General features: G+C 49.5%; 1 protein-coding gene across 3 annotated transcripts; it reads right to left on the reverse strand.

Moving 5' to 3' along the window:
* Positions 1–28,544: 28,544 nt before the first annotated feature.
* On the reverse strand, positions 28,545–119,736 carry CPLX2 (complexin 2). Of its 3 annotated transcripts, none has more exons than XM_005211181.5 (4): positions 119,195–119,736; positions 33,756–33,875; positions 33,435–33,610; positions 28,545–32,686 (listed from the first exon to the last, which is right to left on the reverse strand). In XM_005211181.5, the coding sequence occupies exons 2-4, from the start codon at positions 33,784–33,786 to the stop codon at positions 32,489–32,491; spliced, it is 405 nt and encodes a 134-aa protein (XP_005211238.1). In that variant the 5' UTR covers positions 33,787–33,875; positions 119,195–119,736; the 3' UTR covers positions 28,545–32,488.
* Between the last annotated feature and the right edge of the window lie 23,511 nt (positions 119,737–143,247).

A 143,247-nucleotide genomic window follows, 5' to 3' on the forward strand; every position in this document is an offset into this window, starting at 1 on the left:
TGTCCCGTTATACAGGTTAAGTGGTTTGCCCAAGGCCACCTGGCCCCAAATAGGGGAGTTGGAAATGGAAGCCGAGTCGACAAATCTGAGTTCAAACTGTGCTCTACTGGGATCTTTGCTCCTATTTCTCTGATGAGGAAAACAAGGCTCAGGGAGGACAACGCCTGCCCTCAGGCAACACTGGGCTGGGCTGGCATGAGCCAGAAGTCTGCTCTTCCAGTCCTTGCTGAGGGCTCTCCTCTAGCCCACGCTTTTGCAGCCTGGAGAAAGCACACATCTCACACTTCTCCTCCCCCTGAACTGGGACAGCAAGTACCCGGGGAGGGAGGGGCCTCCTCATTTCTGTGCCCATCACTGGCGGAGGAGGGCTTAAGAACCTGGGGAAAATCACTGGTGAGCAGAGGAAACCTGTTTCTACTCTGGAAGCCTCGCAGCTCTCCCTCTCCCTCCCTTCTCTTCCTTTCCCCCTTCCCCCTTACCTCCCTCCATGAGCGAGCTCTGTGCAAATTAATCAGCAGACATCCAAGGCTCCAGCTGGGATGAAGTGGGCTGGACTCATTAGTCCAGAATGATATTAATATCAAAAAAATGTTGAGACAAATGCAATGATTCCGGGCAGGCACCTACATCGGCCTGACTCTGAAGCTAGTGTGGGCCCAGGAACCGTGGTAAGAGGCAGAAGGGAACAGTATAGACGCGGGAGGAGAGCCAGGCTGGGTCCCCTGTACAGCCAGTGGGAAGACTGGAGCAAAGCCACAGGGGCTGTTCTCTTGTGCAGTCTGACTTGTCCCACCTTCCTGCGCAGGGGGCCTCCCTGAACTGTGCAAAAGAGCATCCAGGGAACAGAGTGCCCTTTCCGCCATGGTCATCGTAACCTAGGGCGAGGCAGCTCGGCCGTGGCTGAGACCCAGCCGCATCTCCTCTCACCACTCACAGTGTGACCTTCTGCAAACGGCTGTGTCTCCTTGGGGCTCAGTCTCTCCATCTGGACCAGGTCACAATAGCTGCCTTTCAGGGCTGCTGAGAGGATGCTAACATGGATGTGCTTGATGGGATGTGGGCTAGAGGGAGGACTGGTCCCTCTTCCTTCATCCTTCTTTCCTCAGCAGAGCTGAACACCCAGACTCTTTACCTTTAGGGATGAGGGGGTCTCAAACTAGCCCCTCTGAAAGCCTTAGACTAGAACTCTCTCTGTTTCCTAAGCTATTTAATTCTTTACTCACTCACATATGCACTTCGCTCATTCCTTCACATTTCCTGAGCACCTCCCATCGATCAGGCACTGGGGATAAATGGGAATGGGACACGATTCCCACTTGGTGGGGCCCCTAGACGAGTGGGGATGCCTGTAAAGGGTGAGAGAATGGCTCTAATGCAGGTTAAGGAGAGCTGTTGATTTCAGACTCTGCAGCCTGGATTTTCTCCAGCTATTTTAAGTCTACTGTCTCACACACCATCCTCATTAACACGTGGCTCATCCCTGTCACGGTTTTGTGTTTTTTTTTTTTTGGCCTTGCCATGTAGCATGAGGGATCTTACTTCCCCGACCAGGGATTGAACCCCCGTCCCCGAAATTGGGAGCACAGATTCTTAAGTGGACCCCCAGGGAAGTTCCACATTTCTTTCTTTCTTTTTTTTTTTTTTTAATTTAGGAAATGCGGCCAGCACACCTGCGTTCTTTGGAGCTGTGGGAGTGTATCAACTAGGATAGGCTGGATTGTGCTGTGTCTGGGGGCAGCCCCGGCGAGGGGTGGGTGATGCTTCCTTCCTGGTGCGCCCCGAGTATGGTCAGGAGAGGCCGGGCAGCGGTCCCTGCAGTTTGAGGAGGCGTTGCCAGGCAACGTGGGGGCGGGACAGCAGAGACGTCATTTATTCCACAAATAGTTACTGACGATGATGTGCCAGGCACAGTGCTAAGTGTAGGGATACAGTTGTGAACAAAACAGACAAATCTCTGCCTTCGAGGAGACGAGGAGACGAGACGACTTGCTGGTGGGCGGGGACACGGGCTGTGGAGAAAGAGGAAGCAAAGCAGCAAGGGCGCTCGCAGTTGGGTCAGGGCAGGCCTTGGTGGCAGGTTCCGTCCGAGCAGAGACTGGAGCGCGCGAGGGGGCAGGTCAAAAGTGATGCAGAGGAAAATTCTGTAGGCCGAGGAAACTGTAAGGGATGTGGGAGAATCGCTTGAGGGGCCCTGGGGAAAGCCAGCCGGGGCTGCCAGGGAGGGTGGGGCTGACGCGAGCGTGGGGGAGGGGAGCGTGGGGGCGGGCCTGGCTGCTGGAAAAATACAGAACACCTCGTTAAATGGGAATTTCAGTTAAACAATAAATGACTTTTTAATATAAGCATGTCCCAGTTTAATTTGCCTATCTCTGAAATTCAAATTTCAGAGGTCCTGTATTTCCGGTGTCCTGTATTTTCACTTGCTATATTTGGCTACCTTCCCTGACTTGGCTTGACTCTGAGATGGGGAACCTGCAGGAGGGTTTGGAGAGGAGGAGGGAGTTTGTGAGCAGTTTTAAAAGGACCCCCTGGGGGCTGTGTGGCGGGCTGAGGCAGAGGCCAGAGGTGGAGGCTGGAGGACAGTGCTGGGATGAGTCTGATGGGTTTGGAAGATGGACCTGGTCCGTTGGCTGAAGGGTTGCTTAGGGGCTGGAAGAGGAAGAGAGGAGTCAAAGGCAGCTCTAGGACTTCTGGCCTGAGCAACTGGAAGGGTTGAGGTGATAGCAGGAGGAATGGGAGTGCGTGTGTGTGCCTGTGTGTTTGTACATGCATGAGTGTGCATATGTGTATGTGTGTGTGTGTGTATACGTGTGTGTGTTTGGACACACTGTTGAGATGCATCTTGACAACCAAGATGAGACATCGAGTAAGTGGTTGGACTCATGGGCCTACAGTTTGGGAGAAGACTCCCTTCATCTGTCACCACCGGAGCCAGCATTCTGGTCTCTGTGCTCCTGGCGGAGAGCACTGAGGGGTACTGTAGATGGAAGCGGCCCTGCTCCTGGCATCTTCAGAGGCCTGGAGACTTGAGAGTCTGGGTGTGCTCAGGGCACCAGGAGGGTTGAGTGCTGATGGCTGAGCCAAGCTGAGGAAAACCAGGATGGCATGGTCTTGAGGGCCAGAAGCCAGGGAGGGTTGTAGGCAGTGGTCAGACCTGTGTGTTATCGGAGGCCCGTCCTGGGCAGGACAGAGCCATGAGGAGACTGGGGTACCAGCCCTGGCAAGTAAGTGGTGAGGCCTGGCCTAGGAGTGCAGCTGGGGGGCCACGGCTGGGGCGGCAGAAGGGAGGGCCAGCTTCTTGGGGCTGGAGGGACTGGGTGACGGCTGGACGTGCAGAATAGGAAGCTGGGTGTCCAGAGCCTTCGGGTACTCTCGCAGGGCTGTGGAGGGCAGGGAAGGGAGCACAGAGCTTCCCCCCCGACCCAGCACCCTACAGCCCCTGTGCTTGTTAGCAAGGAACACTCCTCAGAGGGAACATATGTGCTGTTATTTTTAGGTGATTAGCCACACGGCGTGGAGCGTTTGTTTGCCAGTCATGGGTAAACAAAAGCCATTTGTCAAAATGAGATGTTCTAGCCTCTCCTCCCCTCCGCAGGCCAGTTGCCGCTGAGTGTTCCTGTTGCATCAGCAGCGAGGCTAATTAGCTCCACGGCTCCTGAATGATAATGGCTGCATTCTCAGAGGTGTCTGCCTGCCAGGAGCCCCACAGGCGTGCAAACATGCACGTGGACAGCCGTACTGGTCCCATTTTGGAGTTGAGGAAACCGAAGCTGAGCGTCTGCCCTCCCCGGCCCTGGATGGGACTCAGCGATACTGCCCATCACCGTGCAGCAGCTTAGGGAATCAGATGGACATTCCTAATATGGAGCCCAAATCTGGCTGCTGTGAATTCCATGAAGAGGCCTGCTCGGCATCTCCTCTTCTGGGTCCTGCACGTGCTGACCTCTCGGGTCTCTGGGTAAAGAAGACCTGATGCTCTAGAGGAACGTGTATGGGCTTTGGGCCAGAAGAGTTCTGCAGCGTAGTCTCTGCTGCTAGGACTCAGGGAATGACTTAGGGCTGGTCTTTGTGATGCAGCAGCAGGAAGATTATTAGGGAATGCTCTGCAGATCGATGTCTTTGGAAGGGAGAGGACAGACACGGGACTGGGCCAGAGGGGATGCCCACCTATGACGCTGTCTCGATGGAAGCTCAGCTGTTCCTGCAGGGAGTTCTGAGGACAGGATGGCACTTCAGGGAGTCCTGAGTTGTGGTGAAAGGGTTGGGCCTTGGTGCCTGCGTGTTGGTCTATCATGGCATGTAGGTCTCCCGGATCGGGGAATGAAGTGGGAGGGGCTGACAACCACTTGCCAATGGCTGCCCAGCAGCCAGGGCAGTAAGTCCTCTATTGGTTCAGGGAGACCTGGGCAGTGCCTGACAGAGCCTTCTTCTGAGAGATGCCCCTCTCCAGGGAATTGGAAGGGAGAGGCCAGTGGGTGAACGATTGATCCCTCGCTGAGCCTGTGGTCTCAGGGCTGCAAGGACGCTCCTCTGCAGCCCTCTTCACCAACCCCCCTTCTCAGGTTTCATCTCTACGGGGATGGAGACTCTGGTCACCACGTCCTTTTCAGGCCAGGGTGGCTGCACTGGTCAGTCTACTGTCCACATGGTCACAGAAGCACCAAGAGGCGCCAAGGGCACCACCAAGGTGTCAGCGCGTTCTTCCTTGTCCCCAGGGGTGACCTCTTTCTGATGTCCAGGGACAGTTGCTCTGTCCAGAATGGTGACTGTTCTTGCTTGCCGGTCCCCTGACACAGGAGCCTGAAGTGCCAAGGGGCAACTGTAATTTATAGTTTAAGGGATTCTTGCTGTGTTCACTGGCAGGAGTGTTCTTTCTTTGGAGACAAGGGTGTCTAAACCCACAGAGCCTGGAGCTGAGGGATGGAGACCACAGAATCCCTAGCGGAGAGGGGTCCGTGGAATGACAGGGAGAAGGCCACAGTGGCCCCTTGACTGTTAGACCCATGCATCCTACCCACTGCGGACACAGTGCAGTACAAGGTGTTTGATTTAAGGTGATCCTGCCTCCCGGAGGATGGTGCCAAAGCCTCACGAAGTATTGTCTCTGAGCTGGCTTTTCCACTGTCTCGGCTCCGGACCGTCACACTGCTCCATGTGGCTGCAGATTTTGGGTGGTGGGCTGTGTGGTGTTACCAGTGGATCCTACGATTGCGGGCCAGCCCATCCCCACACTTCCTGGATTATAGCCCTTAAGGTGGGTTTTTCTGTCTGAGGTGATATTATGGGGGGGTCATGTGCCACTGAATCAAATGCTTCATAAGCCCTTGGGTAGAGAACCATGGGCAGGAAAGGCGAGTCCCTGCTGAAACGTGTCTCTACTCCTGGTCTTTCAGGGGGGCGGCGGCAGTCCTGTATAGTCATTTGCCACGTACTGACCCAACCCAATCCAGAGGTTTGTCTTCCTCTCCAGCTAGATGGCACAGGACCCCGATGTGGCTGTCGGTATGAGCTGGTGCTGGTGCAGTAGTGGCGGTGCCGGGGGTCTTTCTACCTGCGGTGTAGCTTGCTATGAACTCAAGTCCTGTTCGTGTTCCGCTCAAGATGCGCCCACCTTCTGAGGTGGTGGGTCTGACTGACCCGTCCCGTGTCGAGCAGTCCCAGTGACAGGATTGCTCAGCATCTTGTGATCAGTGCTCTGTTTTCAGGAGCACACCACAACCTGTTTTTCAGAAGGTGTGTGATTCTTGGCTGTAAATGATCTTGCTTAGAAGTCCCTGGGACCGTGGTTGTGATTCTCTCCTTAGAGTCTGCCACGCGTCATGTGGCAGCCTTCCTATGACTGGAAAAGAAAGAAAGATAGCACTTAGGTGTATCCAACTCTTGCGACCCCATGGACTGTAGCCCGCCAGGCTCCTCTGTCCATGGGATTCTGCAGGCAGGAGTACTGGAGTGGGTTGCCATTTCCTTCTCCAGGGGATCTTCCTGACCCAGGAATCGAACCCAGGTTCCCAGCATTGCAGGCAGATTCTTTACCCTCTGAGCCATGCGGAAAGTGTGCCCTATCACTACCTGATTCTGTGTATGTCACTGTCCTTTATGTCTGACACCACAGGGGCTGCGGGGCTACACGGCCCAATCCATAAGGCTAACAGTAGCAGCAGCCGGAACCTTCTGTGGAGCCCTTCCTTGCTCTGGGCCGTGGTGGTTCTTCATGTCACCTGCCTGGGGAGTTGGAGCAGGAGTCCCAGCTAATGGAGTATGTCGCCTCCAGACTCATCAGTCAGGTGTTGTGTTTTCTTCTTCATGATGGGAAGTGAAAGATGAAATAATTTGCCTTTACGTTGGAGACATACTCCAGTATTTACCAGACCACTAGAGTCTCAGAAATTTTACTGATGCGGTGGGCCCCTGGGTCTTTATTAGTTTTCTCTCTTGCCTGCTGGCCTCCAGCTCCCTGGTACCTCTTGTTCCTCAGTCTCACTGGCACAATGTGGGCAGTGTGCTGGACCAGTGGGGCACGTCGAATGGTGGTGCAGCAGCCGAATGGTGCTCAGCTCCGTGGGCCACCCAGGTGGTGCCCTGTAAGAGTGGTGGACGCATGCTGGCATCTGATCCTTGTGAGTGTGGGCTCTTTTTGATTCTCTTTCTTGACTGGGATGGTTTGTTGTCGAGTTGCTAAGTGGTGTCCAACTCTTTGTGACCCCACAGACTGTAGCTCACCAGGCTCCTCTCTGCCCATGGGATTCTCCAGGCAAGAGTACAGAAGTGGGTTGCCCTTTCCTTCTCCAGGGAATCATCCTGACCCAGGGATGGAACTTGCGTCTCCTGAGTCTCCTGCATTATTAGCAGGCAGATTCTTTACCACTGAGCCCCCAGGGAAGCCTGAGGAAAATACATTCAGCAAATGAATGGCATCATAACGTGTTCCAGAGTTCATGTTAACCTCTGCAGCAGCCGTGTCATTCCTGGTAAGGCACGTGCTACAAGGCTGCCACTTTTCACATTCCTGGGTCGTCTGCAGTTCCCATGGGGGCCAAACCCAGGAGTTCAAAAGAGCAAAGAATTACCATCCTGCACCCTTTGGATCTTTGAAACAGCACTAATCTTTGTCATCCCTTGGGGATGTAACACTGTTTTGATTTACTATTTTAGCCAGAAGCAGCAGTTTCAAAACCTCCATCCATCCTTCCAATCATGACAGCTCTAACCTCATAGGATTAGGAGGAGTGTGTGTGTATGTGTGTGTGTCTTTAGCACTCAGTCATGTCTGAATCTATGTGACCCCAGGCAAGAATACTGGAGTCGGTTGCCATGCCCTCCTCCAGGGGATCTTCCCGAACCAGGGATCGAACCCAGGTCTCCTGCATTGAAGGCAGACGCTTTACCATCTGAGCCACCAGGGAAGTCTTAAGGAGGAGTACATGCCAGTTACTAAGCATGTCAGTTCTGATTATCCATTTGGAGACCATGGGGTGGGGTGTAGCTGGAACCAGTGTGAGATGGTCCTGGGCTAGAGCTCCATTTATCAATCCCCCCATCTTAGCAGGGACCATGAGGATGCTTAGCTTTCCAAGTATCAATGTGAGTTTCAGTTTTTTGTCCAGCTTCTCTAGAATTGCTTGGCTAACCCCTTTCCACAGCCTTCAGTTATCTGAGTAACTCTGGGGAAGGACTGGGGTCCTTCTTCCTTTTAGCTAATGAGCTCCAGGTCCAAAAACCTGCTCAAGTATGAAACTGGGGAAGGGATTATTATTTTATATTAGGGTGACTATTGTCAGCCTCCTGACCATCCATCCCTGATCTCTTTTGATTTTGCAGATGGAGTCGTACCCTTGTTAGCTGCCCATCTATGTTACCCTAGGGATGCCGCATTCAGGTAACTCCATCGCTCTTTGCAGGGCTTCCTGGTGCCCCTCCACCTTAACACGCATCACAAAATTGCATCTTTCTGCCTTCGGATGGCTTCTGGTTTTTTTTGTTTTTGTTTTGGTTTTGGTTCATATCTTCCCCATTGCTGTGAATGAGTCCACTTCTGTAACAGCATCTATCTATCTCCAGCCCCAGCCTACAGGGAAGAGCCATCATTGGACTTCCAAGTGATGGGGGCTGCTTCCAAGTGATGCTCACCTGCACTCTCCCGACAGCCTGGCTGAGTGGGGTGTCCTCTGGGCACTGGGTGTAACACTGGCCTTTGGAGGTGGGGTGGGGTTTCCAGCCTTACAGAGTACATCTCCTCTGGCATGCCCACTTCTCTGAGCCTTTCCCTCCCCTCTTCTCCTGTGCGCCAGGCCGCTTCTCACTTCATGTGGGCCATCACAGGAATGAGTGTGCATCGTTTCTTGGGGTGCTTGTCAGAGTGTTAAATCCTGCATCCTGGAAGAATGCTCCCAAATTGATAAGCTTGCCTTGTGGCTCAGCTGGTAAAGACTCTGCCTGTAATGCAGGAGACCTGGGTTTGATCCCTGGGTTGGGAAGATCCCCTGGTGAAGGGAAAGGGTACCCACTCCAGTATTCTGGCCTGGAAGATTCCATGGACTATAGTCCGTGGGGTCACAAAGAGTCGGACATGACTGAGTGACTCACTTTTCACTTTACTTTCACCCTTTATCCAACTTTATGATCTGGGGCTCTTGACCAAATACTCTCTGTCCAAATCTAGTCCCACATTGACTCTGTACTGCAGTTCCTTTGGGATATAACCCCCCTCTTTCCATATCAGGACCAACATGCACACAGCTAGTTTCTGTTGTGACTTAAGCCTAGTTGTTGGCCCAATGGCAGCAGGAGAAATGGAGCAGATCCTGTGTCTGCATGGGCTCTGCAGTCTTCCAGTGAAGAGGCAGCGCCAGCCCCCAGCAGGAAGGGGCGGGTCCTCTGCAAGCTTGGAGGGCTCAGGAGAATCTGGAGAGTCAATCCAGAGGTCTCCATCCCGGGCGTCAGGGCTCCACTCTTTCCCAGCTTGGGCTTTGACTGTGGCAGAGTGGACCAGCCTTGGTTGGAGTCAAGCCTTCTTTGGAGCCTGGGATGAGTTTTCATTTCTCTGCCCTGCCATGGAGGGAGATGACAGCTTCTCTAAATGCCAACAGCAGGGCCTCTGGCTTTCCCATTTAGCTTTTAATTGCTGATTAACCACACTCTACCCTTTGTTATGTTTTTCCAAATCAGTTGGGTTTAACAATAGCCACCCAATTCAATTGTCCTGCTAGTTACTGTTCCCACCATATTTCTCAAATGTATCACACCAGTTAATGAATTCTCTTTTCCAGGCTGCCATCCTAATTTATCACCTGTGCCGGGGGCTATCTGTTGGGGGAGGTGAGGGATGGCCAGCTGGTTAGCAGGTATTTCAGCTCCAAGCTCTCATCCCAGTGTCTGTTTTCCTGACCCACTTTCGGTACCAGCTGTATGTAACAGGTTGGGCTCTCAAAAAGCAGATTCTGTGACAGAATTCAATGTGTAGGATATTTATTAAGAATTATTCTTAGAATCAACACCTGTGGAGGGAAAGGGAAAGAAGCAGGATGGGGCAGAGAGGGAAGTTGCGTTGCCCTGCTCTGCCAGTTGAAGCCTTAGCTGACCCTGGGGTGAGTTCTGTAGGTGGCATATCCTTAGTACGTTAAGAGGTGTCCTGAGTTGGGGCAAATGGGCCTGGCCTTTATATCCCCATTTTGATCAGTCACAGGATGTGTGAAGTCCTGTGAACAGGAAGTCACCTTAGGTAAGAAGGCCCTCTTCTTGTGAGGCAATCCCGGAAGGAGCTGATAGCTGAGGACTGTCTGATAGAGGCAATTTTCTGCAGTTGGGATAAAAAGTTCATTATTCTTGAAAGGGTACCTGAGTGGAATATCACAGTATCCATGCAAGGAATGTACTTATTTGTAAAAGAAAGATGAAAAAGTTTTTAGCTGGTGTTTGGCTAATCAATAAGGACTCCATAAACTATTGTATACTCGATAGGTAGTTACTTGAGGATATTTACAAGTGATAGAGCATTATTTGGCATTGGTTTTCTTTGGGATTGGAATGAAAACTGACCTTTTCCAGTCCTGTGGCCACTGTTGAGTTCTCCAAATTTGGCAGCACTTTCACAGCATCATCTTTCAGGATTTGAAAAAGCTCAACTGGAATTCCATCACCTCCACTAGCTTTGTTCATAGTGATGCTTTTTAAGGCCCACTTGGCTTCACATACCAGTATGTCTGGCTCTAGGTGAGTGATCACACCATTGTGATTATCTGGGTCGTGAAGCTCTTCTTTGTACAGTTCTTCTGTGTATTCTTGCCACCTCTTCTTAATATCTTCTGCTTCTGTTAGGTCCAGACCATTTCTGTCCTTTATTGAGCCCATCTCTGCATGAAATGTCCCCTTGGTATCTCTAATTTTAATGAAGAGATCTCTAGTCTTTCTCATTCTGTTGTTTTCCTCTGTTTCTTTGCATTGATCGCTGAGGAAGACTTTCTTATCTCTCCTTGCTATTTGGAACTCTGCATTCAGATGCTTATATCTTTCCTTTTCTCCTTTGCTTTTCACTTCTCTTCTTTTCACAGCTATTTGTAAGGCCTCCTCAGACAGCCATTTTGCTTTTTTGCGTTTCTTTTCCATGGGGATGGTCTTTATCCCTGTCTCCTGTACAATGTCATGAACCTTAGTCCATAGTTCATCAGGCACTCTATCAGATCTAGTCCCTTAAATCTATTTCACACTTCCACTGTATAATCATAAGGGATTTGATTTAGGTCATACCTGAATGGTCTAGTGGTTTTCCCTACTTTCTTCGATTTAAGTCTGAATTTGGCAATAAGAAGTTCATGATCTGAGCCACAGTCAGCTCCCGGTCTTGTTTTTGCTGACTGTATAGAGCTTCTCCATCTTTGGCTGCAAAGAATATAATCTATCTGATTTTGGTGTTGACCATCTGGTGATGTCCATGTGTAGAGTCTTCTCTTGTGTTGTTGGAAGAGGGTGTTTGCTATGACAAGTGCATTCTCTTGGCAAAACTCTATTAGCCTTTGCCCTGCTTCATTCCGTACTCCAAGGCCAAATTTGCCTGTTACTCCAGTTGTTTCTTGACTTCCTACTTTTGCATTCCAGTCCCCTATAATGAAAAGAACATCTTTTTTGGGTGTTAGTTCTAAAAGGTCTTGTAGGTCTTCATAGAACCAGTCAATGCACAATTGCACTCATCTCACATGTTAGTAAAGTAATGCTCAAAATTCTCCAAGCCAGGCTTCAGCAATACGTGAGCCATGAACTTCCAGATGTTCAAGCTGGTTTTAGAAAAGGCAGAGGAACCAGAGATCAAATTGCCAACATCTGCTGGATCATCGAAAGAGCAAGAGAGTTCCAGAAAAACATCTATTTCTGCTTTATTGACTATGCCAAAGCCTTTGACTGTGTGGATCACAATAAACTGTGGAAAATTCTGAAAGAGATAGGAATACCAGACTACCTGACCTGCCTCTTGAGAAATTTGTATGCAGGTCAGGAAGCAACAGTTAGAACTGGACATGGAACAACAGACTGGTTCCAAATAGGAAAAGGAGTACGTCAAGGCTGTATATTGTCACCCTGCTTATTTCACTTTTATGCAGAGTACATCATGAGAAACGCTGGGCTAGAAGAAGCACAAGCTGGAATCAAGATTGCTGGGAGAAATATCAATAACCTCAGATATGCAGATGACACCACCCTTATGGCAGAAAGTGAAGAGGAACTAAAAAGCCTCTGGATGAAAGTGAAAGAAGAGAGTAAAAAAGTTGGCTTAAAACTCAACATTCAGAAAACTAAGATCATGGAATCTGGTCGTATCGCTTCATGGGAAATAGATGGGGAAACAGTGGAAACAGTGTCAGACTTTATTTTTGGGGGCTCCAAAATCACTGCAGATGATGACTGCAGCCATGAAATTAAAAGACACTTACTCCTTGGAAGGAAAGTTATGACCAACCTAGATAGCATATTCAAAAGCAGAGATGTTACTTTGTCAACAAAGGTCCATCTAGTCAAGGCTATGGGTTTTCCTGTGATCATGTATGTATATGAGAGTTGGACTGTGAAGAAAGCTAAGCACCGAAGAGTTGATGCTTTTGAACTGTGGTGTTGGAGAAGACTCTTGAGCGTCCCTTAGACTGCAAGGAGATCCAACCAGTCCATTCTAAAGGAGATCTGTCCAGAGTGTTCATTGGAAGGACTGATGCTAAAGCTGAACCTCCAATGCTTTGGCCACCTCATGAAGAGTTGACTCATTGGAAAAGACCCTGATCCTGGGAGGGATTGCGGGCAGGAGGAGAAAGGGTGAGACAGAAGATGAGATGGCTGGATGGCATCACCAACTCAATGGACGTGAGTTTAAGTGAACTCTGGGAGTTGGTGATGGACAGGGAGGCCTGGCGTGCTGCGATTCATGGGGTTACAAAGAGTCAGGCACGACTGAGCAACTGAACTGAACTGAACTGAACAAATGATAGAACTTCAACTCAAAATAATTTAAGTAATACAAGAAATGTACTGTTTACATAATTAAGAAGATGGCATGGACTTCAGGAATGGATTGGTCTAGGAGCTCAAAAGATGTCATCAGGATGGGTCTCAGTCTCTCGCCACGTTCACACACCTGTCTCTCCGTCTCTTAAGTCTCGATCTCCTCTGCATCAGCTGGAGTCTGAGGCAGTCTGGCCTTGTGGACCAGAAGATGGCCACCAACAGCTCCAAGCCCACGTCCTGTCGGCTCAGCAACAGAGGGAGCCAGCCCTCACCCCTCATCCCACCCAGGGATGAGTAGTCTAGGGTAAATCTCAGAGCTGACACTCATTGGCCAGGCCTGGGTAATGTGCCCATCCTTAGAGCTGGTGGGGGTCGGGGGGTCGGGGATGAGGTTAGCCCCTCTTGATGGGAAGTTGGGAAGAAGAGGTTCCCAAAGGAAAACTGAGAAACTGAGCAAAACAAAAGGGAGATGCTAGTTAAAAAACAAAAGCAAACAACCTAAAGACAAGTATCCATGCCCTCTACATCTGGGAAGACCTCTTTCATTCTACCTAGAGGATGAAGGGCATCAGACTGGTCTTGTCTATTTGGGGGTATGTGAAGGGTGTGTTCGGAGAAGGCGATGGCACCCCACTCCAGTGCTCTTGCCTGGAAAGTCCCATGGATGGAGGAGCCTGGCAGGCTGCAGTCCATCGGGTCGCTAAGAGTCAGACACTACTGAGCGACTTCACTTTCACTTTTCACTTTCATGCATTGGAGAAGGAAATGGCAACCCACTCCAGTGTTCTTGCCTGGAAAATCCCAGGGATGGGGGAGCCTGATGGCCTGCCATCTATGGGGTTGCACAGAGTCAGACATGACTGAAGCGACTTAGCAGCAGCAGCAGCAGCAGCAGCAGAAGGGTGTGTCTCATATGTCTACACAGGAAGCATCTCTGTGGCTTCCTGACCCACTGGACCTGACTCTGGGGAATGTCAGGCTGGGTCCTGGGACGGAGGCTAAATGCAGGTGGATTGAGAGGCCACCTCCAGTTTGTCCTTAAATCATTCCTTCTGCAGTTTTGCATCCACTCAGTACACATTTTTCAGCCTCTGCTTTTCCTGGCCCCAGTGCTAAGCCAGGGTGGGGGGGCAGGGCAGGGGCAGCTGATGGCCCCTTTCCAGTGAGAGGCTGGGGGTGGCTGAGGGCCTGGCCATGTCGTGTTTATGGGACAAGGCAGCTCAGAGCTCATAGTTGAAGGGAGTCGGACCCAGAAGCCCCCAGCCTATCTGACCCCTGGGTGTGCTCTCTTTGCCTGGGCAGTGTTTTCAAGCATTTATTTACATTGGTGGTGGTTTAGTTGCTCAGTCGTGTCCGACTCTTGTGACCCCATGGACTGTAGCCTGCCAGGCTCCTCTGTCCATGGGATTCTCCAGGCAAGAATACTGGAGTGGGTTGTTGTTTCCTCCTCCAGGGAATCTTCCCAACCCAGGAATTGAACCTAGGTCTCCTGCATTGCAGGAGATTCTTTACCGACTGAGCTACAAGGGAAGTCCTTTATTTACATTACCATTACTGTATTATTTCATCATACCTCCTGTGAGACTGATTGAAGGTGTGTCTCCATTTTATATACCATTAAGGAAGAAAAGCTCACAAACCCTGACATGCCATCAGTTGCAAGATGAACCCCAAATTCAGTGATTTTCAAATGTGAAAACGTCATTCCTGACATTTAAAAATGGGGCTAGTTCACATTAAAATCCTGTATTCTGTTTTCTTCTGGACTGCAAACTCTGGCAATGCAGGACCCACATCTTTGCATGGAAACAGTCAGCTGGAGATAAGTGGGGCTTTCTTCTTCTGTTATTTAACATTTTTTACTTGTTTTATTTTAAATAGATAATACATTCTTAGAGTTGTAAATCAAAACAAAACAGAATAAAAAGAAAATCTGAACTCCCACACTTGTTGCCATCCAGTCTGTTCTCAACCCCTCACCACAAATAAACCCTTGTATTAGATTCTTGTGTATCCTCCCAGTTTTGGTTAAGGAAAACAAACAATAAGAATAGATATTCCTTTGAGTTTGATTTATAATGGTGGTGGTTTTAGCTTCTAAGTCGTGGCTGACTCTTGCGACCCCATGAACTGTAGCCCACCAGGCTCCTCCGCCCATGGGATTCTCCAGACAAGAATACTGGAGTGGGTTGCCATTTCCGTCTCCAGGGGATCTTCCTGACCCAGGAATCCTGCATTGCAGGCAGATGATTTACTAACTGAGCTATTAATGATGTATCTGGCAGATATTTCCAAATCTGTAGAGAGTCGCTGGCCACCCAGAGAAGTCAGTTCTCCTTTAACTGAAGTCTCCTTGCCACCCACTTTCTTCTTTACAGACCCACTGGGTCCCTGAGGCATTGATACTGTGCAAGGACCTTGTCGGTGCCCCCTTGTGCCCCCTTGGGCTCCAGAGCACAAGGCCTTTCTGTGTCCCCCATTTCTTTGATTATAGGAAGCAGCTTTCATTTAGCCTCCATGACCTTCCCTGAGTTCTGATCAGTGGACTCAAGCAGTTGTTAATTAGGGAAGGGAGGGGATGCGAGACCAGGGAGAAACAAGAAGTCAACAGCAGCCTTGGGGCAAGGTTCTGTTTCCCCATCAACAGGTACACACGACCATATCTCTGAGCCGTTCTGCAGATATTCAAACCCCCTCCAGGTGGGAACGTTAACGATTAGTCATATGCTGCCCACACGCATGTAGACCTCTGACCAGCTGGACCTGAAGGTTATGATGCAGACTCCCACTTACCTCACCACCAACCCATCAGAGGAATGTCCACAAGCTGATCACACCCTCTTTGAACAATTACTATAAAACTTCTCACTGTCTTCCACAAGTTGGGGCACATGGTTTTGAGGGTGTTAGCCTGCTGTGGCTCCCTTTGCCTGGCAAAAATAAAGCTCTCCTTTTCTACACCCAAACTCTGTCTCTGAGATTTTATTCAGCATTGATGTACGGAGAAGCTGACCTTTCGGCATCAACATTAGAGGGCACCCTCCTCATCTGTCCTGGGGACACTTGGTGAATGTCAGGGCAACGCAGGTGAGGAGAAAGATGGCTAGATAAATAGGAAGGAATATTTATGAGTCTTTCTTGGTGGTCAGCCTGTGCGTGAATGCTTCCGACTGATAGTAAAGGCTCTCTGGTGAGTGGATAAGAATGCAGGGCTGCACAAGGTCAAGGAGTTCAGAATCTTGTTAGGGGTGGGGAGGGGAGAATAACATGAAACAAAATGGACCATGATACCACCAGAGAGGAAGGTATGATCCTGGGTAAGTTAATTAAATTCTTTGAGTTTCTGATGCCTTATTTGCAAAATAGGGATATCTTAGTTCCCATCTTTTAGGGTTATTGTGTACCTTAATGCAATAGTACAATGCCTGGCATATAGTAAGCTCTCAATATGTAATATCTCCGTAGGGGCAGGGTTGGGAGGAATAATAAGACTGCTTGGAGGTTACGATGATTGGGGTTTTGAAGGTTAAGTAGGAGTTCACAAGATGGAGAAGTGGAAGTAGTACACTCTAACCAAGGAAATAGTATGGGGTCTTCTAGCTTGCCTTCAGGTGTTAACTCCATTTCAAAAAGAATGTAACTGCATCTCATACAAAAGATGTAGCCTGCCTGAGGTTAAGCATGCAGGGATGCAGAGCCGGGGCCCATAACCAATTCTGTCTGACCCTGAGCCTGATGGTCAATGCTCACTTCAGCACTTGGGAGTGCTATCACTCCCTAGATTCAGTCACATGGCAACTCAGAGTTTATAAGTTTGGTTGCTGTGGGATGTGGGCAACTTTGCTTTTTGAAGGAGGGGAGATCACCTGGTGCTCAAGAGCTCAAATCAGTGTCTTTCACCATAGCTTAGCTTTGAGCTCCTCTGTATAAGCTGCCCTCACAGATGAGTTTTCCACATAAGGAGTAAAATGACTGTGGGAAGCTCAAAGCTCTTACTGGGCCAACTCAGCCACTGTACAGGAGAGATGGAACCTCTTTCCTGGTGGTTTCAGGTAAAGTCACAGGTAGGGCTCTCTCACTGGTCAGACTTGGGTCACAGGCCATTGCCAAATCAATCACTGCACCTAGGAGCCTGGGGCCCTCTCATTGGTCACACCTGGGTCATGTGACCATCCCTGAACCAATCAATTGGCTAAAAGAATGTGGCCTTCTCACAGGTCAGACCTAGTCACATGGCTACTCCTGAACCAATCAAATGGCTAGAAGGTGTGACCCTCTCACAGATCAGACCTGGGCCACATGACCACACCTAAAGCCTTGGCATCCTGTGCTACAGGAGCTGAGAGTGTGGGAGAAGTGGTTCTGCAAGGTAATACTGGGGTCCCGCATCTAGAAGAAGAGGAGATGACATGTAAGCAGACTAAGTGGGTATTCGTCACAGGACCCCAGAGGAGCCCAGAGAAGTGGTTTGTGGAGACAGACCTGTCCATGGGTCTCCTTAGACCCAGGCTGAGGGAAATCAGGGGGTCAGGAAAGCCCTCATGCAGTCCTTTAGGGAAGGTAATCAGGGCCCCAGACAGCAGCACACCTGGGAGTACCATAGCCCTTGCTAGTGACTGGCCTGGTCACAGGCAGTCCCGTGGGTGGGGAGGTGGCATCCTGTTTCCTCCCCACACTTTGTGGATTATAGTTTGGAGTAAGGAGGTTTAAAGAGACTTCCCAGGTGGTGCAGTGGTAAAGAACCTGCCTGCCAATGCAGGAGACATAAAAGATGCGGGTTCAATCCCTGGGTTGGGAAGATCTGGAGGAGGGCACGGTAACCCACTCCAGTATTGTTGCTGGAAGAATCCTATGGACGGAGAAGCCTGGAGGGGTCAGTGCAAAGGATCGCAAAGAGTAGAACACGATTGAAGCGACTATGCACTCATGCACAAAGGAGGTTTAATGGAAAGATCTGAGCTTCTGTGATCCGTGGGCCCAACCCTGGAATCCATCTGACAAATCACTCCAGGGGTTTGAGGTGATTAAGCAAGAGGAGGAAAAGGCTTTTCCAAATTAGTACCAACCCCTGGAGGGACAGAAACCGGCCTAGGGGAAGCCAGAGAGGGGAGGCCAGTCCGGCAGCATCCACTCACCCTTTGTACAGAGAAACCTGTGTTTCCAGGGCAACAGCCACATCCTGATTGGACACCTCACCTTGCCAGGGAGTGCAATTTGAAACATTCTGGCGTATAATTTATTGCGAACATTCTGTGCCCCAGGCCTTGTGTCAAGTGCTTTACATACATGACCTCCTTTTATCTGTTCTGCGTGAGGGGGTATCATCGTCCCTGTTTTAAGTAGGAGAGATCCAAGGCTCCAAGAAGTTAGGCTCCCAAGGTCACACATTGTGAGGCAGAGACATTCGTTTAATATCCAAACCCTGGTTCTTCCAAACCAGGACCCCTTTGATGCTGGGGGATGGAGACCCATGTGCAGCCTGATGCCCTTAGAAGAGAGGCGGGTGGGTCTGCTGGCTGTTTCCTGCAGCCACTCAGCAGACGTTCTGAGAACACTCAGATGTAAGACCTAGGAAGGGACGTTCTGGCCCCAGGATCCCCTGCCCCAGACAGGTGCCTCCTTTTGTGGCCCCTCCTGGAGCCTGGAGCTCCCTTTGTCATCTAAAGCCTGGCAATTTAGGGCCCAGACGGAGGCCCCCAGGCCTGAGCGCTTCAAAGGGGAGAGTGGGAGGTTTGACAGGAGGGGTGGGAGTAGGCGGGGAGGGGCAGGGCTCAGAGCCCCAAGGGCTGCAGGAGGCGGAAGGCGGCTTCATTAGTCTGTCCCCAGGAGACCTGGCAGCCAGTTATTAAATGCTCCCTAGGATGGTGAGCTTGGCAGAGGGGGGAAGAAAGCAATTGTGGAAGTTGCAGGAGGTTGTCTGCCTCTGTCCAGACCAGGGAACCCCTTCTCATTATACGAGGGCACGGCTGAGACTGGGGTTCTCCAGGCTCTAAACCTGTGACCATGGTACCAGGACTTTCTTGGCAGTAGGGTTGGTGTCCTAAGCATCCTCGGATGCAGTCATGGAGGTGGATTGACCCCAGAGCCATCCCTAGGCCTCTCCAAGATGCACTGCCATCCTGGAGTCTCCTTGGCTGCCGTGGGAGCTGTGGGGTCTAGCGGACCCTCAGTCCTTGCCTTGTCTGTCTCTGAGTATCCTGACAATTCTCTTCGTAGTCTTGAAGTGTCTTCCTGCTCCCAGTTGTGGAGAAATCTGTTAAGTGACTGAATTGTCTGGCCTCTCCTCCTCTCCCTTCCCAACACTCCGTTGGGCCATCGGCTTCCAGAGCCTCGAAGCTCATCTGTGCTAACTCACATTCCTCCCCTGGGGCTCAGACTCACTGCTGAACAGTTGCCTCCTGGACGTCTCCTGGGGCTGCTTCCAGGGTAAGTCTGCTCCGCCTCTGTGGTGCCACCACCTTGTAGAAGGGCTCCCACTAGAGCAAACCAGGAAATGCAGTTATTCCCAACTCCCTCCCTTCCTGGATGCACCATGGGCAGGCCACACCTAGCCTGTTCCATTCTTCATTAGCTCTTCAGTGTCTTCTTCTCTGCGCCCTTCTCCATGGGTGTGCCCTAGTTCATCTACCTTTCCTTCTTTCCTGGAATCTCCGTGTGGGTCTCTGAACCTCTGCTTGACCCTCCTTGCTCCCTGTTCATATCTCTCTCCTGCTTAAAATTCTCCATGGCTCCCCACACCTGTGAGCTTCCCTGATGGCTCAACAGGTAAAGAACCCGCCTGTAATGCAGGAGACAAGGAGACATGGGTTCAATCCATGGGGTTGGGAAGATCCCCTGGAGGAGGATATGGCAACCCATGCCAATATTCTTTCCTGGAGAATCCCACAGACTAAGAAGACTGGTGGGCTACAGTCCAAAGTGTCACAAAGAGTCAGACACGAGTGAGTGACTATGGGCTTCCCTTGTGGCTCAGTTGGTAAAGAATCTGCCTGCAATGCAGGAACCAGGTACTGACTACACATGCATGCATGCCCCATGCCTGTGGATGATGTCTATATTCATCCTGGCATTCTGCACTCTACATGGCCCAGCCCCTGCTGGAGCCTCTGCTTCCATACCCCTTCCCAACCTCTGCATGCTCCACGTCCCACAATGTGCCATGTTTCTTGACACTCCGAGTCTTCGTTTCTGCTGTTCCATCTTCCAAGAACAACTTTCCCTGCTTTTGGTTGTGATCTCAGCTTTTGACTCCTCCAGGAAATGTTCCCTGAATATGTCCCTTCTCCCTGCCTTTGGTAGGTTTAGGTGCCTCTCCTGTGGGCTCTCATAGCATCCCATATGCTTCTGCATCATGGTACTTAGCACTGTCCATTCAAATTGACTACAGATCCTGTCCTCTGCTCTGAGCTGGCTGTGGGAGCCCAGAAGGCCAGGGTCAGGTGTCTGGTTGGTGTTCCCAGTATCCAGCTTAGGCATATGGTAAATGCTCAACCAGAACTGCAGAAAGAAATGAGATGTTGACCAATCTCTCTAATGTAACATCAGGGTCCTTTAATGTGTATATTACTCAGTAGTCATGTATGGATCTGAAAATTGGACCATTAAGAAGGCTGAGTACCAAAAAATTGATGCTTTTGAACTGTGCTGTTGGAGAAGACTCTTGAGAGTCCCTTGGACTGCAGGGCAATCAAACCAGTCAATCCTAAAGGAAATCAATCCTAAATATTCATGTGAAGGACTGATGCTGAAGCTGAAGCTCCAATACTTTGGCCACCTGATGCAAAGAACTGACTTGTTGGAAAAGACCCTGATGCTGGGAAAGATTGAAGGCAGGAGGGGAAGGGGATGACAGAGGATGAGATGGTTAGATGGCATCACTGACTGGATGGACATGAGTTTGAGCAAGCTCTGGGAAATGGTGAAGGACAGGGAAGCCTGGCATGCTGCAGTCAATGAGGTTGCAAAGAGTCAGCCACAACTGAGCAATTGAACAACAACAGCATCACTATTGTGGCAAATCACCCCAAATTCAGTAGTTTAAACAGCACATTCATTCTTCTACAGTTCTGGAGATCAGAGATCCAATGGGAGTCAATCTCACTGGACCAGCCTCAAACGGTGGACAGGGCTAGGTTCCTATTGGAGGTTCTAGGGGAGAATCCATTTCCTTGCTTTTTCCAGCTTATGGGCCCTTTTCCACTTTCCTTGGCTTTTGGGCACTTTCCTCACTTTCAAGGTCTGGAATGTTGGCTTGAGTCTTTTTCATGTTGCCTTTCTCTGGTTCTCCCTTCTGGCTTCCTCTTCTTTAAGGACCCTGGTGATTACACTGAGCCCAGCTGTATTCAGTTCAGTTCAGTTCAGTTCAGTCGCTCAGTCATGTCCGACTCTTTGCGACGCCATGGACTGCAGCATGCCAGGTCTTCCTGTCCATCACCAATTCCTGGAGTTTCTAGGATTATCTCCCATTTTCAGGTCAGATGATTAGCAACCTTAAATTCATCTGCAGGATTAATTCCTCTTTGCTGTGTATAGTAACAACATATTCACAGGTTCCAAAGATTAGGACGTGTACATTTTTGCAGGGGAACCCTGTTCTGCCCAACACAATGTGGAAGAAGGGCAAAGTAGTACTGTGTGAATTTAGGGGCCAAACCCTGTGAAACTCTAAGAGTTGGGGAGACCAAGAGCAAAAGTGGTGGGGTGGGGTCAGAGAGTAGGTGATTTGATGCAGGTGAGAGAGTTTCTGAGAGAGCTGGAAAGGGATTCCTGTCTGCAGTGGTCAGATCTTCAGGTAACAGAAACCCACTCCAAACTGGCTTTAAGCACAAGGCAGATTTATTGACTCATGAAGCTAAAAAAGAACCACAGGTGAGAATTCCTCTTAGTATGGCTTGGTTGGGTCAGAGGATGTCCCTGCAACTCCATTTCTCTTCATTTCCCAAATGGGCTCTCCATCCCAGGCTGGCTTAGTCCTCAATCCACACGAAATAACAATATGGCAGCAGCCATTCCTGCCCCATAGCTCAAGGTTCCAGAGCAGCTGCTGGGTCTCTGCTTTGCCTCCCCTGGCTCCTGAGTCTTGCCCACAACTGATAACAGGACCATGGGAATACTTGGTGCTGGGTGGATTGGATTTGACCCAATCCTGGGTAGAGAATAGGGGAAGAGTGGGTTCCCAAAGGAAATTCTGGGAGCTGTTTTACCACACGGGCAATGCTCCCTACACTGTCTTAGGACAGAGGGTAGCAGAGAGAGCACTGAATTAAGAGGAGACCCGGGTTCCCATTCTGGTTCTGCTGTGGGCTTGCTGTGTGACCTTGAGCAAGTTACTTATTGACTTCTCTGGGCCTGGCTGTAAAATGAGGGGGAGAGGTGGGATGCTTTCTAAAGGACCTTCCAGCATCAACAACCCTACCACTTGGGGGCATTTCCCATCTGTTTAGTCCATCTGTTTTCTTGTGCCTCTAGATACTAGTAGTAAGAATTCTTAGAAAACCCAGTAGTTTCTCTGTGGGGGAAGTTTCGGAGAGTAGGGCTAAGTTTGGGATCTGCAGTAGGGCTAGAGAGGCTTGATCTTCCAGATGAAGTGCTGGGTTCATGTGAGAATTTGGGGCCTGAGCAGGTGGTCAGGGACTACCACGACTTAGGGCTTGTCTGCCCCTGGGGCTAAACCTCACCCTGTGCCTGGTGTCAGGGCTTAGAGTGTGACCAGGTGGGGGTCTTTGTGAGATTTGGGTTCATATACGGCTGAAGGGGAGACTCAGCCTAGGTTTGGTCGGCAGTCGGGGGCAGCTCCAGCTGGTGTGTGGGTAACCCTGGTGTCATGTAAAGGTGGCTCTGGCCACATGTGACCTTTCAGGCATTTATTCTCATCTAGCATATTATGTATTTTCCTTATAATTTTGAATCTCATCTGCCTCTCTGATCAGAATGTCAGCTCCATGAGCTCAGGCGGTGACTTTGTCCTCTGTGGACTCTCCAGCTCCTAGAATAGTGCCTGGCACGTTGTCCATGTTCAGTAACAACTGTCAAGTACTAAATGAATGTGGAGGGACATGCATCTAGGTAAAGCTACTGCTGTGTGCACCAGACTAGCAGTTCCCCAACCCTGCTGCCCATACGAACCTCCAGAACTGACAAGAACCCCAGTGCCCAGGGGGCACCCCTTACCAATTGTATCAGAATGTCTGGAGGCCTGAGCCAGACATTGGTATTTTTTAAGGACCCCAGGTCATTGCACTTTCTGCAAAATTTGCCAACTGCTCACTACATTAGACCATGTGAAGTGTGGATGTGTGTGTGCCAGGGCTGGGGTGGGGGTGCATGTTCCACCTCGTGGGGACACACGAAGCGGGCCACACACCGGCAGGAGAAGGGGGACCAGTGACAAGCTGCAATGAGCTCAGGTTCTGGGTGCAGGATGGAGACTTTTGTCCGAGATCTCTATCACAGTCTCCGCACACCCGCCACAGAGGTGATTACTTTGCTATCACAGAATAGATTTTGGCTGTGAGTCAAGAAGAGCTCTTGCTTCCCAGCTAAACGATGGCAAGTCAATTTGAGGTCTCGGCTGGAGCTTCTGATTAGGGCTGGCAGCCAGGAGCCTCAGGCTGTGAGAGTCACTGCAGGGCTCAGCTAGGCCTTTGGGAGGAGGTGATAGGCAGGACCCAGGGGGCAGCCTTGGGGTCAGAGAGCCCCAATTTTCTCTTGCGGGGCAGGGGAAGCCTAGATGGGGCCACTGTCCAGATTTGGGAGTGCAATCTCCGTTTACTTAAAGTAATAATACTGAAAGTATTGGTCATCATTTATTGAGAACTTGCTATGTGCTAGGTATTTTAATACACTTGTTGCAATTGCTGGGGAGTGCCGATACTATTATCCTTTTATATGGAGGCTCTGAGCAGTAAAATAATTTGCTCAAGGTCATTCCATTACAAGCTGGATTTGGGGCCAGAACTGATGGGAAAAATCCAAATGTTTGCTCATGGTGACTTACCATGTGTTGGTGTGTATGTCTGAATTTTCAGCTCCTATGACTATGTCATTCAGATTGGAGGGTCAGCGCCTAGCCCAGCATTTGGTCATGAGGAGGCCCTTGGGAAGAGTTTGCCATGTGGATGGATGAATGAAGGAATGTGAAGGACTACTTCACGATCCATGAAGTAGTCTGCCTCCAGGATGCCCCCCGACCTCCAATGCCCTTTCTTCCTGGTGCCCATGTCCTGTGCAGTATCCTCCCACACTGAATCAGAGCTAGTTTATGTGACAAACAGAAAATTGCAGAAATGATGATGGGTGACTTCTGAACCTGGGTCATGGAAGATGTTGCAGCTTCTACCTTGCTCTCATGGATTACTCACTCCAGGGGAGGCCAGCTGCCATATTGTGAGGACATTCAAGAAGCCCTCAGGAGAGGCCCTCCTGAAAAGGTAGCTTCCTGCCAGCAGCCAGCACCAGCTTGCCAGCAATGTGTCTGGGCCATCTTGGCCGGGGGTCCTCTAGCCCCAGTCAAGCCTTCAGATGAGACTGAGGCCCCAGCCTCACCAGAGATCTCAGTGCAGGACCACCAAGTCCAGTCACTCCAGAATCCTAGCAGCTGTGAGAGACAAGAGATGTTCATTGCTTGAAGCCACTAAGCTTTGGGGTAATTTGCTATGCAGTGACAGATAACTAATACATATTCCTAAGTTTCTTTTGAGCTGAAGAGAGCTTCCTGGAAAAGACAGTTACTCCCTTCTGCCTCCCTTCTCACTTGTGGCCCTTGTCTCCCAGCTTGTCTTGTGTTACAGGGAAAAGACATGAAATACATTTGGCTTTAAATCCAGGCTTCTCAATTTACTATGGAAATTAATTCTTTTCCTTCTCATTTCCATATCTTCTCCCTCCTCTCCTGTCCTCCTCTTCTTATTTGTCTTCATCAGTCTGCCCTTGGTAGAAGTAGCGTTTTGTAGTAATGGCTGTCACTTTTTAGGTACCTGCTCCATGCCGGGTACTGTGCCAGTAGACCTATAGACATTATTTTCTTTAATTCCTTAAGAGACCCTGGTGGTGTTAGTTAGGTTGGGCATTATTGCACTCAATATTTTTTTTTAAAGATAAAGAAACCAAGGTTCAGAGAAATTGAATCATCTGCCCAAGACCAGACAGAAAGAATCAGGATTCAAAGCCAGGACTGTCTGAAAACCAAAGCCTGTGCCTATTCCCATTATAAACCTCTACTTCTGAGCATTGGTGTTCTCATGAGGAAAGTGAACACAAACCTGACCTCAGAGATTCCTGTAAGGATGAGCAGAGGTGATGCCTTTAAAGCAATCAACCCTGTGGATGCCATTTAGCAGGGGCTTAGTAAGTGGAAGCTTCCATCCCTTGCCCCATGTACTTTAAGATGCACTGCCTTGACCCTCTTGTAGACAAGCTCATGCCAAGTGCCTCTTACTATGAGAGTTAATGTGAGTCAATGTGGCCAAGAGCTGGAGTCCATGGGCCTGTCCCAGGATGGAGTGGGTGCCTGGCCCTGGGGCCCAAGGAGGTGGTAATATCAGCCCCTGGCCCCACCCATTCAGCCTGTACCCTGAGTCTGAACCATTCGGTGCTGGCCTGGAATGGGGAAGAGCCCTGCAGGAGCCTGCAGTCACAGTCAGTGCACCGTGGAGAGGCCAGTGTGCAGAGACAGCTCCAGCTGGAGAATCCCAGCTAAGAAAACATTGTCCTTGGGGGGTATCAAATCATCTCTCAGATAAGGCAGAACACCCCAATTAATTACAGGCACTAAGTGAGTGGTCTGAAAGCAGAGTTTTGCAGCCAATTAAAGGGATGCTGGAGGAGGCTTCATTAACTCCCTGTCTCCTGGCAGCTCTTGGTTTAGGACCTGTCCACTTCTTTCTGAAAGGATCTCTTCCACACTCTGGGGGACGGGAAACGTGCAAGCAGAGTGCCCTTTACTAGAGATGGCACAGGAGTAGCCTGAGTAGCATAGGAGGATGCATTTAGCTAAATCCTCTTCCCAGTCCAGGTTTCTTGATGTCCTGTGCTTTGATGCCTGTGGTGAACTAAATGGTCAAGACATCACTCCATTGGAGGGCTAGCCCAGCAATCACATGGTTTGTGCTTTTTCTGCCCTCCAGACTCCCTACTGGACTCTTTCTCAGGTGCCTCAAACCCAGAAACCCAGATCAAACTCATTATCTTCCTCCACACCTGTCTCCTAGCACCATTCTAGATCTTGGGGAATGGAACTATTAATACTTAAGATGGAGACACAGGCATTGGCCTGCACCCTCCCTCTCCATACCCCTCACAGCCAATCCTCATGTCCTGCCAGTCTTCCCTCCTGTATGGCCTTCTGGTCTACCCACTTCTCCCCACTCACTTGCCACTGCCTGAGGTCAGGTATTGCCATCTCTGATCTTGATATCGCCCCAATTCCTCCCTAGGCTCCTAGTTCATCCTCTTCACCACCCTAATGGTCTTCCTCAATCTGATCAGGTCACACTCTTCTAAGGACCCTGCAAGGGCTCCCCACCACCTGCAGGAAGAGCCCAAGCTCCACTGTGTGATATCCCACCTTGGTTGATGTCCCCAGACTCTCAGCTTTTCACCAAGAACTCAAGTTCCTGTAGACATCTCTCACCTCTTCCTACCCTACTCCACCACCCATGTCAGACAATGCCAGCTCGTTTGCCTGCAGTGTCCTCCTCTACCAGCTTGACTCTTCCTAGTTTAAAATTCATTTCAGATGCTGCCTCTTCCAGGGACCCTTCCTCAAGTGCCTGGAGTTTGCCTGTATCATTGCAAATATTTAGGTGGGTAATAGGTCTGTTTATCTGCCCGTTTCTTCCACTAATGAGTAGATTTCTGGATGGAAGGGCTGTTAGTTGATGTTCTTGGTACCTAGAACTACCTAATGCTGCCTGGCAGGTGGTGGGAGCACAGTAAGTACTGTTTAACTGACTCTTTAGGACAAGACATTCAAGGCCCAGAATCAGAGGATGCTGGCATTTCCCACCAGGGCACTTTGGGGTGCATCTGAGGTAAAGGAGAGGAGAGGGAGGCAGAGAATAAACATCTGAATGCCTGGAGCTGTTAGTTTACTGAGGAGGGACCTGGGCCTTGGAGGGACACTGGCTGGCCTACTTGTGGAGCACACAGGTGGGCTCCCAGGGGAGCAAGAAGCCTTCACGGACCACTTTTCTCCAACTCCCAGGCTAGAAAAGGGTTTTGGAACCTCGACCCCAGCTCTGAGAATGGCCTCAGTCTTGCAGAAGCCCCAAGAGAGCATACCATTGGCCCCTGCCCTGCTATGAGACACTTCCCCCACCACCCAGGGCGGAAGTTTGTGGCTTGGCTCCACTGAAGCTCTGCTCAACTCCTGCTCCTCTGTGGGGAAGGGGCTGCCTCGGGCTCTGTGGGAGCAGACTCTAAGATGACCCGAGGGATCCCTGTCCCAGTGTTTGTACCCTTGTGCAGTCCTTTCCCTGCAACTGTGGTTGGATCCTGTGACTCCTAACCAATCAGTTCAATTCAGTTCAGTCACTCAGTTGCATCTGACTCTTTGTGACCCCATGGACTGCAGCACGCCAGGCTCCCCTGTCCATCACCAACTCCTGGAGCTTGCTCAAACTCATGTCCATTGAGCTAGTGATGCCATCCAACCATCTCATCCTCTGTCGTCCCCTTCTTCTCCCGCCTTCGATCTTTCCCAGCATCAGGGGCTTGTCCAGCGTCATGCAGGAGGTGACAGTGGAACTGGGTCTTGAGAAGCTAGGGAGGGGACAGGTACTGTTCATTTTAGGCAGAGGGGACCGAATAGGCAAACATGAAACAGCATGAGACATGTGGGAACTACTCGGGGGTGGTTGTTTGAAGCACAGTTAGGTGGGGTCAGACCTGGCCAGCGGGGGTCATATCACACATGGCCATTTTGATGATTTTGCCCTGTAAACCACTGAAGGATGTTGGGCAGCAGAGTGACATGGCTAAGTCTGGGTTTTAGATGAGTTTAGGTGGGATGGGGTGGTGCGGAGAGGGTGGGTAGGAGGGAAGAGATACAGTTTAGGAGACTAGGGTGTGAGGAATGAGTGTCTATCCAAGCAGAGAGAAGAGGCTTAGCTTAAGGAAGGGTTATGCGGGGGAAGGGTAGCCAAAGGTGGTCTAGTCCTGACCCTCAACAAGGCCTGGCATGTGTCTGTGTCCAGAAGCAATGCTGAATGACATCCTTTCTCTGGGTCCCCGGCCTCCTGCACACAGCCTAGCAGAGGTAGAAACTCCATCAATGTTGGTGAGACAACCAGTGACAGACTTAGTTGGACTATAAGAAGGCTGAGCACCAAAGAATGATGCTTTTGAACTGTGGTGTTGGAGAAGACTCTTGAGAGTCCCTTGGACTGCAAGGAGAGCCAACCAGTCCATCCTAAAGGAGGTCAGTCCTGGATGTTCGTTGGAAGGACTAATGTTGAAGCTGAAACTCCAATACTTCGGCCACCTGATGCGAAGAGCTGACTCATTTGAAAAGATCCTGATGCTGGGAAAGATTGAGGGCAGGAGGAGATGGGGATGACAGAGGGTGAGATGGTTGGATGGCATCACCGACTCAATGGACATGGGTTTGGGTGGGCTCCGGGAGTTGGTGATGGACAGGGAGGCCTGGCATGCTGCGGTTCATGGGGTCGCAAAGAGTCGTACACCACTGAGCGACTGAACTGAACTGAACTGATGTGACTTGTCTCTGTGTCAGGATGCCACACCCAAGAAACTTGTGAGAAAGGGTGGCAAGAGATGGGGTGTGGGGCTTACAGTCAGGCTGAACCACCAGCTCCTGGGGTTGCCAGCTGACTTTGAAGGGCAGGATGTGAATGGCCCTGAATCTCTGGAGCCAGCCTTCACTCTGGCCTCAGTGGTTTCTGGGGGTCATTCATTGCCACAAGGTCCTGGCCAGAAGCGAAGGTAAAAGGGAAGGTTTTCTGGGGCTGCTCCAGCTCTGTGGGTTGGCCCCTCACTTCAGCTGGTGTCGCAAGTCACCCAGGCGGTGCCGATGGACAGAAGAGGGCAGACAGACCGAGAGCTACTGTACAAGGTCTTTTCTTTGTGTCATGGTTGGTTTGGTACATCTTAGCATCTGCGTCATACAAAGGGGGAGCAACAGCCATGGCTTTTGGTCAGGTTCAGGGGGCATGAAGGGGTGCCCCTCCCCTCCCCCCAGGCACTGACACATTTAAAGGAAGCAGAGCAACAAGGACACAGCACAGAGGTGGGGAAGGGGCTCCCCCACATGGGTAGGATGGCCGTCCTCGCCCAGGCCGCACTGGGACCCCCAGCCCCCACTGCCCCAAGGGCCAGCAGGAGTGCCTCTTACTCTCTTTCCATGAAGATAGGGGACACCGGGGTGGGGAGGAGAGCAGGGGCTGTTTGTGGGGGGCACGTCCTCAGTGCCAGTCTGACCCCCAGCCCCTGTGCTGATCCCCACATCCCAGCCGGATGGAGCAGTGGCGTGGCGGTGGTGGGCAGCCCTGCCAGCTGGGCTCAGGGGCTCGTGGGGCTGCTGCTTTGCCCCCCTTTTACTCTAGCCAGGAGCCTGTGGGGAGGCTGTTTTGCTCACCAGCTGTCTCATCTGAAAGGGACCTGAGCTGGAGTTATTCTGTACCCTTCTCTCTCTCTGGCTCTCGCCCTCTCTCACAGCCAGAAAGGTCTCTTGACCTTGCATTTGGAGGAGACTGCTTCCTAGTTAAGGACACCTTCTGGCCCTGGATTGGAGGATGTACCTGTGTGGAAACCCTAGCCCTCACCAGTGCCCGGCACAGGGGACCTGGAGAAGCCCGTTCTCTGCTCTCTGGTGGTCAGCTCCCAGGCACATTGAGGAGGAGGCCTTCCCTGGCAACTTAACCTCTTGTTCTGTTTTCACTTACGGGCGCTGATCACTCCTTCCTTTCTCCTAGCTAGGGGATGCCTCCCTTGTGTGCTGTGTGTGTGCGTGTGAATTGTGGGGTCACTCCCTCCCTGCCCCGCCTCCTGAGTGTGTCGCATGCACACTGCCCCATTTGGGTGTGATACACTCTGCGTCCTCCCATCAGCGGGCCTCACGTCCCTCTCACCCCATGTACTTCGTGGGACCATACATTCCCAACTAGAATGCCCCACAAATATTCTGTGCCCCCACAAGTGTGTTGCCCATGACATCCTCTCTGGTCACATGTTAGCCTCTCTCCACAGTGAGGTCTGTGTCAGGAACGATGGTCATTGTGTTTCTCTGGACCCAGGAGTCATCCCCTGGAAGTGGGATTTCCCCTCAGCAGAAATTCTTCCCCTGTCTCCTCCTCTGGAAAGATGGCTAGTCCTGCAGCTCAGAAGCAGGCTGGAGGAGTCTGGGATGTGCACCAGCCTGAAGCCAGACAGCTTGGAAGGCACTCTCCTCTGGGAAAAGCCCTGAGCCCACTCTGGGCGTGCAGAGGGGCTGTGAAGACTGTGAGAGACACCCTCTGAGGGTCTGGTGCTCCTCGGGCCTGCCTGGGATGTCCTGCATGTATGAGTAGGTTCCCCTGTGCATCTGAAGCGCCCTGGGCCTTGGTCTCCACTGCCCATCTCACATTCTCTGTGCCTTGGTACCACCTCTGAGGTCTGTGGGCCCTTGTCAGGAGGGAGACCTCTCTAAACACGTGCGGTCCATCCCTCTGTCTAGGTGGAACCTACACACAGGGTTGGGGAGGTCTGGGGCCCCAAGATTGGACCCCGTCTGTTTCTGCCTCAGGCCCCTGGGGCCCCTGAGAATGACCATCCTGCCCAGGATAACAGACACAAATAGACAAGCAGACAACAGGGGTGCAAGGTGGCTCCCCATCACAGACACAGGCACAGACACGGGCCCCTGGGGCAGGACACAGGGGCACAGCAGAGGTGGTAGGGGCGGGGGAGAAGGGCAAGTCCAGGGGACTGCAGCTGCTGAGGCCCTGCTCCCCAGAGAAGGGACAGACCAGGGGACTTTTCTGGTTCCCTAAACATATGGATTGTTTTGTCTTGTCTTTAAAGTATTGCAGTCTAACTGATATGGCTTTAACTATTGGAAACAGACAGAGAAGACACATGTCTGTCTCTGAAATAAAAGCATAAATTCACTAAAATGGAAAACCTGCAGAATGCAAACTGGGGCCAATGGGGCAGGGGCTTCGGGGCAGGCAAGTCGCCCCCTCCCTGGCCCCTGCTTTTGGGGTAGGCCCTGGTGGGGGCCAGCATGGCTTCTTGGGGCACTGCCTGGGTCTGTCTCAGTGGACTTCTAGGACTTCAGGCAGGAACCCCCCAAGGGCAGGAGGACTCCAGGCCAAGGACAAGGTCTCCTGTTGGATGTGGCCACCCGTGACTAGTGGTTTTGGGTCCAAGAGCAGCCATCTTACCTATCTTCCTTTTCCCCAAGCACACATCCAGCACACAACTGCTTTTTCAGAGCCCACACACATGCATACAATAGTCTCAGCATATCTGACAGTTCTCTCAAACATGTACTTTTACAACATTTAACACATTCTTATCACTCCTGATTTATACACTATTTTTGAAAACAATTGCAGACATGAGCTAACTCATGCAAGCTGTAACACACATACAAGATGGTTAGTTTGCACCTATGACACAATCTCAACTCATACATACCACCTCAAACAAGCATACATATACAAGGCTGCCTAACATACATGGGTCTCTGACACAGGGATGATGACTAACACACACACAAAATCTCAAGACACTGTAATCACAGGGCTATATGTATAACCTCAGGACACACAATTGCTGGTACAGTCTCTGCCATGCACATTCATGCATGGCTGGACACACACCTTCCTCTCTCACGTGCTCCACGACTCCCTCGTTCTCACACAACTGACTGAGAAGGAGGCCTTGAAAATTTGGGGTGGGGGGGGACAAATGTCCATCTCACATCCCAGAGGAGAGATTGTTCTTGGCCAGTGAGATGAATGAACAGACACCTTCTGTCAAGTGGGAACTGGCTTTTCCCCAAAAGCTTGGGGCTTTGGCCAGGAAGGTCAAAAGTGGTCTTCCTGGGGTCTGTGGAGCCCTGGAAGCCCATGAACAGGACAATGTGAAGAGGGGTGGGTAAGAATGGGGGCAGCGAGGCTGCGTCAGGGAGGGAGTCCCATGGCATAGGCCATCGCTGCCCAATGGCTCCAAGTGTTTTCCGGGGGCCTGGGCAGCCCCTTGGCTGGGCAAGCTGGGCCCAGCCTGGCAGTGGGGCTCCAGACCTAAGTGGAGTGGGGGGAGGGACAAGGGGCTGCCCTACCCTGGGGTCCCTCCATTGATGAGTCAAAGTCCACAGAGGATCCGTGTGGAGGGACTGGCTTGGCAGGGGCTGTGCCTCTTCGGGTGGGGGTGGTAGAGGGGTGCTCCTGGACCGGGTGTCTTTAGAGGGAGGCAGGAAGGAGAGCCCCAGCCTCCTGCCCAGCCCCAGGCCTGGCCACAACAGAGCAGGCCAGCCTCAGGCTAGGCCCTGACAGGCCAGACTTACCCTGACTCCCTTTCTCAGAGCCAGGCCACTCAACCCCTGCCCTGACCTGGAGGCCCACGGGGATTTAGAGGCCAAAGGTCAGCATGCTGGGCAGGGCTGGAATGTGTCATTACTTTGGCTGGCTGGGGACAGTGGTCCTCCTGGCAGTGGGGCGCATGAAGGAATGTATGGGCATCACCACACCAGCACAGACTTCAGGCTTCCGGAGGGGGCCTCCAGTGCCTCCCGCCTTGGGCTTAACACCTCCTGTTGGAGAGAAGCTGTCTTCTTCTTTTCAAGCAACTTGGGAGTGAGGTGATGGAGGCGGGATACCCTGGATGAAGGAGGGCATGAAGGAGTGCTGAGGGGGAGGAGCCCCTGGCCGGGGAAGTGGGGCAGAGGCCAACTGAGGTTTTCCCCTTCAGAACTGAGACTTAACAGAATAAAAAGAAAAGAAAGAACCAAAAAGAAAAGAAAAGTAACAAGTGGATGGGCCGGGGGTCGGGGCGGGGGGGCTGGTTACTTCTTGAACATGTCCTGCAGCGGCCCGGGCAGGTATTTGAGCACCGTGTCCAGGATGCTCTCCTCTTCCTCCTCCTCCTCGTCCCCGCAGCCTGCTGGGATGGCCTTCTTGGGCCGGGTCAGGCTCCCCTCGCAGGGCTGCTCCAGGGCCGCCTTCTCCTCGGCCTCCTTCTCCTCCTTTTTCTTCAGCCCATACTGGGGAGAGGAAGGGTGGAGAGGAGCGTGAACGGGGCAAGGAGAGAGAGCTGAGTCTCACGGTCATGCACATGCAGCTGGGGCAGCCCATGGGAACTTGCTAAGCCTCGGGCCTCCCATCTGTAAAATGGGCATAAGGGCATCTTCCTTGTGGGACTGTGCCTGTCTTCTGTGGGTTTTTAACAAGAGAGACGATGCACGGGGTTTCTTTTAAAATAAATACCTGCCCTGTTAATTTCTCTGCTTTTGTTTGAAATCTTTCAAGATCTGAAAACTGAAGGGTCTCCCACATGCTTGGGGCCCAATTTTGGTGACAAAACTTGTCTTGAGCTTATGGAAGGCTACTTAGAGCCTTGATTTTTCTGCAGGGCAAGCAGACAAGTATTGAACTGGCACAGGGCGGCAGCTGCAAACCCACCGGAAGTGATGCATGACCGTGCTCGGGGCACTATAGTCCTTCCCCCAAACATCTAAATTCTGGATTCCAAACTTGTATGGTCTCCAGGATTTTGGACACAAGGTCATGGACCTATAGCAGCAAACATTCAGGACTGTGTGCACTATCTTAGTTAATCTCCAAAACGGTCCTTGAGGGAGGGTGTTCTGTGACATGCATTTTTCTGATGAAAAGAGTGAGGCTCAGAGAGAACCAGGTCTAAGGCAAGCACCAAGATTCAGGGAAACCTGAGGTTGTGGGGCACCTCTTTTACCCCCTACACTCTAGGATGGGCAGGAGGGCGGCGCTGACCTTGTCTCGTATCTGCTGCCGGACCTTCTCACGCTCGGCCTCCATGCGGGCGTGCTTGGCCTTGCGTTCCTCCTCTTGCTGCCGAAGTGCCTCCTGCCGCTCCTCTTCCTTCTTCTGCGCGTCAGGGTCCTTCTCCTCCTCTCCGCCCAGCATCTTCCCCATGTCCTTGGTGGCCCCTGTGGGGGAGGGTTGGGGAGGAAGAGGGCGGCGGCGTGGTGGCAAGGCTGGCATAGGGAGGCCTGGGGCACTGAGGCCCCTGGGTTGGGAGTGGGGAGCGGGGGCGGGGGGCGGGGAGAAGGGGGTGCAGGACTAGGGCCTCACCTCCAAGGGCCTGCTTCATGACGAAGTCCATGCCTACAACGTGCGTTAGTGTGCCCTAGCCAGCAGCTGAATTTGCATGCAGCGCTCCAGGCAGGCCTGGCTTGGGGGCGATGCGGCTACCTGCAAAAAGAGGAGTTGGAGGTCAGATGGGCGAGGCCTCTGCATAGGCAGGATGGTGGAGTCAGACAGAGGAATGCCTCACTCTAGTTCGGCATCAGGCACCATCAGTCAGACCCTAAAATCCAGTGCTTGGTACTTCAGGGAAAGGGGATGGAAAGGAGCTGTTTCCTGAGCACTATGCTTCATGCAAGGCATGAGTGCGTGAGCATGCTCAGTCCCGCAGTCCTGTCCGGTTACTCTTTGCAACCCCATGGACTGCAGCCCACCAGGCTCCTCTGTCCATGGGATTTCCAAGGCAAGGATCCTGGAGTGGGTTGTCATTTCTTCCTCCAGGGGATCTTTCTGACCCAGGGATCCAACCCATGGTTCCTATGTCTCCTGCATTGCAGGTGGATTTTTTTTTTTTTTTTTTACCGCTGAGCTATCGGGAAGCCCTGTGCCAGGCACATATATGCTGTCAAATGACTTCTGATCCATATTTTAAAGCCTTCATCTTGTTTGTATTGTTTTAATTTGATTAAGTCCAGGAAAGCTGGAGAAAGTGCAGAATCTGGATGCAGGTGGAGCTGGGTTCTAATTGCCACCCTAACTCCTTATTTACTGTGTGACTGCCACACAAGTAGTCCAATCTCTTTGAGCCCCCGTTTCCTCCTCTGTAAGACAGAGATGGCAGTGCCTCCTTTCTCAGGGCTGCTGTGGAGACTGGAGAGAATTCCAGCCTGGGTTGCTGCATCAAGCCCTAGAAGGAGTGAGCTTGCATTTGGGGTCCCAGCAAATCAGAGGTGGGTGGAAAAATGAGAACAGCCCGCTTATATTGAACATATCCAGGCTTCTGAAATTAGACAAATGGAGAAATAAGTTATTTTCATTGCATCATACATGTAAGTTTTCTGTTTTATAGCTTAATACTGATTTTTATTTTGAATTATGCATAGGGAGTTAGAGAAATGGTAATATTCTTGGGGCTTAGGCCTTTAAAGTACCAAGCACTGGGTGTTGTAAGCACTCAGCTTATGTTAGTCCTCCTTTCCTTCTCCCTAAATCACCAACTTTCAGTTTCTATTATATTTTTTATTGTTATTTTTTTGCCTCAGAAGATTTTCTCCAAATAAACTCTTAATGGGAATCTCATTATGCAAAACATAAATATGGAACTATTCCAGCAGTGGTGGAGTGGAGGGGTAGCCTAGAGCCTTTCTCTACCCTTGGCCTCCTTCTTATGCTGATCTTCCTGCATCCCTGAGAATTTGAACCCAGATGCTCTAACTCTCAGACTCTTTCTTTTTATTTTAATCATTCAATTTCACTGGTGCCTTTGTAGGCAAATGCACCACAAATTCTTTCTCGGGTGTGGGGGGGACATCCATGAGCTAATCAAAGTGTGCCCTGATGGTCAACTGAAGCCAGACCTACTCCCCGAGGCTTGGGGGTCTTTATGCTTGGCGAGGAGGATAAAGGGGTCCTAGGAAATGGTGGCAGAGGAGTCAGGCCGGATATTACAACCAGGCTGAGTTCAAGGTCACTGGCTGTTTTCTGATCTTGGATTTTCCTCATTTCTTTCAAAATGAGGAGACGTATCGGCAGACTGAGATCTTTTAATACAATGGTCCTGGAAGTTCATCTGAGGACTTCTACGTGAACACATCACCTGATTATGGGTTGTTTTGTGGGGAGAAAGTCATGATGGAGTTGAAATCCATCGCCAGCGACTTTGGTATCAGACACACCTGGTTTGAAATCCTGCCCCCACCCCCAGTCCTCACTGGCTGTGGCTCCCTGGGAAAGCTTCAGCTTGTTCCCTGCAAAATGAAGGAGTGTTAAAGGCTAACCCTGCACTGATGTTAGAAGGGGAAGATAAGATACCGGTCAGGTGCCTGGTGTGTGGCTGGTCCTCCTTAATGTCAGCCATCGCTGACTGCATGTTTATGAAGACACTCCAGAAAGGAACAGGATTTCCAGGAAATGCAGGAGAACCCACCCTGATCCAGAATTCTGAGTTTGAAGGCGGCTCAGCTCAGTCAAGATGTTTTCATTTGACTAAAAATATTGTAAAGAGACTGCATTTCTAAGAACAGGAAACGAATAATAATCAAATGATTTCAGGAACTCTTGGGTTCCTTCTCTGTGTTTACATGCAGCTCAAGGAATTGCCAGGTGGTGGTGGAGGACGCAGGAGTCTAATTTGAGATGTTTCAAATTGGTCCACAGGGCACCTGGGCTTTAGTGCCTGCCTCATCCCTAACTTGCTGATCTGGCGAGTCTCTCTCCAAAGTCAGATGATCTACTGGGCCCTTTTCCCAGCTCTTCTGTTGAAGCAGTTCTGAAACATTTGAACTGCTCCCTACCCCACTGTATCCCCAAACCCCTCTCCTTTCTTGCTTCTGTGACTCAGTTCTTTCCTCGCCTCCTGCTCCTTCTTCCCTCCCTTCATTTGCTGCTTCTTTTCTTCCTCTTGTCTCTTCAAAGTGAGTTCTCCAGGACTCTGACCTCAGTCCTTATCTCTTTTTCATCTCTAATCTTTCCCTGGGGGAACTCATCCTTTCCAGGGGCTTTGATGGGCACCAACACTGATGACATCTAGGCATCTTTTCTGGGCACCAGATACTCATTCATCCAATAAGCATTAGTTGAGCCCCACCTACTGCATGTCAGGCAGTGTGTTAGGCACTGGGGAGATAACAGTGAACAAGACAAAGTCCTGCCCTCATGCAGATTACATTTTGGGGTGCATGTGAGTGAGTGTGTGTGTGTGCACGCACGTATGTGTGAAATAGGCAAATTAGTCCAGAAATACACTTGCCTCCCTCTTGAACGCCTCCCCCTGAATGTCCCCTGGCACCACACTCAACATGCCACCTCTCTATCACCAAACCATCTCCTTCTCCAGACTCCTCTGTTTCCTGCATTCATTCAGAAAACTTCGATTGCCACCACCCACGCCCCTGCATGCAAAGCAGTCAACTCAAGGACTCGAGTCTTCTCCATGCTACACCCCTGTCACTCCAGGGGCCTCTTACTCCCAGCTTGCCAGGATCATGGAGCCCAGCTTCTTGGGTCCACCACCAAGGTCCTGCGGCTGACTCCCAGCATGGCCCTTTCAGCTGCTGAGCCATTTGTTCACCCTAGTGAGACTCCCCCTAACCAGTTTCTTAAGGCCCAACCTACTCCTTCCTCATCCCTCTCAGCAGGTGATTTCCTTCTCACTCTGTATGATGTGGTTCAGCTGAAGGTTCAGGAGGCCTGGAGTCAGGCACATCTGACTCAGATCCCAGATCTGCCACTTTTTAGCTGTGTGATAGTGAGTAATCGACCTAACCTCTCTGAGTCTCAGTCTTCTTTATAAAGTAAGGATTGTAATAGCCTTTTGAAGGCTTAGAAATAATCTATGGAGTGCAGTTGGCATAGGATGGAAGTTCAGTAAATGGTGGCTGTCATCATTATCAAAACAATTAATGTTTTGGTAGTGTAAGCTCCCGGAGAAGGCGATGGCACCCCACTCCAGTACTCTTGCCTGGAAAATCCCATGGATGGAGGAGCCCAGTGGGCTGCAGTCCATGGGGTTGCTCAGAGTCGGACAGACCTGAGCGCCTTCACTTTCACTTTTCACTTTCATGCATTGGAGAAGGAGGTGGCACCCCACTCCAGTGTTCTTGCCTGGAGAATCCCAGGGACAGGGCAGCCTGGTGGGCTGCTGTCTATGGGATCTCACAGCGTCGGACACGACTGAAGTGACTTAGCAGTAGCAGTAGCAGCAGTGTAAGCTCCTGCACGCCGCAACCCCCCTCCATCCAACTCCCAAGGGAGAAAAGTCTCCCTCCTCCCCCCCGAAGCCTATCCATCTGCCTTAGCTTCAGAGTTTCTCTCTTTGCATCTTCTCCTTGATCCGTTTACTACTCCCATTCCCTCACATCGTCAATCTCTTCCCCTTAGGTGCCTCTCATCCCCTTCCTTCTCCAGCCCCTGCTCTGACGCCCATCTTTCTCTTAATCTCTGCCTCCTAGCTTCATGATCAAGTGGTTTCCCCTTGGTGTTACCACTTTTCCACCTCCCAGTCAAACGCTTTGTCTCTGTGAGATCAGAGACATGGAACTGCTGTCCTTGCTGTCGAAGCTGCCCTGGCTGGAGTTGCCAGAGTCCTCCTAATACCAGACCCAGGAGTGTTTCCATGGCCCTCCTCCTCCACCACCTCCATCCCTCTGCAGCATCAAGGCCGATGAAGACCCCTCACCACCCTTTCACTGGCTCCGCTGTTTTCAACCTTCTTCCTAAATCTCCTGAATTCCATGACACAGCCCTCCTGTGGTCATCATCCTACTTTTCAGATGGTCTTCCTCTATCTTTTGCTGACTCCCCTCCATGGCCCCTCACTCTCCCACTGTTTAAGGGGAAATTTCACCTCCCCTTAATGGTTTATGCCCTTCTTCAACCCTCTGTCTCTCCCCAAACCTGCACATTTAACTCTCTGCTAGATAGTCTCATTTTGGATCTATCCAAAGCTCCATCTCATCCTCATCTCTTTTTCCCCTTACCCCTACCAACCACCTTTTCCTTAGCATGCCTTGTTCCCATGGCCTCAGTGAAAAACACCAGAGTCGGTGAATGCTTCATTCATTCCTTCACTCACTCACACTACAAATGTTCTTTGAGCATCTTCTGTCTGCCAGGCATTGTTCTGGGTGCTGGGCTGCGGCAGGGAACAAGGGAGTCATTGCATTTGGTCTCACAGCATTCAGTCAGCTGCGGAGGTAGACGCTGAACAAAAACCGCAAAGGGAATTGGCAAGTTATAATTGGGATGGGCTTCTGAGGGAGAAGCCCAGGGATTATAGCTTCATAGTGTTTCCTGCATCCACACACCCCCTCTCCTGAGGCTGCTAATGCCATGGTTCAGGGCCTCCGTGTTCTGAATTTGCGCATAACCGCTAACTCTATCCCTCCGCTACCTTTCATCCATCCTCCATAAGGCTGTCCGATTAATCTTCCCAAAGGGCAGATGTGCTCCTGCAAACATACCCTGCAATGGCTCCCCATGGCCTGGTTAAACCAGCTAGAGTCCTTGTGGTGACCTTCAGGTCCTGCACAGTCTAGCATCTGCCTGCCTCACCATTCATTTCCCATTCCTTGCATGTGGCTCGGTATCAGCTATACCTCCACATATATCCTTTCCAAAAACTCCTGGGCATCTGTTCAAGCTATTTTCACAGCCCTGGAACCTCTTAACCTCATCTCTGCCAGTTCAAGCCCTGGCCTCTCAACTTAGAGTGACCTTGAGCAAATGACTTTATCTTTTCTCATCTGTAAGATGGGGACAATAAAACTTATGCCCAATTCATGTTGTAAGCATTCAATTAAATAATGCAAATAAAGTGATCAGTCCAGCATTTGGCACATAGTAGGTTCTCAGTACATGTTAGCTGTCATCATCATCACCATCAGCAGCAGCATTAATTTTCAAAGGTTCCCTTCATACATCATTTTTGCCATAAAATTTCCCAGATATCTTTGGTGACATGTGATGGAGTCTTCCTCTTTTGAGACCCATGGCACGTTCTAGGGCAACCCTGCCTGCCTCCAGCTCATGCACCCTGTCCACCTATGCGTCTTTCCCTTTCCAGCCACTCTGAAATCTTCCCAGGGCAGGGTTTGTATCTTGTGCTTTTTTTTTTCCTTTCCCAGAATCTACAATCTCTCCTAGCTAATGGTAGAGCCTCAGGACATGTTTGCTGGATCGAATTGAATGCTGTGTTTAGCGAGTATGTGGGAGTGTACTCGTTCAAGGTATGCTCCTGTGTGTTTGAACTTAGGCATCATTGTGATTCTTCGTGAGCGTGAGTGCAGGCGTTTGTGTAGATATGCCTGGAGGAGTGCTGAGGTCCGGCCGGGTTGCCTGCAGTTGATTTTGGCCAGACCGCCAGGAGGCGCTCCTCAGCGGGTCTGCGGGAAGCTTGGTCGATCCCTGCACTGGAAGGGCGATGGTGGTGGTGGTAGTGGGGACGGAAGGCTGGGGGAGGGGATGCAAGGAGGGGTGGGGGAGGGATGCTGCTGCAGCACCAGGTTTCCTTGCCCTTAGCGCGCCCGGGATGCAGCACGCGCCTTCAGCTTCCGCTCCCAGACTCTCCCAACTCATCCCAGCCCGAAGGCAGCTGAGGCACCTCCTCAGGCTCGACCATCTGAGCCCCGGGCAGGTTTTAGGACTGGGCCCCGCCACCCGACAAGCAGACTCGAGCACCTGCAGTGTTTGTTCTTGTGACTGTTTATCCGTTTTTGTTTCTTTTCTTTCTTTCTTTCTTTCTTTTTTCTTTAATAGCTCATGTCCGGGCCATGTTCGCTGCAACTCAATTCAACACTCATTTGCTTTTTGCGGGGAACTCTATGCAAATGCGGTACAATGACAGGGGATGTCCCCCCATCCCCCTCCCCACCCCCACCCCATGCTAGAAGGGAGAGCGCTGGGGGAGAGAAAGGAGCAGTGGAGGGTGGGAATGGGTAAGGAACTGGCTTCTGGAGAAAAGCGGAAGAGGCGGGGGCTTCGTAATTCTCCCAGCAGAAGAGGGGGACAGAAATCCTGGCGCCCCTCGATCGGTCCCCCGCGGAGATCAACGTAGCCGGCTGCTCAACCTGGAGCTCGTGGTTGGCCACTGAAAGCGCCCCTCCCCACCGCCCCCCCAACACTCAGAGCTCCAACCTCAAGACCTGGCCGGGTCTCAAACTTTGCTGAGGGAGGGGGCAGAGTAGGGCCGGCGACTGTCCTAACTGACCCCAGGCAGCGAACAGGGGCAGCCTCAACCCCGGCCCCTCCTCCTCCACGACAAATAGAGTCCTCTAGATTCCCCACCCCCAGTCGACGTGTGGGCTCTCCTCCCCACCACCTTCGGTCTGTCCGCCCCACTCCCGCCGCCCTCTGACTCACTCCGATACCCGAACCGTACCCCTTGGCGGGTGTGTGTGTGTGTGGGGGGGTGTAGTCCCTCTTCCTGGGCGAAGAGGGCCTTGGCTGTCTCCAGGTTAACCACAAACCTAAAGTAGCTTAGATTGACGTGCCCCCATCCCTCCGCCAAGAGCTCGAAGTTGTTCTCTAGGTTCAGACTTGAGTCGCCCGCCGCCTTCGGGGCGGTCCTGGCTCCCCGGGAGCCCGGCAGTTTTGGGCTTCTGCCCGAGGGTCTCTGGCTCAGGGACCCACCCCTCCTTCCCAGTTGGCTAGCGCTTCACTGCCTTTCCCTTCCGCCTGCAGGCGTCCCCTTCTCGCGGGGAGCTGTCCTTTCAGCACCACCGCGAGCGCGCCCGGAGGGTCCCTGCAGCGGCCGCGCAGCCTCCGTTTCCAGCGCCCGGGTAGTCGCGGGGAGCTGTCCCTCCGAAAGCGGTACTCCGCAGCTTCCCGGGCTGCGCTGCGGCCTCGAGGCGAGAGCCCAGACCCTGTTGCCCACAGCCCGGCTCCGCCCTCCCGGCCCGCGGCCAGCACCGACCTGGCGGTCCTCGCAACCGTCTGAGCCACTGCAGGGCTCCGGCCGAACTCAGCGAAGCAGTTCCTTCTGCGATTCCAGCTCCCACTGCCGCCTCGTGCAACTCCGCCCGGTGAGCTGGGGCCGCGGCTACTGCCGCGGGCGGCTGCCGGAGGCGCCCTCCAATCACGCCCGTCAGCCAGGCCCTGACGTGCTACCGCTCCCCTTCCAGATGGGAAATTCAAATCTCTCTCTCTCCCCTCTCTCCCCCCCTCTTCTTCCTCCGGCTCTCTCCCCCTCTCTCCCTCTCTCTCCGTTTCTCCGTCTCTCCCTCCCTCTTCCTCCTCCCCCTCCGTTTCCCTTTCCCATTCTCCCTCCTTTCCCCTCTCCTAAAATAGAGAAATCTCCCCTCTCCTTCCTTCTCCACCTCCCCTTCCACCTTCTCCTCCAGATACCCCAGCAATCCCTCCCGCAGGGATTTAGGATAGAGCTGCCTATCCCGGCCAGGCTCTCCGGACGGCAAGCTTGCTCCTTCAATATTCCAAGCGGTAGTGCGAGTCAGGAGACGGAGGGAGGGTGTTTTTTGTTTTTTTTTTTTAAAGCAGAAATCCAAGATCCATTGCTCAGGAAAGCCCACCTTGAGCCGCTTTTTTTGGGGGGTGGGGCGGTGGCGGCAAGAATACTGGAGTAGGTAGGAGATCCTCCCGACCCAGGGATTGAACCCGAGTCTCCTGCATTGTAGGCAGACGTGTTACCGATGAACCACCAGGGAAGTTAGGAAAGCCCACCTTGATTCCTCCAGGCAGAACTGATCACACTTGCCTCAGCACTCGCTCAACCCCCGCTCAACCCCCAAGCACACCCCTGTTTCTCTGTTTGCTTGTCTCTTGCCTGTGAGCTCCTACAGGGTGACAGGACCACCGTCAGATCATCTTTGCAGCCCCTCCACATCCTGTCCTGTTATGGGAGCACTCAGGAAACGGATGGATCATATGGGCAAGGCCTCCATAGGCAGTAAGGAACATTCCACGTGGACCCAGAGGGAGAACACTGCTGCAAAACTGCTGTGGACCTTGGGCAAAGTGAAAGTGAAGTCGCTCAGTCGTGTCCGATTCTTTGTGACCCCGTGGACTGTAGCCCACCAGGCTCCTCCATTCTTGGGATTCTCCAGGCAAGAATACTGGAGTGGGTTGCCATTTCCTTCTCCAGGGGATCTTCCCAACCCAGGGATCAAACTCAGGTCTCCCGCATTGCAGGCAGATGCTTTAACCTCTGAGCCACCAGGGAAACCATTACTAAGACGTTCTAGATCTGATATTCTGTGAAGAATAAGAATAAGGAATTCTTTGGCAAAGTTTATTCTGGAAGGCCATATTTTCTCTCCTTTGCCCAGGGAAGAAAAGGAACTACCAAGAGGCAGGACAACATATGCCCCCCCACCACCCCAGTCTTTCTTTCCTCCTCTCCTCACACTCATCTTTTCACTTTATGACTCTCTCCTTATGAGCCTCTCTATTCTGCTTGCATCTTTTGGCTCTAAAACGCTTCCTTTAATCCAGCCCCATGTGTAGGAAAATGGCTTCAGAGAGGAGGGGCCATGCACCAGGCCTTTGAAAGATTTGCTGGAGTTTATGCATCAATCAGGGTTATGTCAGAGTGGAGATGACTCCTGCTTCTGTAGGGGATGGCTTCCTTCCAAGAAGGGAGCAGTAAGAGCGGCAGAAGGGCAGGATCTGGGAAAGGCAGGAGGCCTGATTTTATTCCAATAAACGGGGACTATTCCTTTATTTATGTCAACAGCAAAGACCTCAAAATGCAGGACCCACCCCCCCACCCCCCCCAACCCCCCGCCGCACACACACACACACACACACACACACACACACACACCAGAAGGCATTGGAAGACCTACCTTCCTCACCTACGGAGTCACTTTCTAAAGCTTATCTCAGGTTGTGAGACTGGGAGTAGGGGAGTCCCTTCCTTTATGGCTGAGTTTTCCATTCCATGCTGTGTTGGCCCATCAGCAGGCTCATTTAAGATTTTTCTTCCTTTTTTAGAGGCAGACACTAATGGAGGGGGCAGAGGGGAGGTTGTTTGATTAGAGTGACTTAGACTTGCCACTAATGCCTGGAGGGGAGTTCTGGGCAGAGAGATCTGACATCCTGTCATTTCAAGAGTCATAGTCCTCCTCTCTCCGCTCCCCTCTTTTTCCCTGTTCTCCTAGAACAGAAGCTCAGCGAGTGGATCTGGCTGGCAGCACTCTAGTTGCAATTTGGCTTTTTCCACAGTGGGCATCGCCTTTGACATGGATGTTGACTAAGCTGGGCTAAAAATCCAACTTAGCCTTCAGAAAAATACTAAGCTCAATTTTGGTCACAACACTTTAAGATAGATTTTAGTAGGCTCAAATATGATTAGAAAAGAAGCAGAGTGGTTAAGTGGTGGGTGTCTGGAAATCAGGTTAAATGAGAGATGGTTGAGGGATTTGAGGATGCATTTTACCTGGAGGAGAGGGTTCTTAAGTGGGATTAGCCCTTCAAGGACTGGCAAGTTTTGCTCAATTTGTAATTCCAGCACTTAGCATGCCCCTGGCAAAGCAGGCGCTAAAGAATGGCTGTTGAATGAATAAGTGACCATTGCAAGGGAAAAAAGGAACTATCATTTTTACCAGTGCTAATGACAGAATGGGGGCAATGGGGGAAAGGTAAAGGAAGGCCAACAGAAGCTCTAGGAGGAAGAACCTTCTGCCAGCTGGAGCTGTACAGCTATAGTATGGACTGCCCATGTGAGGTGCTGAGTTCCCTATCCCCAGAAGATAGCAGGTGGGCGGTAAGTGACAGCTAAAACCCCCTTTGAGCCCAAGTTTCTATGAGCCTATTAAAACTGCATGAGCTGACATGAGTCATGTCTAGCTGCAGAAAATCTTACTGGCGAATAAAAGGGCAGCTCAATCAAGTTTTGGTGGCTTTGTCCTTTGAACGATTAAGACATGATATTAGCCACTTCCTGTCAAAAAAAGATGGTAAAAAGATGAACACTTGCTCCTGTTACCACTGTACCAGTGGACAACGTTCAGTGTCACCACTGAACCAGTAGACATGGTTCCCAAACACTCTTTTATAATTGCCAAAATGTTGCTGAATATTGTGAACATTTCCTACTGATTATATTATTGCTAATCATATGACCATCAGGCCCCAGTTATGTCTTAGGTGCTCACTTCGGTGCTTTGCATAAAGTATGCTCTCTCCTCTAGTTCACACAGACCCCTATTTTCAAGATACAGAGGGCAAGGTCCAGGGAGATACGGTGAGTTTGGGGCAGATCCAAGACTCCAGCCCATGATGGCATGACACTGAGCTCCAGGGGCCTTCCACCAAGCTGGGCTGCTTCTCTTCTGACACATCCCACAGCCTATGGAAATGTAACTTTTGCTCTGCCGATATATTTTTTTTACATTGACATTTATCGTCTTCCCTGTTCTCCAGTTTCTCGCTTGAAAAAAGAAAAACCTGCTATGAGTTCACACTCGGATTGAGGTCCTCATGTCATGTGGGTTGTCAGCGTGTCCTTCATCTACTGCATCTCTAACCCAGCCTGCTGAAGTCCCCACCCCACCCTGAGTCTTGGACCTTGCAGAGCCTGCTCTGTAGACAGCTTCTAAGACACCTGCTAAAATATGAATATGGCTCTGCTTAAGGTGTCTAACCCTGGCTAGTGTTGGATTTCTACTCTTATTTATGAGCCCTGTGGGCTGGGGCAGGGGGCCAGGTTTGAACAGATTTTAAAAAATGATCATGTGCATGTCTCGAATGCTCACTAAGAAGCCAGTCAAGAGAGCGAATGTCAGTACTTTGTGTGAGGAGTGAGGGACAGTGTGTGAGGAGTGACAGCTGTCAGAGACTATAAATGTGATCAGTGAGAATGGCTCTTGTCCAAAGGTCAGCCCGTCTCTTCCCTGCAGCTGCCTCTGTCCAAAGGACACCCTGGCTGCCATGTGGGAGATGAGGAGGGTCTTGCTGAGCTGGCCCTGACCTCCGCTAGGAGATGAGCTGGTCAGTGCAGGGAGACATTTGAATGCTCCAGATGCTGACTCTACATCCTGCCATTCCTAACTGGAGCCTGGAGGGGCAGAGTTGGTCTTGGTTTGAGGGCATGGCTGCATGCCAGAGGAGGACCAGAGCTGTGGGGGTGGTGCACAGGGAAGGGCTCTAGGCCACCTTACTCCTCTGGTGAGTGCCTCCCCCCTTGTCCCTGATAAGGCTAGGGTGCCATCATTGTCAGGCTATGAGGTCAGGGGCCCAGTTTCTCTCCTTCAACATGGAGTGACACAGACAAAGGCAAACCCGCGGATGTTCAAAGCTGCGTGTGTGTGTGTGTGTGTGCCCACTTCTGGACGCCGTGCAGGTGGGAGTGGGCAGCATCCCTGTGGGGGCATACAGGGGCTAGCAGGGCAGGTGTGGGTCTGTCTCCACGTGTGGTGGTGTACCCCTTCTGACCTGAAGTGACTCTGGTGTGAGCGTGTGATTTTGTGTAGAGCTTAGTGGGTTGTTGTTACAGTAGAATGTGATAATGGCATGGGGTGATGGTTTGGGTGTAAGGCACAGGTATTATATGCAGCTAGACTCTTGAGTTATGACCAACCCAAAGAGCATATTAAAAAGCAGAGACATTACTTTGCCAACAAAGTTCCATCTAGTCAAAGCTATGGTTTTTCCAGTAGTCATGTATGGATCTGAGAGTTGGACTATAAAGAAAGCTGAGCACTGAAGAATTGATGCTTTTGAACTGTGGTGTTGGAGAAGACTCTTGAGAGTCCCTTGGACTGCAAGGAGAGCCAACCAGTCCATCCTAAAGGAAATCAGTCCTGAATACTCATTGGAAGGACTGATGCTGAAGCTGAAACTTCAATACTTTGGCCACCTGATGCGACGAACTGACTTATTTGAAAATACCCTGATGATGGGAAAGATTGAAGGCAGGAGGAGAAGGGGACGACAGAGGATGAGATGGTTGGATGGCATCACCAACTCAATGGACATGAGTTTGAGTGAACTCTGGGAGTTGGTGATAGACAGGGAGGCCTGGCGTGCTGCAGTCCATGGGGTTGCAAAGAGTTGGATACGACTGAGCGACTGAACTGAACTGAATGCAGGGTGTGCTCTGTGCAGAGACAGAGGGTGCCCTTTATGTAGACCGTGCCAGGTGCAAAAGTTCTGGGGCATGTCACCATGTCTGTGTGATGATGGATGTCCTGTGTGTTCCTGCCCATGAGGGATGACACGGTGTGTCAGCATCAGTGTGGAGTGGTGCTGTCACTGATGGTAAGGGTGCAGGGGTAAGTGTGTCACAGTGAGTTGGCACACATGCCACTGTCCCTGCGTGGGACAGAGGGGCTTGCACGTGCAGCCAGGAGTGTGTCATCACCACCGTGCAGGCAGACAGCCTAAATGTGTCACCAAGGATGAGCGATACTTTCTTTTCCATTCCCCCACTCCCAGAGAAACCCCTGGTAACCCAGCCTGTCCCGTCTGGGAAGCCGGAAACTTTTGCCTCCCTTCTCCATCCTCCGCTTTTGTTTCTCAGGAAAAGGATCCCAGGTTCCTCAGCTGAATCCTGACCCTTTGGTGGCAAGTGGAATGTGTGTGGGAACATTCTGAGGAAACCCTCTCTATTCCAGACTCTGCTCCCCAACTCAAAGCTCCTCCCCAGCCCAGCATCTGCCTACCAGCTCCTCAGAGGTCCTCCCTACCATCCTCCCGTCCCCACCCTCCCAGATCCAGGCACTCATTAGCATGTCAGACAGTCCTCTTTCAGCCCACACGTTGTACCCTGGGATATCCCCACACAGTTGGCTTCCTCTCGTCCTGGGTTTTCCTAAAGCCTTACATTTTCATGTCTGCCAAACCAGTCTGCACATCCCCCCCCATCCAGCACAGGCACAGGGAGGATGTTTTGGGGTGAATCCTTCCTCTGTTGCCACAGGTTCTTTTTTGAGCTCTCTGCTTGGCTACTGCCTCCACTCCTCCAGCCTCAGCCCTTCCAGCTCTCTGGGACATGGTTGGATCTCTCTGTCCATCAGGAATCCCCCCGATGGTCCCGCATGCATGTGTCATCCCAGAACCAGCCAACGCACCCCACCAAGTTTCTTCATTTGAGTCCTAGTGCTGGACTTGCTCAGGCATATCAGTAGAGCATCAGCCTTTGGGCTGTGCCCTCAGGAAGTTCCCCTTCCAGAATGTCCCTCTAACCCCATGACACTGGGTCCCTTTTCCCCTCCCCCAAGTAAAAACCTTTACTCAGAAAGATAATCTTTAGACCTTGGAATCTTGTCCTTAGGCATATGGAAACAGAATAAGAGTTGCAGAATACTAGAATCATGAGCACGGAGAAGGCAATGGCATCCCACTCCAGTACTCTTGCCTGGAAAATCCCATGGACGGAGGAGTCTGGTGGGCTGCTGTCTATGGGGTCGCACAGAGTCGAACACGACTGAAGCAACTTAGCAGCAGCAGCAGCAGCAGAATCATGAGCAAAGGGCCATTTTAGAATCACATTTAGAATCACAGACTCTAGAATGACAGGCTCTCTAAGTGGTCGCCTCCTACTCAGATCCCATGCGATGGGGGGAAGTGTTAAAAAGATTGCAGACTTTTGGGGCTCATCCCATGTGAACAGGCAACAATCTTAGAGATGGGAGCCCAGGAATTTGCATTGGTTACCAAGACCCCAATATACCCTCTAGTTCTCAATACACCCACTAGTTCCCTGGTGGCTCAGACAGTAAAGAATCCACCTGCAGTGCGGGAGACCTGGGTTCGAGACCTGGGTTGGAAAGATCCCCTGGAGGAGGGCATGGCAACCCCCTCCAGTACTCTTGTCTGGAGAATCCCCATGGACAGAGGAACCTGATGGGCTACAGCCCATGGGATCATAAAGAGTCAGAGACTGAGTGACTAAGTACGCACACTAGTTGAAACAGCCTTGTCTTGGGTCAGTAGAATCTGACTACCATATGATCCTGGGTCTTATAGGAAAAAAAAAGACTGGATCAAGGAATCATAGAATATTTTACAAGCTAAGTTTCAACTAATCACACACACGCACTCACACTTTGACAATGTCTTGAACTGCGGATTGGAAAGCCATCCTACAGTGTGATTTTGTTCCTGTTCTAGGAGGAATTTTTCTTTTGCAGCCTCGCTGCTCCTTTTGGAATGGAAGGCTTTTCCCCCGTCTCTGCCTCCATGGTCTTGCCTCCATTTGTGGAGTTAAATGTTCTTTCCATCTGGGTGCAAAGGCGGCCGACAGAACCCCTGTGTTTACGGAGCAAGTGAGCTGGAAATGACTTCTACTTTCCATTTAGGACCAGCACACCCTGGCCCACAAAACAGATTTTGCTGCTTGATAAAATGAATCTGAGGGGACATTATCGCTGTTTTACCAAAGCAGTCATAGCTGACGAACATGGACAACAACGGTTAGTAACCTCATAGAGCTTCTTCTGGTCAAGGAAATGAAAGACAGAAAATGCCGAGGGGCAGCAGAAGGCTATTTTGGAGACTGACGGGAATGCATGTGGGGTGTGTGTGTGTGTGTGTGTGTTTGGGGAGGGGGAGTGAAGGGAGGCGATTAAACATGCATGAAAAAGCACATGTATTTCAGCAGCACTGAAAAGGTACATTTCTGGCCATCTCACCCAATGTGTTCAACTCACAGATGAAGAAACCGAAACCCCCAAAGCGGGGGACTTTCTAAGGCCACACGGCAAGTTATTGAAACCCCTAACTCCTGGATAAGTGTTCTTTCCCAGTTGCAGCTCAGCATCACGTTCTTAAAACACCTCCAGCATGCCAAGCACTGTTCTAGGGATGTTATAGACATCAACCCTTTCAGCTCATGACAATGCTATGTGGTAGGTCTTTTTCACTCAATTATTCTTTTATCAAGCATGTGTGGAAGGCCTCTGACACCAGGCAGTCTCCTAGGCAGACAAAGATAAGAACTTTCAGAGTTTCTCTTCTCCTCTTGATTCTGCAGCGAGAGATGCAAATATTCCCCAGAGAGATAACGCAGGACCAATTCACACGTTCAAGATCTTTTCAGATCGGAAGCTCTGATTTGAAGCACTCAGGAGTGAGCGGGGAGAGGTGCCCACCAACAGTCAATGATAAGACAACATACTAAGTGCTATCCTAGTGAAGAGGCAGCTCTGAGGAGGAGAATCAAAAACACAGCTTGCAAGACAGATGGGACTGGAAGCCCAGAGCAGGGAAGGACAGGGAGGCTGGCTCCAGGGCTGCGCGAGTCATCTCAGAGGCACCATGGAGGGGACAGCAAGGGCTCTGCTCACACAGAGAGATGGGTGAAATCTCAGCAGCTCTCTGCCCTTTCCGGAGACAGTGGCTTTTCTCTGAGACTCAGTTTCCTCTCAGTGAAATGGGTTAATAATCCCGAGCTCCCAGGGCAATTGTTAGACTCAGACAAGACAGTGCCTAGGGAATCACAGCACAGTCTCAGCAACCTCTTTCTCTCCAACAGCTGAGGAAGGTGGGAATTTCTTCTGGTGTCTGGGGCAGGGTGATCATTAGACAAAGCCTCCTTTTATGAACTTCTTGGTCAGAGGACTCTGCATCACGAGTCCTCTGAGTTTGGTTAAGTTGGGGTGAGAAAGGAGAATTGGAAGCTTAGAGGAAGCTGGGTTTGGGGAGGGGGATGTTTCTTCTCCGTCTTTACCCCTCCTTGGGCTTCCTCTCCAGCACAAGTGGGGTTGGAGCATCATGTCCTCTCATGTGAATTGCCTGGTGGAAGTCCAGAGGGGGCTTAAATTCGGGCCTGAGAACATGAAGAATTTTCCACCCACAAATCTAAAAATGGCTGCTCTGTGCCACTCAACCTCCAGTTGTTTCTTTCTGGCAGGAAAAAAAAAAACCACCTTTTATTTGGCAAACAAGCAAGGGGTTGGAAAGGTCTTGGGAACATGAAACCAGGGAGAAGCTGAAGGGTTTGAAGAGGAAGGAATTTTCATATCCTGAACCTCTCACTGTGCTAGGTGATTCATATCTTTATCCGCTTTAATCCCCACACCGACGCCTCCCATACCTTAAATGTCACCATGTCCACTTTATATTCAGGTAGTGATATTCACACTCAGAGAGGTTAAGGGCCTTGCGTGGGGTAGCACAGCTGAGAAGTGGCAGCAGCAGCAGCATTGGAACTTGGTAAGTCTGTATAGGTGGCCACATTTTCAGAGGGGGACCAGGTGGGTTTCTGGCAACCAAGCTAGGATCTGCAGCTTTGGGGCAACTGGTCCCAGAGTGTAGGTGATCCTGCTAGGGCACCTATATGGGGATCATGCCACAGGCTGGTCCTTTATGGGGCTGGGTGTTCCAAATCTGAGGTGATTATAGGTGATGGGGGCTGTAGGTCAGGGCCCTGAGGATTTAAATGAAAAAAATCCCCCCTCTGCCACACTTGGCTCACTTCTGCTCAGGCTGGCTCAACCTGACTCTTCACACTGGCATCTCACCATTGCTTCTGCCTCTGGTCTTCCTGCACGTTGACTTTCTAACTGGCTTCCAGATCTGTAGGAGAACCATAGCTTTCTAAAACACGGCCTGATTGCATCAGTCTCCTCCTCAAAACACATGGTGGTCACAGCTTATTTTGCCACCTCGCACCCACTCCTCCCGCGCGTGCCATCAGCTCTGGAGGAGCCAGCCTATGTATCTCATCTGGAGCCACGGATGGATCACATGACCTGGGCTAAACCAATCAGCATCTCGTTCTCCTTGGTTCCCCAGGTCAATTCAGGGATAGTCCCAGGACCCAAGTCAGACCAGTTGGGGCTACAGAGACACTCGATTCTGGAATTACTGCTTGAGCTAAAGGACGTGGACTCTCTCTCGCTTCACTGATCTCTATGAATCGAGTTTCCCAAGAGCTACCGTGAGGAGCTTCAGAATGGGGACCAGCTCAGAGTCAAAAAAAGGAGAATGGAAAAACCCTAGCCTGGTGACCTTCTTTTCCCCCTTGGCTCAAGCTGTACCTAGAGCTCTCCTAGATCTTATCATTTTTATGAGCCGATAACCACCCCTTCCCTTTTTGTTCTCCTTAAAGCTGCTTTAGTTTTTTCTCTTCTTGCAAAGAAAAGGATCTTAACTGACACAAAAAGTCCTTTAATGTCTTCTGATTGCCTTCAGGAGAAAGTGCCAACCTTTTAGACTGGTCCTTCAGGCCCTCCCAGACCAAACGGTTTCTCCAGCTCCATGAATGCCATCTGTGCTGCCCGACCCCGGTGCCTCTGCACCTCTGCCCACACTGGCTGCTCCCAGCAGAGGCCTGCCTGCCCTATTCCGCTTTGACTGGCATGGCTCAGCTGAGGTAGAAAGGAACCCTTCTGGAAAGTGAGGCTGAGTCCAGGGTGTCCTATGTGTTCCCACGTCGACCTCTGCATTGTAGCACCCTTGAGATTTTACATTGGATGTTGATTTCCTTGTCTTTCTCCTGAGATTTTGAGCCCTTTGAGGAGGGGGGACTCACTGAGCATGAGGGATTCATTCAGTCAGCAAATATGGACTAAGCGCCTACAACAGGCCAGGGACTCCTGTAGGTCCTGGAGATACCACGGAGAGAAGAAAACAACTCACAAACTTCTGTCTTGTCTGAGGGGGGAAGCAAACGCTGCTCCAGTAAACAGACACAGCACTGGGTTCATTTCAGAAGGCACTCAGGCTATGAGGTAATAGGGGAAGCCTGCCCCCGTCTCTGGGCTCAGAGGCTAGAGGAGAGCCAGGCTCAAAGCAGGCCCTCAGGAGCAGTTTTTTTCATGAATGAATATTGAACATCCCCAGACACCCGGGTGCCCCTCAGCCTTCCTTTATGACGACTGCTCAGAACTCTACCAGGACGTCTTTGTTAGTGATTTATTCCCCACTTCCAGCCTATGCCCCATCTTGTGGGGATGAGGGGGGGTCCCAGTGACATAAATGACATTTTTTGTTTGTGTGACACTCACCTGTCCCCATAGGGGTTAAACAAAGCCACCTTCTCTATGACTTCGTGATGTGGCTCCACCTGCAGCTCGGTCCCGTGTCAGAAAGCAGGGTGCGCCTCTGCCTGACTTGGATCAAGTCTAGGCCTGGCCTTTATCTTTCCAGTCCTCGCTCTGTCGTCTCCCTCCACAGACCTGTCGCCAGCCCTTTGATCCCCTCTGTGACGCTCCTTTGGACTGTATCTGGCTCCATAAAGCCGATGAAACCTCTTCCTGCTTGTGTCACTCCCGGGCTCCGAAACCTTTGGTGACTCACTACTGCCTACAGCAGGTCCAGACCCACGAGGGGTTCCCTTGATCTGCCTCCTGCCTCCTCCGCCAGCCGCTCCCTGCTGCAGTCCACTCCACACTCTGAAGTTCACTTCGTTCCTCTATTAGTTCATATATCCTTGGTTGTCTTCTCCTACTGGGGTGTAAGCTGCTTGAGGGCAAGGAATGTGTCTTGCTCATTCCCGAATCCCCAACATCAAACAGTGAACTTCCTCGCTGTGAACGCTCCATGCCTGTCTCCAGAGGCAGCATCTGTGCATTGCATCGCCCTGCCACTTGGGGTTGAAATGGCTTGTGGGCCTTGAGACCTTCATCTTAGGTGCGGGAACTTGGAGACCTAGGCTCCTTGCTGGGCAACAGACCACAAAAATAGTGCTAGCATCCTCATTTAAATCTTGTACTGCTCCCCTCTGTCCCCTTCTTTTTTGTTTTTTTTTTTGCATTTCGTAATCCATACACATAACCCCCAGGAGTCCCTTCCATGCTTTGGTCCCATCACTATGGTATTTTGTCATTGGGATGTTTTTGGTGTCATTTGCTGTGGTGACCACATTTTGGCCTGTTTGGCATCTCTGACATCTTTTTGTTCCCTGCTTTTAGACTTTATGATCCCGGTGCGCATTAGACCCACAGCCAGCCAGTGAGCACTATTAGCTCACGCAGCTCTGGCCACTGTGATTGGCTCAGGGTTGGCAAGTGACGCAAGTTAAGCCAATGAGAGTCAGCTCTGGGACTTTAGTAGGAACCAATGAGAAAGAAGCTTTCTATTTCTAAGGGATTTGCAAGGTTGGCAGAATGTGGGCCTGAGCAGCTGGACCTTTTTGTCACCACCCAGAGAGAGCCTGCCTGAGGGTGATGCCAACACAGAGAAGAGGAGAGCCAAGAGAAGGGAAGGAGACAAATTCCTGATGGCAGCGTTTGAATGTCCAGATCTCGATGTGCCTTTAAGCATCATCTGCTCGTGTACTTTTCCATTATGGGATCAGTAAATGCCATCTTTCTGCTTAAATTGTTTGGAATGAGGCTTCTACCTTCGCCACCTGTAAGGGACTTGCTGGAATCTGTGATGTTGGAGCTGTATGTCCCCTCCTTCCGAAAACTTCTAATCAAGCAGGCTCTGACCCTGGAAGGACCCTCTGTTTAATGTTCTCACATCCCGGGAAAGAAAGAGCTGCTCGTCCTGGTCCCAGTTTTCTCTCTGTCACCAGTGCGATGGTTCCCACGGTCATGTTGATTTCAGTGAGAGAAGGACCTCACATTGCCAAAGCCCCAAACTTTACATCCACAATTCCAGTTCACATATCCACATCCCCTCAAAAATGCACATATTTTTGGCCAAGAGCTATGCAGTTTCACCCTTGAGTGGCATCAGCTTTCTTGGGCGGGTGCCATCTCTTTCTGGCGATTTGTCTGCATCTCATTTGTCAGTTGGAGTTGGAACATTTGCCCGTCAGAACAGTGCCTTTGGTGTCCCCACTTTCAAAAAGCAATTTGGGAGCAAGAATTTCCCTGAGGTCCTCCGCAGTCAAGGCTGACGCCGAGGCTCCCTCAGATAGTCCAGACTTCTCCTTTTCGTCTCTGAGCTCTCTCCCAGAACTGGGATCAGAAAGCATCTTGCTGGTCCTTTATCTGACCTCTTTCCATCTGATGGATGTGAAAGACTTAGGATTCTTGTCCCCACATTCCTTCTCAAGGTGTTGGGGTGTCTTTGGACTACATCATTTCAAGGTCTCACTGTCCTGGGTAAGCTTCTTGAGCCTAAGTCATTAGTTTGTAAAGGTTTTTCAAAAGTTGCCTTTCTCCTTGCAATGCCTCTGAGGCACCTCTGTTTAGCTTATTGTTTTATCTTGTTTTGTTTCTGACTATAGTAGTCAGACCATGCTGAGCTGTGGCTGGGAGAAGGAGGTTCTATGCAAGGTTGATGAGGCTCAAGGAAAGTTCTACCATCTTGATGATGCTGCCAACTCGATATGTGGCTTCCAGGGTCACTGTGGCAGGAAGGGAGAGCTGGAGTGTCACAGAGGTTCCCACAGCCTCAGCTGGGAGGTGATCTTGTGGGCTTGCTTCTGTTTGCAGCTCGAGATCCATGCTCCCACTTCCTGCCCAGCTCTGGGCCCACAAGCCTCATCCATATGGACCAATCACCAGGCTCCCTTTGCCCCTGAGCTTCTTTGTCTGTGTGTGTGTGTGTGTGTGTGTGTTTATGGGAGTTACTGGCAGGGATTAGAGGATGTTTAGAGCAAAATGAGAGCGGCCCTTGTCTGAAGGCCACTGCTCCTGTCAAGTGGTCCTTTCCGCATAGGTACCTGCTCCAGGTTTGGCAACTACTCCCTCCTTGCCCTTCGGCCTTGGAGGTGGTGATGGCTCCCCACCAATGCTGGCCCAGGGGAACCGCACTGTCCCCATGGGACATGCCTGTCCTGCCTATGTTTCCTCATCAGCAAAAAGGGGCATTGCCACTTTCTTTAAGATGCACTGGAGAGCTGAGATGGTGCATGTACAGGCGCTGGCACATGGAGGCATCCAGGGAATGGCAGCTAGAATTAGCCATCACATCCCTGCCTTGGAAAGAGTGGCATCCAGGTAACACGTTTCCCCATGCACCTGCTCAGGGTTGGGTGTGTCTCGGTGCTGGAAGAGGGGTGGGCAAGAGAGAAGAGGTATCTGCCTCGTGGAGTGTTTCTGGTAGGCGTGGTCAGGCAATTAACAAGTAAATGGAAAGACAGATTATTTCAGAGTGGTGAGTGCGCTGCCGGAACAGAAAGGGGAGATTTGCGAAAGAAAGATGGGGTAGGGGTGTCTGGGAAAGGCTTCTGGGGATGACACTGGAGCTTGGCCTGAATATGGGATGATGTGGGGCAGCAGATTTGGGCTGAAGGACCCCCCCCCTCCCCGAGCTGAGTGTGAGAGTGGCCTATTCCTGGAACAGAAAGGAGCCTGGGTGGGAGGAAGTGTAGGGAGCCAGGGGTACAGAGCTGGCATCCTCTGAGTCCTTGTCAGCCACACTGAGAGTCCAGGGTGTTACTCAGCTGGGATGGGGTCATTTGCTAGGAGGTCAAGGGTCAGGTCAAACTCATGCAAAGTCTCTGGTTGAATTTTGCTATCCCCAACCCCAAGTGCTCTGATCTCATCAGCTGGGGTAATTTCTTTCTCAAATTGCCATTTGGGGAGAACTGAGGGCCTCCGTTGCAGGGAATCTGGGGCCTGCAGTCCCTCGGGTCAGGCCATAGTCCCCTTGGATCCCCTCTGAGGGAGAGCACAGCTGCTGAAGCCCCTCTGTCCTCCAGGCACAGTGCGAGCCCTGCATGCATGCTCTCTCCTTTCCTGGCTCCACCTCCCAGAGAAACTGGCGTGATCCCCTCAGCTCTCTAGATGTGGAAACTGAGGACCCAGCACCTCCTGTTCCCTCCTCACCTCAGGACGGCTCCCTCTCTCCTGCAGCAACCCACACGGCATCCTGTAAATAACTGCATGTTCCCAACACCTCTCCTCCTTCTCCTTGGAAACCTGCTCTCTCTTTGGATTAGGGCTGCCTGGTTGTTAGATTCCCCTCTGTGGTTCAGAGCTGAGCATGGTGGAAGCGGGAGCTGAAACGCTGTATCTAAAGGCCTGGCCTCTTTCCCTCATTAGCTGGGTGACCTTGGGCAGGTCACTTCACGTCTCTGAGCCTCAGTTTCCTCACCTGAAGCTTGAGTAGTGGATGGTAACTAACGTTCATGATGGAGATCAAATGGGAATCTGTAAACAAGGGCCCAGCTGAGTGTGGGACAGGCTCAGGGTGATTCATGAACGTGATTTACTGCTTTTCTTGCTGCTCTCATCAGTTCTGCCTCCTAGATGTTTGGGTCGGGGAGGGGTAGATCAGGGTGCACACACTAGGGCACTTGTAGGATCAGACAGATGACAGACAGGGAACACAGCTGAGCTCCTTGGGAGTGTCCTGTGAAGCAGCTGGTTCTCTGAGCAGACCTGCACAGAGCCTGTAACAGGGAAGGGAGTCTGGTCCCCGGGAGGAGGTAGCCAGAGTAGTCCAGGTTCTGATGCCCCCTCCTGGGAGTTCACTTTAACTCAGGGCTGGCTGCAGACTCCCCCAGATTACAGGATCCACTCACTTAGGTTTCCTGTTGCCCCAGAGTTTCATATTTCCATCTAATTTCACCAAGTGGAAGGTCAAATATGGCCTTTTGTTGGCTTTTGGTGGATGTTCTGGAAGCAGGGGGAAGGGGCTTTATCTGCGGGGAGGGATGAACCAACACGACCCCTGAAGTTCAGAACCTGTGGACTGATGGTAGTGACAGGAGCCAACCTGACTGAGCGGCTGTGTGCTTCATACCTGCTACCCTGTTTATGCTGCGCGACCGCCTTAGGAGGTATTACCGCTGTGCCCATTTCACAGATGAGGGAACAGGCAGAGACAGGACAGGAAAGTTGTCAAGGTCACACAGCCAGAAGCTGCCCTTAAGGATTTGCATCCAGCCTGTCTGGTCCTGGAGTAGGCGCTCACCCCTCTGGGACCAGGGAATCTACCTGGGGGTGGGACTCACGCCATGACCAGGCTCAGGCTGAGGCGACTCTGAGAGATTTTTGAGCACGGTTAGTGTGTCCCCGACTGCCGTAGCCCAGGTCCCTGTGTTTCTGTGTGTTTGCTATGGCAGACACAGCTGTCTTATCTTATCCTGTAGCTTTTATTCTGCTCAGCAGCTTAGTACTCCCTTGAGGACCCACCCTCCCCTTGTTCTCTGGCCGTGTGGTTTGCATGGAGTCCTCTGGTCCTCTTTCCCTCAAGCTCTAAGGGACTGGTACATAACCCAGGCCTAGGGATGGATATGTGACTCAAGATGGCCCAGGGACACTCAGTCCTGAAGCTTGTTTTGGAAACATTAGAAAAATTCTCTTTCTGTTGGAGTTACTGAGCTGAAAAAGTGTGTACCTAGAGCTGCAGGGTCATGGTGTGGAGAGAGCCTGCCTAAGGGGGAAGCCGTGCCAGAGAGAAACTGAACTGATAGAGAGGGAGAGAGACTGACCCCTCACGATTTTGCATGACTCCTGGATCAAGCCTTTCCTGAAATCCAATACACTTGAATTTTTCAGTTACACGAACCAGTACAATCATTTTTGCCCTTAAATCACTTTGTTTGATTTTTCTACTATTTTCTATTTCTAAAATAGGATTGACTGGCATTGTGCTAACTATTCCATGTATGTTATTACCTTTAATCCAGTGAGAATATTGGCGTGGTGCCCATTATGCAGCTGAGGGAACTGAGGCTCAGAGAGATTTGTTATACTGGCGAAGGTGTCACAGCTAGTACATGGCAGAGCTGGGATTAGACCTCAGGCATTTTGACTCTAGACACCTTGATCACTTTGCCTTATGATAGAAGGCTGGTTTTACCCCCTAAATATCTCTTATAATCTCTACTCTCCGATCTCATCCAGCTGCTCTCCCTGCTTCTCCTCTGATCCCCTTTAATCCCCACTTCCTATGAGAAAGAAGCCTTCACCATCTACACCCTCAGACTAAGCTCTGTTTCCTAGCAGACATTTTTATGGCACAATGTACTTTTTCTTCTTAGCTCCACTGAACTTCAACAATGATTTGTTCCAGGTTTATCTCTTCTGCTGGGTGGGAGTCCCACGGGGGCAGAGATGAGGTCTGTTTGGCCATTCTGCAGTGCTGACGCCTGGCACAGTGCCTGGCCTGTGGTGGGTGCCTGGTAAATGTTTGCTGAATAAATGAATTGTGCAGTTTTTTCGCTCCCACGGTGGCCCTGGATCACTGTGCACCTGTTTGACTGCAGTTTTGTATCATTCTGACACTGCAAAATTTGCTTGCGCTCTATTCTAGTTCACTCTAGTGTAGGGTACCTATGACCTTGGATGCTTACTTATCTTAGTGTATATACCAGAGAGTGCATTCTTTGGAGACTGGGGCAGAGTCTCCAACCATCATCCCTCAAGTAGTAGGAATAATAATAACAACAACAATACAAGGAATAATACTAACAATGAGCACTTACTATTTGCTGGGCTCAGCTCTGAAGCTTTAACATGCATTGCTTCATTTAATCCTTATGCCAAATGTATGTGTGTATACTATGATGACCCCTTATACTTAAGGGCAAACTCAAGCTCAGAGAGGTTATATGGTCTCCTTTGTGTCTCTAGTTTAGAGCTCAGATTCTGTTGCATGCACTCAAGAGAACTTGCTCCCCTAGTGACTTTAATGCAGGAAGGCGAGCTGGGTTGGAAGGCAGGAGGAGTAGCAGAAGGGCTGAAGGGGGGCTAAAAGGGCCTCTTGGAAGGAAAAGCATCTTCACTGTGAAGGTCAGTGGAGGGTTGAGCAGTGAGGCGGGAGGGGAACCCTGAGGGCATGGGGGTGGGGTAGGAAGAGAGCTCAGGGGTGCCATAGAAAGGGCACCGGATTAAGCTGGAGAGCCTGGGTTCCTGCCCTGGCCCAGTGCTTGCTGGCTGTGTGACCTGGGGTAAGGGGCTGCATGTCTCCAAGCCCACGTTGCAGAGCAGATATCAGCCTCGAGATAACACCTGGCAATTGCCTAGCCGGGGTCTGACACCAAGTAACAGGCACCATGCCAGGGGTGGGGTGCAAGCCACTTGCTGGGGCTGCTGTGAATTCCTCCGCTGCCTGAACTCAGGTGTCCCTCTCCAGACCCCTAGGAAGTGGGCCCTGTGACGGCCCCACCCTGCAGAGCAGGGGCCTGGCGGGCCACGTGGCCTCTTGGCTCAGCATCTCCCAGCATATGCGAGGCAGCTGGACCGTGCTCTGGCTGGGTGGGTCCACACCTCCCTTTACCCTTGCACTCTTCTCAAGAAGGTTGAACTTGGATTTCAGTGGGAGAAGGGGCCAGGTGGACAGTTACTCGCTTGGTACTGTCGCTTCTTTGAGGCTCCAAGTTTCTCTTTTCATGGTTCTGCCTCTAGGGCCATGCCCTTTCTCCCTGGTGATCTCAGGGGGCAGCAGACAGGTATGTGTCAGCCCACGTGTGGGGGCCTGCGCTGGCACGGGGCCCAGGAAAAACAAGACCCCGAGCCCAGCCTGCTCTGTGAGCAGGGAAGCGCTGGAGCAGGCTTCTCAGGGGCCCCACCAGTCAGCTCCAGGGACGCCGCGTGGGGCTGGTGCCAGCCCCGGCCTAGAGATGAGGCGCCCGCTGTGGCAGCCTCACTCCCTGGAGTAGCACCTTCACGGGTTTGTCACATCTGTACAGCACCTCTGCTCTTTACTTAACGTCACCCTCTAATTCCACTCACTTGCAAAAATAAAACCCTTCACTGCGTTCACTTAAAAAGGAAACCTCGACTTCCCGCTTCACACCGGAAAACCAGTGTCACTTGCTGTAACGGGGTAACGGTGTGCACACACACAAGGAAAAGGAGCTGCGTGTGTGTGTACAGCTCTGTGCTCGGGGGCGGGTGCGCCCCGCGCCTGAGGGCAGTGAAGGGGAGGGGCTTGTATTGGAGAGTTGTGAGGACTCGGCCTGAGCCTGTCTCCCAGGCGCGATGAAACCCTGAAAGAGAACTGAAAAGGAGGCGTAAACCCAGCCAACGACTTTGTCTCTAAAGAGGCACCTCCCAAAGGACCTGCAGTCATCGGGGGACCCAGGCTTCTGGGCCCCGGCAAATACCCGCAGACACCTCACTGCTCACCTCGCTTCCCCTCTGTCCAGAGGCCTCCTTGGCCTCAGCTCCTCCAGCACCGAGGAAGCCACGACCTTGCAGACTGGTTGCTGGAGGAAAGGCCCCAGGTCGAAACAGCTTTCCCTGTAGCCAAGCGGGAGGGCACTTTGTCTCTCTGACCCTCAGTTTCCCCATCTAGAAACTGGGGATGACAGTTCCTATTTCCAGGACTGTTTGAAAAATTAAAATGAGATGCTGTGTGTCAGAGTGACTTTGTATGGTGCCTGGCACAGTGAGCGGGACTCAGGCGGCGTGCCTTCCTGCCTTTTTATCCCAATCCAATCTAATTTAAAATTCTGCCGCCACCTTTGCTGCAATTCCATTTCCTATCTCACAGGCTCTTTTTTTTTTTTTTTGTCTAGAGACTCTGACAGCCTTGAACTCAGATCTTCTCTCCTTCATGTCCTCCAGGGTCAGGTCACTTCTCTGATCTTCAATTTGCTCATCTTTAAAATGGGAACAACAGGGAATTCCCAGGTTAGGGTTTGGTGCTTTCACTGGCAGGCCCGGGGAGGAAATCCCTGGTCAGGGAATGGAGATCCCTCAAGTTGCAAGCATAGCCCCAAAACCCCCCAAACAAAAGGGAGCAATAGCAGCCACCTCATCAAGTTGCTGTGTGGGCAAGAAAACACATCATTGGCAAAGTTTGGTACACATGGACTGACTTATTTTTATGGTTTGTGACCCTCTGGGATGCGAAGATTGCTGAAGTGTTTCTGAGGTTGGACTGCCCATATCCTCGGGGGAAATTATCTGAGTTTGAGCCCACGTGAAAGACTTCTGAGTTCACGACAGGCGCGAGCTGGTAGCTCTGCAGAGGGGGATGTCGTGGGCTCCCAGCTGAGGCAGCTTCTGTTTTTAGCTGGAACCATTGCTGCTGAGTCCTGCCCACCCCCAACCCCCCACTGCACCCCTCCCCCATGTGGGAAAACGGAACGTGGTGCAGAAATAGCCTGGTCCCAGGGGCTGCCCATGAGAAGGGCTTATTTTGACTCAGGATGCTGTAGAAGCTGTGGCAGGCTTGTCAAAATACATCTGCCTCTTCCCGAGCGGCCCACGGAACCTCAGACTGGCGCCAGGACCAAAGCACCGTTGCCAGACGTGCACATGTGGAACCGGGCCCCTGGGAGCCGAGGACAGGCCCTGCTTTGTTTCCAACAATAACCACCTCCCAAGCACTGGAGGGCAAAAAATAGATACCCTCTGACAGCGGCGTGGAGGAGCCCACCTGGGTCCCGAGGCTTGTTCATCGCAGTGACTCCCCCACCCTCTGCCTCATTCATCTCCGCACAGGGCCTGGCAGGGCCTGGGAAGTGGATGAGAGGGCATCACAGCCCTTCCTCTGTGGTCCTTACAGAGGAGCCTACCATGAGGGTTGTTATACCCATTTCACAGGTAGGAAATCTAAGGCCCAGGCCATGCAGTGACTTCTTGTGATGAGGCCTCTTCTCCAAGCCCTTCTTTGCACCTTGAGCTGCCGTCGCTTTCCCCCTGGGGTGCCCTTCCTCCTCTTAGGATGGCTCGTGACTCAGGACACACGTCTTCTTCTCTGCGCAGAGCTGGTCCCCGCCTCCCTGGGACTTGTGCCTGTTCCCAGATGGCTCTTGTTTGCCTGCCTGGTGACTTGGCATAGTGGCTCGTCTCAGAGATGGCAGCGTCTCTGCACTGCTGGGCTGAGCCTGGCCGGCCCAGGGTGGACCTGACAAATTTACTGTAGGAACGAATGGCTCTGGAGTATTTTCATCCAGGGGCTCCCCACTTAAACCCAGGGATTGACTGAGTGCTCAGTTAGGGAGCAGAGGAGGGCAGGCCTGCATGGGGCTCCCTAACCCGAGGCTAGCTTCAGGATGACAAGAAAACAGGCTCATGGCTTTAGAGGGTGCAGCCACCTGACCATGGGCTCTTCCCGTGCGAGGTGCCTCAAACTGGACTCCTGCATCTACCATCAGGACCGTTGTTAAGTAGCGGCTCTGTCATCTCCCTGTTTCCTCAAGCCCAAAGCCCCGGGCAGTGTGAATGCCCAGCTCTGAGTCTGGACTACCCACCCCATGCCATCTCTGCCCTTTCTCCTCCCCATGGACTCCTCAGGCCTTACCAGCTCCCCCTGCACTGTGGCCCAGCCACCTGGTGTGTTTCCCCACCTCTGCCTGGCTCCCTCAGCCCCACCTCCCTCCATATCCCTTGCATGAGGCTGACTCACAGCTCCTCTGTGCGCTGAGCTCTGACCATGCAGTGCTGACCCTGCTCAAAACACTTGGCAGCTCACTCCTTTCTCCACCGGCATTTTTCCAGTGGGTCGTGCAGGTGTCCACAGGGATTCTGTGAGGAAGGGAGCCCTCCGTCAGGTGAGCGGGGATTGCTGGGCTAAGTGAAGTCAAACAGATTGTTCCCTGCAGGAATTTTCAGGGCCTTTGATGTGCTGTTTGGATTACGATTCTCTGAGAGACGACACAGCGCCTGGCATTTCTAGAGCTTATTTGAGCACAGGACTTTCCGGTATGGAAGGAACATCAAGGCGAGGGGTGTTCTGAGGCGTGCACTTGGGAAATGCTGCAGTGTTGGCTGGAGCCTGAGTGCCTTGCCCTGGAGGTCAAGGTCCTTCACAGCACAGCCCTAGCCTGCCTTTCCAGCTGCCAGTCCACAAACATCCAGAAATTTCCACCCAGAAAGCGACCCTTCAGATGCTCCCTGTGCCGGCTGCGGCTGTCTGCCTCCCCCTCACCCACCTGCCAGCTCACTCTTTCCGTCTGTCCAGAGCTGCCTTTGCTAAGAGTGAAGATGGAGTCGCTCAGTTGTGTCTGCCTCCTTGCTACCCCATGGCCTGTAGCCCACCAGGCTCCTCTGTCCATGGGATTCTCCAGGCAAGAATACTGGAGTAGGGTGCCATGTCCTCCTCCAGGGGATTTTCCTGACCCAGGGACTGAACCTGGGTCTCCCGCATTGCAGGCGGATTCTTTACCATCTGAGCTGCCAGGGAAGCCCCCAGCCCAAATGGCAGCGACTCTCCTGAGCGATGGCATGGGAGTTCTCCCGAGCGATGGCATGGGAGTTCTCCCGTCTTCCTCTGGCTCCGTGGGTCCCAAATCTTGCTGCCCTCAGGTCATTCTGAACATGACTTTATTATGGGGAACTCTTTGGATCCCCTCTAATTTGCTTTTAAAAATTTGCAAACTTGAGTATTTTAACCCATATCAGTGCAAGCCCCTCACTTACGATGCATGTCTGGTGTATCTAGCTGCTGAGGGTGAGGCTGCTACGCAGACAGTGCCTCCCGTGTGTGTGTGTGGGGGGGCATTAAGAACTCCTGATTCACTAGGCAAACAGGACGTGTGCAAAGCCGTGCTTCTGATGCTCAGCTCACAAGTTTATTCCCCCTAAAGGAATGATCTTATTAATATTCTGGGAGAGGCTAGCATTTACTGAGAGCTCTCATGGTGCACGGTACTGTCTTGACGCTGTACACCTGGCACATTACCTATTGGCCAGAAAGGTGCCAGGAGGGGAGCTCCCAGGAGTGGAGCCATGGAGCGCTTGAGGGAACAACGTGGAAACGTGACCCCAGCCCAGGGTGGTACCGGAGCTGGGCTTCTGCTCTAAGGTCCCCAAGCAGGACTCACGTCACAGGACTCCTCTTCCAGGAGCCTTCCCTCACCCCACGGACCAGGCTGCCTACACTCAGCCAGAGCCTCTGCTCCTGTGTTTGAATCCCCCACTGGGCTGGGAGCTCCTCAAGGTCAAGGCTTACTTGTCTTTACACCTCCAGTCTCTAGCATGGGGTTTGGCTGCATGCATGGAGTCGTGTGCCTGAGGGAGGGATAAATGTGTCCAGGCCTAAGGAAGATTCCGGGCTTTTGTGGGAACAGTCCTGGGAAGATACAGGCTGAGGTCCAGCGCCCTGAATCTCACATCACACATTCCTATGAGTTTCCCTCTCCTTTGGCTCCAGGGTAGCTGGCCTGTCTGATGACTAAGAACATCACTTCTAGCTGCAAACAGCCACCTGGAGGTGGCTGGTGGCAACAGGTAGGCCAGCCCCACCCAAACAAGAGGACTGACTAACTTTTGTTCTCTGTTGGTACCTGCTGAAATGTGGACACGGTTCAGCATGCTCTACAGCACTGATTGGCATCAAAACACACCAACACAGTCTTCCTGGCATGCGGAGGAATCCTGAGAAAATGCAAATTAGATCATTGCATGCTTTTGATTAAAACCCTCCATTAGCTTTGGAAAACAACAACAACAACAACTACACTTAAAATGAAATACGACATCCTGGGACTTTCCTGGCTCTTCAAGGCCCCCGCGGGAGCTGGGCCCTCTTGCCCACCATTTGCCCTTCATTAGCTCCACTCCAGTCATACGAATTCTTTGTCTTCCTTGCGCTGCCAAGCTTATTGCTGCCCCGGGACTTTTGCACCTGCTGTTCCTTCTGCCTAGGACACCTTTCTGCCATATCCTCACCTGGCTGGCTCCTTCTTGATATTCATATTTGCCTCAAACATCCTCTCTTCAGAGGCTGCCCCTCTTTTACTCTATCTAAATTCTATTTAAATGAGACCATCACTTCTTATCTCCATTTAATGGTCTTCATGTCACTTGCCGCTGTCTGAAATCGCTTTATCTTTTTTGGATGTGTTTGTTTACATGCTTATTGCTCATCTCTCCAGCTAGAATACCGTCTCCACGCAGGCAGGAACCTCCTCTGCTGTGTTCACTGCTGTGTCCCACCGCCTGTTTCACCCATTGCCAACAAGAGGGCAGCTGGGAGACAGTGGGGTGGTTTGGAATGTGGGCTTGGGCTGATGGCCAGGGTTCAAATCCTAGCCTGCCATTCACTGGGAGGTGACATTCTCACTTTACAGATGATGAAACTGAGGCACGAGGAGGTTTACCCTGTACACAAAGCACCCTGGTGGCCCTGGGGAGGAGTCATGGTCCCATTAGCTGTGGGGCTGGGGACAGGAGCGTGGGAGTAGAAGCTGGCGGTCCGCGGGCTTTGGACCTGTGTCCTTAAGCCTGCTGCCTGCACCTCCACTGAGTCGCTGCCTCTTTAACCAGCCTTCCCTCTTGTCACCAGGCCACCCCCATGTGGCCAGGCCCTCTGCACCAGCTGGACTATCATTCTGGCTCTCTAGCTGGACTTGGGTTCCCTGAGTCCCCCCACCCCCCTGTCCCAGATCTGACCAGTGTCACCCCCCTACACAGAAGCTCTCAAGAGCTCCTGCCTGCTTTCCAGATGCAATCCTGCCTCCCCCACGTGGTGAATAAGGATCTCTGCCATCTAGTCCCTGTGAGCCTCTAGGGCCTTAATCCACCTGCACCCAGCCCCCTGCCCCGGCATCTCTCCTTTAGTTGCTCTGAACTACCTGCGATTTCCTGAAAACATCCCGTCTGTTCTCGCCTCTGTGTCTGGGCCCCTGACTCCTCCCTTTGCCTGGGACACCCTGTTTGTCAACCTGGCTCATTTACCTCCCCAGCAGGCTCAGCTCCGCACCACTTCATCCGGACACATTTCCTGACCACCGAGTCTGTGAGCCCCATCAGCAGCAGTCCTGTCCCTGGATTCTCACCGTGCCTCAGCCTTGGTCACTCGTCCGTCTTCCCCGCCCTTCTCTGTACCTGGCTCCCCATGCCCCCAGCTCTGTAAGCAGGTGTGGTGGGCCCTGGGAGCCTTCCTGAGTTCCTTGGCTGGATGAGGCACCCCTGTCTCTGGAAGCTGGCTGTGCACCCCTATCACACACTTACCATCCTGCAACTTCCCACCTTCCCCTCCAGCCTATGGGCTGTATGAGGGTAGGGATCTGTCTAAACGTTCTCCAGGGCCATGGCCAGGACCTGGTGTCCAGCAAGCACTGCAGACAGCTTACTGAATGAACAAGCAATGATTGTCAGCCCCGCGAGGCTGCTGCCAGGTGGTGGCTGGGAGCCACGCTGACAGCATCACTGACTGGAAACCTCACTGATTACAAGAAGACCTGAGCCTCACAGGGCACTGGCCAGCACAGCGTTTGGGGAGGGGCCCAGGCTGGGCCAGAAGCGCAACCTGCTGGGGGACCTGGAGAACCATGGTGCTCGGCTGTAGGCAGCTCTTTCTGCTACTGACTAGTCAGGCCTGGGGAAGCCGGGGTTAACTCCGTCGTGATTGGTACCAAGAAATGGAGCCTGTGTGGATCCAGGCATGTTTTGTATAGGCTGGCTGGTGCCTCTCTTGGAATGGAGGGCCCTGGGCTGAGCAAGGCTTTCCACTCTATCTAATCCTGTCCTGGACTGAGATGAGGGCAGAGAACGCCTATTGGAGACTCAGGGTTCCGGGGCCTGGCCCATTCCCACCCCCACCTACTTCGAGTTTCTGTGACTGCATGGAGGGGCATTGAATTCGATGTCCTTATAAGACCTGGGTTCAAATCCCAGCTCCCCAGCTTCAGCCACAGCTCTGAGATGGACTGGCTGGCCAAAGGCGATGTGCAGGAAAGTGCTTTATCATGGTGCTAAGTCGTTCAGTCGTGTCCGACTCTTTGCAACCCTATGGACTGTAGCCTGCCAGGCTCCTCTGGCCATGGGATTCTCTAGGCAAGAGTACTGGAGTGGGTTGCCATTTCCTTCTCCAGGCTGCCATTTCCTTTGTCATTGCCAAGGGGCTAATGCAGCTCAGGAGGGGAGCCAGCTGGAGAGTTTCCATGGAGCAGACCTTCAGCCTGGGGCCATAAATGCAAGCTGGGTTAGGGAAGAAGAAGCCCCCAGCCCCAACCTGCTTCTCAAACTGCCTCGGATGCTGGAGTGCTGGGGAAGGGTAGGGGGGCTCACTTATAAGCGTTTTCCAGGCACAAATCCTGCTCACACTCCTCCACACAGCTCTTCCAACCCAACCTGTGCTGTGTTGCCAGAAGAATCTTCCTAAAATATTCCCATCATATCACTCCCTTGCTCAGAAGCTTCCTGTGGTGGCCCCATGTTGCCTGGGACGAGCCCACCTCCTCTGCCAGCACCCACAGCCCCCTCCAGCCTCGTGTCTCTCTGTCTCTGTACTCAGGGTCCCATCTGGAACCTCCTTTGTGTCCCTGGCACCACGGTCTCCTTGAGTCATCTCAGTGTCCCCGAAGATCAGAGGTGCCCCCTACCCATGTTGTATACGAGGAAGCTGAGGCTCATAGAGGTGGCCTGACTGGCTTTGCTCTTCCTCTTTGGAGCTGCAAGATTTCTCAAAAATCACTGCATCCAAGCTGCTTTCCTTTTGCAGATGAGGGAACTGAGCTTCAGAGGAGGGACTGATCTGCCCAAGGTCACTCTGCTACAAGTGGGTGGAGAAGCCTGGAGCCTGGGTCCCCAGCTTCCCACCCAGCCCTGTAGTCACGTCACCCCACCGCTGGGCTGACCACGTGCTCCCTTGAGCTGCCGGGGACACACAGGCGTGGAGCACTGGTGTGTCGTGCTTGCCCTGTGGAGTCACAGGTCGGCATTCTGGGGGTCCCGAATGGCTAGTGCTGGAACTGTGCCCACCCCTGGGGAGGACTGGCCTGGCACCAGGCTGAGGGGTGTGTGGGACACGGTCAGCAGTGAGTAACTGTAAGGCAAGCCTCAAAGGGAAGGGAGGAAAGAGCCAGGGGTGGCAGGAGGGTTGCTGTCCCCACTGAGGTCTGGTCCCAGTGATTCAGGAGGGGGAGGTGTGAGCCAGGAGACTGGTCGTTTGTATCACTCGGGCTGCAGAGGTTGAAGTCACAGGTGACTCCCCTTTCCTGCAACCAAGACCACCCATCCTGAGTTCCCTCCCAGTCCTGGGCCCCTGAGACCATCTCTGGCCTTAGAGGGTCAAGGGCTTGGGTGACCTTGGACACAGGTCTGTCCATCCATTCCAATAATCTCCCCTGGGCTCTTGCTCTGGGCCAGGCAGTGTGTCAGGCCCTACCAATGAGAGCCCTGCCCTTAGGAGGCTCTCCATCTAGCAGGGGCATCAGACAACACCTAAACAAACAAAAGACAAGGTAATGTCAGACAGTGATGAGTGCTCTGAAGACAGTGAGCATGGGATGAGGGGGAAGGGGCCATGGGAGGGCTTTCTCTCAGAGAGCAAGCCCTCCCGAGGAGGTAACATTTGCACTGCAGGCTGATCTGCCAAGGGAAGGAAGTGGCAAGTGCAAGGGCCCTGGGGCAAGAATGACCTAGAGCTTTGCAGCAATGGACAGGAGACCAGTGTGGCTGGATCTTCAGCAGCAGGAATTTGGGGAACTGAGCCATGAGAAGCCACACGGGGCCATGAGGGTCCCAGAGAAGACTGGATTTTAGTGTAAGTGTAGTGGATCCTTGTAGAGTTACAAGCAGGGGAGGGACAGGTCCAAATGCCTTTTAAGAAGACCTCGCTGGGTGGTGTGTAGAGAACAGATTAGGGCAGGGACCTGAAACGGGGTTGATGGGATAGAAGTGGGTAGGTGGGTGGCTTCCTGGGAGAGGCAGACAGTGAAGGTGTTATGTGTTTGGCCTCTTAACATCTTAGAGCTTAAATTTTATGTTCCAGAAAAGGGATCTGCTAGTGACTCTTGCGCAGGATTGCTGAGAAGTTAACATGAGAAGCCTTCAGGAGAGTGAGCAGTTGGCCATGGCATCTGCAGCCATACGCTGTCCAGGGCATTGGGAAGGCCTTCCGGAATCACAGGTCAGGTCCGTCTGGGGTTGCTGTCTCTAAGAACTTATCACTTTTGGAGATATTCTAGGCAGAGGGGGAGTCTGGAAGCCCACCAAGCCATGTCTCTAAGTCTATGCCAGCCTCTTCTGTCTCTCCCAGGGGCTACTGCATTGAAACAATATTTTCCAAAAATACAACCCAGCTCCCAAACAGAGATGCCTCTTTCCAGCCTCTGCAATTCACAAACACTCCATTTGTAGGACTCAATGTCCTACAGAATCTTGTAGGAGTTTTGTCCTGCAGAATGTGTCTATAGAATGCCCTCCTCTGGAAACGCACTTTTCTACTCCCCCCTTCTCTACTCACTCAGTCTCAGAGGGTCTCAGTCTGCTCTTCTGGGTGTGACAAGTTATTCCTACCTCAGGGCCTTTGCATTTGCTCTTCCCTCTGCTTGGGTTCCAAGGGAACATTTCATGAAAAGATGGGGACAATAAAGGACAGAAACAGTATGGACCTAACAGAAGCAGAAGCTATTAAGAAGAGGTGGCAAGAATACACAAAAGAACTATACAGAAAAGATCTTAATAGATCTTTTAAGGTAACCAGATAGCCATGATGGTGTGATCACTCACTTAGAACCAGACATCCTGGAGTTTGAAGTCAAGTGGGCCTTAGGAAGCATCACAACGAACAAAGCTAGTGGAGGTGATGGAGTTCCAGCTGAGCTATTTCAAGTCCTAAAAGATGATGCTGTGAAAATGCTGCACTCAAGATGCCAGCAAATTTGGAAAACTCAGCAGTGGCCACAAGACTGGAAAAGGTCAGTTTTCATCCAATCCCAAAGAAAGGCAATACCAAAGAATGCTCAAACTACTGTGCAATTGCATTCATCTCACATGCTAGTAAAGTAATGCTCAAAATTCTCCAAGCAAGTCTTCAGCAGTATATGAACTGAGAGCTTCCAGATGTTCAAACTGGATTTAGAAAAGGCAGAGGAACCAGAGATCAAATTGCCAACATCTGTTGGATCATCAAAAAAGCAAGAGAGTTCCAGAAAAACATCTGCTTCTGCTTCATTGACTACACCAAAGCCTTTGACTGTGTAGATCACAACAAACTGTAGAAAATTCTTCAAGAGATGGGAATACCAGACCTCCTTACCTGCCTCCTGAGAAATCTGCATAAGGTCAAGAAGCAACAGTTAGAACTGGACATGGAACAGTGGACTGCTTCAAAATTGGAAAAAGAGTACGTCAAGGCTGTATATTGTCGCCTTGCTTATCTAACTTATATATCATGTGAAATGCCAGGCTGGATAAAGCACAAGCTGGAATCAAGATTGCAAGGAGAAAATCAATTACCTCAGATATGCAGATGACACCACTCTTATGGCAGGAAGCGAAGAGGAACTAAAGAACCTCTTGATGAGAGTGAAAGAGGAGAGTGAAAAAGCTGGCTTAAAACTCAACATTCAAAAAGCTAAGATCATGGCATTCAGTCCCATCACTTCATGGCAAATAGATGGGGAAACAATGGAAACAGTGACAGACTTTATTTTTTTGGTCTTCAAAATCACTGCAGATGGTGACTACAACCATAAAATTAAAAGACGCTTGCTCCTTGGAAGAATAGTTATGACCAACCTAGACAACATATTAAAAAACAGAGACACTACTTTACTGATAAAGGTCTGTCTAGTCAAAGCTATTGGTTTTCCAGTAGTCATGTATGGTTGTGAGAGTTGGACCATAAAGAAAGCTGAGCGCCAAAGAATTGATGCTTTTGAACTGTGGTGTTGGAGAAGACTCTTTAGAGTTCCTTGGACTACAAGGAGATCCAACCCGTCCATCCTAAAGGAAATCAGTCCTGAATATTCATTGGAAGGGCTGATGCTGAAGCTGAAACTCCAATACTTTGGCCACCTGATGTGAAGAGCCAACTCATTTGAAAAGAACCTGGTGCTGGGAAAGATTGAAGGCAGGAGGAGAAGGGGATGACAGAGGATGAGATGGTTGGATGGCATCACCAACTCGACGGACATGAGTTTGAGCAAGCTCTGGGAGTTGGTGATGGACAGGGAGGCCTGGTGTGCTGCAGTCCATGGGGTCCAAAGAGTCAGACACGACTGAGTGACTGAACTGACTGACTACTTGGGCTGCTTTTCTCCTTTACCTTCACACGGCTGGTAGCTTCCCATTCAGATGGCAAGACAATTTCAGGCCACCCCCTCAGAAGCCTTCTCTGATTTTTTCTTACCCACAAGCTACCTTCCTAGTCACTGGGGATAATTGCTGTATTTTATTTTTCCCAGCAATTATTGTCAGTGGGGCCATTATCTGTGTGCTTGTGGGCTGTCTTCTCCCACTAGACAGAAGACCCTTGAGGCAGGCCCTTGTCTGGCCCTGTTGGTTTCCATAAACCCAGCACCCAGTCCACAGTAGCAGCTCAATAAAGGTTGCTGAATGAATAAATGACCAATTCTTTTACATAGACACTCATTTTCCTGATGAAGAAAACAGAAGATGCTTGCCTTCTGGCACCTCCATTTCTCTCTCTCTCTCTCTCTTTTTTTAGTAGCAAATACTTTATTTCATGTTAAAGAAATTTCAGAATAAAAAATGTTTTTAATTTGACCCAGGATTATCTGCAATGGCAACCCACTCCAGTACTCTCGCCTGGAAAATCCCATGGACTGCCTGCAGTCCATGGGGTCGCGAAGAGTCGACTGAGTGACTTCCCTTTCACTTTTCACTTTAACGCATTGGAGAAGGAAATGGCAACCCACTCCAATGTTCTTGCCTGGAGAATCCCAGGGACGGTGGGCTGCCGTCTATGGGGTCGCACAGAGTCGGACTCGACTGAAGCGACTTAGCAGCAGCAGCAGCAGCAGGATTATCTGCGTGCCATATATCTGACTTTTTAATAAACATTTACAGGAATGTTTTGTCTGGTTATTACTAATTCACTATTCTCCTTTTTTGAAAATGGAAGTGTATCCACCGCGTTGTGTTAGTTTCTGGTGATGAGCAAAGGGATGAGTTATACACACGTACATGCACTCTTTTTCATACTTTTCCATCATGGTTTATTAGAATATATCAAATATAGTTCCCTGTGCTAAGACCTTGCGATTTATCTTAGGGGCCCCGTTTCTGTTGGTGGTCCCCACCCTCTCCCCACTGCCTTCCCACTGCCATTCAAAATTGCGACAGAACCATTGGCTGTTCCTCCTTGCCCCGCCCCCAAATCCTGCGGGCCACTAATAGCTCCACTTGGACACTGCTTTCAGTCTGCAAAACTCTCCGGAGACAGCCTCTTTTTATTAATAACAAGGCTCATTAACCTCGTCCTACAGACAAGGAAACTGAGGTCAAGAGTGAGGCTGAACGTGCCACCCCAGGCTAGCCCCTGGAGGAGAACACAGTGAAGCAGACCTTTTGGGCGGAGGAGTTGTGAATGGCTGTCTCGGTGGTGGAGGGTGGGGTGGGGCCTCCCCAGGGCTCCGTGGCTCCTGCGAACCCTCTCATTGCTGGTTTGCCCAGTGCCCTCCTCCCCATAATTTTGAAGGGTCATCGCTAGGGCCTGAAGAGCCAACCATCCCCTGTCTTGCTCTCTTGATCTCTTGTTAGCCTCTTGCTGGTGAGAAGTGACAGCCTTCTTCCCCTGAAAGGTCTCTTCAATCCTTTAGGTGATGGATTTAGGCAGAGACACTTGAGTGCCTCCATTACAAAAATGCGAGGAGACAGGAGGTGGTGTGTGCGCTCTGGTGAGGGGGTGTGTGTACACACGTGTGTGTTGAAGGTGTGTGTACCTGGATGTGGCGTGTGTGGATGCACATGACTCTGTGAGTGTGTGTGTGTGTGTGTGTGATATTGCACAGTGTGCATGAACCCGTGTATGTGGGCGGGCGGGGAGGGAGAGAGGGACCGAGATCATAGTATATGCTCCTGAGCTCCACTGTTTACAGCTCAGGGCTTTCTGGCTGGTGCTCCAAGGCTTCATCAGGAGCTGAGGAAGGTCAGGCTGCCACAGTGATACAGCTGAGCTTGGCCAGTCCTCTCAAGACTCTTGAGGAAGGCAGAGATGAGAGGGAGCCTTGGAGGAGGGTGTGAGCCAGGGCTGGCTTGTCTTTGCTGTCTGACCAGCCGCCCCTGCCCGGCTGACTCAGACACTGCCTGCCAGATAGTGACGCTGTCCCCCCGGCCCGCTGACCTCCCCGGCCACCGGCTGGCTGACCCTGCTGGCTGGGAGATGCGCCTCTCTCAGGAGCCTATTCCCCGGGAAGCCCGCCTCAGTCCTAGCTCAGCCTGAGGGCTGGCTGCTGTTCGGAGATATGAATTCTGATTCCCTTGGTAAATTAAGAAGGGTCTTTATGCCTTCCGACCCACTGTTTCCCCAAGGCCTCTGGACCTCATCTCTAGGGCTTCTGGTTGTACGTTCCCCAGTTTCCTCCTCTGTGAAATGGCCACAAGTCAAATGTGCTGTGAGAGTCGTGGAAAGGCAGAGCCAGCAGATCCCGGGCTCGGGAAGGCTGCCTCAAGTCCCAAAGGCCAGGCCCTTTGCCTGGGCCATGGCAGAACAGCCTGGCAACTTCAGGGGGGCAAGAAGGGCCACTGAGGTTGCGGGCCAGGCAGGGCCAGAGGAGCAGGGCTGAGAAGCTGGGAGCACAACCCCGTGGCCATGCCTCCATAGGCTCCAAGTGCTCAAAGAGATGTCAGGTTGGGAGGATGCCATGTGACTTCCTGTGAACGGGGAGGAAGACAGTCAGGTCGTGGGGGGACCTTTGTGGCAGCAGCTGAGAGCGGGAAATGGAGGGGGAGAGCATAGGTTTTGGAGTCAGGCTTGGCCCAGATCTCAGTGACCTCGAGAAGTTCACACCCCTTCTCCTGGTTTCCTCTTCTGTAGGATGAGATAATAATAGCTGTCTGGCTGTATCGTTGGGAGCGTTGGTTCACTGAACAGGAGCATGTGTGTGAAGTACCCAGCCACGCTGGGGGTTGTCAAGGAAATGATGATGAGGGGGCCCTAGTGGACCAGCTGCTCCTGACTGTACATGGCCCTGTGGTACCACCCTGCAAGGCAGCCCCAGAATCGCCCCGCTAGGCAGCCTGGCTGCCATGTCCTCCTCTCAGCTCCCAGAGTGCCCTGTATCCCCTCCTTCCCAGCGCTTCCTGTCAGACAATTATTATCAATTATTTGGATCTCTGTCTTCTCCATAATTCTTCAGCTCCTGGCAAAGGGGACTAGGGGAGAAATGCTTGTGACTGATTGAATGGTGTCTGTCTGTCTGTCTGCTGCATTGAGCAGTGAGCAATGGAAGGGCAAGGTCAGGGAAAGGTAAACAGATTTATTCAACTCCTTCTAGCTGTTCTACATACTTCACATCATTTCTCACTAAAACTTTGCAAGGTAGGTGTCATACTCCCATTTTGCTGATGGGAAAATTGAGGCTCAGAGAGAGGGGGGACTGGTCTGAGATCACTCACAGCAGGAGAGGAGGGGACCTGGATTCCCTCTCAGTCTGTGTTTCTAATCACCACGCCATTCTGACCTCAGGTGTAGAAGGCAGGCCCCTCACCTGTCCACCCCAGGCCCGCTGAGCAACACATATCCAAGAGCCAGCTCTGCAGTAGAGGTGCCTGTGTGTCCCTGTGAGCCAGGACCTCTGTCCTCTGGCGCTGCAGGGGGCAGGGGTGGGGTGAGGAGGAGGAGGCGGCTTGGGGTCCCAGGACCCTAAGGATCAGATCAGGGCTTTGTCCACAGCAGGCACAGGCACACAGCAGTTCCACGCTCCAGCTGTCTCCACCTGTAAGTTCAGGCTGTGTGTTCTGGCGTGTGTCTCCTGTGTGTCTGGGTTATCTCCATGTGTGTGACTGCTCCCTGGGTGGGCCTCTGTGTGTCACTGTGTTTGAACTCAGGTGAGCACATGGGTAAGCCTATGGTGCATCCGTTGGGGGTTTGTGCAAAATAAGCACCTGTGCGCCATGGTTTCCGACTGGGCCTCTGAAGTGTTTGTATCCAGGCGCAGGTTTGCAGTTTGGGGGGGATGTTTGATCACGTGCAAGTCTAGGGTGTAGGGTGAGAAGCAGCCACTGTCCTGAGTCTCACCTTCCCCTTCAAACTCTCTGCTTCTGGAATCATTCAGGTGACCAAATGTAACACTTTCCTTGTCTCTACTTTCAAGCAGTTCTGGCACCGCCTCTCCAGTTAGAGAGTTCTCAGTTCGAATCCCAGCTCCACCACCTGCTGTGCGGGAGGCTGGTGGGTTACTCACTCTCCCAGGCCCTGGTTTCCTCCGTCAAATTGTAGTGACGACCCGAGATGACACCCCTGTGCCCAGCACAGAGGAGATGCTTGGAGCTCAATGTGCTCAGAAAGTTTTGTCACACCGCGAGTAGTTCCTCTTGCTTCCCCACGTGTGTGGAAACCAGATATTTCCCAGATGTCATTACCAGACAGTCGCCTTGCTGTCTGGCCACGCTCATCGCTTTCTCGGACACCAACTAGTGCAGAAGAGGCGAGACCCTGTCAGACCTGCTGTGTCTGAGAATAAGTGCATACTTGGCGATGGGGCCATGTGGCTGTGTGATTGACTTAGCCCTGCCATGAATTGTGCGGACTTTTCACCTCTGTGGAAGGCCAGATATGAAGCTCTTAAACTAAAGACAGGTGTTTCCTATTTTTAAATGAATGGGTAACAAAAATTTTTGGAGCTACAGGCTTGATAAATGAACGTGTGAATTTGTTTTGAGGATCTTATGACCTTTTCGTCGGAGAAGGCAATGGCACCCCACTCCAGTACTCTTGCCTGGAAAATCCCATGGACGGAGGAGCCTGGTAGGCTGCAGTCCATGGGGTCACGAAGAGTCGGACACTTACTGAGAGACTTCACTTTCACTTTTCACTTTCATGCACTGGAGAAGGAAATGGCAACCCACTCCAGTGTTCTTGCCTGGAGAATCCCAGGGACGGCGGAGCCTGGAGGGCTGCCGTCTATGGGGTCGCACAGAGTCGGACACGACTGAAGTGACTTAGCAGCGTGACCTTTTCGAGCGGGGTCCACCTAGTGGTGAAGTCAGACATTGCAACTCAGCTTTATTCGGGCTTGTTAAATACCCAGGGGAAAAAAAATTCAGGTTTAAATAAGCTTTTTGAGAGCTTCCACTGAGCCAAGCTTTGCACTGGGTTTGTCTCCATGTGGTCTCATTCTTTTGATTAGATGGCAAGCTCATTTTATAGGCGAAGCATCCAGCCTGCTAGGGGTCATTTGCTATTAAGTGATACGTCTGAATTTAAATCCTGGTCTCCTGACTCTGGGTCACCTCCACAAAGACGGCTGTTTCTTCAACCTCTTTCACAGAAATGGAATTCTCTTTTTAGAGAAATTTGAAAATAGATAAGAACATTAGAATAACTTTGCTATCTGGGGTGATTGTGGGCCTGGAGACCCCTGCATGGGTCCCTTCTCATCCCAGAGGTAGACCTCAAGACCTCTTGTTGAATATTGGTGTTTCAAAAAACACAGCTGGCAAACCACATGCCCCCGCCGACCCCGACTCTACCAGAAAGGCCTGGCTTTGGAAACTCTGAGAAAGTGTAAAGGTGATTAATACAAGAGGGGAGATATGGAAAATGCTAGAAACAGCTGACTTCCCACCTGGGAATGTACGAGTGGGAAGCTGCTGTTGCCCTGGATCTGCCAGGATATGTTAGGGTGCCCCCAGCTTCAACAAGATTCTTAAGCCCATGACTCTGTCCACTGTGACCCCTCCCTCCGGTTTGGGAAAAAGTGAAAGTGTTAGTCACTCAGTTGTGTCTGACTCTTTGCAGCCCCATGGACTGTAGTCTGGCAGGCTCGTCTGTCCATGAAATTCTCCAGGCAGGAATACTGGAGTGGGTTTGCCGTGCCCTCCTCCAGGGCATCTTCCTGACCTAGGGATGGAACCCAGGTCTCTTGCATTGCAGACTGATTCTTTACCATCTGAGCCACCAGGGAAGCCTAATTTCTAGATGAACATTACAATAAAAATAAGTCATTTTGGAACAGGAGGGAAAAAAAATGAGGAGGGAAGGGGGCAAGGCACAACCTTTAAAAGAATGACATAGCCCTTGAGGATAGGGCATAAACTGATTAGAACCAACTAGACCAAAGATGTCAGAAGATTTGACTTCCAGCGGACCTTAAACCTCATTATATGCTCATTGTAATTTGGACTGCAAGGAGATCCAACCAGTCCATCCTAAAGGAGATCAGTCCTGGGTGTTCATTGGAAAGACTGATGCTGAAGCTGAAACTCCAATATTTTGGCCACCTCATGCCAAGAGTTGACTCATTGGAAAAGACTCTGATGCTGGGAGGGATTGTGGGCAGGAAGAGAAGGGGACAACAGAGGATGAGATGGCTGGATGGCATCACCGACTCAATAGACATGAGTTTGAGTGAACTCCGGGAATTGGTGATGGACAAGGAGGCCTGGCCTGCTGCAATTCATGGGATTGTGAAGAGTCAGACACGACTGAAGGACTGAACTGAACTGAACTGAATACATTAACATCTAAAGACATGCCCACTAGCGCCGTGACAGTTCTGAGGCTGACTATCAAAGGCCCAAAAGCGGGCAGTAGCCCAATTCCTACATATCTCTTCCCCTTCTCCAAACCAGTTGGAACAATCCTCCCACTCATTAGCCTATGGAAGTACCCACCCCACAAAACTAACCACCCCTTATCTCAGGGCCCTTCTCATCTTTTGAGAGGACAGAATTCTGTTTACAGAATGTGTGTCTCTCTAAATAAATCCACTTCTTACCTATCTCTTTGCCTCTGAATTCCTTCTGCTCTGAGATGTTAAAACTTGAGCTTCGGTAAGTCCTGATACAGATGAGCAATTTCAACTAAAAGACAGTTGGGTTCAACTCCCAATCTGAGTTTTGCCTGGGTTCAAATTCCATCTGAAGTGTGGTTTCAACTTTATTACCCAGAAGAATTTAGAGGTGTGTTGTGGTTTTAAAAAATACATTTATGAATTTGTTTTCTAACAACTTCACTGTCAGCAGCTGTGATTATCTTGCTTGCTCTGTCTCTCCAGTGAGACACAGACCAGCTGCAAGAGAGCAGGAACCTTGTCTATCACGTTCTGCGGGCTCCCAGGGCCTGGCCTTGGGCCAGCAAGTTGGGTGCTCAGCCAGCAGTGGTGAATGACTAACTGAAACAAAGGGGAAGACTATTCCCATTTCACAGATGAAGAAACCGAGGCTCAGAGAGGCTCAGGGGCTGCCCATGATCAGGCAGCTGGTAGACAGCCAAGTCAATTTGCATCCAGCTACAGCTTTACTGTTCGCTGTGGAGCAACAATGAATTGGATGAATTTATTCACCCACCCCCGTCCTGCTGAGCAGAGATGGAGATTGACTAGACTCTTGCCCAGTAAGCCCCCAATTCGCCCTCCAGCCTCCTGGTCTGGGTCCCATTAACCTGTCTGCCGAATGGGGATATAAAGACAGAATCTCTCTGGGGCCTGGGGAGGATTAATCAGCAATTAGTGTGCAAAACATTTTCCAGACAAATGTTAAGTATTATTAGTATTTAAATTTAGTTTCATCTTCCCCTGCATCCAGACAAAAGGGAACAGATGGCCCTGGCTCCAGGTGGAGAGGGGGAGGGCGGGGCCGCGCCACACCAAGCGGGAAGTTTCAGCGCTCTGCCTTCCAATTAGCCCCTGCCTGATGTGGGAGCCCAGGGTGTCGCGCTGCAGTTGCAGGGAGATCTTAATAAAAGCCACGTGAAGGTCATGGGATAGCAGGGTTTGGGGTCTGAATTTCCCTTCCTAGCTGCCTGATCTTGGCCAGGTCAGTGCTCCTCTGCAAGCCTCAGAACAATGATATGTGCTTTGCAGGTTTGGAGTCGGGGGTGAATGAGACCCAGTGTGAGAAAACGCTGGCTGTGGCCCCCGAGCCGTGAACCAGGGTCTCCTTCTCATCCACGCCTTCAGGATGCCAAGCTTGGATCTGCTTTCCTCTGGAGAGGCTTTCTGGGAACTGAAAAACCCTGGGACGTGGAATCCTGGAGATGTGAACGCAAGCTCTGGCTCCACCACTTTTGGGTTCTCTTCTAGCCGTGACCACGAGCCTTACCTGTAAAATGGGCGTGATGCTGGTACCTGCTCTGTTGCCTTGCAGCATAGAGATTGGCTGAGACGCTGGCTTTGTAAACTTTAAAGGAAGGTATAGACGGCAGTGTTTGCTTCCTGTTTTTTGCTCCAGGCCTCTGTCCTTCGGGCTGTGGAGGACAGTAGTAGCAGGTAGGAGGCTTGGACAAAAGCTGCATGTATCTCACTCTGGCTGAACTCCACTTCTGGGCCCCATCTCTCCACCTGCCCTCTTCAGTTAGGAGACCAGAACCCAGAACACAAGTGTTCACAAGTGGGCTCTGGATTCCAGAGTTGCAGGGAATGACCTGAGCAGGAAAACCAGGGTAGCCAAGATGGCTATGCCGTTCACGTTTTCCTTGGGGCCAGAAAATATGCCTGAAGTATATGGGCAGCAGAGGGACTGTGGGCAGCCTGATATGCAAGAAAAATGGGCTGCAGAGACATCAGAGCTCAAATCTAGAATCTGCCCCTTCTAATATCTGGGCCCCTGGGTATGCAGTTTTATCTCTCCAAGCCTTCATTTTCTGATCTGTAAAGTGGGAATGCTAACACCCTCAGAAGGGCCACTGCTGCTGCTGCTGCTGGTAAGCCACTTCAGTCGTGCCTGACTCTGTGCGACCCCATAGACAGCAGCCCACCAGGCTTCCCCGTCCCTGGGATTCTCCAGGCAAGAATACTGGATTGGGTTGCCATTTCCTTCTCCAATGCATGAAAGTGAAAAGTGAAAGTGAAGTAGCTCAGTCGTGTCTGACTCCTAGTGACCCCTTGGACTGCAGCCTACCAGGCTCCTCCGTCCATACGGATCAAATTAACAGAGAAAATATGGAACCCAAAGCTGGAGTGCCTCCTGGGATGACTCTGAGTTTTCTTAAAGCAGAATAGAAAGGGGAAGAACTTCCAGTTGGGTACACTGTCTTGACATTGCCATTATCCTTATTTTCTGTGCCTCCTTATTTTCTGCGCCCCTTCTGATAACAGCGCCTTGCTGTATTATCTGGGAAGCTACCATAGTTCTGTTGTCCATCCGCGTCTAGTTCATCAGATCACTGCACCCCTCTAGTTTAGGGAGGCCACGTGACCTAAGCCAGCAGTCCGCAACCTTTTTGGCACCAGGGTCTGGTTTTCTGGAAGATCACTTTTCCACAGTGGGAAGGGATGGTTTGGGGATCATTCAAGTGCGTTACATTTATTGTGCATTGTGTTTCTATTATTATTATTATATCAGCCCCACCTCAGATCATCAGGCATTAGATCCTGGAGGCTGGGGATCTCTGACCTAAACAAGCCAATTTGAATGAAACCTAGGACTTCTGTCGGCATTACAAGGAAAGGGGTCCTGCCCTTCCAGCTGGCTAGGAGCTGAGGGACAAACACTTGATGCTCACGGCAATATTTTGTGACCTGAATTCTTATTTTGGGCTGCACACAGGCGCTGACAGTTGTTATATCATCTGAATTTATGTGTCATGGTTTTCTGTTTTTACTTAAAAAAAAAATCTAATTGTTTACAACCTGCTTAAAAGATATTAACATAATATAGTTAACTTTGATCTTATCTCAAAGCAGATATGCTCTTCTTAATTTTCAACTTCTTTCACTCTGCGATGTCCCAAATTGACCCCTTGGTCCTCCCTTCTGGCCTTTGCCCGTGTTGTTGCCTCTGTCTGCAACTCTCTTCCCTGACCCTGCCCCAGCTTACACAACTGGGATCTTGCTTTTGCCAAGTTTCTTTTTTTTTTTACTTCCCATGCTGAGCTGGCTGACTCTCCTGGCTATCCGTAACCCCTGTGCCTCTCCATAACCAAGCACAAATCATGTTATATTGAACTTGTCTATGGCTATCTCTGTCCCAGATACTGAAGTCTTTGAGGGCAGACCCTGCATCTACTCAGTTCATTGCGGGGTGCCAGCTCTGAGCACAGCGGCTGGCACATTGGTCCTGGATAAATGCTTGTTGAATGAATGAGCATTTATCACTATTCATGCCACAATCACAGCAATAATAACACCTACATGTGCACGTGCCCACGCTCAGTCGCTCAGTCGTGTCCAACTCTTTGTGACCCCATGGACTGTAGCCCGCCAGGCTCCTCTGTCACTGGGATTTCTCAGGCGAGAATACTGGAGTGGGGTGCCATTTCCTCTTTCAGGGGATCTTCCTGACCCAGAGATCTAACCTGTGTCTCCTGAACTGGCAGGTGGATTCTTTACCATTGAGCCACTTGGGAAGCCCCTATGTACGCATATCTCTGAACAGTCTATGAGCGGTATTCACATGCATCATCTCATCTGACTCTTCACAGAATTCTGTGCAGCTGGTGTTATTGCCTGATTTTATATTTGTGTGGACACTGAGGCCCAGAGCCGTGTGATGACTTCCCAAGCTGTGTAAGTGGCAAAACTACCTTTCAAAGGTGAGTCTTCCTGTCTCTAGATCCAGTGATTCCCCCTCCATTTCCATTTCATGCCAAGACGCTATTGGTTTGGAAAATACGGTAGGATTCACCCCGAAGTGAAATCGTGTGTTGAAACTGTGGCCAGCTGGAGGGGTGGTGCTCCAGGAAGGAGCACTGGTTTGTGATGGGGGCTGGAGCCAGGCTGCACTTCCAGGTTTGAGAAGTTCACAGCTCACAAGGAAAGGAGATGTGATGCAGGAGAACTGGAACAGGGAGCAGGAGGCTGGCAGTAGCTTAGCCCAGGGCCCGGGTGGGGTTTCCAAAAAGGGGCCAGTTATGACAGGAAGGAGAGTCCTCTCCAGTCTGGGGACCAGCTGACTCTGGAGATGAGATCTACTATCCTTTCTCTGGTCTCCCATCCCTACCTCAGACTCTTGTTGCCAAAGCTTTCAGACCACACCCATCTGAGGACTGTTGAATTAAGACTTCTCAGAGGGGGTAGAACCTGGGCTTTGGACTAGAAGCTTTGTTCTATTGTTTATCATTTCTTCCTGTCCATATTTTCCTGTTTAACTTTGACTCACCCTCAGGTCTCAGTTTAGAGGTCTCCTCCTCCAGGAAGCCTTCCCTAGTTCTCCCTGTTGGAAAAGGAGTCTTTCCTGTGCCCCTATCTTCCCCCTCCACACTTCTATCACAGCCATAAGTACCCTCAATCTATCACAGATAGATTACCCAAGTGGTGCCAGTGGTAAAGAATCTGCCTGCCCATGCAGGAGATGCAAGAGCCATGCGTTCAGTCCCTGGAGAAGGACATGGCAACCCACTCCAGTATTCTTGCTTGGGAAATCCTGTGGACAGAGAAGCCTGGCGGGCTACAATCCGTGGGGTTGCAAAAGAGTCAGACACAACTGAGAACACACTGCCACTGAGTACCCTAGAGGCCCCTTGTGGGTTTGTATTTCTTGACTGTGATTCTTTGAGGGTGAGGGCCGTGGTTTGTTCATTTCCACAGAGACAGTGCTTGTCATCTGTGAATGGATGTAGCCATACCTAATCACAGGGGGGCGGATTGTGAAGATTCAGTCATAAATAAGATTTTGAAAACCTACAAAATGTTATGGCTGACATGCGATGTGGACTAGTCACTTTCTTCTTAGCTAATGTTATGGAGAGCTTACTCCCAGCAAGCAGAATGCTGAGAGTCTCACGTGCGTGGTCTTGCTGGGTCCTCTCTGTGTGCACTTCCTTTCTTAGTCTGAGTAGTGAAGGGTTCTGGGCAGGGATGCTTTTTTATTAATAGAAGGCATGGAAAACTAGGAGGTCCAGCCGTGTCCCCTGAGGCCTCCCCATGTACTCTGACCTCAAGTCTTCTGGGCCTACATTGGCTCCTTAGAGGTGGACGTTTGATCCCATTTTCTTTGAACCCAAGGGCAAAGAAGCCCCCTACTGCCTAGGGCCTTGCTACTGACTTGACTGGCATTTCCAAAAGGAACATAGCTGAAAGCTTAGAGGACTCAGTGAAGAGATGGGTACAGACAAAAGAACAGCAGAAGCAGCAGTTTCCAAAGCCTATGTTCCCGGTCATGCAGACAGCCAGCTGGGCCTGGCAGAAAGGACCCAGACTCCAGAGTCCCACAGACATGGCTTGCCTCTGCACACTGTGCTCAGTCTCAAATAAGTCAGTTCATCTCTCTGAGCCTCAACTTTCTTTTCCAGAAATGGGGCCATCAGGACTTAAGTTTCTATGCTCTAGTAGGGACTCATGCCTGGCATGGCAAGGTCGTCACTGAGCTTCCTTCCTCTCCCCCATGGTCCTCTCATCCCTCACTGTGCTGAGCACAGGGCTGAACACATGGAAAACAAGGAGATGCCACTGGCGGGCTGAGTCTCCTGCTCTGAGTCTGGGACTGCGCTCGAGTCCCGTCTCTAGCTCCTGCACCACTTTCAGGGCCAGGCACCTATTTGGGGCCCAGGACACGTTTGCTGAAGGAGAGTAGGTTCTACGTGGTGGAGATACAGGAGCACAGGAGAGAGAGGTGGAGGGCAGACTAAGGTGAGGGTGAAGGTATATCAGGAAGGAGCTGGATCCAGCTAGAATAAAGTGTGAGGATGTAAATAAGACCCCTTTGTATAGGCTGTGCCCCAGGCTTGGAATGCCCAACTTCAGTGTCTGACGTACTTACTGACATGCCACATTGCCTCTCTTCAATCCAAACTCAGATGTCACCTCCTCACTAGCTTTGCTCAATCTTCTGGGCAGGCTCACGTGCCCAGGCCTCTGTGCAGAAAAGCAGGTGCTTTTACCCCCAGGTCATAGTTTTTGGTTTACTTGCCTGACCTCCTGCAGCCTCCTTGGGGCGGGCACCATCGAGCTTCTCTTAGGATCTCTGTGGGCCCAGGGTTCAGTAGCCAGTCAGCTCAGCTCATGCTCTTTCCCTGAATCAAGGCTGTGTTATACTCGTGAATGTTCTGCTCGGAGCCCAGAACAGATGCGCATGTGCCTGGACACCTCTCCTTTCTCAGTCACCAGTTCAAAGCCCAGTGGGGATGAAGGGCTCAACTGACCCTTATTTGTATGGGAGCAGCTGTTGACCTTGGAAATGCAGCTTGTATGGTGTGATTGGGTAGACAGGCTTTTTTAATGGGGAGGAAGGGAACCGGATTCCAGTCCTTTCTTCTGCTGCCTGACGTCAGGCAAATCCCTTTCCTTCTCTGTGCTTTGAATTCTCCTTCTGTGACTTAAGCCGTGGAGATAGCAGGGGCTGAGCTCAAGAGATAGCTTATGTTCCTCCAGCATCTAAAATTACATCATTTACCTTCTGGGCTTCCCAGACACACATAAACACTTATGTGTATACACACCTACACACAGAAATAAACAGATAGAGCCTACCCAGACACACACACACACGCACACACATAGATTCACATCAACATACTGACCTTCAGAAGCAGAGACACCCAGTCACATGTCACACTTGCGCGAGACACAGAGACACTCGGGCTGCCGTGGACACACACCACCCCCAGATACACAAGACTCCACTTTACGGTACTCAACAGATGCAAAGTCTCTGATACCCACGAGTGTTGGCGCACAGGCACACACACATCGCCTTTGAGGAATCGGAGGCCCCGTCCAGCTGGTAGGGTGGGGATGCTTTGAATGAGAAACATGGCCCTTCCCCTGGCACGTGACATGTCCCCCTGCCCTGTCTCCCAGGCCTGGGCCAGGTTGGGGCCCTGTGGTCCTCTAGGCTGAGCAGTGAGTGGGATAAGCGTCACTTCCCACCAACAGGGGTGAAGACTGGGCAGGGGACCCATCTCCCAGGTTACTGCCTACGGATGCAGCTTTTTAAAATAGCTTCCTGCTGTTTCCAGGAAAGCCCTGTGGAATAAAGACTCCAGAGACTGGATTTTACTTGTTCCTTGCTGTCTGTGTTGCTATGTGCAAAGTACCCCAGAAAGACCTCCAGCACGCCTGCCCAGCCTCCCTGGTCGTGGCTGTGGGCTGCAGCCAAGAGGCAGAGGCTGAGTGTATCTGATGGTGAGGGCTGGGGTGTGCTTCACCACTAAACCGGTCCCTCCTGGAGGAAGGCCACTGGCTCAGCAACCCTGGGTGGGGGCTTTCCGCACCTCCTGGGGGTGGCATGACATAGTGGTTTACACCTGGGTTCTGCCACTCCCTGGCTATGACCTGGAATCCCTTAACGTCTCCGAGCATCAGTGTTTTCACCTGAAAAATGGTACAAATCATCTCTCTCCCACGAATTGTGAAAATTAAACCACAGACTGTAGGTCCCATCCTCTCTCCCCCTGCATGCCGCCCTGCCTTGCTCCCCTTGCTGAGGCCCTGAGCTCTGTGTCTGTGGGCTCTGGGCAGTCGCCATCATGCTAAGGGTCTGGGCCTCATCCCCAGCTCTGTGACTCCTGACTGTGTGTCCTTGGGCACAACACGCAGCCTCTCATTTCTTCATCTGTACTGCGGGACCTCTATTGTCCGTGTCTCAGGGTCATTTCTGGGTCGACAGGCCATGGAAAATACTCTGTCAGCCTGGATGTGGCCAGAAGACATCATCCCCACCCAGATGGAGACCTGGGAATGAGAAGACTTTGGACGGTGGAATTCTAGACCTTAGTGTTGAAGGGACTAGGTCAGTCCAGAGAGGGCAACAGCCTTTCTGAAAGGCCCAGTAGAATTCAGAGGGCAGGTATTGCTCCAGGCCCGCTGTTCCTCCTGATGCTTTGGCAAATGCTGACAGAGGGACTTGAGGTGCTGGTCTGTCTCTCACCCACTATCCTGGCAAAGGGGCACATTCCTAGGAGGAACTGATACTTCCTTCTGGCAGGTGAGCTGGTGAGCATCCTTGGGAAGGGAGCATGGTGCAAGGCATGTGGACCTCCTCCAGGGCCCTTTCCACTGCTTATTTGCTGGCTGATCTCCAAGAATTGGCAGCTTCTCTGAGCTTCAAATCTCCAAGAAATTGGGGATGCCTGCCTTGCAGGGAGAAGAAGAGAAGTGAGAAAAGCCTAAGACCACTCATGAAAAGGTAGAAGGAACATTCTACCTCCATGACACTGGTTTCTGCATCAGCCTCTTCTGCCCTTTGCCTGACCTGGGGGGACGAGGCCAATTCGCAAGATGATTTGTGGGTGGAGGGCCCATCCTGGGTAAGAGAGATGATGCATGCTGGAGGCCAAGTCAGGAGTGTGGGGTATATTCTGCCCCAGGGGCTGCTTTCCCTCCACAGACCTGCCTGTCCCCCTGGCTATGAATCACAGCATCTCTACAAACAGAAGGTGCTTCACACCTGTAGGTTTGCTGGCCTGCTTTTCTTAGGCATTAGGAGCCTTGGGGTATACATAAGACAAAAGTTGCCTGAGTATACAGAGACATGTATGAATACCTGAGGCAAGACATTTAGATGAAGAAGAAGATAGAGTTATCTAGCTCACTGAGGCTCAGAGAAGGGCAGGACCTCACCCAAGGCCACATTGTAAGACAATGACTGAGGTAGAACTCAACCCTTGGTTCAGGAATCTCCCAGTTGGAAGAGTCTGAATCTTTTGGTACAACTTTCTATCCAAAAGTTCCTGCTTACGTGCCTCCAGGGGTGAGGAGCTCACTACCTTATACAGCAGCTTATTCATTTTGTGATAGCTCTGTCCTTGGATATTTCTCATTCACACTGAGCTAAAATTTTATCCCCAATGACTTGAACCTCTGCCCTGAAGACCAACATTGCATTGCTTCCGCAGGTAGATATTTGACAATAAGCATCACATGCCACCAGTATTGTGTTGTCTGGTCTCCAATTTTCCCCTGATCTAACAGATCTTTCGGAGAAGGCAATGGCACCCCACTCCAGTACTCTTGCCTGGAGAATCCCATGGATGGAGGAGCCTGGTAGGTTGCAGTCCATGGGGTCGCAAAGAGTCGGATATGACTGAGCGACTTCACTTTCACTTTTCACTTTCCTGCATTGGAGAAGGAAATGGCAACCCACTCCAGTGTTCCTGCCTGGAGAATCCCAGGGACGGGGGAGCCTCATGGGCTGCCCTCTATGGTGTCACACAGAGTCGGACACGACTGAAGTGACTTAGCAGCAGCAGCAGCAGCAGCAGCAGCAACAGATCTTTACCATCTTAGTCTGTGGAGAGACCACCACACCTTGTCATATCTAGATTTCCAAAGAATAAATCATGAAAACACCAGAGGCTGCCTCAATGAGAATGTTCAATAAATGCAATAACAACTAGATTTTTTTTTATTAGTAAAGGCAAAATTGACTCAGAAGTAAAAAGGGAATTTTAAAGGCCTTTTCAATTTGTGATTCTCATGTGAGGCAGTTAATCTAAAAGTAAATAAAAGCATCCAAGTGCCAGAAAAAAATATGCAGTGAAATGTAATTTTTTGCGGGTAAATCTGACTCTACTAAATTATTAGAGAATTATACTTAAAATAGACTGTGAATTACTTGGGGAAGAGTCTGAGTCTTTCCATCATCACCCACAACAGCCAGAGCTGGCCAGGGCACACAGACTACGTGAACGGATAGTTTCAGTTGGTTTTACTTTGAAAGTGCAAAAGGCCAAGCACATCTCCTTGCTCTAGACCTTAAAGATGTATTAAGCAGGCCTGGGTGCAAGATCTAATATAGATGCCAAACTCCGGAAGGCATAGTGGTCCTTCTGTATAGCTCCAGGCTGCAATGGAAAGGAGGTCAATAGCTGGTAGTTTTGCATACTAAGCACCCATTTCCCTTTCTTTTAGTAAGGCACCCCCATTTCCTTTGGGGGAACAGCTCCTCTCCCAGACTCCTTTCATGCATTAACTAGAATGAGCCTGGCAGCCTGAAGCGCCAATAGATGTCACATGGCCAGGGTTTGGCCAATCAGCGCCGCCCATTCATCTGGGCTACAGTGATTGGCTCGAGGATGGGCATGTGACCCATGAGAAGCCATTGAGGCTCAGCGCGGGAAATACTGTTGAAGCTGTTGGGAAGCCTCTTTCTGTGGTGGGTTGCTAAGCTAGCGGGCTCTAAGTCTAGAACTGCAGGGACCCGAAGCTGACTGAACATGAAGCAAACACCAAAGGAAAGAAGAGCCAAGACCTGGAAAGAAGCTGAGATCTACTCTTATCATTCTAGTTGCCTGATTCAGCTAGGGAGGAAGCCAATCATCCTTTGAATTTCTCATCACATATGCCAATAAATTGTGTTTTTGCTAAATTTACTTTCAACTGAGTTTGTTTCACTTGCAACTGGGGGATGTGTTGACCAGTAGGAGAGTACAAGAGTTAAACTTCCTCTTCAATTTTGGAAGATAGCTGATAGGAAGTCATCCTTCTCCAAGCTTCCTTGGGAACCTGAGTTGGCCTGGACATTGGTAGGTCAGGTAGAGTAGAGGGGCAGGTAGGAGCCAAAAAGCAAGGTGCCATCTTGAGAGATTTCTTGCTGTCTCTCATCCCCACATCCAATCAACCATAAAATTCAATATATTCACCCTCCACAAAACCTCTCTAGCCTAGTTCAAGGCCCCTCTGATTTTTACATGAACTATCACTCATGTTTCCAAACATCTGCCTCTAGTTTTATCCTTGTGAATCTTTTTTCTACAAATAGAGAGCTCTTTCTAAAGTGCTAGTCTGATCACAGACACTCTTGTGCCATGGCTTTCCATGGCCAAAGCCTAGAATCCATTACCACTAGCGACGGCATTCAAGACCTTTCACTCTCTAACCTAACCCAACACAGTTTTCCTTTTGTCCACCCTCTTCCATTCATACAACCTAGAATCATCCTGAAAATGTTCTCCCATGGCCCTGTCTTTCCATCTGTCCCACTGTCTGAAATTGCCTTTTATACCAGGTTCAGCATAAACATCAACCTTTTGTGAAGTTTCCCCATGTTTCTCTCCCCACTCAGTCAGCCCCACCTATCCCTGGGCTCCCACACCTGCACAGAGTTCTAGCATAATCTCTAAACTGCCTGGTGGTCCTAGCTTGTCTTTGTGTCCATCTCTCCCTCTAGTCTGGGAGCTCCTGCAGGGCAGAGCCAGACCCACTCATCCATTAGTCCTCAGCACCCAGCTCACAGCTGGCCCTGGGAGGAGCCTCACAAATCTCTGATATACTGCATATTGCCCAAGCAATTCTTAGTGTTCCGTCCTACTTACCATGTCTATTGAACTTAATCATTTAAAACCATTTCGGGGTGGGAAGGACCAGGGAGTCAATTGCTCAACCTCCCCTTTGTCCAGGGCAACAACCATGGCAGGTCGAGGAGGTCGCCCTCTCCAGCTGCTGGGAGCTAAGATTTCCACTTAGGGAAATAAATGGGATTTTCAGGAGGGTGGGGATGAGGTGTAGAATTTTCAAGACATCTGACCTGATACCAACAAAACCAGACATAAGATGGTGATGGCCAGGAGAGCATTCACACTGGAGGGATAGGGCCTCGTCCCACACTTGGCTCCAGTCTTAGAATTATTGGACCAGAGGAGGACAGTCCATTTAATTGATAACAGAGGGAGAACAGAGCAATACTTTTCTTATCCCAAGTCTAGGAGATGCCCCCGAACATAAACAATCAGATCTCTCATGCTGACTTCTGTCAGTTTGGATTTTTAATAAATAAAGGAGAAGTCAATTCCAAATGCTGTACCCCAAGATCTGTGCTGGAGTCTTAAACATCCATTGTCTCTTTTGACCTTCCACAATCACTCAAGGAACAAGATATTACCCCAGTTCCCCAGGTGAAAGAATGGAATCTCAGAGAGATAGGATCATTAACCAAATCACATGGTTGGTAAGAGGTGGGCAGAACTTGAGATCCAGTCTGAATGGCTGCCTTGTTTCCTCCCAGCTAAACCAGTGAGGTAGAATGAGTATGAATTTCACAGTCAATGGGAGAACCTGCTGGAATCCTGATCTTTCACTTTCCAGCCAAGGGGATTATGTAACCCACAGAGCTTCTTTGATGCCCAATTTCCTCCCATGCATCATGAGGCACAGTAACCTCTCCTCTCAGGGCCATTGTGTGAGAACAAAGTAGAAGAATATATCTCCTGAGTCAGGTGCATAGTAGGGTTCCAATGAAGGTGCTGGCTATGAGGCTTTTCCCCCCTGCCATCCTCTTACTTCCATATCCCTATCTCACTGCCAAGTTCTAGATCAACTGAAGCTGGAGAGGTCAGACCTCAGCCTTCAGTTCCCACTGATTCTGAGACTGCAGGCAAGTCCATTCATCTTTCTGGGTCTCAGTTTTTTACTCTGTGAAGTGAGCATGCTGCCAGAAGCCCTGTACCCCAGTTGCGTGTGCGTATGTGCTCAGTCGCTTCCATTGCGTCTGACTCTTTGCGACCCCGTGGATTTTAGCCTGCCAGGCTCCTCTGTCTATGGAGATTCTCCAGGCAAGAATACTGGAGTGGGTCGCCACGCTCTTCTCCAGGGGATCTTCCCAACCCAGGGATGGAACCACCATCTCTTGCATTACAAGCAGATTCTTTACCCAGCAAGCCACCTAGGAAGCTCCTGTTTTCCAAAGCAAGCCACCTAGGAAGCTCTTGTTTTCCAAAAACAGTAATGAATGGGGGTTGGGGAGAGAAAGTGGGTTTTTTCCCTAACAGCAAGGTGGGTTTGTCTAACAATGTTGTCAAATTTCTCACTTTTGGGTTGGAGTGATATCCTTGTGACTTACTTCTTGCTGAACAAAGCTCTGACTGGCAGTTAAGTGTCTTTGATTAATAAAAAATGGGAAAAATGAATTAATCATGACTTAAATGCAGTGTGTTTGGGAAACAATCTTTAAAAGCTCAAATCTCCTGGGATCAGGAGAGGGGAAAAAAGTGTCCTTGATGGTGAAAGGCTGAGGACCCCTGACGTCCATGGACCCTCCAGCTGTGGACAGAGGACTGTGTGACTGGGGTGTGTGGGGCTGCCCCTAGGGACCAGAGGCTTGGTCCCTTTAAGGCTCTTCTCCCCTCCACCAAGCCTCGGCCTCTGCGGAGGAGGACATGCATTATTGAAAGCGCATTTCAATACCTATTCACTCTCCTTCTCCTCCTCCTCCTGTGGGTGGCAATCACAGTTTACATAATCTGTCTCTCTGTCCTCCCCGGCAGCTGCTCCCTTCTGGCTGAGAGGTTTGAGGAGGGGGAGGGAGGGGAGGAGGGAGACACATTAACTGTGCTGCCCCCGTCAAGGAGTGGCCAGGTTCCCTCGGAGTGAAACAGTGAGAGCAGACCTTGACACCGCACAGCCCTGAGTGCAAGTGTCACTGATGTGATGGGTGTGACCTTGCATGCATCACTCACCCACTCCTGCCCCCTCCCTGGTGATCTTGATCAACTCTCAAGGCCTCCACAATTGCCTCTGGGCTGATAGCTCTCAAATCTCTATTTCTACCCCAGACCTGCTTCCTGAATTCCAAGTTCATCTGTCAACAGCTTAAGCGACATCTCTGTACTCACAGGCAGCCTATGCTTAGCACATCCCAAACTTGTCCTGCTGGTTTTCTTCCAGACCATTCATTCGTCTATCTAGCCAATCATCCATCTCTTCATTCTTCCATCCATCTCCATCCATCCATCCCTCCACCCACCCAGCCACTCATCTATTCATCCAACCACTCATTCATTTATTCATTTCAACCACCCATCCGTTATCCATTCCTCTAACCATCTATCCATCATCCCTACATTCAAGCACTCATCCATCCATCCATCCACTAAGTGTCTAGCATTTGTCAATATGAAGGCTACCATAACACATAAGACAGGCACTGTGGTTTTCTTCCCAGCACTGTGAAGGAAACAGACAAGTAAATAGAAAGTTATAATGAATGTGATGAGTATGACGGTAAGGGAAGCATAAGGTGCTGTACCATGAGGGTGGTGGTCGTGATGGTACCCTATACAGCCTTGAGAGGTCCGAGAAGAATTTTGGAGGTGCTGACAACTAGGCTGAGACCTGAGAGACAAGGAGTACATCTTCTTTTCCTCTGTGTTCTTTGTCTGCATTACCCAGGTGAATTGACCCCCAGTACCCATTACCCCACAAAGAAGGCTGAGTGCCAAAGAATTGATGCTTTCTAACTGTGCTGGAAAAGACTCGTGAGAGTCCCTTGGACAGCAAGGAGATCAAACCAGTCAATCCTAAATGAAATCAATCCTGAATATTCATTGAAGGACTGATGCTGAAGCTGAAGCTCTAATTCTTTGGCCACCTGATGCGAAGACCCAAGTCATTGGAAAACACCCTGATTCTGGGGAAGACTGAGGGCAGGAGAAGAAGGGGGCAACAGAGGATGAATGGCTGGATGGCATCACTGACTCGATGGACATGAGTTTGAGTGAACTCTGGGAGTTGGTGATGGACAGCGAGGCCTGGCGTGCTGTGATTCATGGGGTCGTAAAAAGTCTGACACGACTGAGCAACTGAACTGAACTGAATTGATGCAAAAACCCAAGTCATTGGAAAAGACCCTGATTCTGGGAAAGACTGAGGGCAGGAGAAGGGGGCAACAGAGGATGAGATGCTTGGATGGCATCACCAACTCTTTGGACATGAATTTGAGCAAACTCTGGGAGATAGTGAAGGACAGGGAAGTCTGGCGTGCTTCAATCCATGGGGTCACAGAGTCGGACACAACTTAGGATAAGTCATAAGTCACAACAACAACCTGTTAAGTAAATAAATAGGATATCCATTGTCCCTACTTGTAACAGTGTAACAGTGCCTCTCTGGGAGGACCTCGCCCTTTCCCACTCATAGTCATGGGTTCGGTAGGAGGATCACATCATCACCAGCTCCGGGGTGAGTGTGTGACCCAGGTCTGGCTATAGGGATGGACTAGGAATCAGTTCCCTGAGATTCAGTCCCCACTGGGAATTTGGTAACCTATTTCCACTGGATTGACTCAGCTAGTGGAAGGTGGTTGCTGTGTTGCCACTCAGAGTGGGAATGCATGCCTAAGAATGATGCCAATGTGTGGAGGAGCAGACCCAAGAGCTGCAGAAAGAGATGCTTGAGGTTATCATTTGAGTCTCTGGGTCCAAGAGTGCGTGACACAAGCCATGTCAGACTTTTCTTTTTTACTTTAAGCCATTTTGAGTTGCATTTCTGTCCTTTGCAGTCAGAAGAGCCCTCATTAACGGTAAAGAGCCTCATTAACAGTAGGAAAGCATTTTCAGATCCTTTGTCTTATTTGATTTTCACAACAGCCCTAGGAGGCTGTTTACAGATGATGAAATGAAAGCTCAGAATGTTGAGTCAGTGAGACTCAGACCCAGGTCCTTCAGACACAAAGTCCACGCTTTATTCAGGATTTCTTGGAGGTTAAATAAGGAGGACACTGAGCAAGACTTCCACGTGAGAGGAGTGCACTGAGCAGCTAGCCCATAGGAGGCAATCTTCCTCCCCGTAGTCAGCCCACATTCCACGACACGACCGTGTTCTAATGTCTGACTAAAAGTCACCTCCTCCATGAAGTCCCCAGGAACCCCTCTCCTTGATTCCCTTCAGCCCCTATCTGTGTCTCCTTTATCACATCAGTCACTTACAGCCTCCCCATCTCACTTATTCAAGTGCATGACTCATCTCCATTCCAGGGAATTGCATGCTTTACTCATCTTTGATTAGACCCAAGCTCCTTGCCCCATGTCTGGCACCCAGTAGGGGCTCAATCCATTAAAAAAAAAAAAAAAATCAGTATTTGAAGTAAATTAATGTCTGAAAAAGACATACATTTAGGATGTGAATTAGAGTGACAGGGGAAAAAAAAATAGAGTGACAGGGAGATGGTGGGGGGTGGGGGTGGTGATCAAAATGAGACACAGAGACAGACACACAGCGAATGAGTCAGCAAGAAGGTAAAAGGCAGAAAGAAGAGGGGGTCTGAGAAGAGAGAGTCCTGGGTGTAGGGAGCCAGGAGGGGCTGCTGGCCTTGACTGGGGCTCAGTTGGCCTTGTCCTATGTTGGGGCAACCAACTAGAAAAGACTGTTTTCTCCGAATCCAGTAAGATTGGAGGGTTCAACCTATGGGATGGGTAGGGAAAAGCTGGGGGATCGAGAAAGAATTCCCAGGACCCTCTCCCTGCCACTAGGGCCCAGAGTAGGCAGACTTTGAAGGAGCTGGTTCGAGAGGAGGGGGCAAAGCAGTTGGGAGTCAACAGCAGCTATGACCTTCTGTTGCAATGTCTTGGGATCTCCCACAGCGGTGGCTGCGGTGTGACCCTTCCCTCCAGGAGTTGAGATTGGAACCCAAACCAGAGAAGGATATAGCCTTGCAGGCAATGGGCCTATGACTCTCCCACTCTGCTCTGGGACTGAGTGGTTGCCCACGTGTCCCCCTCCATCAAATCTTCCCCTTTCCCCATGTCATGGCTCTAAGGGAGGTAGAATAGGGAAAAGGAGTCCAAAATGGCGGTGGCTAAAAGACAGGGAAGGGAAAAGCCCACGAAAATAGAACAAAAGAAGGTCTGAGGACCAAAGAAGGTCTGAGGACCGGAGTGCGGATCTCAGGTAAAACAAACAACACTCCTGGCTGGCCCAATTTACATAGGACAGGCCCAGGGAGAGATAAACATATAAATAGAGGAGCCAAAGCTAGCTCTCTCTCTCTATCTCTCTCTCTATCTCTCCCACGTGCTGGGGTGCTCTTCTCCTTGTGTCTTTGGATCGACGTGTGCTCATGCCTCGAAGATGGATTTTCCTGCTATCTTCTAAATAAAATAGAGCTGTAACACTGATTTGTCTAAGAGCTATAACATGGTCCATTCGAGACCTGAGAGCTATAACATGGTCTATCCAAGACCCGAGAGCTGTGACACGCCAAGGGGGCTTTAATGTCCGTCACTCCAAATCTTTGTTGTGATGAGACAAAGAGCCGAAGAACATACACTCGTGTGACAGTACCATCCAAAGTGATCCTATTTACAGTAGCCATCTGCTTGTTTATTATCCATCTCTTCCCTGAAGGGGAAACTCCATGATGACAGAGACCTTGTGGGTGTCCCAATGCCTAGCAGTGCTTGGGATGCTCACTAGATGCTGAGTGGATTAATGAATGGGAGGACAGGCAGGATGGCATTGTGGGGTGTGTGTGTGTGTGTGTGTGTGTGTGTGTGGTAGGAGTGGGAGGGTTGCTTGGAGGTGGCGTTGACAAAGCACTTCGCAAAGTGAGGCTCCCAAAATAAAGACGTCTGGGCTGAGAGCTGAGAGCCCTTGAGAAGAGAAAGGCCCTTCTGGGGTTAATTGTGTGGCTGTCAACCTGCATGTGGGCAGCTGTGGGGAAATGGAGCTCCTGGTGGGAGGGGAGGGGCGGCCTTCCTGCCCCTGCCACACCTGCGCTTGAGCAGTGAGGAACCCTCCAGGGCCTGTTGTGGCTGCCGGAGACAAAAGGATGCTGCTCCTGCCACTCAGGAAGGCAGGAGGCAAAGAACAGGGCAGTGGGCAGGATGGGGAGCCTTGTCCCCAGTCCTGGAAGGCTCAAGGGAGGGAATGGGAGTGTGTCAGCTAGACTGGTGCTACCTCATGCCAGGCAGGGAGCTGGCTTGCTGGGTCCCCTCCACAGGCTCTGAGGAAGGCGGTATTGAAACGGATGAAGAGCGTAAAGGCCCAGGGAGGTAGTGACAGGTCGAGGGCCCACAGTGGGTGGTGGAAGGCGGGGATCTGACTTGGGTGGGCCTCGCTCCTCCTTTCACGTCACTGGGCATCCAACACAATATTGGGGTTGGTAGGCACGTGGCTTCTGATGGCTGCCCACCTTTGCTAGACTTCTGGGGAGAAGGAGGAAGGGAGAGGGGAAAGGGAGAGAGAATCTTCTCTGGTGTAAAATAAGAGAGATAAGTGTCTTTGTAGTTGTTTTTTTACTTTTCTTTCTTTCTTTTTTTTTTTTTTTCCTATTCTTTTTTTCCTCCCACAATGTCCCACTCTAGTCTGAGACTGATGAGGAAATGAATTGAGGGTCTGAGGCCCCCATCCGTGGGCTTCACTCTCAGCCCCAACTGTGAAACCTTGGGCAAGTCATTCCTCTCTGTTACCCCAGTCACCTCATCTGTGAGAGGTTGATAAGGAGGCATTTGAAGAAGCAGAGGAAGTAGATGAAGTCCAGCACCTACATGAGACGCCATTTGTATCAGCCAGAAATTTCAGAGAACCTACTTCTACCATCTCCACCATCCTACTTGGCCACCCAAGGTGACTTTCTGAAGTGCAACGTAGACCTTGTCTGTCCCCTTCCAAGGGCTTGAATAAGTACTTCAGGAAAGATGATGGTCAAATGGCCAGCAAGCCTACACATCAGTTTTCAACTTTACTAGTCCTCAGGGAAGTGCAAATTACAATCAGTGCATTCTCACAAGAATGGCTTAAATGGAAAAGTCAGAAAATGTCAAGTGTTCGTGAGAATATGGAGCCACTGGAACGTTCACGCAGTACAGCAGGGACTGTAAGTTGGGTCTACCATTTTGGACCCAAAAATGTTTGTTCTCCACAGGGAACCTGTATCCTCTTGGATGCATTGATTCTACTTCTTGGCATAAATGCAACAGAAATGTACATAAATGTTGATCCAAAGCCACGTAGAAGAATCTACATGGCAGAACTTTTCATAAGAGCCCGAGGTGAACACAACCTGAATGCCCCTTGGCACGAGAGCGGTGGACAGACTTTGGTACAGTTGCACAATGGAATGAAATTTAGCAATGAGGATGAACACCGTGAAAGAGTGCAACATGATGCAACAACACAAAAGACATAATATTGATTGAAAGAAGCCAGACACAGACACTGCATGATTTCATTTACATGAAGTTCAAAAGCAAGCGAGCTAATCAATGGGGTTAGAAGTTGAGACAGGGGTTCCTCTGCAGGGGGTGGCGTCTGGGAAGGTGAGTGAAGGGGGCTTTGTGCACTGCTTTTAACTTTCTGTTTCTTGGTTGGTTACAGGGGTATGTTCATTTCGTGAAAATACATTGAGCTGTAAATATATGATATGACCACTTTTACGAATGTAGGTTGTGTTGCAATAACAATTTCCCACAAAGCCTCACACCTTTCCAAGCCTCCTCCTAGTCTGGGGCAGGGTCTCAGCTCTGCGCTGTCATTCCAGGCCCTCTGGTGCCTGCTCCGGCCACCCGACCATCACTCCCTGCCCTAAGCAGCGGGACAGTGCGTAGGTCTCTCCACAGGCCAGGATATTTCTTATCCTTGTGTCTTTTCCTACGTTGGCCCTCTGCCTAGCATCCCCATTTTTGCCCACCTCCTCATCCTTTCCTAAATCCCCCATCCTCAGGTGGGCCTGGGGCCCCTCTTCTGAGCTCTCACAGTCCCCATACTTCCCTTTATCTCAGCAACTCCCATCATATGGGTTTAATATTATTATCACATGGTCTTCCCCAGTATCAGGGCCTATGGCTGATTCATGACTCCAGTGCTCAGCATGGAACCTGGCATAGAGGACTGTGAATGCTTGCGAAATGAATAAAGGAATGTTCATTCTTATTCTGAACTCCTGTTGGCGCCCTTGTAGCTTCCCTTACTCCCAGGCTAGGCCCCCATCATTGTCCTGTGACAGTCTTCCAGATATTTCTCTTCTCTGCGATCTTGTCTCCCATGTGATGAGTTTCTCTGTCCTCTCTCTGTAAGCTGGAAATGGACTCATATTCCCCTTCTCTGAAACCCTCACCTCCTTCATTCTCACTACACTTACTTTCTCCTAGGGGCAGAGGTAGTGATCAGTCATCTAGAGAGGAGAGTTGGGCCAGGCACCTTTCCCTCCAACTCCAGTCCCCAGGGACATCAGATCCTCTCATTACAGATACCATGGGAGTGGTTCAAAAATGGAGCAGGATGCTTGGGGGTTGGGGGCCAGATATATAGTGGACTTCTTATCAACAGAGGCATGCAAATGGGAACTTGCTGACTGCACTCAGGAGTGCTATTGATAGGTTAGAGTCAGTCCTTTCAACCCAGTGGGGAAAAAGAAAGAAAGTGAATTCGCTCAGTTGTGTCTGACTCTTTGGGACCCCATGGACTGTAGCCTACCAGGCTCCTCTGTCTATGGGATTTTCCAGGCAATAGTACTGGAGTGGATTGCCATTTCCTTCTCCAGGGGATCTTCCCAACCCAGGGATTGAACCCGGGCCTCTCGCATTGTAGACAGGCTCTTTACCGTCTGAGCCACCAGGGAAGTGGGGAAAAAGAAATGATGTCACTTGAGGTACTACTGTGTGCCAACTAGGCCCTTTACATGTACCTCACAGACTTTGCACAATTGTTCTGGGAGGAAGGTGTTACCATTGTCCACATTTCCAAGATGATGAAACTGAGGTTCGGAGAAGTGAAGAGTCTTGCTTAGAATTTGACTTATTAGGAAAGAGCTAGAATTTGAACCTAGGCATTTCTGGCTCCCAAAGCTTGCCCTCTTTCTAGAGCATGTCTACCATCCTGGGATTCCATTTCATGGAAACATCTGTGATTGCATTGTGCCCAGCCTGTAGAAGGCATGATGTGTGTCTCTGAGCTTCTGGGGGGCCCACTGACCCCCCCACCTGCCCTTGGCTGAGTTTCTGGCCAAGGGTGGCTGCAAGGGTCAGGATCCCTGAATGCATCGGCATTTGATCACAGAAGAGAGACCCTCTGAGTAGTGGCAATCATTCCCAGGCCATCATGGACCTCAGATGAGATGCCAAGGGCCCAGACGTGATTTCACTATAAATGGTTTGCTCGTTGGTGTTTGACCTCTACTTTCCATCAATTTGATTTCCAGTTCCTAGTGTTTACTGATTGGGGAAAAAAAAGCTCAAGCTAATGAAATCTCTCCCTACTTCTTTCCTACTTTTCTGGATGTCATAAATGAAGAGGTGTTTCCATGCGGTGACCTTAAGAGTCCCATTGTTTCCTGTGAATGATGGGCCCTGGCTGCCTTCCACCCATATTTCCAGGCCTTTAGAGTGAGACTGGTCATGGGCCTCCTTCTGTCCAATGGCTGTGAAGAGAGCCGGTAAGTGTCGCTTCTAGGCTGAGGCTTGTAAGAGTGGGTGTGAGTTCTCCTGTGGCGCTCTCCCCCTGCTCCCTGATGATGGAGGTAGTCTGGTTCCCCAAGTCACTGCTCGGAAAGAAGCTGCCTGGAGAGCTGCAGGTCCCACAGCAGACTTCACAGGAGAGAGAAACAAGCCTTTGTTGTATTAAGTCACAGAGATTGCAGGATTAATTTGTTACCACCAAATAACCTAGCCACCTTGACAAACGCAGTCCCCACAGCCCCCCTTCAGCAACACCACAGCACCTCGTACATGTCAGGCACTGTGCTAGGAAGAGACATGAGACACAGTGGGTGTCCTCACCCTTGACGAGGCAGCAGATGAAAACAAATGAGTTTTTATAAAGCAGAGTGTCAGTACTGTGACAAGAAGAAGTGCAGCATCCACAAGGAATCCAAAGAAAGGGTGGACAAGGTGGAGGGACGAACAAGTCACAGAAGGCTTCCCAGCTGGGAAGTCCCTTCTCAGCTGGGTTGTAGTGGATGAATAGAAGTCAGTCCGATGGCTGCAAACTGGTGGTTTGTACCATTTGGTCAGCACGGTATTTTAAATGTTAATAATATTTAAAAATGAGGAGTCTTGTAAAATTCTGGATTTGGGGCTTCACTTTAAAAACTCAGGATAAAGGGATTTCCCTGGTGGTGCAATAGTTAAGAATCCACCTTCCAATGCAGGAGATGAGGGTTCGATCCCTGGTCAGGGAGGTAAGATCCCACAGGATGCAGGGCAACTAAGGTGGCCTGCCACAACCACTGAAACCTACATGCTCTAGGGCCAGTGCTCCACAGCCAGCGAGAAGCCTCCACACACGCAGCTAGGCAAAGTCTTCATGCTGCAGTGAAGAGCCCATGCACCACAGCAAAGACACAGCCCAGCCCCTCACCCCCAAAAGAATCCAGCTCCAACAACTGGCTGGAGCCGGCAGAGGCGTCCCCTCTAGACAGGCACGGCTATTCCAGGTCATCTCAGTTACCTTCATGCATTTGCTCCCTGCCAGCCAGCAGACAGTTGGGTTTGCAACCCCCGAGTGAGCAATTCTCATTAGACTTTGTCAACCCAGCAGATCCTTTTCAGCCATGAAAAGTCTGAAGAACCACGAGCCAGGCTTGTCCAGCCACCTTCGTCTCCCAGACCATCAGAGGCTCCAGGAGATCCTCATGGGAAGCACAAGAGGCCCTGCCTCGGCTGACCATGTCCCCAAAGTGGGAGGAACCCTGGTCCAGCCAGGGTGGGGGAAAGGAAGCCCCGTTATGGTCCCAGAGAGGCAGGCCTGCGCCTCCCACACACACCCCTTGTAGAAGACATGCGCTACTGGGCTTCGGCTGCCCAGAATCCATTTCTCCTCTTTTTAGTAATAGTCCTTTGATTTTCTTTTCAGGAACAACCCCTTCCTTAGTGTTCAAACTTGGAGTGAGTCTAATCAAACCTCCATGCTGTCTGTTGGCCAAGAGGAGGACACAGGACACACGGCAGGCCCGCTTGTGCCCCTCCTGGGGCTGTGAATCACATGAAGACTGAGGTGAAGAAGAAACAGCTGTTGTGGCCGATGCAACCCAAAGGGGAACTTAGGGAAAAATGACTTCAGTTCCTGCTCCCGAACTCCTAGTCTGCCCCAGCCCCTATCCTTTCCTGGGTCTGACAACAAGCCTGGCCTTTGATTCTGGGAGCTATCTGATACTGTCTTCATAATCCCTGCTTCTGGTTGAGTGAGGCTAAATGGTTTCTGTTGCTTCCTACCAACACACCCTAACTCATACCCAGCCCCTCTCAAAGGCTGGTATGAATGGCCTGGGTTCACACCAGCTTTCCCCTGAGCACCTAGCTGGTGCAGGCTGTGGAGGCAGGCCTTGCCTGTCCCCAGTCCTCAGCTCCTTCCTCCCCTCTGTCAGAGCCACCTTCTGCAGGCCCAGCCTCACTAGGAACTGGGATCCCTCCCGGGCCCACCCTCTGGAGTCACCCCTAGCTGTCCTGACTACTGTGTGGCCGCTGCCCTGGTCAGCCTGGCAGCTCAGGGTCATCTGCCCAGCAATCTGACTACTCAGGATGCGGCCTCCTCTGCCCTCCCCAGGACAACGCTTGCCCCAAAGCTTGTGGCCAAGTCAGAAGACATCCTGCTTGTGGGCCGGCCTGGACTGTGGGGCCGTGCCTCTGCCAGCCTGAGTTTTTTCTTGGTCGAGGACTACCTTTATGTGTTTCTATGTCTCTATCCTACTTGTACTTTTATTACCTTTATACTGAACAAAAGTAACACTCCCTTTTTAACCTTTAAAACATGTACTTGAAAAGGGAACAGGAGATCCTTCTCATAAACAGAATACCTGTATTGTGTTCTATACATAGAAAGTAATAGTAAAAAAAAAATACATGGAAAAGACAACATTGTTATTCATTTTCAGCCAGATACTCTTGGCAGCTGAAGACTGGGTCTCTGTCTTGGAAATGAAGATCAACAAGCATTAGAGAGGCCTCAAGGAGATGCTCCCCTACAACTGAGACTTCCTCCTTGATGGAATCAGCTGAAGAGGAAGTAACTCTCTCCCGGGGGTATTTGACTTGTGCCTGAATAACTCTCCAAGTAATCTCATAGACCACTCGTGGTTGGCGCCCGTGGATGCTGCCTCAGCAGCCTCTGTCTGCTTCAAGATCCTGTGGCCAGCTGACTGCCAGGTCCCGCTTACTGCTGCCCTCTGGGGATTGCCCACTGCTGCCTGCCTGAAATTGCCCACTGCTGCTTGCCCCACCGGAGAAGGCAATGACACCCCATTCCAGTACTCTTGCCTGGAAAATTCCATGGATGGAGGAGCCTGGTAGGCTGCAGTCCATGGGATCACCGAGAGTCGGACATGACTGAGTGACTTCACTTTCACTTTCACTTTTCACTTTCATGCATTGGAGAAGGAAATGGCAACCCACTCCAGTGTTCTTGCCTGGAGAATCCCAGGGGCGGCAGAGCCTGGTGGGCTGCTGCCTATGGGGTCACACAGAGTCGGACACGACTGAAGCGACTTAGCAGCAGCAGCAGCCTGCCCCATGCCCATCAAACACTGGATTCCAGACTGACCAGGCCTGGACAATTGCTTTGCCCGAGTGGAGAGCTTGGTTCTAGGCTGAGCCATCCCAGCAAGGTACAGAAAGTTATAAGAATTCACCATCTTGAGCCCGCCTTAAATGACAGGCACTATGGTAGCTGTTTTATACACATCATTTCAAATTTTGCCACCTTACAGTCATTCATGTATCACCTTCATGATTTCTGCTGTTATCAGTGCTGTTCATTTACTTAGTGTTTTTCTTTAAATCGATTTGCCTTTCAAAAAGCACAGAATTTTATTTTAAAAGGAAATGCTATATTATTTTCATAAATCATGAAGTCTAATATGCTGCTTATATTTTTCTAACATGCATCAATCGTGAGCTATTAAAATAATAAATGTTTATCCCTAACCACCTAAAACCATCACACACACCATCAATCACACGTGCACCAGCCTTTGGGAAATACGACAGCATCTTAGCTAATGCTCAAACATCCTTGGAAGAAGGATGGTTTACAGACAAGAATGTGGAGGCTCAGAAGGGCCCCATCTCATGTCCATAGGCGGAAAGTCTAGGGGCTGAGATTTGCATCCAGACAGCCTAACGCAGATGCCTAGACTATTTCAACACTAGTGCTTTCCAAATGATTTTTTTCAATCCAAAGAATCCTTTAAAAATGAAAATGTGTGGATACCCAATATACATGTGTGCGAAGTCACTTCAGTCGTGTCCAACGCTTTGCGACCCCATGGACTGTAGCCCACCAGGCTCCTCTGTCCATGGGATTCTCCAGGCAGGAATACTGGAGTGGGTTGCCATGACCCCCTCCAGGGGATCATCCCAGCCCAGGGATCGAACCCACGTCTTACGTCTCCTGCATTGGCAGTTGGATTCTCTTTACCACTAGCACCACTTGGGGAGCCCAATCCAATGTATAAAATAGATAAAATTGCAGTTTTAAAAATCTGAATGGCATGGTCTAGGGTGGGTCAGGGGAATTTCCCTGGCTCAAACTCATCCTCTGGTGGCCCCTGAGAGTCTGCCTTCGAAGCCTGGTACTCTGAGGAACATTATTTTAAACCTGCACTGTACCACTCTTTCTTGACTCTCCTTAGTCCAATTTTCCCTATAGGCCACACTTCTGAGGGACAGCTTTTGAATCTGTGCTATCCTTTCTGGCTGGACATCTTCACCCTGGGCTTTTGCCATCTTGAAATCTTGACATTTTCCATCTTTCCCTCTGGAAATCTTCTACTGGCATTGCAAGCCTTACTCTGCTCTCATAATTCATTCATTGAACACTGGCGTCTAACCTGTGCCCAGCTTTTTAGACGGCATGGGGGACTGAGGAGAGCAGATGCTGTGCCTCTGATGGGTTCTGAAGCCAGCGTGGGAGAGGGACTCACAGACACAGCTGCGCAGACTCACATCGCAGCCTCGCTTCACCAGAATCCCATTCATTTCCTCAGTTCCCTCTCCCTCAGATGCCTGGTCACATCCTGTGATGGGTGGTGACTGAGATGGAGCCAGCAGAGGGGACCCCAGCAGTGCTGGCTGGCCTCAATGTTGGGACTCCAGAGGTCTTGTCTGATTACTCACTAATGTTCCTGCATTGCTGCTCCCTTTAGTAACCACTGCCGGATGGAAACCTTGAATTAGACTCATACTCCCTAAGAACCCCAAACCTCCCCTCCAGCAGGAAGACCAGTTTATGACTCTGCCAGCATCTGCAGTATGGGAGCTCTGCCTAACTGTGGGCTACCACAGGCCTTCTCCCCTCATGGTGGAACTGATTTGGCCCCTCAAAGCTAGAGTCCATCTCCCACTGAAGTGGGTATCCCCCAAAGTCCTCTGTCTCCCAGGAAGAGAAGACTCTGTTGCCCTAAAATATGGAAAGATCCTCACAGAGTGCCAATAAGTTTTAAAGATTCCTGAAGGACACTCAGCCTTGCGGTGCCCCCACAGCTGCTACTTTTTGGCAATGGCCCTGTCCTCTCTGAAATGCCTGCATCTTTGGAAGGCTCTGAATGCCCAGAACAGCACACTAGGGGTCTCCCCTGTGGGACCATGTCTAAGTCAGGCTCAAGTTCTAGGAAGCTTCTCCCTTGGTAGTCCTTAATTTGAGTCCATTAACAAATGCAAAACAAGTCAGTTCAAGCCAAGTCAACTCAAGTCAATTCTACTCAACTCAACCCAACAACCCATTTGTTGTTGTTCAGTTGCTCAGTCTGAACTCTTTGTGATCTCATGGACTGCAGCACACCAGATTTTCCTGTCCTTCACTATCTCCTGGAATTTTCTCAAACTCACATCCCTTTAGTCAGTGATGCCATCCAACCATCTCATCCTCTGTTATCCCCTTCTTCTCCTGCCCTCAGTCTTTCCCAGCATCAGGGGCTTTTCCACTGAGTCAGCTCTTTGCATCAGGTGGCCAAAGTACTGGAGCTTCAGCTTCAGCATCAGTTCTTCCAATGAATATTCAGGGTTGACTTCCTTTTGTATCGATCTCCTTGCAGTCCAGTGCATAATTACTGCATACTCATACCTCAATGCATACCTACTGCACATCTCTTTGTCTTACTACCCTGAATCCAGCTCTTGTTTGGGGAAAGTTAGAATCTGACAACAAGACACAATCTTTACTCTCAAGGAGTTTTCTATTTTGAACCTAGATTCAGCACAAAATTTCCTGAGGGAATGGATACCTTCCAAAGGGGCCACAGAAAGAATGCCCCTTTCTGGCTTGGAGACAGTCCAACTGGTAGCTTAATCCCTGCGGTTGGCACCATAAGACTTTTCAAACTGCCCTTGGACTTGTCTGACCTCAAGACTTCAGACTGCAGAGTCAGTTGGCCTCTCACACTTCAGAGTAGGATAGTTTACTCATAAGAGTCCTGAGTAATTCATTCATTCATTTATTCATTCACAAACACGTATTGAGCATTTTATGTGCTAGGTACTTTACAGTCATTATACCATTTAATTCTCACAGCAATCAGTCTGGATGCAGAACCATTAAGTGGTCAGCTAGGATGTAACTCAGCCCTAATTCCAAAGCCTATTCTCTTTCTGTCTCATCCCACTGTCTCTTAGAACAATTGAGTAGAATTCATAATAAAGCATAGAGATCCCCGAATGCTTAAACAAACACATTCTATATGGAGGGAAAGAGTGGATTAATGAATGTTTTATGTGAGGCAAAATCCCACCTGACCAGTTTAGTAGAATGCTTTGAGAAGTGAACTATATACGGAGATAAAGGGTGACTTTTACAAAAAGCCTTTGTCAAGTTTTCATCCCAAAGCCTATTAATAAAATTGATTCATTATAGAACTGGGCAGAGGTGGGTGGTGAGTGGGAGGGAGTCTATTTTTGCATGGATAGAGAACTGGCTTAGAGACAAGAAAGAGAGGGTGGAGATAAATGGGTGCTTTTTCAAACAGGGAACTAGGATTCCCCAGGAATCGGCGCCGAGTTTGGTCTTATATAACACCAGCACACTAGCATCGAACCCCTAGTGTGCACAGGCCCTGTGTTAAGCATGGGGGTATCCAAACAAGCCAGGCTCAGTTCCCCTCTTGGAAGAGTCCACGAAAGGGGATGCTCAGGGACAGCTCCAGGTTTACAGAGAAGCTCCTGTGAAATGGCATGACCTCGGAGAGCAACTGGAGAAGGCTGCTGGGGGATGGAAGGGAGTGCCAGACAGCAATCAGAAAATCTGAGCTCTGGGACCAGCTGCACTACCAACTTTCTGTGTGACTCTGGGCGAGCCCCTTCCCTCTCTGGCTCCCAGTTTCTGCTCCTATACAATGAAGAAGTTGGATGAGATGAAGGGCTGTGGTGTCCTGGATGGGGGACAAGGATTTGGAATAGGGCTTGGTTATGAGACAGTCTGCAATATATTGTGGCCAACACGTCTCTTTCTGTCCCTGAGCTGTGGTGGGAGAGACCACTCTGTCTCTGTCTCTCATTTGTGAAAAGTGAGGATGAGGCAAAGAGCCACGAGGTCTGTGATGCTGGGGCTCAGAGCCCAGCCTGGAATCCCTCAGTGGCATTCTCTGCGAGTGACTCAGCATCATAAATAGCTCCCATCTGGATGAGCAATGATATCTATAGCGATCAAGCGATCTCTATATCCACACACACTCTCTCTGTGCAAATATGTGGCTCAGTGTATGCTAAATACGAGGTGGCCTGGAGACGTTCCTCCTCTTAAAAGACTATTTGGTATGAAACTCAAGACTGTTTATTTAAAGAAACAAGTTTACAACTATGCACGTTGGATTACTGGTAGTGGGTGGTGAGGAAGAGGCGAGGTGGATGGATGAAGGGATGCTGGGTGTGATCCAAGCTTGGGGGCCACCTGGAAGAGGAACCAAGGCTGACAGGTCCACCTGCGGGGGTGGGGGTAATGAACATCCACATGAGACGCTTGGGATCCCGGGGTGGGGGTGCAGAGGGGAGTGTTAAGCTCATCAACGCAGAAGCTCAACAAAAGGCATAGGAACTGGGAGTGAGAGGAGAGTAAGCTTCCAGCTCTGCTCTGCCCTGCCATTGATCTTAGGCAATTCATTAGTTCACTCATTCATCTGTCAAACAAACACCAACCACATAAAAGGTATGTAGATCACTTGGGGATACAGACAGGAAAAAGAGGGTAGGAGCTCAGGCTTAGCCACCTGCAGCTGTCCGTCTTCAGGCAAGTCCTTCCCTTGCTCTGTGCTTCAGTTTCCTCATTTGTAACCTGGGATAATACCTCAAGGTGTTTTTGGGGAGGGGAGGGTCTTCACAGAATAAGGTAGCACACACAAAGATGTTCTTCTCTGTTGTAAGCTAGCGCCATTCTAACACGTTGCCAGGTTGACCCATCTCATTCCCACTGGGGAGTGCTCTTGGTGACCGCCAAGGGGAAGTGACTTCATGACCACCTTCCCCAGGAACGGGGGTGGGGGGCGGGCAGTGCGCTCTGAACACCGAGTATGGGTGTGAGCCTGGGCAGTACCCTCACCTTTGCTTCCTGGCTTAGCTGAGATGCAGGAGCCTTCAGTTACCAGGCAGAGCAGGTAGCATGCCAGAGACCCACAGACTTCCTGGAACCAGGGAGAGGGTGGTAAGGGCGGGGCGGGGAGAGGGCTGCAGGGGGTGGAGCGGCCTCCTGAATGGGCATGCCTCCCCAGCCCCCTCTGACAGATGAGCCCTTGCCCGTGTTGAGGCCACACTGATCCTCTGGATCCTGGCAAAGGGCTGGGCAGTTCAGAATGGGGTCCTGCTTGGCAGGAGACCGAACCCTGACCCCACCTCACCTGCTCTTGACAGCAGTCGTCCGTCTTAGTCACCAGTTCAGGCAATGATGCTGCGGTACCACTGACCACACTGCTTTCTGGCTTCATTGTGATTTCTGACTGGTGTCAATGGTTGGGATTTACGGTCGGTCAGATCTGGCTTTGAGTTCTGGCTTTGGGGAAATCCATTCCATTTCTCTGAGCCTCAGCTTCCTCCTGTATAGAATGCGGTTACTAATAGCACCAACCTCATGTATTGTGCCATATAGCTGCTTGTTATTATTTTTGGTTAGTTAATATTAGTGTTAGTCACTCAGTCGTGTCCAATCCTTTGTGATGCTGTGGACTGTAGTCCCCCCAGGCTCCTCTGACCATGGGATTCTCCCGGCAAGAATACTGGAGTGGGTTGCCATGCCCCTCTCCAGGGGATCTTCCCCACCCAGAGATTGAACCCGGGTCTCCTGCACTGCTGGCAGAGTCTTTACTGTTTGAGCCACCAGGGAAGCCTCTATTATTATTGGTGGTGGTGTTACATAAGATAATGCCTGTGAAGATTTCTATTTCATGGTAGCCCCTGAAATCCTAGTTACCTTCCTCTGCTCTCTTCTAGGAGGTACCAGATATACCTAAAAAGGCAAAGTGTACCCAGTAAGTATTTGTCGATTGAGCAATGCTCAGCAAATTCGCTAGATTTGCCTTCACATGGCTTGGAAGAACGAGGTCGATGCTCCGCTCCCAGATGGTAGGTGCTCACACAGGGGCTGGAAGGGGGCATGATCCGCTCGGTTTGTGCAGGGGTGAGCATGGAGCCGGGCGAGACCCGGCAGCCTTCGCTCTTTCTCTCCCGCTGCAGTCCGCTCTGCTCTGGGCTGGACGCCAAGGCCTCAGCCACTGCAGGGACCTGAGCACAACCTGTCACCTCCTCCTCGAATATTTTCTCTTCCTGCCGCCACCAGCGTCCTGCTTGCTGTGACACAAGACGTGCAGATTCCCGTCTCGGCAACAGGGCTGGGGATGGGGGCTTGGCCCCAGGTCAGGGGTTCCAATACATCAGCCGACTCAAGGCCCTTTACGTCAATTGGCGGTCTTCTGGGACCACCCTGGGTAGCACAGCCCTAAGCTGCTGGGTCTCAACAGCTCCCGGCACTATCGCCTCCTCACAGAATCCCCTCTGCCCCCTCAGCCCCTCCACTGAGACAGGAGTGGAGTGAGGAAGGGCCCTGCTGCCGGCTCCCCAGAGCCTGGCACTTAGCAGGGCTCAATAAATATCTGCTGACTGAGTGAATGAACAAGTAAATAAGAGGCTGGACGACTGTGCCAGGCCCTGTTCTAAACGCTGGTAACAGCACAGTGAACAGGGCAGGCAGGCTGCCTGCTCTGGGGAGGCTGACAGTGTTTGAATTTAAAGCTAGCAGCTGGATGGGCCAAAGGGCAGAGTAGCTTCTTCCTCGCTGGTGAGGTGGCGTGGGGGAGGGGGTCTCTGGTTGGGGCTGCTGGCTGCCGGGAGCATCTCTGAGCAGGGTCTGCGTGTAGAGTTGGGAGGCTGACCCTGCTAGGCAGATTGGGGTCAGTAGGTGTGAACTGTTACATTTGGAATGGATAAACAAGGTCCTACTGCACAGCACAGGGAACTGTATCCAATCTCCTGGAATAAACCAGAATGGAAAGCAATAAAAAAAAATACGTGTATAACTGAATCATTTTGTTGTATAGCAGAGATTAACAAAACATTGTAAATCAACTGTACTTCAAAAAAACGGTGGGGGGTTGCCAAGGAGAGGAATGTAGGTGTTGTAGTCAAGTGCTTCGTGTCCACCTACTGCTGAGTCCCAAAGAGGTAGCATGTTGCCTGGCACATAGTAGGTACCTAGTACATTTTGTTTAGTGAGTGAAGGGTAGGCAGAGAGTGTGTTGGGACTACACAGGTCTAGGGACTTGTGGGAATCAAGGGTGTTAACTACTGGAGTTCTTATGACTCACACTTGAATGGGGCTTTGCTCTTTCTAGAGCTTTCATGCAATGGTGATTATGCTCACTGAGCAGGTGAGGGGCCCACTTGGCACAGGTTTACAAGTGAGCCCACTATGCTGGGTTTTAGTGTTATTGACATAAGCAGCAGCATGGTGACAGCAGTTTCAACGTAACTGAGTTGTCTCAAGTCCTTCACATCCACAATCTCTAATACTCTCATTAGAGTAGCCAAGGTCATACTCGTCATCACAGAGGAGGGCTCAGATGCTCTGAGAAGTGTTAATCTTGCACAGTTGGAACCCGGGTTTACTCTAGAGTGAGGTGTTAAAAAGCTCACAACCTAATTGGGACCCAAAGAGGAAAGTGGAGAGTTAAAATACGATGTGACATCCACCTGAGCGGGGGTTGGTCAGAGGAGACTCCCTGCCAGGAGGCGGTGGGAGGGCTTCCCTGAGATGAAGAGTCTGGAGCTGAGGCTTAGGGACAGTAGGGTTGGAAGGGTTTCCCAGGCAGAGGGAAGAGCATCTGAAGAGGCATCAAGAGAGCATGGTCTTCCCAGGCACTTGGAGGAGTGAGGTTTGGCCAGAGCCTTGGGGAGAAAGAAAGATGAGGCTGGGAGATTGTTGGTGCCAGGTTTGGGGGCTCAGTTTAGCAGGGTGTGGGCTTCACCCCGAGGATCCTGGAGGGCCCTGCAGCGCTTAGCTTAGCTTTGCAGGGCTTAGCTTAGCTCTCTAGAGAGCTCCTCTGGGAGACAGCTGATGAGTTGGGGGCCGGGAGGACTCAGCAGCAAGGCTTGTGTTTGATGAGGCGCAGGGCAGAGGAAAGAGCCTCTCAGCCTCCAGGCTTGGGTGATGTGTCGAGTACAGAGATGTGGGTTCTCTGTGAGTCAGCCCTTCGGTTGGCTGACCCACCCTGCAGAGTTGGAAGCCCTCCTGCAACTCCAAGAAGACCAGTGGGTCAGGTCCTTATCTCTGCCCCAGCCTCAGCCCAGCCGAGCCCTCCTCTGCCACCTGACTGCTCCCAAAATCTGTCCTAGCAACCTCACAGGCTTCACCTTGGCAACTGCAGCCTCTGCACTCCCCTATTCTGGCTGGGCTGGAGTGGAAGGAGGAGTTGGGGTCCCTCCCATCCACCAGACTTGCCTTGCAACCCTGGCTGCCAGCACCCTTGGGCTGATCAGGTGGAGGCTGGCCTATGTGATGAGGGATGTGGGTCTGGACACTGGACAAGGCCCTGGACTGAGAACCTCGTGAGCTGTGTTCTGACTGCAGGGCTGGTGCTGTCTGAGTAACCTTGGTCCAGGATCTCCAACTCCCAGGATCTCCAACTCCTTCAGTAAATAAGGAGAGTGGACAAGACCATCTCTAGTGTATAATATTGTCTTATTCCAGTTATCCCCGTGTTTAATCTTTTCTGTGGTTATTGGTTGGATGCTCTGATGATGGCATGGATTTTAGTGTTGGACTGCAGGCATTTAAATCCTGGTTTACTTGGACAAGTCACTGCACATTTCTGAGCCTAGAGTACTTTCCTCTATAAAGTAAATAAACTGCATGCTATCTCACCCAAAGGATTGAGAGTCAGGTGATGGTATGTAGGAAAGTGCTTTGTAAATGACAAAGAGCTACACGAATGTTACCTATTTCATCACATGGACAGTGCTCAGTAATGATGTATTAAATGCCACCCACCCCAACAGCAACAAGAGCAAGCATTCAGTGATCTTTAGCACAACAATTTCATATTCACAACAACCAATAAAGTAGCTATTATTATTTCCATTTTCCAGGTGAACAAATGGGGGGGCCTCCATAATTAAGTATAGAAGGAGCTCAGCCAGACTCCCTGGCTTCAAAACTTGACTGTTCAAAATTTAATGAGGTGGCCACACCAGCATCTCGTCTCTCCATCTTTGGTTTTTCCTCTTGCCTCAAGTCAGGATGTAACTCAGGGTCTGGTGGGTACAGGGGCAACCTTGTCATTTTTTGTGCATCTTCCAAGTGCCAAGAATTGACCACTTTCTCAGGCGTTCACAAGCATGCCACCCCCTCCCAGGGAGTCCCGTTAAAATGCAGGTTCTGATTCCATGGGTCTGGGAAGCAGCTGCACTTCTTCATTTCTAATAAGTTCCCAGAAGATACTGACTTTCCTGGTTTATGATCACACTTGGAGTAGCTGGGTCCCATGGCTGAGTGTGTGCTCCGTCACTTCAGTCATGTTCAACTCTTTGCAACCCTATGGACTGTAGCCCCCCAGGCTCCTCAGTCCATGGGATTCTCCAGGCAAGAATACTGGAGTGGGTTGCCTTACCCTCCTCCAGGGGATCTTCCTGGCCCAGGGATCAAACTCGTCTTCTGCATTGCAGGTGAATTCTTTACCACTGAGCCACCGAGAAGGCCCAGCTAGGTCCTAGAAGACTTTAAAGTGAAAGTGAAAGTGAAGTCGTGTCCGACTCCTTGCAACCCCATGGGTTGTAGCCTACCAGGCTCCTCCATCCATGGGCTTTTTCCAGGCAAGAATACTTGAGTGGGTTGCCATTTCCTTCTCCAGGGAAATCTTCCCGACCCATGGATTGAACCCGGGTCTCCTGCATTGCAGGTAGATGCTTTACCCTCTGAGCTACCAGGGGACTTTATCTTATTAAATCCTGGGGATCAGGTTTAATTGGCCCCAGGGTCACAGATGGGGAACTGAGGCTTGAGATGCAATTTGCCTTACTCAGGATCCCACCATGTACAAGACATGGGTTTGAACTGCTTGACTAATGCAGTGCCCTGGGGGTTGTGGGCCTAGCAGTGCCTCCAAGATGTGTGGTCCCTGCTTGAGCTCTCTCTCCACAACTGAAGCAAGCAGTGATCTCCGAGTCCCTGTTTGGAGATGTTTGTTTCTTTCAGTTCATCAAGAACAGACTAGTTTTAGATGCTGGCTCCCTGTGGGAACAGGGCCCTAGCCCAGGAAGTGTCCCTGCAGGGGAGTGAGCATCTGAGGGTCAGGATTACATCCTGCACATGAATGACTCATCTTTCAACCTCTTTTGGAATCCTGTCTTTATTTGAAAATATTTTGTATTTTAATCATCATAGATTTTTTGCACTAACCTTATTAAAAAATACTGCACAAAATGATATTTATGTTGATGGCTGAGCTTTTTAGCATCCCCTTACATTTTGCACCTAAGACAGGCACCTCTCCACCTGCCACCCCCCAGCCTGGGCCGGCCCGTGTCTTCTCCCTCCCTCTCCTGCCTCGTGGCATTAGGATGCTGCCTGCGAGGCACTGCGGTGCCCACCCGGCAGCCAGCCAGCTGATGGATTTATTTCCCAGCAGGAGAATCCATCACTTTGCTTGCCTTTTGGCTGACCTGCTCTGGCGATGGCAGTGGGGACTGTGGGTCTGAAGAGGTCCCAGGGATCTCTCTGATGTGGGCTTTGTCACATCAGGTCCCTTATGGCTAGGGTAATAGAGGTAAATGACTCAGAACTTAGATTCTGTCACCTCTCTGCTTCAACCAGAGCCCTGCCAGCTCTGCCCTCTTCTCTCCCGCCTTCCCCTTTGCTCAGTAGGTTTCTGTCCTGTGGTCTCATCAGGCTTATTCCTACCCCAGAACCTTTGCACTTTCTGCCTGGACAGCTGCTTCTCCCTATCCAGATGTTGGTTTCAATGCCTCTTCCATCAAGCCTCCCCAGCCTGCCTTACCTAAGCAGCCCCACTCTCCTTAGCACACCCCCTCTTTTATTTCCTTCCTAGCACTTACATAACTTGGTGGACTTATATTTGTTTACTCGCTTATTTCCTCTGTCTCCACTAGAATGTGTTTTTATTTCATTCTTCACTGACTCTCCAGCTCCCGCAAGAGTTACTGGCCTGTCACAGGTGCTCAGTAAGTACTGAGGGACCAATGAGCCATATCCTGAGTTTCAGTTTCCACATTTGTGAAATGAAATACAACTCTAAGCCCACACTGTCAGAATCAGAGGCCAAACGGCCTGGGCAGACTGGCTGTAGTGTTCCCATTTCACAGTTGATGAACCTGAAGCTCAGGGAGGTGCAATGACTTGCCCAAGTTCACCCAGCTGAGAAGGGCTAGGGCTGGGGTTCTCCCCAGTTTGGAGAAGCACCCACTTCCATGCCTTGCTCAGAGGAGGCAGTCAGCAATGTGAAAACTGGATCTGAGTGCTCTGAGTATCTTGCCATCTGCTGCTTGAACTGCAAGACCCTACTTGCCCGCCTGGCTGTCACAGCTATCTGACAAGTCAGAGACAGGAATTCTAATGGCTGGTTTTTGTGGAACACAAAGTCCTGCTTCTTGCCAATGGAGAGATACATTTTCTCTGCATTGGCAATTACCACACTGAATGTCTGGGGAACGGTTCTCATCTTCCAGGCACTTTACCAAGATTAACTTCTGAACCCCATGCAGCACTGCTTGCTGCAGTTAGAGGGGGTCCCTGGGGGACTGTGGGCAGCAGTGTCTCTGTCACAGGGGAAGCTGGGGTTTGGAGGGGCTTGAGGCTCCCAAGTCAACATCTCCAGGAGTTTATTTTCCTAAGAGCAGTTTCTCCACTGTCCAAAATGCCCTGACCTTCTCAAGGATTCAAGGATTCTGACTTTCCCTGCCCCATTTGTTCATTGGCTCAGCAGTGTATCTACAAATATTTACTGAGACTATCCTAGGCATTCTTATAACCCTGAGGCTGCAATGGAGAACAAAATAAAATATATACTGTCCTGGCCCTCCTACAATAATGAATCTGTAGGGAGACAAATGACAGTGTCTAGTAACTGGCTGTGTGACTCTGGGTAGGTTCCTTTCCATTTCTGGGCCTTTGGGTTTCAGTTTATTCTCCACCCCTAATCCCCCCTGCTTAAGAGACTTAGACTTCTCACTGCAAAAAAAAAAAAAAAGGAAAAGGAAAAAAAAAAAGCAAGATGGGAAACTCCCCTGGTGGTCCAGTGGTAAAGAATCACCTTCCAAAGTAGGGGACCTGAGTTGATCCCTGGCCAGGGAACTAAGATTCACATGCCTGAGGGCACCTAAGGCCATGCGCCACAACTACTGCACCCACATGCTCTAGAGTTCATGCCCTGCACCCGGAGAAGCCCACACACCTTGACTAGAGAAAGTCCGAGTGCCTCAACAGAGACCCAGCGCAGCCATAACAGCCATTGGCTTGCAGACAAAAAACACGCAAACCAAGATGGGCCTCCCTGGCCTGATCTTCAAAATCAGGCCCCTCAGTGTTGGGCTCTAGTTGAACTTTCCCAGCACGTGTTCCCTGCCTTTCCACCCCCATTTTGCCACATTTTTATTTAACCAACACTCATTTGTCACTTTCTAAGTGCCAGGCATTGTCTAAATGCTTCACAAAATGTAACCTTTTTAATCCTAACAGAAACACCTTGAAATGTGTTGTAATTCTCATCTCCATCTTAAAGATGAGGACCCTGAGACACAGAGAGGTAGGTAATTTGCTTGAGGGCACACAGCTGCTAAATGGACCAGGCAGGCAGATGCCCTCTTCCTGCATCCACTGGCTCTGTGTTCCGTCTCTGCCTGTTTCGGAGACCAATCCTACCATCTCCTCTTCTAGATACAACTCAACAGACACTGCCCACCTCCAGGAAGCCTCCCCTGATGTCTTCTTGTCTCTGGGTTCCCGCGACGCCTTGCACATCTCTCCACAGTAGCCCTGCCCGCGGAATACTGTTGTTCTGGTTTGTGTATTGTCTTCTCTATTGGATGCTGAGCATCTCAACGGAGGAGGCTGTGTTTCACCCTCTCTGCTCCTCTTGCCCAGCCCAGCATTCCCAGATCATCCACTCTCCATGCTGCAACCAGAGGCAGCTTTTAAAAACAAAACTAGTTTTTATCACTCCACTGCTTGAACCATGCAGTGACAATCCATTGCACTTAGCAGGCTTTGCATGGCCTGGTCCCTGCCCTCCCCTCCTTATCGGCTGCCACTCTCCTTCTCACTCACTTGGCTCCTAGCCACTTTGGTTCCTGTCTGTCTGCAGACAGTCCAGGCTCACAATAAACACTCTGTTGAGCTATTTCTTCTGCCTGGAACGTTTTGCCCCACATCCACACATGACTGACTTTTTTTGTAATTTGGGCTTCACTCCCATGTCTCCATTGCAGACAGACCTCCCCTATTGTTTGTTTGTTTGTTTGCTTAACTACTGTTTTCATATTTACCTTTTACTTATTGTTAATGACTGTGTCTATTGCAAGTCTGTAAGCCCCATGAGAGCAGGGGTTTGGAGGGTCTTGCTCAGCACATGGAACAGTGCCTGATATAATAGCCACTCAATGAGTTCATGTTGAAGGAAGAGTAGATGCTCTCCAAGGTCTCTTTGGGGAGCAACAATTCAACTAAGCCCGGATAATATAATATAACTTATCTAATTTGGTCTCATCTCAGGCTAAAAGCTGGGATAATTTCACAAGCTGAAATTCATGATCTTCATTACCCTCCTACGTCTTACCTGCAATCATACTCCTAGAAATAAGGCCACTTTATTGACTATTCTCTGCTGACTTCTCTTCATCAGGGATGCTTAAACTTCTTATACATGTTTTAATTTGTCCAACTAAGACTCAAGGAAACTTGTGAGATATTGCCCTCCCCATTTTGCAGGCAGGGACATCCCTGAAAAGCAAAACTGCTGACTTGAGAAGTGCCCAGAGCCCAATGGGAACACACACACTCGTCACAGCCATCACATTTCATCAACAACAGGAGAGACATCATGCTCCGGGAAGGCACAAGAGCTGAGCCCTGCCAACGCCTGGGCCAAACGCTACTCATTTAATGTCCCAAAGGAGTGGCTATCTGTAGCCAAGAGGGATGTGCAGCCAAAGTCAGGGCAAATGGGAAGTCTTCACATGCTTCTGGTTAAAGCAGGCAGGATGGACACACATGCACAGAATTAAGGTCTAGGTGTCCGACTGCAGAGCTATTGCTAATGTGCAGCAGTCAGAACAGAGGTACCATCGTCCTCAACTTTCTCCAAAAGATATGAGAGGGAGCTGTGTCAGGGTACCTCAGAGACCAATTGTCACACATTGTCATCCTCTTGAGAACCAGAAAGGACCCTTCTTGCCCTACTTCTGCCTCTTCCTTCCAGCTTCTTTGAGATGGGGAAGGAAATGGCATCTCACGTGGAGGGGCTGAGAAACTCTAAGGCCTAATCTTTTGGGCAAAATGGAGAACTCTTGAATTTTAAGTTCAAAGGTCTTGGCTCTGGTCTCAGCCCTGTAGGAACTTGGATACATTCCTCCCCATCTGTGTCCCTTGTCTTCTTCATCTGTAAAATATGGCTGTTGGGTTGGATGATTTCCATGACTTCATACCTTCTATATTTATGAGCTTATGATTCAGATGACTTTGAAAGGGAATCTCAGTTTTTTCTTCTTCTTTATGGGGCTCTATTTGTCTTTTGATCAGTTTTGCCAATAGTCACTGGCCCCTGGTCACAGTTTAGGTAGTAGAGAGTATTCTGGCTTGGTAAAATTTGTAAAGAGTTGATGTACCTTTTGCTTTTCCTAAAATAGTTTCTCTAAAGCATGTGGCTTATCACCATGGTGTGGGCTTCTCTCAAAACTTTTTACTAAGGAACAGGAATGTTCAGAACACATTAAGAAGAGAAAGTTATGGTTTGAGTTAGTGACTTCTAAGGTGGAATGGCATTTGAATGGCAGAGATTGTTGCTGATGTTAAAAATCCTTCTGTATGAAATGACAGGATGTCTTAGCTTTGCTTCAAAATAAGTCTGTGTTTGTGTGTGTTTGTACATGTATGTGTGATGAGAGTAGGTGTGGGTACAGATGAAATAAATTGCCCAACTGTTGAAGCTAGATGATGGGTATGTGGGGGATTTATTATACTATTCTTTCTATTAAAAAAAATATGTTTGAAATATTTCATCACAAAAGGGCCTTTGGAGACTGACTCCAGCTTTCTCTACACTCTCATTTCCTACTCCCCGTCCTGAGGACCCTGTGTCACAGTGACATCACCCTGGTGGCTGTGATTGCACACATGAGGCCCCTACTCACAGTTCCATCTGTTCAAAGTAGTTTTCCTCCTTTCCTCACAGTTCATCACTCCTGCCTCTGTGATCTCACAGCCTCGCATACTCACTTTAATTACAGCACAATCATATCATATTGCAGTTGTTTACTTTTCTGCTTCTTGTGCTGGTCTGTGCCCTTTTCAGGACACTTCTCTGTCTCCCTAGTTCACAGCCAGGGCACATAAGAGTCCTCAGCACAAGTTTACAGAGGGAATAATATCAGGAATAGTAGTTATTATTTTTTGAGCACTTATTATGTGCCAGGCACTGCCCTAATCTCATTATATAGGTATTTCATTAAAGCCTCACTACAAGTGGGTACTATTAACCTGTCTTCTCAGAAGGTCATTTCTAAGGTCACAGACTTGTAAGTGACAGAGCTGAGATTTGGACTCAACTGAAACTACTTGGCCGTTCTCTGAACATCTGGTATTTTAAGACTTCTCGATCAATCTTATACAACAAGTCCAGGATTTGGGGAGCATGAATTTTAGGCTCAATTTTGCTACAAAATTGCTAAGTGACCTTGGGCAAATTACCTTTGCCCCCTAAGCTCAGTCTTTCCATCTCCCAGTGAGACTCTCAGTAAGCGAGGATCACGTGATTCCAGGGCCCTCCCTGCTTCAGCAGAGGAAAGGTTTCCTCTTCCACATTTGATCTCCTGTCGCCGAACTGGCCTCCCTGTTTGGGAACCTCCCAGCTTCTCATCCTCTTTTCTGGCCACTTGCAACCTCCCAGAGTCAAGCCATTTTCACAACCTGCTGCCCAGGTCCCCTCCTTCCCCCTTCTTTACTTGCGGGCTTCACTCTGGAGGTGGGGGCGGAACCCTAGGCAGGAGGGAGGGGGAGCGTGTAGCCGCCGGCTTCGTGAGGCTTCCCCACGGTTTCTCGGCCCCCTTCCCCCCACGGAAACTCAGCCTCACACTTTCTAGGGATGTTCCGGGGACAGTCGGAGTCAGTGATTGCAGCTGCCAGCCTTGGGCATCTGTGTTAGGCTCTCCGATGGAGCCCGCGGTCCCGAGCTAGCGTGGAGGTGGGGATTTGGAAGAAAGAGGGGGCGGCGCACGCCTTCCTCTTAGCCTAGGCCCAACCTGCCCAACTGTAGCCCGGGACCTTTCTGTGCCGTCGCCCCTCCCATCCTCTTTCCGACTTCCAGCTGGGACCCGCCATTGCACCGCCAGGCCTTGGCGAACTGCAGACCCAAGCCAAGAAACGCGCGAATATGACTAGGCCCCCTCCCCTGCTCGCCTCTGGCACTGCTCTGGGGGAAGTCGAAAGACCCCCACGGAGGTAACCACCCACTCCCAAGGAACGCGGGAGGCCCCAGCCAGCCCCCTGTCTTTGTTCGCGGCTCGCTAGGAAGCTGGCGCCCGGCGAGAGCTGTCCGCCGCTACGGTGCTGACGCGGGGAACGGAGCCCGCGGGGGCGGAGGACTGTCCTCTGCGACCGTGGTACTGAACCCAGACCGAACCATTAGAGGAGCCGGCCGGGCGGGCGCGGTCCGCCCGTGCGAGAGCTGACCCCAGGGAGAGGACGCGGCGGGGCGCGGGAGCTCTCCCCGAGGTGGTGCTGAAGCGAGTTGGAGCCCGTGGCGCCCTCCGCCTCGCCCCGGAAGAGCCGGCGGCAGCGCAGAGCTACCCGGAGAAGGAAGGAGGGCGGAGGAAGCCGCCCTCAGGGAGCTCAGCAGCGCGGGGCCTATGGCTAGGGTCTCTCCCGCGAACCTGCTCCAGCGGAGGAGGTGGCGGCTCCGCAACGGAGAGCGAGCGCGAGTTCTACGAACCTGTTGGAAGCTGCAGCTCCACCGCGGCCGACCAGGGCGCCCGGGACCGAGGTTCTGGAGCGCCTCTCCCTGCCCCCTCTTCCTGGACTCCTCCGCGGAGGCGCTCCCTCCTGCCCGGGCTAGCACATGTGCACGCAGGGGGCGCCGAGCCCCTCTTCGATCCGCCCCGAATGTCCGTCGGGCTGCAGGGCGCCGAGTCGACAGGCCTCCCCCAAGGGCAGACCCGCTCCCAGGGAGACCCAAGCTTCCTGAGAAAGGAGGCGGGGGCTGGCGACGGGGACGAGAGAGGGCGCCAGCAGAGGTGTCTGTAACCCAGAGGGAGGCATGGGGGAGCTCCCTAGAGTCATTTCTGTCCTGAAGTTTAGAGACAACAGGGTCCTGTTGCTTAAGGGACAAAGGGCATCCTGCTTTGGAAACATCCCCCACCGCCCCACTTCATTTCTGGGATCAACGACCAAATGCAGATCTTGTACCTGCTCTGCTGCAAACTCCACTCACTGGTCCAACTGCCTTTCGTACCCAACTCCAGTCCATCATCTACCATTCCCTAGAGAGAGCTTTCTAAACCTGCCCTATTTATCGTGCATCTGTAATAAAACACAAGCTTCCCTGGTGGCTCAGACGGTGAAACCGCCTGCAATGCGGGAGACCTGGGTTCGATCTCTCGGTCGGGAAGATCCCCTGGAGAAGAGCATGGCAACCCACTCCAGTATTCTGGAGAATCCCCATGGACAGAGATGCCTGGTGGGCTGCAGTCCATGGGGTCACAGAGAGTGGGACACGACTGAGCAACTAAACACTAGCACCAGTAATAAAATATAAGTTCTTTGGTGTGGAATTTAAAGATCTTTTACCAGGAAGACCAAGGGCCTCCTCTCCAGCTGTGTTCTTGTCAGGACAAATGAGCATACCTCCTGAACAGGATCACTGCAGTGCCCTAGCACCTGCCGCTCCTTTTGACTGGAACGTTCTTCCCCCTTACTACTTATGCTTTGTCTGTGAGTCAAAGTGTCTTCATTTTTAATGAAAATTTCCCTAATCTCTAAGGCACAATCAGCTCTCTTTTCTAAGCTCCCTCAGCCTCTACATTCCTTTACTAGACTTCTTGTCACACTGTTTTGTAATTACTTATGTATCTATATCCTCTGTTACCAGGCTCATAAAAACTGGTTTCATATTTTGTCTTCCTCTGTATCTCTGTCTCCTAGCATGGTGATTGAGACACAATAGAATAGCTGAATTATATATGCTGAATGAATGCACACAGGAGAAACAGAGGTCAAAGGAACTTCCCTTTCTTCATGTGATTGCTCATTTGAATATATATCCATATATATTGACTATTTCAACATATAATTCATCCAACATATGAATATATACTCAAGTGAGCAATCTTATAAAGGAAAGGAATATATACATATATGTATATATTAAATATATATATCAAATCACAGCCTGCAAAGTCCCATGTGGCAGCATTCCTCCCTAGCCTTCCTGTGTCATCACCATCAACTCTCCCCTGACTCAGTAATTTCACCTACAGCAACTTCTGCTTTGTACCAAGCTGCTCTTTGTGTGTGTGTGTGTGTGTGTGTGTAGCAGAGTTTTATTAAAGTAAGAAAAGGGGCAGAGAAAGCGTCTGACATAGACATCAGAAGAGGGACGGAGCGTGCCCCCCTCGCTAGTGTTAGCAAGGCAGGTATAACTTTTTAAATTAGTTATTGCAATAAATCAAAAGAATGTCTCAAGGTTGTAAAGATCTTACTAGACCCACTCCCATAATTTACATTTTAAGATAACAGGATTAGCCAGAAGGTTTTCAGGAAGGAGAAACTGTCCTCAAGAAGGATACATTGTTGTTATATAATCTTAGTACAGAGTTTAAACTGAGTTGTTCCTTGTGTAATCATAACTTCTGGGCTTAAAGAAAAAAATGTTTTATGTTACTAAGACTAAGGAATGTAGAGAAAAAAAAGATGCTTGTCCTTTCCTCCTCCGTGAGAACCCCAGACCCCTCTCTCCTTGGGGACCCCCGGACTTCTTATCAATCTGCCTAGGAATTGACTCTCTTATCCCCCCCTTTTCTTTTAGGAGAATTATGCTGCCAAGGGAAAGGGGTGTCGTTTCATTCCATAACTACTTCCTGCTGTGATGGGGTGCTGTCCCTAAACTGTTGAGGCAACATATTCTCCTAACCCTTATATTGAGGGTCTCTGATCCAGGGGCCCCAAGTAATAGTTGGAGGAAGTTGTGGCACTTGTAGGAGCTTGGACAACCATTTGTAACCTAAAAGCTTTCAGACGGTTAGAAACAAACCCTGTTTTACAGTTACAGATGTAAGGCAAACAGCAAAAACAGAAAAATTAGAATTATTACGATTAAGAGAGTTTTCCACCATGGGGAGCTAGTTAACATTTCTCAAAGTGAGGTGACTGAGGCTTCAGGAGAATCCATAGTCTGAATCATCTTGCTCATGTGTTTAGTAAAGTGAGTAACATTAGCACTATGTTGGGTATGAATAATGGCATAAGTTCCTCCTTGTGCAGCTGTTAGAATATCTAAGGCCAATCTGTTTTGTAAAACCACCTTTCTAATTTGTATTTGTTCAGCATTAAGGGCTGAAAGTTAGTCAGAGCATCAACTCATAGGATAATATCTGATCTGTGGTTTCCAGAGAGGGAACAAATATTGTAGCCAGATAATCATACCAGTGAAATATAGACCTTGCCCTACGAGTTTTAGGGTGTAGCAGATTAGTGGGTGTCTCTGGAAGCTCTACCAGCTCCAAGTAAATATAATATGCCTTGCCACTGTTAATGGAGAAGGCAATGGCACCCCACTCCAGTACTCTTGCCTGGAAAATCCTATGGACAGAGGGCCTGGTGGGCTGTAGTCCATGGGGTCGCTAAGAGTCGGACACGACTGAACGACTTCACTTTCACTTTCACTGGAAGCTCTGAAAATATGAAGCCATGAGTAAAATTTAGACCTAGGGTGCATCTTCCTATCCAGCCAGGGGGAAGCCAAACCCACAGGTAAGAGCCACATATCCAGTAGGTCCTGTTTGGAGCAGACCAGCGTGACTTCACTTTCACTTTTCACTTGCATGCATTGGAGAAGGAAATGGCAACCCACTCCAGAGTTCTTGCCTGGAAAATCCCAGGGACAGGGGAGCCTGGTGGGCTGCTGTCTATGGGGTCGCACAAAGTCGGACACGACTGAAGCGACTTAGCAGCAGCAGCAGCGTGACTGAAGGATCCAGTCCCACCAAGCTGCTTTTTAAAACTTAAAAAAAAAAAAAAATCTTTTTTTCTTTTTTCTCTATTTTGGACCCTTGTAACCTTGATCTGAGTCCTTCTTGTCTTTTGGGTTTCAGCTCAAATGTCTGCTCCTAAAGAGGCCCTTACTGGCCACACTAATGTTTGCTTTCGAATTATTCTTTGACATTGTCTGCTTCATTTTTCTTAGTAATTATTATTCTGACATTATTTTATTTGTAGGTTTTCTTGCTGATCACTGGCTTTCCTTCAACTGGAAGAGACTAGGGCAAGTATCATGAATGTCTTACTCCATGCAGTATTTTTAGTGATTAGCAATCCGAGGGGCACTTACCTCATACCAATGCATCTGTAGTCTGTTTCTCCCTGGGAAGATTTTAGCTATTGTGCAGGTCATTACGCAATCTTTTACTAGGTGTAAATTAACCGAGAATATTAAGGAAAGAAGATCACACTGACATTCCGTGGGATGGGGAAGAAGAGGAAGTGGAGGGCCACAGATATGTGGCTGTGAGATGACAGGCCCGAATCACAGTCTCTTTTCACCATGCTGGCTCCCTTTTCCATTCCATAGAAAGCACTTTCACACCCACAATCCCATTTGATATTCATAGCAACCTGATCTGGTAGATATTGTTCTCCCCAACATAAAAAATAGCTGAGGCCAAAAGAGCAAGACTCACTTAACCGAGATCACACAGCTTGTAAGTGGTGATGCCATTCCTGGCACTGTGCTGTGTGCTGGGGATCTAGAACTAAGACATGGACCCTGGAGAAGGAAAAGACAACCCACTCCAGTCCTCTTGCCTGGAAAAGCCCACGGATGGAGGAGCCAGGTGGGCTGCAGTCCATGGGGTCTCAAAGAGTTAGACACGACTGAACAACTAACACTTTCAACAACTTTCAATGCAGTTCTGTGAATAACAGTAGTGGTTCTCAACCTGGAGATGGAAAAGAAATGAATAGGCTTCCAGCTGCAGAATAAACAAATTCTTTTCAATAACAATTTCAATTTGTCCAGTCCTTCCCAGGTGTCAGGTACTATACTAAGTGTCTTACACATGTTGTCTCCATTTATCATTCTTACCTATTTCTATCCTCATTTTTTCAGAGCTAATAGAACCGTTGGGCCAGGAAGGTCCCCTGGAAGAGGGCATGGCAACCCACTCCAGTATTCTTGCCTGGAGAATCCAATGGACAGAGCAGCCTGGCGAGCTACAGTCCATGGGGTTGCAATAATGGGACACGACTGAGCGACTTAGCATGCAATAGAACATTAGGGAGGTTGACTAACTTGGCTAAGGTTGTGAGGCTGGTAAACAGCTCAGCTGGGACTTAACTTGTTTGTTTGACTCAAAGCCTGAATTCTTAACCATTATGCACCCCAGACCTACTGAATCTGAATGTCTGGTGAGCAGGGATGGCCTAGAATTTGAAGATGATCTTTAGGTCATTCTATTGTATCTTAACCCCTTTGAGAAGCACTCCTGTAGAGAGTGTGGCAGAAGGAGAGGAAGAAGGGATGAAAGCTATCCATGGGGAGGGGAGGTTGAGATTTGGTCTTGAAGGATTAAGAGTTTCTAGGCAGAAAAAAGGTAAAGTATATCAGTCAGAGGGAATGGAATGTACAAGATCCTTGAAGTATGGAAATGAAGGGACTTGGTTTGGTGTGAATGGAGACTAAGGCTGATGGAAGGGATGAGAGATGAGAAAGGAGTCTGGAATGCAGTTTGGACTTGACTGTATGCCTTTATCCTACAGGCAGCAGAGAGTCATTGGAAGGCAAGAGCACTTCTTTAATAACTGCCATCATCACCTTGATCATCTCGCAAGAACAACATTGGATAAGTCCTTTATAATTTGCAAAGTGCTTTCTATAATACGAACAGAAATACTGCTCTAGAGTGATGTGGACCTGAAGCTCCATGAGGGCCCCATATCCTTGGGCTTTTCTTATTGTTCCTAGTACCTAGCAGAGAAGCTGGTACAACATAGGAGCTCAGTAAGTATCTGTTGAAGAGGAAAAAATTGGAGGAATCTAGTTTAGAGGCTGCTGCAATAATTCAAGTAAGAGAGAAGTGATGAGAAGCATCACTTAATCCAAGAGTGTATAATTCTTTGAACTACTGACTCTGGAAAGGAAAAACCTATGGCTGCCTACCTCCAAGCACCTTCAAGAGGTTGGAATTTAGTTATCCAAAATGGTTGCTGAATAATTGCAACAATTTTCCTCTCCAACATACCAAAAATAAAAATGGCACCTGGGTGGCCAACACCCAGTCAAGCCAGGATTTCCTCTGTTGTATGCTCTTTATGTTTTTTGGCTCCTGAATTTTGTCCCAATGGTCTCTATTATGTGGCAATAACATTCCATGCCATTGTTTGCTTCAGTGTTTTAAAGGGCAATCACCATGCTAATGAAACTCAGTCTTGGCTCAAGAACTAAAATCTACCTTCTGTTTCTCCACCCCTCTGGGAAGTCCACATGGACCCTGATAACAGCTAACCTACAGATGACTGACTTATATTAGGCTCCTTTATAGCACTCGGGGCTTCTCTGGTGGCTCAGATGGTAAAGAATCTGTCTGCAATGTGGGATACCAGGGTTTGATCCCTGGTTTGGTCTTGCCTGGAGAATCCCATGGACAGAGGAGCCTGCCAGGTTGCAGTCCATGGGATCATAGAGAGTCACGTGACTGAGCAACTAACACTTTCACTTTTTTTTCACTTTATAGCCCTTGACATATATTAACCCTGTGAGGTAGGTATGACTCAGATGAAGAAAAAAAGAAGTCATGAGATTTGCTTGACAGAGGCAGACCTCAAACTTTGGCTATTTGACTTGAGTCTACTGTTTCCAACAATATACCTGACTGTCTCCCAGATACAAAATTTCCTATTTTGTTTCCTCCCAGACTGCCTGTGTAAGCCTGGAAAATAATTTAATCTCTGAGAGCCCCAGTTTCCTCTTCTGGAAAATGGGGATAAAAGTAGCCACTCAGGCAGGTTGGTGGGGGAATAAGTGAGGTAATATACGAAGACAACTAAATGGTGCTGTTTCCTTTCCTGGTCTTCCTCATCTGGGCCAGCAGTTTCACATCTGCTCAGCTGCTTGGGCCACTATTAAATTCTTCCTTCTCCTCAGCATCCAGTCCATCAGCAGATCATTCAAGCTTTCCCACCAAAATAGTTCATGTATAAGTTTACCTCTTTCCCTATTCACCACATCCCATCTTGTCCACACCATCATCATCTTCTTCATGGACTATTGCAAGAGCTTTTAAACTGATCTCTCTGGTTCCACTCATTCTCCCAAATGTGATTTTTAAAATGCTTATCCCATACAAAAAAGAACAAAAATTGTGAAAACGGTTGTTCAGTTAATCACCACAGAGTGATCACAACTGTGCAACCAGCACCCAGACAGTACAGTCCCTTTCATGGGATCTCAGTTATTACTCGCTTACTCTGCCTCAAAGGTAGCTGCATGTCTGACTTCTGACACTATAGATGAGTGTTGCTGACTTTTAAAATCATATACCAACGTGTTTTGTGTTTGGCATCTTTTGCTCAATACTATGTTTGACATTGTTGCTTTTGTCAGCAACATCCCACTACACAGTGGGAAAGATATACCCATCTGAATGAAGAGTTCCAAAGAATAGCAAGGAGAGAAAAGAAAGCCTTCTTAAGCGAAAGATGCAAAGAAATAGAGTGAGACAATAGAATGGGAAGGACTAGAAATCTCTTCAAGAAAATCAGAGATACCAAGGGAACATTTCATGCAAAGATGGGCTCGATAAAGGACAGAAGTGGCAAGGACTTAACAGAAGCAGAAGAGATTAAGAGGAGGTGGCAAGAATACACAGAAGAACTGTACAAAAAAGGTCTTAATGATCTGGATAACCACAATGGTGTGTGTGGTTACTCAACTAGAGCCAGACATCCTGGAATTGTGAAGTCAAGTGGGCCTTAGGAAGCATTACTAAGAACAAAGCTAGTGGAGGGATGGAATTCCAGTTGCGATATTTCAAATTCTAAAAGATGATGCTGTGAAAGTGCTGCACTCAATATGCCAGCAAACTTGGAAAAGTCAGCAGTGGCCACAGGACTGGGAAAGGTCAGTTTTCATTCCAATCCCAAAGTGCAATGCCGAAGAATGTTCAAACTACCAAACAATTGCACTCATTTCACATGCTAGCAAGGTAATTCTCAAGCTACGCTTCAACAGCATGTGAACTGAGAATTTCTAGATGTACAAGCTGGATTTAGAAAAGGCAAAGGAATCAGAGATCAAATTGCCAACATCTGTTGGATCATAGAAAAAGCAAGGGAATTCCAGAAAAACTTCTGCTTCATTGACTATTCTAAAACCTTTGACTGTGTGGAACACAACAAATTGTGGAAAAATTCTTCAAGAGATGGCAATACCAGGCCACCTTATCTGCTCCTGAGATACCTGTATTCAGGTCAAGAAGAAACAGTTAGGATCAAACATGGAACAACAGACTTGTTTCAAATTGAGAAAGAAGTAAGTCAAGGCTGTATATTGTCTCCCTTCTTATTTAACTTCTAGGTAGAGTACATATGTGAAATGCCAAGCTGGTTGAAGTACAAGCCAGAACCAAGATTGCAGGGAGAAATAGTAATAACCTCAGATATGCAGATGACACCATCCCAATGGTAGAAAGCAAATAGGAACTAAAGAGCCTCTTGATAAGAGTGAAAAGGGAGAGTAAAAAAGTTGACTTAAAACTCAGCATTCAAAAAAACTTAGATCACGGCGTCTGGTCCCATCACTTCATGCCAAATAGATGTGGAAAAAGTGGAAACAGTGACAGACTTTATTTTCTTGGGCTCCAAAATCACTGTGGATGATGACACCACCATAAAATTAAAAGACTCTTCCTCCTTGGAAGAAAAGCTGTGACAAACCTAGACAGCATATTAAAAAACAGAGGCATCAATTTTCTGTCAAATGTCCAGATAGTCAAAGTTATGATTTTTTCAGTAGGCATGTACGGACATGAGAGTTGGACCATAAAGAAGGCTGAGTGCTGAAGAATTGATGCTTTCAAAATGTGGTGCTGGAGAAGACTCTTGAGAGTCCCTTGGACAGCCAAGAGATCAAACCAGTCAATCCTAAAGGAAATCAACCCTAAATATTCTTTTGAAGGACTAATGCTGAAGCTGGAACTCCAATACTTTGACCAGCTGATGCAAAGAGCTGATTCATTGAAAAAGACCCTGATGTTGGGAAAGATTGAAGTCAGGAGGAGAAGGGGACATCAGAGGATGAGATGGTTGGATGGCATCACCGACTCAATGGACATGAGTTTGAGCAAACTCTGGGAGATGGTGAAGGACAGGGAAGCCTGGCGTGCTGCAGTCTATGGGGGTCACAAAGAGTTGTAAATGAGTTAGGGACTGAATAACAGCAAGTATATGACAATATCTCAATTTGTTGATGGATTTTTCAGTTGTTTTCAAATTTTGTGTAGATCTTTTGATATATATATGTAAGGGTTTTTTTAATATTCCCATGAATGAAATAAATGTGTGAGGTGTGTGTATATATTCAACTTTAGTAGTTATTTCCAAAAAGTTCTCCAAAATGGGGATACCAATTTACACTCTTAAAAGCTATGTTTGAGAGTTCTGCTTGCTCCACATCCTTGACAACACTCTGCATTGTCAACCTATTTTCACTTTCGACCGTTTTATGTATGCAGTGAATATGTAGTGGTTTCAATTTGAATGGCTGATCAAGTACATGTTTAATGATTATTTAGAAAATTTCTTTTGTGAAATGGTTGTTCATTTCTTTTATCAGCTTTTCTATTGTGTTATCTGTCATTTCCTTATTGATTTATGGGAATTCTTTACGTATTCTGGGTCAGAATCCTTTCAGGTTATATATATTGTAAATATCTTCTCCCAGCCTGTGACTTGCCTTTTTCCTCTCTTGATGGTATCTTTTGAGCAACAAAAGTTGCTAGCTTTATTTTTATCAAATTTTCCTTTATAGTTAGTGCTTTTTGTGTTCTGTTTAAGAAATTTTTGTCCATGCAAGATGACAAAAACATTCTTCTTGTTATCTTTTAGAATCTTTATTGCTTTATCTTTTATATTTAGATTTACAACCTGCAGAGAACTGATTTTAGTCATGGTATGAAGTAGGGGTTAAGATCAATTTTTCTGACTGTATGGCTACGCCATTGACACAGCACCATTAATTGAAAGACCATTTTCTCTTGCACTGTTCTATATGCTATTTTTGTCATAAATCAAGTGTTCATATTTGTTTGGGTCCAATGTGGCTTTTAAAAGTGTGAAACAGGTCAAGTCATTAGCGTCTTACATCTCTGATAAATCTTTCCTGTTGAATCCAGAATAAAATGCAAACTTCCTATCATACCCTTAACGATTTCACGTGGTCCGGTCCCTGTTAGTCCTTTTATTCCACCACTTTCCCTCTTGCTCACTCCACACCAGGTGAGCAGTTTCTTTTCCGTCCTTGAATATATACGTCTCATTCACAGCTCAGGACCTCAGCTCTTTCCATTGTTGAGTATTCCTCGACATGCAGACATTTTTACAAATGTCTTCTCTGGGAAGTTTTAGCTGCCTATGTTCTCCAAACAGCCCCTTCTCATCCCAAGTGACATTCCATAGGATTACCTTGTTTCGCTTTCAATAACGCTGATTGCCCTTTGAAACATTTGTTTTCTGTTTCTCTTACCAGAACATAATCTCCATGAGAGCAAGTCAATTGCTTTTATCTCTGAGCTCACGGTGCTGGAAAAGGTGGCTCAAGGAATGTTTTTTGACTCGGTGAGAGTGACAGCTTCTCCACTCTGTTTTCCATTTCATCCAACTCTTGAGTTAGTGCAGTGCACAGCATCTCAAAAGTTGTAGTGTTGTGTGACATGAAAATTTCCAACATTATCAATTTCATGCTTGACTTATTTGCCTATTTTTATTGATATTCTTAAAATCCCAGCTGTCATTATTTCATCAAATCAATTTATGAGGGGAATTCTCCTAATTTTTGAGGGGAATTCTAATTTTTGAGAGGAAAAGGAGAAACATTGTTATTTTTTGAGCACTTATCTCATTCAACCCCAAACAGCCATTTGAAGGAAAGTGTTCTCACCCTCAGTTTACAGATGAGGAAATAGGGACTCAGAGAGGCTCATAGTGCAGTCAGTCCTCATAAAAATAGTTTAATCAGATTGCACACAGATTTCACAATGAAGCCAGTTCAAGCCCATGTCAGAACAATTCCACAGAATTTGTGGCATATGAAAATGAGGCATTTAGCAGAGGATTTAAATTTGGTTTAGGGGAATAGAACTTGGGTTCTAGACTTGGTCTTATCCCTTAAGAAATTTGTGACATTGAAAAAACCACATGAAACCAAATTTCCTCATACCTAAAGTGAGAATAAAATAGAATCTATTTTTTAAGATTATCTAGGGGATTAAATGGTAATATGCCTGTAAAGTGCTTGTATATAAAAAGAGTTCAGTAAATGTTGGTTGCTATTATTATTGCTGTCTTGAATAGTAACCCAGCTTGCTCTTTCAAGATTTGCTGAGGAGTTGCAATAGGAGATAAGATGATTAGAAGTAATTAATGTAGAACTTTAGAGTTGTATGTAAAATCCTGCAAAACAGAACTTTGAGAGTCATCTTCTTCTGGTGGAGAAGAACATTCTGAATATGTTTCCACTTGCCTGTACAGAGAAAGGGAATAGGCTAGAGAGGTGAACTGACTTATTCAAAGTCACGGAGCTTGGATCCAAACCCAAACCCCCTTCACCCTCAAGCTGGTACAATTCAAGGTACTTAGTCCCCTCCCCTGGCTCCTGAAATCACAGCCCCTCCCCTCTCCATTGTGTCTGCCATAGGGATAGAGAAAATCCAGAGATAATCCCTAAGCCTCATTTGAGCTAATAATCACATCCATTTATCTCCCCACCAAGCTGCTTATTGCAGCAATGGACAACAGTCCAGCTGATCGGGGTCAGCAACTCCTCTGGCACTGCCTGGTTGGGGGTGGGGGTGGGGCGGGTAGAGAATGTTCTAGTGACATGGTGGGAGGCAGAGTCCTACAGAGAAAACAGCAGACAGACCTGGACTCACTGGTTGGGGGTGGCATCCAGGACCTGAAGACAGCGTTACCCATAGCTCTTTAGGGCAAATGAGAGACAAGTACTTCATGAGCATTTATTCGGGTTCAGAGACCAGAGAGGGTAGACTCTCTGAGCTTCAGTTTCCCTATCCACAAAATAGAGATAAATACATCTGTGTTGCAGGGTCCTTGTGAAAATTCAATGATATGTTGAATCTCAGGGTGTTGACATGTTGCGATGTGTTGAGATGGCCTGTTTCTAGCTAAGTGTCAGTTGACACCACAAAAGCCAGAAGTAAAATATAGGTGCCAAGCACCCTAGGCAATGTGAGGTGCCAGTCCACCCATGAAAGACATACTAATTGATTCTGAAGCAAGCTTGTCATCATCGTTGTTGTTCGGATGCTCAGTCGTGTCCGGCTCTTTGCGACCCCATGGACTGCAGCATGCCAGGCTTCCCTGTCCTTCACCATCTCCCAGTGCTTGCTCAAACTCATGTCCATTGAGTCAGTGATACCATACAACCATCTCATCCTCTATTGTCCCCTTCTTCTATTATCTTCAATCTTTCCCAGCATCAGGCCCTTCACATCTGGTGGCTAAAGCATTGGAAGCAAGTTTGGCCAAACTTAAGGGCATAAAAAGATTGAAGTTAAAAGAGAGAAAGAGAGAAGGTACCTTTGGAGTTAGTGTCTTTCTGGGTACCACCCTACCCTCCCTCTGTGATGGGGATGAAAGAGGAACACCTTAAGAGCAAGAAGGGCTCCAAGGAGATTTCCCTGGAGAGCCTCATCTGTATCTTCTGATGTCAGAAGACACGAGGCTGGTATCATCTATGTCTAGAGAACCCTAAAGAGTATGATTAGGAGGCTATATTGATAGAATTCATTATTTCAACAAATATTTACTGAACATCTACTATGTGTCAAGAATAGTTTCAGATACTTAAAATTCATCCATGAACAAAACAATCCCTGACTTTGAAGTGCTCACCTCCTCATGGGAAGGGAGATACACAATAAACATATATATGAGTAAGACATTTGCTGTGAACATTGTAATGGGAAATTATTGAGCAGGGATGGAGCTAGGAAGTGCTGGGGATTTTAGTATTTTTTCTGGTGGGTCAGAGAAGTTCTCACTAATAAGGTGCTATTTAAGCAACGGCTTGAAGAAAGCAAGGGAACAAGCCACGTGGGCATTGAACAGGGACTGCAAAGGCCCTAGGGTGGGAGTGTGCTTGGCACATCTGAAGAATCCAGCTAGAGATTCAGTTGGCCCGACTGGGGTGAGCAAAGGGGAAGTGGTTAGAAGGGGAGTCAGAGAAATAGAAGTGGGGGAGCTTGATTGTTATGGTGAGGACTTTGGGTCTGGGTAGATACTCGATAAACACTGAATGAATAAAGGCAAGAGCAGAAGAAAGGACTGGAGTCCAGGGCAGTTGGTTTGGATCCTGGCAGTGAATCTGCCCAATGGGAAACAGCACTGTCAGGGGGCCTTAAGGCAGGACAAATCATCCCCTAGACTCACAGATGGTGGAATGCAGGGTTTTCAGAATCATAGACATAAAACTGGCTGTCATAGGGCATATATTTGTGTACTGAGCGGAGGGCAGGGACCAAGAACTTAGGCCTGGACCAGGTTTTGCCATTTAGGGGCAGGTTTGAATTTGGTTTTCTAGAAACTTATCTTGTAAGAAGTCAGTGGCACTTTCATGGAAAAAAAATAGAATTTAGGAGTTCAAGTCCATCTCCACTGCTGACCTGTCATGTATTCTTGGCTTGAATGTCAGTTTGCTCATCTGGACAACTGGGTTACTAGTATTTACCTTTCAGAGGAAGTGTGAGGCTCCAAGAATGTAGTGGGTGGAAAGGAACGTGGTAAAATGTAAAAAGGTGTGAGACTTAAATTGTTATCGCCACCTTGGGGGCGGTTAACACAACCTCCATTCAGGAAGTATGTAGGACTTGTGGTCTCGAGTCAATTTCTAGTCATCCAACATCTCTTTTCCCCTTCGTAAGAGTAGCTTTCATCTCTCATCTCATATCTCATCAGTATCTTTCATCTCCGTCGTCATGGAAATGACATGAGGATCAGCCAGTGACATAATCAAAGTCAGCCAACCAGGGCCAGTAAGACTCACCACTTTTTCTCTTGTTCAGCAACCTCCATCTCCTGTCCCCCTCACTTTTATTTTTCCTGGAGTATTTTAAAGCAAGTCCTAGAATCTTACTGTTTGACTTAGTTTGTGCCTCTTACCAATAAGAACTTTTTCTTCCTTTTTTACGAGTAACCATAATGCCATTATCACAGCTCATAAAATTAACAATAATTTTATAAAGGTTTTTGACAATAGCAAACTGAAGCATTAGCTCAAAATTCTAAATAAAAACACTGGTGATTAGGAAGCTTGCAAAGATGTACTGATCCAGGGACAGAATTAGATGGTACTATTAGAAATTATATTGTAAAAGAATATTAACATGGGGAAAAGTTCAAAATGAGTGTATATAGTAAACATTTTGTAAAGTATGAAGTAGGTATAACATTTTTATTGTGTACAAATGTATATGTGTATATATAAATATACATATATATACATAATCTGCAGATGGTGACTGTAGCCATGAAATTAAAAGATGCTTTCTCCTTGAAAGGAAAGCTATGACAAACCTAGACAGCACATTAAAAAGCAAAGATATCACTTTGCCAACACAGGTCCATATAGTCAAAGCTATGGTTTTTCCAGTCATGTATAGATGTGAGACTTGAACCATAAAGAAGGCTAAGTGCCAAGAATTGAAGCTTTAGAGTTGTGGTGCTGGAGAAGACCCTTAGGAGTCCCTTGGACTGCAAGAGATCAAATCAGTCAATCCTAAAGGAAATTAATCCTGAATATTCATTGGAAGGACTCATGCTGAAGCCAAAACTCCAATACTTTGGCCACCTGATGCAAAGAGCCAACTCATTGGAAAAGCCCCTGATGCTGGGAAAGATTGAAGGTGGGAGGAGAAGGGGATGACAGAGGATGAGATGGTTGGATGGCATCACCAACTCAATGGACATGAGTTTGAGCTAACTCTGGGTGATGGTGAAGGACAGGGAAGGTGTGGTGAAGGACAGGTGTGCTGCAGTCCATAGGGTCCCAAAGAGTTGAACATGACTTAGTGACTGAACAATAGCAACAACAACATATATTTTAAGAAGCTGAAAAAGCACATACTGATATCTCCAGGACTATCTGAGAGGTGAGACAAGTGTTTATTTTTTTCCTTTGCATCCTTTTATGCTTCTGTGTGTGTGTGTGTGTGTGTGTGTGTGTGCACGCACACATGTGTGTACTGGGGACCAGGGACAGGAAGAATGTTGGGGAAGGATTATGGTCACTCTGATGGAACTGAATTAATGTAATGATAAAGACTCATTTCTGAGACTTATATAGAGTTGTTGGCAAGTGAACTTCAGTAATCTTTGGAGATACTGACAGATGTCCTCTGACAAGGGATTAGCTAGCTTTAAAATGAAGATATTGTTGTAGTAGGCAGAGAGGAAAGATGGAATGAAATTGGATTTTTGGTGGCATCATTTGAGAGCCTGAACCAAGCCTTACCTGAAACTAAGCCAACATCTGCCCTTTTCATTCATGTGAGGCAACAACCTTGTTTTATTGTTTAAACCAGTTTAAGTTGGATGTTCTGATACTTTCAACATAAAGAATTCTAACCACTATATAGTTGGTTCTGATCCCAAAGTTTGATGAAAAAAGACTGGATTTGGAATTTCCTGATGTGAAGTCCCATTCACAGACCTCCTGCCCCAAGGCAGTGTAGCTTGTCAATCTCAGTGAACGCATGGTTAACTGCTACCTCTTTCCCTTGGTGATAAATGGGGCCAATCCAACAGAATGTAATTGTTGTGAACTGGTGTTGGGGACTGGCTGGAACTGGTCTGGGTTATTTCCTGGAAGAGGCTGGTATCGTCTGAGCAGACATCTGGAATGAAGAGGAAAACTGAGGACTGCACAGAGAAGAGGGGAAAGAAAGACAAAGAGCCAAGGAGGCAGAGACACACGGAAAAGCAGGATGGGAGGCGGGAGATGAGCTGTGGCAGGGCGTGGTGGGGTTGTGGAAAGGGACAGCTGTCCCTGATGCCCCTCTCAGTGCGTGCGAGGAAGGCCTGGGGCATATACTGAAGGATGGGCAGGCTGGCAGCGGGAGGATATCCTGAAAGATCGGGGAACATCCTCCTTTGATGGGGCAAGTCTGGTAGCCAAGGAACACAGCAATAACATGGTGGTCAAGGTCATTGAAGAGGATCTTGATTTCTCAAGATTAATTGGGGACAAGAAAAATACTCCACTTAACATGAACCACCTCAGGTAGGGGCTACCACTTAGTAGTAAATGCAGGCTAATAGATTTGATTTGGACTTGGTCAAGGGTTTAAAAATGAAATAAAATGAATGATAGCCTATATTTAACAAAACAGAGGTCATAATGAAAACGATATGTTGGTTTTAAGGACAAATAAGAATTGAATCAGGTGTTGAATTTAAGGGTGTTTTTTTTTTTTTTTCAGTAAAATTGGACAGCTCATTACAACCTTCTTTATTTTTCACTTGACTTTTGTAGTACATTTATCAAGAGGCTCATTTTTGAACAAATATTCATGGATTAAAAAAAAATTCCCAAGGGTGTCTCATAATACTTTGATATCAAAATTATGCTCCTTTGAAGTGCCTTTGCATCCATTTGCATGGCGTTTCAGTTACTTTGCTACATAATAAGCCACTTCAAAAGTTAGTGGTTTGATAAGAAACAATCATCTATTTAGGTCACTAATCCAGAGTTTGGGCAGGGTTTGTGGGGAAGGCTGGTCTCGGCTCCACGAAGCATCATCTGGGGATACTTGGCTGGGGCTGATGACTTCAGCCCTGAGGTTGCTGACTCACATGGTTGGCAAGTTGGTGCTGATGGTAAGCTGGGATTGAGGATTGGAGAAGGCAATGGCACCCCACTCCAGTATTCTTGCCTGGAAAATCCCATGGACAGAGGAAGCTGGTGGGCTGCAGTCCATGGGGTTGCTAGGAGTCGGACACAACTGAAGCAACTTAGCAGCAGCAGCAGCAGTGCCCCGATAGCTCTCCACCTGACCTTGTCACAGCTGGTCAGCCTTCCTCATGTCTGGATTCCAGAAGCTGCACGCCTTGTCTAATCTAGCTTTAAAAATCAAATAGTGTCCATCTTTCCATACTCTGTTGGTCAACCAATTGCTAAGTTTGGCTTTGATCCAAGAATAGACATAGACCCAAGCTCTTGATGGAAGGGATGTCAAAGAATTGTGGAGTCATGTTTGAAAACCACCATGACCTACTCCCTAATCAGAAATCATTTGTTTTTCCCATATGCAAAATATATTCACTTCTACTAGTACTTTCCCCAAATCTCATCTGTTCTGTGGTCAGGTGCAAGCTCAAGGTCTAGAATCACACCATCTGAATCAGGTTCGGTTGTCGGTGACGCTTCTCAGCTGCAGGATCTGGGTACGTGGCCAGAGTGTCACTCCTCTTAATCGAAGAGCTGGGGAACTAAACAGGTCAGTTATAGGCCTCCTCCTTCAACCTAAGTGATGAGGCAAGCACAGCATATCTGCTACAAACACTTTCACTGGGAAAGGGGCGAAACAAGCCAGCCCCTTTTCATCAATCCCATATTAAGCAGTGGGGTAACTGAGGCAGGAGATGTGGCCCTGATAAAGAAGGTGTTTATTTTTGAGGTTCCATATCTTAATCTTTGTTTGGAAGGCTTTGATTTTTTGTAGTTGTTGTTGTTCCTTTATGCACAGCCAGCCAACCAAAGCTTAGAAGTTTCTTTCCAGTGCTCCCAATATTCTGAACAGCTTTGCTGAATACTTCCCCCTTTTCTATTATTCCCTCAGCAAAGATAAAGCAGATATCAAGATTATATGACCTTAACCTATGGGGGCAAAACATGGATAATTCACTATAGATATTTTTAAAGTTTTATTTGGAAATGATTTCAAACTTACAGAGAAATAGCAAGAGGAGTAAAAAGAAACTCAAAATGTTTTTTATTCAGACTGAAGATAAAGAATCTCAACTAATTGGCTCCCAACTCCAAAAGAGAGTGTAAAGTGAAAAGAGAGGGCAGGATGTCTCTGAGAATATAGGCAAAGCCTGGGCTCACCTCCAGGTGCAATTTGAGCACAAGTCTTTAAAATATCCAGTAATGGACATCATTTGACTGCTGGCCAGCAACCTTCCCCCTTCCTCAATGTTAATAGGATACAAAATTTCCAGATATGTGCTTTGCTTGGGACTGACCCCACCATGGGTCTCTTACAACAATCAAGCATGGGCTTTGGTCCTAAGCTGGACCAATCAGAATTAATTTGCTAGAATTATCCTAAGAATTCTGTGACAAAGAGCTGTTCTTCCCTGTTGGTCATAAAAGTAGAAACATATAGCCTAGGGAGCTACTTGAATCTATCTTGGAAATACTAGAGTAACAGCTTTGGGATGAAGGCAACACTGTAGATGATAGAAACCAGATTTTTGGTAATGTCACTGAGCTACTGGATCTAGCTTTGCCTGAAGCCTGAAATCCTTCTAAAATTTTTAATGTCCATCAGCCGATAAATTCCTTTTATTTTTAAAAGTCCATCTGAATGAGGTTTCCTGTTATTTGCAACCAAAGGTTTGTTGATGTACTCACCCAATGCAGATAGTCAGTTAGGGACTGAGGATATTGGGCCAAGGATAAATTCCAGTGAAGGAAAGAGATCCCAAAGTTGGAGGGATAAGCGTGGTATTGTGTGATATGCTTTAGAGAGTGCAGCTGGGTTTCTTTCAAACTTCCTGATTTGTCCAGAATTGGAACAGAACTGGGTCTGTAGAATGGTGGTCAGTGGGCCTCAACTATGAGGATATGATGACAGTAAAAGCTGGTACCTGATGCTGGGCAAGAGCTCACCAGCTCTGGAGCAGATCTGCCTCAGAACCTGGAGAAAGATGAGGGCAGGGGCTGGACAGTTTCAGGGGGCAGGCAAGCAGGGGAAGCCTCGGGCTCTCAGAAACTCTGAGTGCAAAGAGCCTTCTTCTTGAATAGTAGAAGGGGCTACACAGGGGGCAGTGGCTCACAGGAGCACACAAGTATGACTTATCATGTGCCTATGAGGGTGAAAGTGACGGTAATGATGTTAGTGATGGCAGTGGTAGTAACAATAATGATTTCGATGATGAAAATTAACCGTTTGTTGAAAATTAACAAACCCTATGCATGCTTATGGATGTCTATATTTTGACATGTCCAGTACAATTATCTTATCTATAATAGCCTCCTTACTTTCCTTTGGATACTTTTTTCTCCACCATCAGTCCTTGTTGGAACTGGGTGGGATTGAGCCCGCCTGGAATCCAGGGTTTCAAACACGGCCGCTGCTTAAGCTTGGCCAACAGGAATATGGTACTTCCCTGGTTATAGTGATTGCTTGAGGAGTAGACATTTAGCCTAAAGTGTGCCAAGCAAAGCCCTTTCCAATCTTTCCAATCTAAAGAAACACTCTCTGCTGGTAGAATATAAGTCTAGGGCTGCTTCAAGGGAACATTTATTTGAAAATAAAGCAATTTTGGAGAACAGCAGAAGAAAGAGGCAGCAACAGAGAGAGATTTCTGATGATGTCACTTGACGGCCTGGCTTTTGAAGTTAGATGTACTCTTGACTCTTCACAGTTACACCTTGAACCAGTAAATGCCTCCTCATTTTTTTCCCCTTGAGTTGCATTCAATGAATGTTGGTCATTTCTAATCAAAATAGTTTGAATAGTGTATCTCTCATACGACCCTTATAGTAACCCTATGAAGTAGACATGTAGTATGTCTCTTTTCCAGATAAGGAAACAAGCTTAGAGTGAAAAGTGCCTGCCTCCACCTGCAGAGCTGGTAGAGGGCCGAGTTTGCTGAGAATCAAGACTTTTTCTGGCTCCAGGGTCAGTGAGATGCACACTCTATGGCCTGGATGAGTTCCACATTCCTTCCCGGCACTCAGATTCTATTTCTCTGTCCTCACTGCCTCTGAGTTGGACCCGTGCCGGGTCGGGGGTAGCAGGTAGTGGACCAGCTGCTGCCTGGGTCAGGAGCCCAGCATGTTCTCAAGGACACAGATGGGTTGGCAGCCTTATGCATGGGCAGGGAGCCTGAGGCGGGGGTGGACACTGGCTCCTGGAGAAAAAGCTCATTCAAGACTCACTGATACCCAGCATTGGGCTCTAAGCCCCCAGGGTGCAGGCTTGGCACGATTATTCTCTATGTGCCCAGTGCCCAGCATGCAATGTCTGTTTAACTCAGCCCTTGAGAGCTCTTACACAATCGGGGGGAACCCCCCTTGGCGATGGTGATTGTCTGCTTGGATGTGTGTGCAGTGGGGAGAAACATGGAAAACTCTGGAAGCACATCCTAGATTTTTAGCATCCAGGGGAGCCCCAGAAAAATCTTGTTGAACCGAGAGGAATAAATATCTTAAATCCCTTGGAGTTGCTAGACCCATCAGTCTGGAATTACAACTCTCGGATTTCTGTAAGATTAATAAAGGAATAGATGACATTTTCTAGATTACAAACTACTAATGACTAGTTAGCACCATTTATTGAACAACTATTATGTGCTCGGTACTAGTTTGGAACTTTACATTCGCGATCTCATTTGATTCTCAGTATAGTCCATAAAGAAAAGAATCTGCCTGCAATGCGGGAAACCTGGATTTGATCCCTGGATGGGGAAGATCCCCTGGAGGAGGGCATGGCAACCCACTCCAGCATTCTTGCCTGGAGAATCCCCATGGACAGAGGAGCCTGGCGGGCTACAGTCCATGGGGTCGCAAAGAGTCAGACACGACTGAAGCGACTAAGCACAACACAGCGCAGCTCAAAGTCCATGAAGATGTATTTTTATTTCCACTTGATAGATGAAGAAACAGAGGCTTGGAGACATGAAATCGTATATTGAAAGCCCCATGGAATGCATATTAGCAGAGATAGGAATTTCTACCCAGATCTGGATGTTCTCAAAACCGTGTTTTTTTCCACTGTACCTGTTCTGCTGCCAATTATTGAATCAAGCAAGAGCAATCAAATATCCTCAAGGCCGAGTGGCTTTCACTTGATTTAAGCATCTAGAACAGCTCTGCTTCTGAGAGGCATCTCCTCAGTAGGTCTGAGCATCTCTGGAAATCTCCTGGCTGCCTCTCAAGCGTATTAAATGGCCAACACAGAGGCCTTCATCTTCCATACCCTAAACCTGTCCCCAACCCTGCCTTCCCCATCTTACTGGGGGCAGGGTGGGGACACTTGATCAAGACAGAAACCTGGACATGACCAGAGACTTTTCATTCCTGTGTCTAATCCATTGTTAGTCTGGTGTGGGCCCCCCTCCCCATCCCCACCTTGCTCCCATGTTAGTTTAAACCTCTTCATCTCTTGCCCAGGTGGCTGCAGCAGCCTACTCAGTGGTCCCTGCTTCCTTTCTCCTCCCATTCTTCCTCTCTATGTCAACTGTTCAAGCGACCTTCTTGAGCACAGATTTGTGTTCAATCACTTCTTGTTGCCTGGAGGATAAAGTCCAAATGCTTTAGCCTGGTAGCCAGGACCTTCACAGACAGATGCCTGCCTACTTCCTCCTTCCCAGCCTCATCTTCTACCAGATCCACTTGTCACTTCAGCATCTCACACGATACGCCCTGATGACTTCCTATCGCCTATGTGAGGCAGGAGACAAGAGCTGAGAGCCCCAGAAGCAAGAAGAGAGATGGCTGTGACAGCGAGCTGCCTTTTCCTGGCATGTGGACCCTATTCATAGGCTGTTCAGAGTTGTAGGGTCCTGCTGGTTCTTTCCTCCCTTTTGGGAGAAAAAGTGACAGAAGGATCAGGCCAGAGCATGGACAGATCCCCGCCCAACATGGGCACCATGGGGAGGGGGTCAGAAGTATAAAGTAGTCCCTATCTGGCTTTCACTAACTATCTCCCTCAATAAACGACTCGACTCTAATCCCAGAAGATGGTGGCAGGCAAAAACCAAGGCCAGTCGCTTATTGTCCAGTTGAGTTGACACAGTCTTTATGCTCTGCCAGGTGAGCTGCAGTGTAGCAGGAGCCATTTGTATTTTTTACCTTGAAATAACTCATTTTTATGGAGTGTTTCCTAAGTATTTAACCTAGCTTTCACAGAAACAGCCACATTGTCTTTTTTGCATTTGTATTTTATCAGTTCATGTTATGTTCAACTAAAGAATGTAATTACAAGAAGGAGTTCAATACGAGTGAAATATAGGGAAGAAAGTCCTATTTCTTTGAGAACTAAGTGGAATGCTTTTGGAAACACTCCATAAAGGTCAGTTGCAAAAATTTCTTTTTTGTCAAATTATGTGTGGGTGAGATAGCTGTAAAATATTAGGGAAATAAGCATAGAAATTCAGAAAGATTCTGCACTCAGGTTGCTTTTTCTAGTTTCATTTTGAGGGTGCCTGAAGTGTAAATGTTAGACATATTATGGCTACAGTTTATGGAGAAAAGAGAGGCAGGATTCTATCACCAGGGCTATTCTTCAAAGCCTCAGAGGCTTCCATCTAAATATTGTTCTGATACATGTACATTTTACATGTTTTAAGTTAGAACAAGATGTTTAGCAGTAGTATGGGTCTGAGTATTTGAGTACCCCCCTCCACCCACTAAATTTGTATGTTGAAATTCTAGTGCCCAGTGTGATATTATTAGAAGGTGGGGGTCATGAGGGCGGAGTCCTTATGAATGTGATTAGTGTTCTCATAACAGAGACCCCAGAGAGCTCGAAGCCCCTTCCACCACGTGAGGACACAGCCAGAAGGTGCTGCATCCAGGCAGGGAGGCTTCGCGAGAACACGGCTGTGCTGACACCTTGATCTTGGACTTCCCAGCATCCACAACTGTGAGAAATTCCTTTTGTTTGTAAGCTATCCTATTTAGGGTATGTGGTCATATCAACCTGATTGGACTAAGACAGGCCGCATATATTATCTGAATGATTTTCCTGCTTTAATGGACTTTTGTGATTAACCAGTCAACTCCCAGCCCCAGCTATATGCATTCAGTTATAGTCACCATACACAGTGCAGAGGGAGGTGACATTTTTGTTCGGGGAGCTTAGGAGTTGGGAGACCAGACGGTAGATACAGACATGCAGAGATAGAAGAGGAGAAACCCAGACACGGGGATGCTGCTGCTGCTGCTGCTGAGTCGCTTCAGTCGTGTCCGACTCTGTGCGACCCCAGAGATGGCAGCCCACCAGGCTCCCCTGTCTCTGGGATTCTCCAGGCAAGAACACTGGAGTGGGTTGCCATTTCCTTCTCCAATGCAGGAAAGTGGAAAGTGAAAGTGAAGTCGCTCAGTCGTGTCTGACTCTTAGCGACCCCATGGACTGCAGCCCATCAGGCTCCTCTGTCCACGGGATTTTCCAGGCAAGAGTACTGGAGTGGGGTGCCATTGCCTTCTCCGAGACACAGGTATAGAGAGATCCATATACAGTCACCATTCTTCCACCATTCCCAGTTCACGAGGATGCTCTGTGAACTGTTTCCCGCCCCCTCCCCAGGCAAAGTCATGCACTGTTACCTGCATTCTGCTTCACTTTCCACATTGCACACTAACTCTTTTGTGTTTTGGACATCCAGAGATAAGTTTGCAGCAGCAGGAGCCCGCGTTTTGAGACCAGACAGACTTGAGTTGGAATTTCAGTTCTGTCCCTTGCTGGCTGTGTGACCTGGGGCAATACTCACAAACCCTCTGAACCTGAGCTGTGGCCTTCAACAGGAGCACATACAAACAGCCTCATAAATAAATGACAGGTGTTATAATTCTTATTATGGGACATCCTCTTGTTTTGTACAATTCTGTTGATGCATGGTTTTTCTCTGGAGCTCCCCAAGTGCACGACAATGTCCTATTCTACTTTGTATTCTCGGCATCCCTTGATTAGAATGAGAATCCCCTGAATTTGTAGAATTAAATCATCTTGTTCCTCTTTGATGTTAATAATTTTTGAATCATCATCAGGGGCCTTAGGGTGCTTCCTTGAAAATTTCAAGGGGGATAAGGGGAAGGAGAGAGGAGTCAGAGTTGGGAGGAAGGCAGAGGGAGAAAAAGAGAAAGGCAGGACCTGGGGCGTCGGGCTGGCTCTTCCACCCTCTCATGGCCTCATTAGCGGCCGGTGACCAGGTGGAAGGATGCTGCTGAGGAAGATGCCTGAGATGGGGGCAGGCTGATGGAGATGGAGCTGCTCTGTCAGCCAGAATGTCAGTTTCCGTCAGTCACTCTGGTCCCTCTGGCTGGGAACGAAGCTGGTGCCAGGAGCCCCAGGGGAGGCAATAACAGATGTACGGATGGGGACAGGGGAGGGAGTGATGGCATTCTCTGAGGCCTTGCTGTGACTTTGGCACGGTGCTAGTCCTTTTTACCCCATCCTCATTTCCTGCTCGTGTTGACCCCAAAGAGGAAGGCAGTAATTGTACTGCCAAGTTAAATATGAGAAGCTGAAGACTAGAGAGGCTAAGTGTACCATACCACAGTCACACAGCTGCAAAGAGGGTTTGAAACCA

This window comes from Bos taurus, chromosome 10 (genome assembly GCF_002263795.3).
Source record: "Bos taurus isolate L1 Dominette 01449 registration number 42190680 breed Hereford chromosome 10, ARS-UCD2.0, whole genome shotgun sequence".
Taxonomy (NCBI): Eukaryota; Metazoa; Chordata; class Mammalia; order Artiodactyla; family Bovidae; genus Bos; species Bos taurus.

Excerpts from the sequence above, each read along its gene's own strand:
- CPLX2 (XM_005211181.5), bottom strand. The coding sequence starts at position 33,786 with ATGGACTTCGTCATGAAGCAGGCCCTTGGAG. Across the intron at positions 33,611-33,755 it reads CATGAAGCAGGCCCTTGGAG|GGGCCACCAAGGACATGGGG; the intron begins GTGAGGCCCTAG and ends CCTCCCCCACAG. Across the intron at positions 32,687-33,434 it reads GGCAGCAGATACGAGACAAG|TATGGGCTGAAGAAAAAGGA; the intron begins GTCAGCGCCGCC and ends TCCTCTCCCCAG.